This window comes from Onychomys torridus, chromosome 22 (genome assembly GCF_903995425.1).
Source record: "Onychomys torridus chromosome 22, mOncTor1.1, whole genome shotgun sequence".
Taxonomy (NCBI): Eukaryota; Metazoa; Chordata; class Mammalia; order Rodentia; family Cricetidae; genus Onychomys; species Onychomys torridus.
The window spans coordinates 4,480,637-4,623,924 of NC_050464.1; the positions used below are offsets into that span (position 1 = coordinate 4,480,637).

The 143,288-nt window shown below is 46.3% G+C and overlaps 3 protein-coding genes across 3 annotated transcripts; 1 reads left to right on the forward strand and 2 right to left on the reverse strand.

The window, feature by feature from the left end:
• Positions 1–631: 631 nt before the first annotated feature.
• On the reverse strand, positions 632–33,892 carry LOC118572678 (protein POLR1D-like). Its single transcript, XM_036172457.1, has 3 exons — positions 33,842–33,892; positions 10,741–10,815; positions 632–1,305 (listed from the first exon to the last, which is right to left on the reverse strand). Exons 1-3 carry the CDS (start codon positions 33,865–33,867, stop codon positions 1,035–1,037), a joined length of 372 nt encoding a protein of 123 aa, XP_036028350.1. The 5' UTR covers positions 33,868–33,892; the 3' UTR covers positions 632–1,034.
• Positions 32,495–34,177, reverse strand: LOC118572677 (DNA-directed RNA polymerases I and III subunit RPAC2). Its single transcript, XM_036172456.1, has 2 exons — positions 33,842–34,177; positions 32,495–33,048 (listed from the first exon to the last, which is right to left on the reverse strand). Exons 1-2 carry the CDS (start codon positions 33,865–33,867, stop codon positions 32,673–32,675), a joined length of 402 nt encoding a protein of 133 aa, XP_036028349.1. The 5' UTR covers positions 33,868–34,177; the 3' UTR covers positions 32,495–32,672.
• An 822-nt stretch (positions 34,178–34,999) lies between these two features.
• Lnx2 (ligand of numb-protein X 2) lies at positions 35,000–105,827 on the forward strand. The gene is made up of 10 exons (XM_036172633.1): positions 35,000–35,128; positions 72,878–73,344; positions 82,909–83,138; positions 83,989–84,188; positions 88,164–88,532; positions 89,975–90,115; positions 90,847–91,024; positions 98,782–99,013; positions 103,140–103,298; positions 104,255–105,827. The coding sequence occupies exons 2-10, from the start codon at positions 72,935–72,937 to the stop codon at positions 104,388–104,390; spliced, it is 2,055 nt and encodes a 684-aa protein (XP_036028526.1). The 5' UTR covers positions 35,000–35,128; positions 72,878–72,934; the 3' UTR covers positions 104,391–105,827.
• Positions 105,828–143,288: the final 37,461 nt, after the last annotated feature.

Below are 143,288 nucleotides of genomic sequence, written 5' to 3' on the forward strand. Positions count from 1 at the left end.
CATTGGGAGGGGGACCCCAAATGTTCAGAAGGAAGCAAATATTGTTCTGAACAAGTAGCACATACTTTAAATATGGCAGACACACGGCCTAGACCTCTGGGCAGTGGTGAGATAGTTCTTGCAGCACTAGCAGGTGCTTGCTCTTTCATGCCTGGTTCTCTGAGTGAGCCCTGACGGACTGACTAGATGAAGACAGATGGACTGTCCTTTACATGCTGGAGGCATGCACGAGTCTTGCCGCCTTTCCCTTATAAATTGGTCCTGCATAGTTCTATTGTCCAGGCTCAGCGGCCGCCATCTTCAGGAGTTCAGCTATGCCTTAGTCAGCACAGTTAGGCTTGCTATCTGCTGGTAAAATAAGTGTATTTTTTGAGGATTCTTTGAAAAGAACCATCCAAACCATAAATATTTAAATGTAAGTACAGAAAACTCGCCTGATCTAAGGTACGAGTTTGAGAATGGAACAGCATTCTCTGACCCTTGGCAAAGCTGACCTGGAGCATCAAGTCCAAAGCTGTGTGAGCACTCCCCACCCCGTCGGTCACTAAAAAACACCCAGTGTGGCTGCGCTTCATCAGTATGCCACTAGTCAGACTGCCAGCTTAGCCTCTGACATCTAAACAAGGAAGCAGAGCGTTTCTAAGTATTTTATTTTGTTTTGAGAAATTCTGGGAAATGGCCACAAAAGTGCAGCACATCAAAGAACTGGGACTGGTTTTCAACAATCTGAAAACTTTGATTTCTAGAACTGCTTGTTCTGAAGCTAACTTGCAAACGAGACAGGATAAAAACAACAGGGATGTGCATGGCAATGCTACGTCCGCTGACTCTTGCCACGACACCTTCGGGACAAGGTAGGTAAGGTTTGTCTGTAAAGGTTTCTTTGTTTTTTCCTGGTAACAACAACAACAACAACGGCACAACAACGGCCACCTTAAAGCAAAGGACCCACTGAGTCATTCTCGGGTCAGAGCCCTGCCGCCTCGTCCTCACTGGCCCAGTGGCGGGCAAGCACTGGGCTGCCCGGGGCTCCCTCATCGCCTGCTGCCTCGGGCGTCGCGCTTGTCCCGGGAGGAGCGCTTTCTCGGGGGCGAGTGGCCCACGGAGCCTCGGGGCGAGTGCAGGCTGCGCTTGGAGGAGTGGCTTCTGTGCGTCTTTGAGCTGGTCTCTTTCTGGTCTTGGCTTTGGCCGGGTTCCTTGTTGCCCTCTTTCTGTTCATGGTCTTGCTCTTTATGGGAGGGCAATGTGTTCTTAATTGTGTTAATTAGGAATCTTTTATTTGTACCAGCAAGAGGACACTTCATCCTGTGGAAGGAAAGGGGGAAAACAACATCATAAACAAGAGTTAAATCCCCTCCCCCGCCGCGTCCCCAAGCTATCCCACTACAAGATTAGTACAAAAGAACTCGGCTCCCACAGAACCACGCTCCTGAGTTGGTTCAGCTTTTCTTGGCACGCAGTGCTGGGCCAGTCTGAGGCCAGCCTGTGGCACGTCACAGTTCAAGGCCCAGGTTGGTCAGGATGGTACAGCAGGACCCCGGAAAGATGGTGCAATGGCCATGGGTCTGAACCGTTACAGTGTTACCTCGGGAGACTCCAGACACCACCACAGCAGAGTCGGCCCTCACACCACAGCCTGGCTCCGGCAGAATCCGGGAAAGCTCGCCGCGGTCTAGGTGGCCAGTGACCAGCAGCCAGGGAAGCAAGTGCAGGTGGAAAGAAGTGCTTCATGGAGCTTGAAGCTGAGGTTCCTCCGTCCAGCAGCAGGTGAACAGAGCACACGTAGCTAAGGACGGCTGTCTGAGGTGGGTACAGTACGGCAGACACTGGGGAGTGGTGACTCACAACTAGCTTGATGGCAGACAGATACCTTGGTTTGAAAACAAGGTTGCACTAGTGTGGCTCACTGGCCCCTAGTCTACAGACACCAGTGATTGGCTGTCCATCTGCTCCCCCCACACACACCCTTTCCACTCTGGAGGCTCCAGGACTAGAATGACGCCTATGGGAAGATGGAGGCAGAGGGGATATTTTATCTTGATGCTATAGTTGATCACAACGCATGCTGTTCTTTAATGTCACCACAGCTACCATAATCACCCATGGTAGTGCAGTTCATAGCCTGGCAATCAAATGCCTCAGCATGTGGCCATCTGAGAAGTGATACTCCTTAGTTAGCTTTCATACAACACCCCAAAGCTTACTGTGTCCCCAACACTGTACCTAAAAGTAATGTGAAACAGTGGGTGTATGTGTGCATGTGTGCATGTGTGCGAATGGCTATATAAAAATCTCTTCCATCTGCGGGACATTCCACTAGGCCTGTGTGGCAAGGGCAAACCAGGCTATCAGCGGGCGTATCTCTGCTATGTGGGGAATACTGAGGGGAAGAGAAGCAGGTGGCTGAGACCGACCGAAGGTCTCCAGTGCTGCAGCACATGCCTCTGGACAGTCTATGATTCCACAGGAGCGCATGCAGAGCCAGTGAGCACCGCACAGCAGAGCTTTATCAGGCAGCGAGAACAGAGTGCTGGCGTGGCACAGGAGCAGGTGGTGCAAGGTTTCAACCACTAGGTCTCAGGAAACTTTTCTGGGCTCCATGATCCTCACTGAACTGAACTGGGATCACCTCCTGTAGTCTATCCACTGGCATGCTGGCCGCCTGGACTACCTACAAGCGGCAAGTCCAAAAGGATCTGGAAAACTGCATGTCTGCATGGAGACTGGGCAAGTGATTTGCTTTCCAGTAATCAACCATTCCCAGTAGTGCTGGGGGTGTAGCTGAGCAGTGTGTGAGAGGCCCCGGGTTCAACTCCCAGCACAGAAAGTAAAAAGCTGATGGCATAAAGGGCAGCATCATAACATAGGTGCTTTCCTCTGTCTCCAGATGACCCCAACCCCTGAGGAAAGCGCCCAGCATTTACCGCAGAACAACCATGTTGAGAGACAACAGGCTGCTGCTCCATGGACCCTCCAACTGTTGGTTCTTCCCTCAAGCATCAGACTAGAGGACACTGGGCTGCAGAGAAGCTGAAGGGAATGTGGCCAGAACAAAAATGTCTTTGCAGACAAGGAAGCTGGGCAAGCACAAATGTGTGTTTGCTGAAATGCATCCAAGGCCGTGCCCAGCACCAAATACTCCCTTTCTGTAGAAAATAAAATGGCGTCCTGCTCACACTTCTCTAGCTCAGCAGCCTGTCTGTCCCCTGCTCAAGTTCCTATGATTGTTCTTATGGAATGTCAAAATTAAACAATCCCACCCAAGTTCTATTTGAAAATTTTAAAACCATTCTGAGTAAATAAAGCCTTTCTATGAACTTCAAAAAACAAACCATGGTTTACAAGTGAGTAGCTGGTTCTCTGTTCCTTCAAGATCTGTGCACAGAGGTCCATTCTCCAGGCAAAGCCTGGTGTCTGCACACCTAGCCAGGATACTTCAGTGCAGGAGTGCTGTTTGCCCCTGGCCTAGGTCAAGGCCCTTTTGGAATCTGCCCAGCAAGTAGTTACAATTCTTTTAAATGAACTAGAATTAGTGTCTTTTTGTCCCAATTTTAGTATATGAGCTGCTGAGGCGAGGATGAGTTAGTGCCTCTTCAAACGTGTGCCCTTTTAGAATCACCTGGGTGTGTGTTTTGAGTACCAAAGCCAGATCCCACTCCAAAATCCTAACAGTGGGACATAAATAAACATCAGTAGTTTTAAAGCTTGACAGATGATTCCAAATATGCAGAAAAATTTGGAAACACAGCAAATTTATTTGGCTCAGCAGGTAAAATGCCCACTACACAAGGTTGACAACCTCGATCCCCAGAACCAGGTGGAGGAGAAGCAGAGAAAAGACTCCCCTGACCCCCACGTGTGGGCCCATACTCACACACCATATACTCACACATTAACAAAAACCATTTAAAACAGCAAAACCATTATCAAGACTAAAAATCCACCATGAATTTCCTTAGTATCTTCAAATATACCCAATTCTTTCATATATTTAAAAAGCATTTGTTCCCTTTAAATCGTGTGTATGCATGTCTGTGTATGCAAAAGAGTACAGTGCTCATAGAAGCCAGAATAGGTGTCAGATTCCTTGACGCTAGAGTTACTGGTGGTTATGAGCTACTCAATGTGGGAGCTGGGTATCAAATTGGGGTCCTCTGCAAGAGCAGTCATATTTTTAACGGCTGAGCTATCTCCCCACTCCCTCATATATCTTTTAAAAAAGTGTGTGTGTTGGCGGGAGTGTCGATGGGGAGGGGCAAGTTCACGCATATGTACATGTATCCAGAGGCCAGAGACCAACCTTAGTTGACATTTTTCTGAATGCTGTTCACCTCCTTTCAGACAAGTCTCTCGCTGCCTGCACCTCACCAAGTAGGCTAAGCTGGCCAGTAAAGCTCGTCTCTACCTCTCCTGCGGTCACAAGTTCCCACTGCCAAACTCAGCATGTTTTCGTGGGCTCTGGGGCTCGAACTCAGATCCTCATGCTTGTAAGTCCAGGAGCTTATCCATCTGAGTTTGTCCATTCCCTAGCCCCAAAGCGTCTTTCAATAGTTACTTTATTTTTAAAAGTTTGAAAGATTTATTTTCACGTGTATACTCTGTTGTACATCTGTGCACTGTGTGTTTGTGCCTGAGAGGCCAGAGGTGGGCATCAGATCCCCTGAACTGGAGTTAGAGTTGTGAATTAGCTGCTGCGTAGGTGCTGGGAACTGAACCCAGGTCCTCTGGAAGAGTAGCCATGCTCTTAACCACTGAGCCATCTCCAACCCTCCATTAGACAAGGACCCTTGTTGTGTGACATTTTGATTGTATTCTGACGCTCCTGAGATTGCCAATAAAGTTTGCTTTGGATCAGAGGGTGGAGCGCTAGAGCTATTAGCTGACCACAATTAGTCATAGAGGTTTTGGGGACTGAGGACAGAAACACAGGAAGTAGTAGTAGGGCGGGGCCTAGAGAGGATTGGTCTTTTGGAATTGAGAAATGAGAGAAAGAGGAGATTACTGGTCATTTCTCTGTTGCTACTCTAATCATTTAGGTTCTTACCCCAGTATCTGACTCCCGAGTTTTTATTGATAAAGAATAATTAGATGAACGCTTCAAATCCTCACAAAGCATCTTGTTTGATGTTCCTCAGATCTACTAGTTCACAGGACCCTTCTTTCTCCTGTAATCCATTTGTTAAAGGCACCACTTCCTTGACCTGTAAAATACTACATCTTGGATGCTATGATTACAACCTTTAGAAATGGACCAGACACTGGCTCAGTGTCTTGACCAGGGTGTCGTGTGTGTGTGTGTGTGTGTGTGTGTGTGTGTGTGTGTGTGTGTTCTTTTTACTGTAGTTTTTTTGTGAACAATAACCCATGTGAGGGCTATGGCTGTGACTCTGTAGAAGAGAGCTTGCCTAGCCGTGTGTAAGGCCAAACACAGGCTCTATCCCCAGAACCCTAAAAAAAAATCATGTCTGGAGACATGGCTCAGAGGTTAAGAACTGCTCTTCCAGAGGTCCTGAGTTCAATTCCCAATAACCACATGGTGGCTCACAACCATCTATAATGAGATCTGGTGCCCTCTTCTGGTCTACAGTCATACATGTAGACAGAACACTGTATACATAATAAATACATCTTTTTTTTCAAAATCACTAATACAGTTGGATATGTCGCAACCCAACATTTAGCAGAAAGTGACCCTTCCCCCACCCCCCATCAACTTGACACAAACTAGAGTTATCCAAGAAGGAACTGCAGTTGAGCAAACGCCTCCACAGGCAAGACTGGCCTGTAAGACATTTTCTTTCTTCTTCTTCTTCTTTTTTTCTTTTTAGATTTACTTATTTATTATGCATACAGAAGAGGGCACCAGATCTCATTACAGATGGTTGTGAGCCACCATGTGGGTGCTGGAAACTGAACTCAGGACCTCTGGAAGAGCAGCCGGTGCTCCTAACCTCTGAGCCACCTCTGCAGCCCTGGCCATTTTCTTGACTGATGACTAATGGGGGAGGGCCCAGTGCACTGTGTCACCCCTGGGCTGGAGGTCCTGGGTTCTATAAGAAAGCAGGCGAGCCAGGTGGTGGTGACACACACCTTTAATCCCAGCACTTGGAGGCAGAGGCAGGCGGATCTCTGTGAGTTTGAAGCCAGCCTGGTCTACACAGTGAGTTCCAGGACAGGCTCCAAAACTACACAGAGAAACCCTGTCTCGAAAAACCAAAAACAAACAAGCAAACAAACAAACAAACAAAAGCAGGCTGAGCAAGCCATGAAGAACAAGCCAGTAAGCAGCGCCCCTCCATGACTTCTGCACCTGCTCCTGCCCTGATTTCCCACAGTGATAGGACTGTGACCTGAGTGTTGTAAGATGAAATAAACCTTTTCCTCCCCAAGTTGCTTTGGATCATGGCGTTTCATCACAGCAGTAGAACCCTAAGCTACTGCTCCATCACTTTTCACCTGACAGATTCAGCGGCCACTGATGGTCTCTGCATGGACACAATCAAATACTGGAATTTGTACATGTTTTTGCTGTTCTGGGAAATCAAACAAAGAACTTTGTGCATGCTAGGCAAGTGCTTAGGCACTAAGCCAAGTCCCCAGCCTCCTGTTGCCTGCAAGATGTAGGATATTCGGCTATTTCTCCATAACCATGTCTGCCTGCATGCCACCATGCTCCCTGCCATGATGATAATGGACTGAACCTGTGATATTTCCTACAACCTGTCTTAGGGTTATTATTGGTGTGATAAAACACCATAAGCAAAAATAAGTTGGAGAGGGAAGGGCTATTTTGGCTTATACTTCCACATGACAGTTCATCAAAGGATGTCAGGACAGGAACCTGGAGGCAGTAGTTGATACTGAGGTCATGGAGGGGTGCTGCTTACTGGCTTGTTCTTCATGGCTTGCTCAGCCTGCTTTCTTATAGAACCCAGGACCTCCAGCCCAGGGATGGCACCACCCCCAATGGGCTGGGCCCTCCTGTTGATCATTAATTAAGAAAATGCCTTACAGGCTTGCCTACAACCTATTCCTCTTAGAGGCATTTTCCCAACTGAGGCTCCCTCCCTCCCTCTGCTCTGATGATTCTAGCTGTGTCAAGGTGACAGAAAACCAGAGAGCACACAGCCTTAAGGGTTTCAATATGTCTTAGGTGATTCAGTCATTAGTATTTCATATTTTTGGATCAAATTATTCCATCTTTGACTTCAAAGTGGTTCCAGAGATTTCCAACCCGATATTAGTCTTTGACAGTTTCTTTGCTTCCTGGCATGACCAGATTTTCCAGACCTTACAGCGTTTGTTCCCATGGAGTAGGAGTCTGGCTTGACCTAAAGGGAGGGCAGCCTTTGCCTTCAGCTTCTGGAAACTAATCTACATCATACTGATAGAGATGTCTTTGTTGAGGGTGGAGCTGGCTGCACCTCCCAGGCTTAGAGGAGGGCTGGTCACACAAGAAAGATCAACTATGTTGATATAAGGTGATGCTTTAGGTCATGTGATATGGGTCAACCTGGAAACTAAAAATCAACCTTGTACTCAACCAGTCAACCATGTAAACACTCAGTCAACCATGTAATCAATCAATCAATCAATCACACCTACACAAGGGGCCACAATGAAAACTTTGAACACCAAGATTCATTCATGGCTCTTCCTTGACTGGCATCATTCCAGCCCTGGGGTAGGAAGCATGTTCTGACTCCAGAGGGGAGGGGCAGAGAGGGGCTTCTGTTTTGAACCCTCCCAGATCCCCTGCTTTGGGCCTCTTATCCTGCCTTAATTTAATCTGTACCCTTTCCTGTAACAACATGAAGCCACAAGTGTACCAGATTGTAGCAACTTTGTAAGTTCTAGTGAACCACCAAAGCCTGAGGGCATTTTGGAATCCTGGATGAGAAATGAAGGCTATCTTGCCAGACTGTGGCCTCCGACCCTACAGGCTGGCTTATCCTGAGCAAAGCTTCAGATGTGCAAGCAATGGTTCCTCTAGGAACCCCTGTCTCCTTTTAGTGAGAAACAGTACTTTGATAACAGGCTGGCACCAGACCTCACTGCTAAAGGCTGGGCAGTCAATATTTCTAGGTGTCTAGTCAGAACTAAAAAAGGGTTATCTGAAAAATAATGCAATACAACTTCCTATGAATATTTCCAATTCTAATTTAGGATGAGAGAGAGTTGTTACTTCTCTGGCTTTGACCTTGAATTTTACCCTGCTCTGTCATGTCTTCGGGGAGTATGGCTGTACCCAACCACTCTCAACTGACAGATGGAAGCCACTGATGCCCAGAGTGCTGAGGGGTCAGCACTATCAACACCACAGTGAAGGAAAACAAGTTCTTGTACCCTCTTTTGTCTTCTAGAAATACAGCAAACTTTAGATCACTTGAAATACTTCCTTTCTTTGTGCCCCTGGGCTAAGACATCCACTCAATGGTTTATTCAGGGCCATTTGCTTTATTTTGTTTGGTTTTTAGGAGTTAGTAATTTTTTCTTTATTTTGATTTAATTTAGCCTATATTTTATGAAAACTATGTGCATGTTTCTAAAACAAAGGGCTGGAATGTAGCTCAGTTGGCAGAGTACTTGCCTAGCTGGCTTATCTAAAGCCCTGGGTTAGAGCCCCAGAAACACATGCCTGTAATGTTAACACTTGGAAGGTAGAGGCAGTAGGATCCGAATTTTATAATCAAGGTGGTGGAGACAGTTCAGGGGTTAAGAGCACACACTGTGTTTGTAGAGAAGACCACAATTTGATTCCCAACACCCACACAAGGCCGTTACAACAGCCTATAACTGTAGCCCCAAGGTTTGGCCACAGTGTAAGGATTATGCGTCACCAGCCTGTGATGGCATCCCAGCCTAAAAAGCAGGCAAGATCTCTCTTTCCACACTCTCTCCTTCCGTATTCTCCCCTCTATTCGGTCTCTCTCTCTCCCCCTCTTTTTCTTAATAAAGCTCTAGAAAGGTAACTATCGCTCGGTGATTCTTCCGCCAACCCAGTGTCCAGTGCTCTTTTCCACTTAACCAACACAGAGGGCACCTGCACACATGAGCATGCATACAGACAACTGAAAAGAAATAAGTCTTAAAAAATTTCAAAGTCAGGGCTGGAGAGATGATGGCTCAGAGGTTAAGAGCACTGACTGCTTTTCCAAAGGTCCTGAGTTCAATTCCCAGCAACCACATGGTGGCTCACAACCATTTGTAATGAGATCTGGCACCCTCTTCTGTATATATAATAAATAAATAAATCTTTAAAAAAAAATTCAAAGTCACTCTTGGCTCCTTGGGGAGCTTACGGGTAGCCTGAGATACAAGAGACCCTGTTTTAAAAACAAAACAACGGGTGGGGAGATGGCTCAGTGGTTAGGAGCACTGGCTGCTCTTGCAAAAGAACTAGAGTTCTATTCCCAGCACCCACACAACTGCCCATAACCTCAGTTCAGGGGATCTGACACCCTCTTCTGGCCTCCCTGGGCATCAGGCATTTACATGTGGTGCACAGATATACATGAAGGCAAAACACCCACACCTATAAAATAAGAAAAACAAGCATAAAGGTAACAATTGAAAAACGGAGAGGAGCCCTGTGAAAGCTGTCTTCTGCCGTGACATGGCATCACACTCATGCCCTCAGAGCAGCCGTGCTCACCTGCACAAAAGCAGGCCAGCGCGGTGCTAGCGCAGGTGGGGTAGGCAACCTCTAGGCACCAGGCCTCACTGAGGAGCTCCTGAAAGCTGACAGGCTGGCTGGGGAGAGAAGGATGTCAGGCTGCCCATGTTCCAGTGGATGGCCGCAGACCCATACACACATGGGCAGCACTAACCAGACTTAGTGGGCTGTTTAAAAGAAGGTATGAAGTTGGAGGGAACATGGGCTGGGGTATGGGGGAGCTGGAAGGGGAAAACTGGAGACAGATATGACTATATTTCATTGTGCACGTGTATAAACATCTCAAAACGAAGAAATTATATAAAGGGGAGTGGGAAACAAAACACTAAACAAGATGCAGAGGGAACTCAAGCTTTTATTGTACCCTGTGTTCCACTGTGGCCAACTGTTAATTGTGGAGAAGAGCAGCATCAGCACACTCCCAGAGAGTAGCTACTGACTGCTGTTACTAAAGGCATGCCTACAGACTAGAATTAGGTCTTACGGTTAAATTCGTCCTCTGCGCATATGATTTGACATTCTATTTATTTACTTTGTGAGCATGCAGAGGGCAGAAGACAACATGAGGAAGTTAGTTCTCTCCTTCCACTGTGTGGGTCGCTGCGATCAAACTCAGGCTGTCAGGCAAGAAGGGCCTTTACCCACTGAGCCCTCTCACCTCCCGCTTCTTACTAAGTCTGTACAAACTCCAAGGGGAAATGCTAGTCCTACTAGCTAAAGCAATGATGGTCACAGGTTCAATACTGCTGTTTGGGCCCAGAGGTATCTGCGAGTCTCGGGCTGCCTTGTGAGCTAACTCAATGATACCCATCGCATGTTCTCTGAACACGCCGGCAGCCCACTGTGCCTTGCTAGAGCTCAGCTCTCCACGCTGTTACCACCCTACACTAGCCTCTGGGTGATTTCCACAGCACCCAAGGCTTGGCAGCCTCTATTCACTTTCTGCTATCTCCAGCTAAGACTTACAGGCTGGCCTCACCCTCGTGACAATCCTCCTGCCTCAGCCTCCTGCTTTTGTTGTTGTTTGTTTCTTTAGTTTTAAGGAGGCTCACTTAAGAACTTACCAGCCCATCGGTCCCATTGTTTCTGCTCTGGTTTTCCCACGCTTTGCCTCCTTCAGCAATTCTTCTATGGCTTTCCTGTTGGGAAAAGGGAAGACATCTGAAAAGCAGCCACAAACGATTTCCGGAAATCATGATTGCATGACTAGAACCCTGGACAACTGTCTAAAATGGCTAATGGTTTTCAATACAAAACTGCAACAGAAGCCCTCCCCCTTCTCCCTCCCCCCTTCTCCCTCCCCCCTTCTCTCTGTGTGTTGCTGTAGATCAAACCTAGGGCCTCACATGCTAGGCAAGCACTCCACTGCAGAGCTGCATGCCCAGCCCTGAAAAAGAAGTGGTTTAGGGGGAGGGAGGAGACAAACTGGAAACTGAAATATAAATTATTAAACCATACATCCTTAATGTAGGACATCTGTCTCATCTTAATTTGAAAAACAACCAAAAGACATGAGTTGCCAGATGAATGTGTGTGCGCGCATTTAAAATTTTCATAATAGTGAAGAAATGACAGTCTGAGGCTATAGCTCAGGGCCAGAGCATCTGCCTAATATGCATGAGGTGCCAAGTGCTAGGTTTGATCCCTAGCTCTGTTCTTAACACATGTATCCTCCCCACCCCCATCCACACACACACACCACTCTCTCTCTCTCTCTGTGTCTCTGTGTCTCTGTCTCTGTCTCTGTCTCTCTCTCTCTCTCTCTCACACACACACACACACACACACACACAACTGTCAAGCCAGATGTGGTGGAAGGTTTGCTGTGGTTTGGGGGCAGCCCAGCTACTATGAGACTCTGTCTCAGAAAACCAAAACGCCAGAGAGACCAAGAAACTAGACAAGCCTGAAATGTCAGTTAAGCCAACAGTGGTGACTACTTCTGTGCATCACTAGTGTGGACATGGGGCCACACACCTTGGATCTGAGCACCAGCCTGGTCTCCATAGGGAGTTCTATATTAACCATTTTAAACCAGTTCTGGACACCGGCCTGCACTCATTTTAACCACAGGAATGAGACTGTACTGTCTGCTATGACAGCAGCTTAGCCTTCCTTACTAAAGAGAGGACTGCTGCGTGCCCGGTAGCATCACCTAACCCCGACGTCTAATAAATTCATTTGAGATATCTGGGTCTGCGTTTCCTTTTAGGAAATGTGACACTGATTTGTGTGTGTGCACCAGCAGAGCAGTGAAGACTGGAGGACAGCTGGTGTGAGCTGGTCTCTCCTCCCATATGTGGGTTCTGGGGATCCAACTCAGAGCAGGGTTGGGAGGCCTTCCTCACTGAGTCACCTCACCTGCCTCACCCCATTTCTGGAGTTAGAATGATGTCAGTCTATGTGGCAGTAAGTACTGAAGGCAACTAAATGAAGAAGGAGAAATGAAGAGTAATACAGAACAAAGGAGAGAGAATGGGCAAGGACGAAGTGCCAGCAGCTGTGTCCCAGGCAGTGGCTCAGCACTGAGTCAGGGGACCTGCAGACGGCCAGAGCTGAGGACAGCAGGAACACGGGCCGCACATACAGCACATGCCCTGCTTGTGTCTTCCCAAGTCTAACGTTACCTTTGAGCAACTAACTCTAGAGTGCAGGCTAGGCCACAGGGCGGACGGAAAACAGGTTCAGCTAAAGGCTGTGCCAAACACGCATGCACGCACGGCGTGTGACAAAGCACAGGCTTCTCAGGGCAGTGGTGGAGCCTGTACCGTCCACACAAACTACAGAATGCGAGGGAGTTTCGCTGTGGCTCTGACTTTCTCCCCACAGGGCAGTGGTAAGACCTGGAGAGGAAAGTGGACGACCCACTAGATCTTCTGTAAGCTGTGTGAGGCTGGAGAAGGTGATGGCTAGAGCCTGGAATCCCAGCACTAGAGTCTGAGACAAGAGAATCCCCATAATTTTAAGGTGAGTACTAGGACAGCCTGCGCTATAGAGAGAGAGGTCCTGTCTTGAACAAACAAAAAACCACAAGCAGATGATTGGATTTCCAGAGGACAGCTGCGAACAGCTGCCCATAGCTCCTGCTGAGCCAGCAGTGACAAGTAGCTTACTAGTGTGGATCTGTAGAAACAAGACAGTGTATAGGGTCTTCATGATGTACTGTCTAAAAACATAGATGCCGAAATTTGGGACATCTGAACTTAATTTCAGAAAACCATTCGATTATCTGGGGTCACCTGTTAGCAGCCAAGGAGGAAAGTTTACATTGCAGAGGTTTGGGAGACAAGGAAAAACTCAGCTGGAACATTGAGGTAATTGCAAAGTGAAAAGAATTATTCATAGATACAAGATGGACGGTCTGGGTGTGGTGATGTGTGCCTGAGGCCCCAGCCAGCATTCAGGAGTTGAGAAAGGAAGTTCCATTCCAGTGAGTGTGAAGCCAGCCTGGGATACACAATAAAACTACACCTTAAAAAACACCTTTAATCCCAGTATCAGGGAGGCAGAGGCAGGCTCTCAGGGGAGTTTGAGAAATCTGGGATCCAGACTCCAGTCCTCACTCAGGCTTGCCTGGCAAGCACTCCACCAACTCAACTGTCCTCCCAGCTCTCAGGTTTCCTTAGGGAAGTGTCTCTTTGGGTCCGTTATACTGAGGTGTTTTAGTTCTTGTGAAGTTTGCATTTTACCATGTACCAATTCAAATTGCCCATATCAAACTGAGAATCCAGTGTGGTCTACAGAGTTCCAGGACAGCCAAGCTACACAGAGAAACCCTATCTCAAAAAAAAAAAAAAACAAAAAAAAAAACAAAAACAAAAAAAACCAACCAAACAAATAAACCCCCCCCACATGAACAAACGAACAAAGTGCACACCTGTAATCTCAGAATTTGAGAGGCAGAGGGAGGAGGATCAGCAGTTCAAAGCCATCCTCAGCTATGAGGACATATATGAGACCCTACTCATAACTCCCTAAAATGACAAAAAATAGAGGCACAAAATAACTTCTGAAGTTGTATTAAATCTAGTCACTAGTTGGTAAATGTACAGATCCCAAGGTGAGCCAGGACTTTCCATGCAAAGGCTATTAGTGGACATTGCCAAGGGATACCAACACATGAATTCTAAAGCTGAATGTAGTGGTGCACTGATTGAAAGGAGGCAAGAGGAGCAGGAGCACACTCTGTAGGCTCTCTGTGTAGCTCTGACTGCCCTGAACTCCTTATGTAGACCAGGCTGGCCTCGAACTCACCAAGATCTGCCTGCCTCTGATGCCCCAGCTGGGATAATAGGTGTGTATGATACTGTCAGGCTTAGTTTTTGAAAATACTGTGTCATGAACTTGAGTGAAGTACTATTGAAACCCTTCCATTTCCTGTCCATACAGACCAAAGAGAAAGAAGAAAAGTACCATTTAGTCAACGACAGAAAAAGCAAACTGAGACACAGAGGGCTGCTTTTTGTGGCGATGGTGATGGTCTCAGCGGCCTCACAGAGTTGTGAAGAGGTGGGTATTTCATTTGGATCCAACTGCTCTGGATTTCACAATAAATATGAAGTCCAGTTTTTACCTTCTTCAGGTCAGGGGACTCATCTCTTACAGCTGAGCTCTCCCTGAGTCTGGTACACACACACTGGATTCTCAGTTTGATATGGGCAATTTGAATTGGGCTATGGTAAAATACAAAATTCACAAGAACTAAAACACCCCAGTATAACGGACCCAAAGAGACACTTCCCTAAGGAAACCTGAGAGCTGGGAGGACAGTTGAGTTGGTGGAGTGCTTGCCAGGCAAGCCTGAGTGAGGACTGGAGTCTGGATCCCAGCACCTGAGTGAACAGCCAGGCTGGTGGTGCTGTATGGGGAGGATTCACAGCCTTATGGGCTGCAGCCTTGCCGGGGAGCAGGTCATGGAGGGAGAGCTGTGGGCTGTCAGCCTCTCTCCCCACTTTCTCGCTCTCTCTGCTTTCTGTGTGTGACTGAGATGGGATCTGTCATCTTCTCTTTCTTTCTCTCTCTCTCTCTCTCTCTCTCTCTCTCTCTCTCTCTCTCACACACACACACACACACACACACACAGGAATTCTTCTCAGCCTTAAAAAAGAAGGAAGTACTGCTACTTATGGTGACACAGACAAGACACTGACCAGGGATGGGCAGGACATCAAGGAGCAAATGTCCTGTCACCTACTTACACTGGACGCTAAAAATGTTGAAGTTCAGAAGCAGACTGGTGCTAACTGGGGCTGAGGGGAGGGGAGTCTGGGAGATGAAGGGTTCAAGTGAGCCACTGTTCAGTGTGGCGACTCTAACAGCAAGCACCGAAGCCTTGAAGATCTCAAGAGTTCTTTCTCATCACAGGAAGGAAAGATCACGTGAGGTGATGGGAAGCTAATTAGCTTGACTGCACCATTCCATGGTGTTTGGCGGACTGGAGAGCAGTGGTCCTCACCTTCCTGGTGCTGTGACCCTCTACAACAGCTCCTCTCGCTGTGCTGACCCCAACTCTATGATTATTTCCTTGCTACTTCATCACTAATGTTGCCACTGTTAGGAACTGTAATGTAAATACCTGTGCTTTCCGTGGTCTGAAGTGGCCTCTGTGTAAGGGTTATTTGGCCCCCAAAGAGTCACGGCCCACAGGTTGAGAAGCACTGCTTTAAAGCATGGCATACAAAATGAATGTACACCCTTTATTATTTTATATTTTTATTTGCTATCTTAAGTAAATATTCTATCTGTAGTGGAAGACTAGACAACGGGGGACAGGGAGGTGGAGGCAATGCAGACACGGTGAGAACAAGGCCAGAGAACAAGGCAAGCACGGCCCTGGTGAGCAACTGACTAGTGACCGTGCAGGGCACACACACACAGCTGCACCACTGCGCCTGGTCACTAGGAGACTGCAGTCCTCACTACAGATGCAGAAGGAGGCCAAGCTAGAGTTCTTCCTTCACTGTTAAGGATTTTGATCTCGGGCTGTGCGAAAGTCTCAGCAAGCACACATATCTAGAAACACCCTTTCCTAGTGAGTGAGAGACCCCTCAGAGGGAACGGGCCTCTGCTTTGGTTTAGCTTCATTGTACAGAAGTAGAAGCCTCATTTACAACTTCCAAATTCCATTTCCTAGAGAAGTTGCTAATGACATGGAAGCATAACTCGTCAGCTAACTTTTGACAGTCCTGACGCCTGGCATAGCTCCGCTGCATGGCTGACTGACTGCAGCACTATATCTATCTGCTGTCACAGCAGGTCCGCTGCTTTAGATTCATGCAACGTGGACAGCATGGAGTAAAGCTTGGCTGCTCAGTGACCAGGAAGCAGAAACAGGAAAGAAAGGGAGCAGGTGCCAGCACACTCCCATGGGGATACCACACCACAACTTCCACCAAGCTCCATTTCTTCAAAGCGTCTCCACCTCCCAAAGCACCAGGGAACCGACCCTTCAACAGGTGGACTTTGGGGGGCGTCTAAGATGCAAACCATGGTGTGTGTGAAGTCATGTACACTCTAGGACCACGAAGCACAATGACGAGAGAAGGAAGGCTGGCACCATTGGGAATTCTTTCCTCTCCTCTCCCCACTGATACAAGGTGCCATTATGGAGCTCCAGCTGTCCTGGAACTCACTATGTAGACCAGACTGATCTTGAACTTACAGGGATCTGCCTACCACCCCTCCCCTCAAGTGCTAGGATTAAAGCATGCGCCACTGTGCCTGGCCAGTAATGTTTTCTTAATATAAAGCTCTTTTCATTCAAGGATACAAGTCCAAACACAATGATGGTGTTTCTATGTTATGAAGTGCACTGAGCACAGGACCGGTGACAGTACCCTTATGTGTGACATATGAGGGATCCACTTTATCTCAGGGAATTTTTCTGTGTATACTGACATAATACACACTACTGGGGATGTGATACAAACTAATGGCAACAGTACCTACATACCTACCAAGTACCTATGCCTAACTCTCAGCTCCTCTGTGCCAACCCATAGAAAAGGAAGTAAGAAACCGAGGAGACTGCAAACCTCACCTAATGCCACAATGCCCAGTAAGCAATGGTGCTGTGATGTAAATCCAGGCGGGACAACTCTCGGACCCAGGGACTTCACGCTTTTATCACAGCTCTTCCGAAGGTGTGGCAACCTCTAGAACTTAGTCTAGTGAGCCCCATTCAGGGAGGCTTGTGTGTGTGTGCACGAGTATGTAACAAACGCCTAAAGTGACACACAGTGACACGGGAGGGGTTTGTTTATGACAGGAGCTGCTCAGTGGAGAACGGGCCCCAAACCCTTCACCTGGACTTTTGTTCTCAACCCGCTGCAGTTACCCATCTGCAGGTGCCTGCTCAGAGTAGGCTATTACCACAGAGATGACTCCTGCAGTTCATGGTTCTTACGACTCAGCTCTTAGAAGGAAACATCTCCCAGTTTATAGGCCACCTGCTTCACCACAGATACACTGACCTCATTTTCAAAGCACAAGTATTCTTATAAATATTTATTCCTAAATCTTGATATAGAAAAAGTCATTAATTTTTACCTCATATTACAAGACTGAGCAAACATGCCATAGTGTACATACATACATGAAGAAAAACATCTCTTACTAACTATGAGGCCGTAGTGTGGGGCTGCTTAGGAAACAATAAACTCAAAGTAGAAAAGCCCATGGATTACAAAATCCCAAGGACAGCACATCTGTTTGACAGGCCAACTGTAAGGTTCAACAGTATGTGTATATGCCCTATTGAAACATTAGTTGGGAGAATTAAAAACAAAGAAAAATAAGGTCAAAATAATCATTAAGCTTTCTTTACTCAATAAACACATTTGTTTACTCTTCGAGAAGACAGATGAAAAAATAGTACAGGTGGGAAAAATGACTTTTGTCTTGAAAAATGAGTGTGGAAGGGAGCCAATATCCTAGTCCCTTCCCCAAAAGCTACTAGCTAATATGGCAGCTGCTTGAACTGAGCAAAAGACAGGAAATGTGACTAACGACTGAAAAGCAGAGACACAAAATAAAATCCCAACTCTTACCAAACAGCAGCACAAAATACAAACAGGAGAAAGGTGCAGAAACTGTGCCAAAGAAAACACTAGTGAATAGTCTCTTGGGTTTGCTACCACAGCTTCCTGAGCTTGGGCACAAGTTTGGCATATTCCTTTGATAAACGTCCCGACACAAGAAAACCACCTCACTGCAAGCTGGGTCTGCAGAGCACTCTCCTGACCCCGGAGGAGCTTTGCTCTCTGCAGAGGCCCTGCAGTCTGTCCTGACCCTCCGCAGAGCTCTTGTTCTTGGCCTTGAGGATAGCAATGGTGCAGGTCTGGTCAGCCCACAGAGGTGTCCTCCTCAGTGTCCAGGTGGGACTGGCACACACTAGGAAACAAGCTGTCCCCCTACAGACCTCAGCCACTGACTCACCAGGTGAGTATAAATTATTCCCAGAGCTAAAAGTCCAGGAATGAAAAACAATGAAGAGAAATATCCAGAACTACAGGCTCTACACATGTAGAAACTAGTCCCTTGAGTCTACTGTTTTTAAGGTAAATAGTATAGCTATCATTAACTGAACTGAGAGGTTGGTTTTTTTTGTTTTTGTTTTTGTTTTTTTTTAAACTAAAATATAAAACACTTGGACATCTAAAGTTTGGGCTGGGGGCTAAGAAGACTCAGTGGTTAAGAGCACTGGCTGCTCTTTCAGAGGACCCAGGTTCAGTTCCCAGCACTCATATGGCAGCTCACAATGGTCTGTTAACTCCAGTTCCAGGGGACCCGACACCCTCATAAGGACACACATGCAGGCGAAACCACGAATGCACATGAAATAAAAATAAACAATTAAAGTTTGGGCTGGAGAGATGGCTCAGTGGTTAGAGCACTGGTTGTTCTTACAGAGTACCCGGGTTTGGTTCCCAGCACCCACATGGCAGCTCACACCCATCTGTGACTGCAGTTACTGGGGATACAACACCATATATATATATGCTGGCCAACACTCATACACATGATAAACAACAAATTGATCTTTAAAAACAAGCCTAGCAAAACACCATGAGAAGGGAAGAAAAGCCCATCTTCTACACCCTTACCCAGGACTAGGTACTGGCTGGGCTTAAGAGCACTGAGCAGAGTGTGGCTCTGGAGGAAAGAGATGACAAAGAGCTATAGAAACCGGGCACGCAGCCCACACCAGGACAAGGGTGCCTGGTTCCGCAACATGGATTGCCAAGACCGCCTCTTCCTGATTACCAGACACTTCTAACTTCCAGATTTTAGGCGTCAAACACTGCGTTGAGAGGTAAGTTACTCTCTTCTGAAAAAGCAGTGGAGAGTAATAACACACGCACACATTTACAACCATCTTTACACCAAGAATTAAGTACAAACATCTACTCTACAGATAATTTACTAAAACAAGGCAGCAAATTCTTGATTCTTTAAGTTCTGCCCTGTCAAGCTTCAAGTTGTTGTTCAGGTACTAACTCATACAGAATAAACTCAAGTAGGGAATGCAATTCCAAATCCCTGTTCACATTTAAGAGGACATCCTACTTAATACACATACCAGGTCTTGGAGAAAAACCTATAATATAGTAGCTTAACAGAATCCAGAAAGTGAATACACACACAGAGGGAGGGGGTGTCTAACTTGGTCCTCTGAAGGAGATGTTTTTTTTAAAAAGCTCAAAGTACTGAATTTAGGTGGTTCACTGAGCAAGTAGGCCAGGACTAGAAAGTAAAGTGACGTAAACATTTACCTTCAAAGCTGAGGGATACTGTGGGGCTCTGATGCAATGCAAACACGTTCTTATGCAAACTTACTTCAATGGCAGGGCTAGTATGGTGGTTCACATATACAATCCCAGCACCTGGGAAGCTGAGGATGAAGGATAGCTTCAAGTCTGAAGCTAACCTGGTTGACATAATGAGTTTTAGGCTGGTCAGGGCTCCACAGTGAGACCCTTTCTTTAAATAAAAGCATAACCACTAGGAAGGACACAGAGATAAAGAACAGGAAGGAGCCAGCTAAAGTGAGCAAGCCAAGGCAGAAGATTCCATTAGAGACTGTCAACTTTGTTGCCTCTGTCCCATCACATATGACCTGTTAATGGAAGAGACTGTCAGGGCACTGCACTCAGTGTTTGGGGTGTCAGAAACCAGCAGTGTAACAGCAAAGACCCAGCATATACTATGGCAGGACTGGGTTATTCAGAGACACCATGTTACAGGGCATCAAAATGCTTCAACACAATCTTCTAGCCTTCATGAATGCCCAGATTGAAATAGCTGTACATCCTAGAACCACCTTCTCTGCTACTGAAACACAAACTGCCCTTAGGACAGAACAGCAGCTGTAGTTAACTGGATGGAGCCATGCTAGCAAAGAGTCTAGGATGGAATTAAAAATAGAGCAGGTGCACAACCAAGACCACAGGGGAACTTTTAAGTGGAAGATCACACTGTGTACTCCAATGGTGCACTGTGTCTTCCACCCCGTCACACACTTTCAGGTTGGCTGACATTTTCACTGCAGATGCTGGGCCATGTATTAAACTTCTGTTTGTCCCTACCCACACTGGGTTTCAAGGCCCCAAATCTAAGTATTTATAGTTCTCTGTTTAATATAATTTACAAAGAAAAAGCCCCAAATGAATGAAAATGCTTTGGTAAAGCCCATTAAACAAAATATTATGCATTTTTTAAATTCAAGGTGAAAATTACACATGTGTCAGCACTAGAAGTCAGCCGGCTTAACTTTGTCATACGAAGGCAAGGACTTACGGTTTAGAGATGGTAACTTTCCCAAGACTAATTATTTGACTTGGGGTGGTATTTAATCCAAATTATCAATAGTATCCCTCCCACCACTAAGCAAGGATGGCCTGCCAGTCACTCTAGGAGAAGACACAAAGGCTAACTTGTGACATTTCAGCACGGGGTCCCCGAGGACAGCACAAGGCACTCACAGCTGCAGTGCTGTGTGCTGTGTCCATCAGAGGAAACTCACAACCTGCCCAGCCCAACTCCTTGTCTGAAAGATCCTTTACTGAACAGATGAACACACTTCCCAGGGACGCTCTGAGACGAGGGACCACAGTTTCTATTAGTCTTGCACTGAGAACATACTGGAATCGCCTGAGAAGAGGAGACAGCAGCCACAACACCGGTGAGCTGATGCGTCGTCAGTTTGGAAATTTGATAGCTTTTATGGCAGTTCAGAGCGCACAGCTATGAGACATTCCTACAAGCCTTTTAGAGCTTCTATGGGGACTAAATATAATCATTAACAGAGTTAAGCAACAATAAGGCACTGAATAAATATAAAGTGCTATTTTAAATTTTCAAAATTGATGGCTGTACATTTGTTAAGAAAAGCACACAAATATCACCTAGTACCCATCACATACACAGTGGTTATAGCATGTCACTTCACAGACTCCCAGAAGAACCCTTGACCTTGTTGTCCCCCCACCCCATCCCCCTTTTTTTCTTTTTTCAAGACAGGGTTTCTCTGTGAAGTTTTGGTGCCTGTCCTGGATCTCACTCTGTAGACCAGGCTGGCCTCGAACTCACAGAGATCTGCCTGCCTCTGCCTCCCGAGTGCTGGGATTAAACATGTGGGCCACCACCACCTGGCTATGTTGTCCCCCTTTTTAGTGAGGAGTCAACTAAGGCTTGAGGTTGGGGGGGGGGGTAGTGGTGCTGATGTGCCCTGAGAATGCAGTAAGGGGCAAAGACGACTCTAAGCCCAAGTCTCTGATCTTGTCTGCACACTTTCTTAGCTCTGAGCAGACTCGAAGCCACTGCCCTTTGCACGGTAAAGACTTGCCGGCTGTAACTGAAGTCAGCCTCCTTATCGTTTACACGCCCGTTTCCTTTCCTGTGGGTGGGAGCTACCAACTCTGAAAGGAGGGTTAAGCTGGTTTCCCACTGGAGTCTGTCGGTCTCACTTTACAGTCAGAGCTGCGTGGTGGTAGGCCATCTGCTTTTGGCTACAAAGAAGCCTTGTTGGCATTCTCAAGTCTTGGCTTGCTGGGGAGCACACAGCTCAGATAAGGTGGACCCATTAGAACCACCCAACAAGAAGGAAACCTTCTGCTTTTGCCTGCCTCAAGTCTGGGCAGCAGACAGTGACACACCTATAGGCTGACAGTTCTCCAGACAAGACTTTTTAATCAAGGTTTCTAATCCTAAGTCTCGAAAGCCCCCATTTCACCATCCATTTAAGGACAAAGTCTAACCTTCACATGCAGACAGGAGTAAAATTGTAACATCAAGCCTGAAAGCTGACATCACAGAACCTGATACAGAACATAAAGCTAACTCATTCACTCTGACAAAGAAAATGATGGCCGCACTCCACACCTCATCTTTGGAATGCAGTGCTAACTGAAACTTATGTCTCCAATTTGATAAATTATTTTTGAAGAAAAAAATCTGCTAAGTATTCTTAGCATCAAGATTTATGCTTAAGTATGCAGAACAGACTAAGCAAGCCAGCCAAGATCTGAAACCACTTTAAATGAGGAATCTCAATGATGCGTGATCCTTGAACTCTGAGTTCCAATTACAACTTATTCTGGAATCTCAGTTGGTTAGAAACTAATACTTATGCAATGCTGCTCTCAGAAGACACGAGTTATTAAATGAAAATTGCAGTGCAAGGCATGGAATACCTCCCTATGAGTTATTGGTGAGGCAGGCTCCAGAGGTCTCCAAAACAACACAGGCTATTACCATTATGGCTACCCTCCATAATAACTACATAGTAAGACCTCATTTGACTGCAGGGCTAGAAAAATCAACCTCAAACCAACCAAGAAACCTTCCTGCTAGATGGAAGTGTCGGAAGGTGCTATGCAGGCTGCTGGGAGAGAAAAGATGTCAGTGACCTTACCCAGCACTGGACCCTGCATGCCACAATCCCAACCTCCCTAGGCAAGATGTGCCTACTGGTGCAATGGCTGCAGTACTGTGAGAGGGTCACTATCATTTCCTGATTGAATTTGAGGCCTGTTCCACAGGAGGAAATTTTGTGCCTGGTACTATAATCCCATAGCTGGGGAGGTCATAGGCCCAAGGGCAGAACTTGCTATTATTACTTCATCACTAAATGGTAATGTTGTCAAATTGCTTTCTTAACATTTATGTTTCCAGCTACAGACCAGGGCTGCTCTCAGTCTTAGTCAAGAAGCTTCTTATGTGCAGTGGGCAGCAGGCAATGCAGAGACATTAGTTGATCAAAGCACTGAGAAGAGGCTGAGTGCTCAGCCCTAAATGGGAAATCTTCATCATTGCCACCCGCAGCTCCCAGCCCAGGCTCAGGGACAATCTTGAAAAAGGAGGCAGAAAGAATGGAAGAGCCAGAGCATGGGGAGCAGTGTAGTGAAATGCTGCTTCTGGACATGCCACAGCTACAGACATGTGGCCACAAACTGATCCAATAGTTATTCCAACATTTGAAATTCAATTTCAGCTCTTGAGGTATTTAATAAGGAAAAAAAAAAAGTCCATCTTATCAAGCATCCACTATGGACCAAGCACTGTTGCAGGGGCTGTGGATACATCAGTGTACATTCAAACAACGTGCACCAGGCTTTGTGTGTGTGTGTGTGTGTGTGTGTGTGTGTTGGTAGAGGAAGCAGACAATGTAAAATATGTAAATTATGTATATATGACATCTGTCTGTATAGATGGACACACACATACATTTCGGTATGAAGGCATAAGAACTACAGAAGGAAACAGCAGGGGAGGGTTTGAGGAAAGAGATGCATCAAGAGTTAGAAGAAATGGTAGTTACCGTCACTGTCCTGCACACACAGGTTCGATCCAGTGACAAACTCATGCTTTTGTCTCCCTGAGTTCACAGTGTCAGCTGATGAGGATGCAAAATCACATCAGTATGAGCTATCAGTCCTCTGGACTTTGTTCTTTTCCTCCCTGTGTAGAATTGACAATCATCATGCATCCTTCAGTCATTCACCGAAAACAAGGACACTCTCTACCTTCATGTTGCGTTTACAGTTAAAAAGAGTTAGTCAATAAACAAGTCCATCCACTCAGTGAATGACAAGTGCTCTGAAGGAACAGAGGAAGGAGAGGTGATAAAGTAAGGCGTGGTTTCTGAGGGTATAAGATGCTGTTTTACAGGGGACTATTGTAGGCAGCCTCCAAGGTGGTCCTGAGGCTTCAACTCCCCGATGTTCCAGGTAATCCTGGAACAACCACTTCTGGACTATGGCCTGGACCTACTGATTCACGTTTAACAGCAGGATTGGTGAGATGTCATTTCTGAGATTAGGGTATACAGAGGTTTCTACCGCTGTGATGAAACATTGTGGCCAAAAGTAACTTGGGGAGAAAAGAATTATTTTATTTTACTCACACTTTCATATCACAGTTCATCATGAAAAATGGGGCAGGAACCTGCAGGCAGGAGCTGATGCAGAGACCGTAGAGAAATGCTGCTTACTGGCTGCTTGCTCTTCATGACTTGCTCAGCCTTTCTCTGTCTCTCTTTCCTTTCCTTTCCTTTCCTTTCCTCTCCTCTCCTCTCCTCTCCTCTCCTCTCCTCTCTCTCTCTCTCTTTTCTTTTTGGTTTTTTTGAAACAGAGTTTCACTATGTAGACCAGGTTGGCCTTGAACTCAGAGATCCACTTGCTTCCACCTCCTGAGTGCTGGGATTAAAGGTATGTATCACCACCATTCAGCTAGCCAGCTTTCTTATAGTACCCAGAACCACTAGGCCAGGAGTGGCACCACTCACTACTGGCTGGGCCCTCCCACACCAATACCTGAGAAAATACTTCACAGCTTGTTCTTATGAAGGCTATTTCTCAATTGAGGTTCCCTCCTCTCAGATGACTATAGGTGTGTCAAGTTGACGTAAAACTAGCCAGGCAGTGGTAGCGCACGCCTTTAATCCCAGCACTCAGAAGGCAGAGGCAGGCAGATCTCTGTGAGTTCCAGGCCAGCCTGGTCTACAGAGTGAGTTCCAGGACAGGCTCCAAAGCTACACAGAGAAACCCTGTCTTGGAAAACAAAACAAAACAAAACAAAAAACTAGCTAGGACAATGACCAATGGTAGACAGTTACATTGATATTATGGAAGTACAGGATGATATGCCCATAGATAACAAGACACAGCCTGTGGACACCATTAGTGTAACCACCATTAACTGGCTTGACCAACCATCAATACAACAGATGATATCTGAGAGTGGGTACCCACTAGGAACTGTGCTAAGTGTTTTAATTCATTTATTCTTTATAATAATCCTACCAAATGAGTGTTATTACTTACCAGTCTACAGGTAAAGAAGCCAGAGATTCAGAAAGCCTAGTCACTAAGCCACCAGGCCTTCTCTCCTTGGAGTTCTCTCTGCTCTGAACACTGCTCTGAAAACGAGGGCTCCAGAGAGGGCTCTTCTGCCTGGAAAGGGAAGAAGCCCAAGCCCACACAAACCAACAAACTGGTTCTGTCTCTTCCTCTTAGATATTCTAGGCACTTTGATTTTCTCATGAGCCCTTTATGTAGAGCCTTTCTTTCTTGTGGAATATTAGCTGAAGACATGTTTCATTTGTTTATGCCGTGGAACATTTGTTGAATGATGCAAAGATGTGTTGCATTCTTTTATGTTGCATTTCTTTAGCTCTGTGAAGCTGTTACTGTGCCTGTCTAAAACACCTGATGGTCTAATAAAGAACTGAATGGCCAAAAACCAAGCAGGAGAGAGGACAGGTGGGGCTGGCAGGCAGAGAATAAAGAGAAGAGTAGAAAGGAGGAGCGAGGAAAAAGAGAGGACATGGGTCCAGCTACTCAGCAAGCCATAGAGTAAGAGTAAAGAACGGTATGTAAAACAGAGAAAGATAAAAGCCCAGAGTCAAAAGGTAAACAAGATCATTTAACTTAAGAAAAGCTAGCTAGAAACAAGCCAAGCTAAGGCCAAACATTCAGAAGTAAGCATAAGTTTCCATGTGTGTGATTATTTGGTAGCTGGGTGGCAGGCCCCCAAAGAGTAAAAAAAGAAAACAAACAAACAAACAAACAACAAACTACATTTCCCCCCTCTTATTTCTCTCTCTCTTTTTTCTTCCTTTCCTCTTTTTGAGACAGGGTCTTTCTATGTAGCCCCAGCTGGTCGAGAACTTGCTCTGTAGATCAGGCTGGGCTCCAACTCACAGATCCCTGCCCGCCTCTGCCTCCTGAGAGAGCTGGGGTTAAAGGTGTGTGCCAGCATGCCCAGCTGGGGCTTTCCTTCACTCAGGTAGAGGTTATTTACTAGCAATAGGAGTTATTGACGAAGGCATACATATGGTCTAGTTTATGCAATTTATGCTCACTGGTCTAGATTGAGGCCTGGTTTCCAACCAACGTCCCAGATACCCGGCACTGTACCAGGTACCCATCTGCCACAGATTTTTCATTCCTTTCTCATTTTTAAGTGTGGAGAAGATTTTGAATGTTCCAGCAGAGTCTTAATTTCTTTTCGAAGAGAGGAGAAATCCAACCCACCTATTTTTGATTGCTATTAATAGAGATGCTATTTCAGAATGGTTTTTTAAAAAAAGTTTTTAACAAATTGGGAACTTACCAAACTTCTTTACAGTACTCTCTGGGGCTAAAGGAGTCACAGGAACTATTGAGTTTCTGTTTGTTCCAAAACGTTCACTCATGAAGACACATAAACCAACCAGTTCATTCAACATACCGAACAAGATTATAATAATCACAATAATCACACTAATATTGATTAACAGGATGCATTTATTGCTATTAGAAACTAAACTGCACGCAGGCCAGCTTGTTTCTTGCTATACCCCTCTGTTCAATAGTTATTTAACAAATGAATAAAATGTTCTTTTATATTTTGAAGGCAAGGTCTTGCTGTCTGAGGCAGGCTGGTCTCAAACTCTCCATCTTTCTGCCTCAGCTTTGCAAGGGCTGGGATTAGCTTTGTCTGCCACCATGCCCAGCTGAACTGTTTCTTTTGAAGAAAGCAATGTGGTGCCAAGAGGCAACAGCAGTCAGCTCAGTGTCCTGAGCCTCTCTCTTCCTACCCCCAATTTTTACACTTGGAAGCCCTGGATTTGCATCCTCTTTAAAAAGATGCTAATTAAGGCCAGGCGGCAGTGGCAGCGGTGGTGGTGGTGGTGGTGGTGGTGGTGGTGGTGGTGCACGCCTTTAATCCCAGCAATCGGGAGGCAGAGGCAGGAGGGTCTCTGTGAGTTCGAGGCCAGCCTGGTCTACAGAGTGAGTTCCAGGAAAGGCGCAAAGCTACACAGAGAAACTCTGTCTCAAAAAAAAAAAAAAAAAAGACGCCAGTTATTCTGACATGGTCGTCAGGGAGATGGGTTGAGAGCAGTTGACTCAACTCCTATTAAGATAGACCATGGTAGAGGTAAATCTAGACTTACTGGTTTTTGTTTGTGACGGAGTGGCTGGAAAGCCTCAGAGTAAGTGAACATGGCTACAGTTTCTTTTCTAGTTTCTTGTATCAAGTCTCCAGTCCTACATCTATGTTGCACTATTAAATGGTCTGAACTCATAGCTTGACTGTTCTCCGTCACTCACCCATTCTGCACACATCACAGATATGTGATGCAAGACCACCACTGATGGCATATACTGACTCAAGACTCATTATTGTCCCCTTGCTTTTGGTGGGGGGTGTGTTGTGTGATATTTTGTCTATGTTCTGACCAATAAAGCTTGCCTGGAGAACAGAGGGTGGAGCTAGCCACTAGTTAACCACAGAGGTCTGGACAGATGGGAGACAGGAAGTGATAAAGCCAGGCAGAGACAGGATTCGGACAGGTAAGAAGTCTCTGGTGCCTGATGCTCTGCTTCTCTGATCTTTCAGCTTTTACCCCAATATCTGACTCCTGGTTTTTATTGATGAGATTAATTTAATTAGGATCAGGCTTCAGGAGTGATCAAACCTTGGGCCTATACACATAGGACAAGAACTCTACCACAGAGCTACAAGTGAAGCATCTCCTTTTTGTGTTGAACATGGACTCAACAAGTTGTTCAGGATGAGCTCTGAACTTACTCTGTAGTCCAGGCTGTCAGTGAACTTGAGGCCCTCCTACTTCAATGCTACTCCCAAGCAGCTGGGATTGCAGGTATGAGTGTGGGCCCAGCTAATGGCTCCTCTGTACTTTGAACACTAATACTTCTTTCACAGTCCACTAGTTTCAGTATTCAGAGTTCCTGGAAAGCAGACTACGCCTGTCTTGTCTGTTGTCCTCAGCACCTAGGATAGATAGCAGCTGCCAGAGGAGGTGGGTGCACTGGAAACAGCAATTGCCTCAAGCCTTATCTGTTCCGTTCTATGTTCCGAACTTACCTAGCAACATTAGCACAGTCTTCTTTTTCATATGTACACCTCATTTGCCCTGTCCCAAACCACAGAAGGCTCGTTAGAATGACTCATTAGACTCATTTCCATCATTTTTCAGGATGGTGCTATTAGGTGAAAACTTGCTGTGTAGACAGCGAGGTTCAGTGTGGGCTGGGTGTGATAAGCATTCCATCCTTGAAATAAATGGACCCACACAGCAGCTGTATCACAATCTTATAAAATCCAAAGCAGCAGCAGAAAATACAGTAGTAAGAATTTGACCTGAAAAGGGATAGATCTGGAGTTATTACAGGTCTTTGAAAGCAAGCTGACAAATCTGGTGGTCTCTTGGGGACTCCATTTGAAGGGTGTTCCAAAGATCATCTGAATTTATAAATTAAGCCAACAACAACAACAACAACAACAACAGACCTTTGTCTAAGACATGGAAGACTATAATCTTTTTTAGAAAAATATAGTATTTCTATTAGCTGAGTATGGTGGCACACAACCTTTAATCCCAGCACTCAGGCAGAGGCAGGTGGATTTCTGATTCTGAGGACATCCTGGTCTACATGAGTTCCAGGACAACCAGGGCTACATAGAGACCTTGTCTCAATGCCCGCCACCAAATAATTCTTTAACTAATTTTTTTCAATATATTCTGATCATACTATTTTCCTTCCCCCTGGAAACTATCATCTTAATAAATGAGCTGAAAAGGGAGGTCAATCATGGGCCTAAGAATCCGATGTACTTTCTTATCACAACTAAATGGATCACTTTTTATGTAGACACTTTTTTCTTCTCTACAGAGATACTGCACAAACCTGTATTACATCAATTAGGGCACTTAGATGTTAATGCTATATGTAATTTAGAACTAGTTTGTAAAGTGCTTTGAAAATGACAAGTGCTAAGCCAAATACTCAGAATTATTAGATATTAAAAGCCTTTGGTATGTAAGTCTATTATTTAATGATTGGCTCTTTAGAGGGCACAGGATTTTATGGCTGAACAGAACTTCTGATCTTGAATCATTAACACTGCAGTGGTTTGAGTGCAATGTTATTAGAGAGCAAGTCCCATAGTGAAGTTTTTTCCCCCCAGTTTATATAAAAAAAAATGATTTGGGCTGGGGATTTAGCTCAGTGGTAGAGCGCTTGCTTAGCAAGCGCAAGGCCCTGGGTTCGGTCCTCAGCTCCAGAAAAAGAAAAAACCAAAACCAAACAAATAAAAACAAAAATGATTCATGTCCAAGTGTGTCTCCCAAATTCTTCTTCTTGTCCTTTCTTTCATGGCCTTGGCCTGGAGCTCACTATGTAGACCAGGCTGCCTTCAAACTCAGTTCTACCTGCCTCTGCCTACAGGTATTAAAGGTGTGCACTAGCACACCCAGCTCCCTCTCAACTCTCCTTCAGTTCCTACAGACTCCATGCAACAATTCTTTCCACACATATAGGACTCCCGATTATCCTGGTTTCTCCCTTCACCCACCTACCTTCTAAAGACGTTTTATGTGAACCTGTTTATGGCCACCCTAAACAGATTCAGACTGCACGCCACAGAATTGGAGACACTTAATCCTTCACTGCAATGAAACTGTGAGATGTAGCAGTCACTAGTGGACACTCTGTGTTCTTACATTGTCCAAGATTCCTTACTTTGAGATTGGTTTCTAGAGCCCTGACCACCCTAGAATTCTCTTTATTTTTGTATCATGACTGAACTCAACCCTGCTGCCACCTAATAAACATACTCTTCGAATGGCTACGTGTATTTTATCTCTGGGAGGCTCAAACCAAGCCATTCCTCGGCAAAGTCTCTCCTTTGACCCCAAATGAGTGCTACCCACGGCCTAGTGGCCTCTGTGCTAACTCCCACATACCTTTCCCCACAACTGCTCGGCTGACTTAATATCACTTTTCCTGGCTTCCACAGCTCCACCTTCCGAAGAATTTACTGTCTCATCAGCTATTCTTTCAGCCACACTTTACCACTGAGGTTGCCCGAGGCTTGGGTCCTTTGTTGAGGTTGCCCGAGGCTAAGGTCCAGTCTTTGTTGACTTACAGCTTTATGATTAGGAGTCAGACAGCTTATTTTCAGCTTAGACTTTTTTCCAAGGCCCTCAACTCATGACTACAATATTCAAAACAGATCGTGTGACTTCTTTTAAGCTCCTGTTAATAACTGGCCCCAGCCCTAGATGTAAGTTGGAGTCATCTGTTTCTTTGACTTCTACATGCCACTCCTGAGGACTTCACCCTTCTCCCCATTGTTAGATTAATGCTGTTCTGGGCCACCTTGACTCGTACAGATTATCTCTGCTTCTAGTCTGACTTTGCTACATCTACTCCATCATCCCACACTGTAATCAAAGTAATATATCACTCCTGACCCCGTCTTCTTCCTGAATACAGAGTGGGCCCTTCTTCTTGCCTGTGCTACTAAAACATGCAAATCTTTCAGTTCTCCAGCCTTTAGCTTCTACTTCAGGACCAGTTCATGCTTCCCAAGCATACAATTTGCTCTCCACGCTACACAGCTTCTTTCTTCTTTCCCTTTATTTCTGGAAGATCTTCCCTGATTTGTGCTCAAAGCAGGTACTCTTAAGTTCCTTACTTGACCCTGTATTTGTTTCTTTCACAGAATTAAGTCTTAAGTTCCTACTGTCATACCAGGTGTGGTAGGGCAACGCCTTTAATCCCAGCACTTAGGAGGCAGAGGCAGGTGGATCTCTGAGTTGGAGGCTAGAGTGAGTTCCAGGACAGCAGGACTACACAGAGGAAAACAGAAAAGTTCCTACTGTTGTTAGCTGTTCTCAAGGCCTGGTACAATGCAGGTGCTCAATAAGTACAAAACTATCTTTCAAAAAAGCGGGTCAAGTGTGGGAAATATAGGCTCTTGGCAGGGTAGAAGAGGTCAAATTTAGCTAAATTTAGTTTCCATATCTTAAGTACGTCGGTGATAGTTTTGAGGCAACTTCTTGCTATGTATATTTAGTCTGGTCTTCAACTTGTAATTCTCTTGCTTCTGTCTCTTCAATGCTGAGATTATAGGCATGCACCATCATCCCCAGCAGACAAGGAAGTTTTGACTGAAGAGATGAGCATCAATGAAGACTCCAAAGCACAGCACTAGAGAATGAGGTGACTGGGCTCAAGGGCTACAGCTATTTAGGGCAAAGGAAGTCACACTCGGGTAGGATACTTACAAGACAGGACTGGAGAGATAAACAGGATAACTCTTAGATGTGATATGCTTTGCTAACATTTTAAGTTTCCAAAATGTCATTTCTTCCACTACAGAATTCTCCTCCTCCAAATTCTGACTATCAAATAGTGTCTCTTCTGGGCTCTATTTACACACCCAAGGACTGAAAGTGTTACCTGGTAATTCCAGTTCTTCCAATTAAAACTGGGGCTGGGGGGCTGTCCCAGCTGGTAAAATACTCGCTGTGAAAGCACGAGAAGGACCCACCTAAAGAAGTTGGGTGCGGTGGGATGTAGGCCTGTAATCCCGGGGCTTTCTAGGCAGGAAGCCTAGCCTAACTGACAAATACAGGCCAGTGACAGATTCTGTCTCAAACCTAAGATGGGGCTGGGAGTAATGGCAAATGTCCTTAATCCCAACATGTGGGAAATTAAGGCAGAGGCAAGTGGATCTCTGAGTGTACAAAGTCAAGTCAGCCAGAGCTACTTAGTGAAACTGTTTCAAAACAAAACAAGAATAGGTAGGTAGTTCTGAAGAACCATCCTTAAGGCTGACTGTTGGCCTCGTATGCACACATGTATCCACAAGAACATGCCAACACAAAACAATAAAGTGTGTGGTTTACTTGTCATAACGCTGTATTTTATCAGTGCTCTGGAACTCAAACAGTCAACTGGTATCTATCCTACAAATGTTACAAAGATGGTGCTTGATACCAATTCAAAATCTTGTGAAAAATTAAAATTCTCAAGTCCTTCAAATTATCCTCACCCTTACGCAGTCTACCAGTCACATGAAAGGATGCATTCACATTAATAAAAATCCAGGGCTGATGAGATGGCTCAGTGGGTAAAGATGCTTGCTGTCAAACCTGACAATCTAAGTGGATCCCATATGGTAGAAAGAGAGAATCGACTCCCACAAGTTGTACTGTGACTTCCATCTGTGTGTCATGGCATGCTTGTGCACACACACACTAAATAAAATGTGAAAACATAAAATCCCTCTGGCAACCTTCTTTCTGGCCTTTTAACTACAGTTTGCCAGATTATGTTCTATTTCATCTCCCCTTTCCTCAGCACTTGAACCATACAGAAATGAACAGCCCCTTTAATATCCATCATCAAAACCCTCAACTTGGCCCAATTATCTGTTTGTTCACTTTCAGCGTTGGTTCAGTTAAGGGGTGGAACCATCCTTGGGGGTCACCTAGGTGCAAGGAAGAGAAACCACTCAAACTAGTTTAAACAAAAGAGAGAATTTATTAGGCAAATATACTTGCAGAAATTCCAACAGCTGGAATGGGTCAACAGCTGGAACCACACCTTCTACAGGTCAGAACATGCTGCAGTCAAGACTCTAGTTCTGGGTTCTGCACCATCATGAGGGTGATCCTCCTTGTACCCTGCATGAGGGACTAGAATGTGGGTTCATTTCTGCTTGCCTTTTCATCTTTATAATCCTTTATGCTGGCCTCAAACTTGTCAAGCACATGCTGGCAGACATTCATGAGCTCATTCAGGCCTTTCTGAAATGGATCAACAGCTGGAAGTGTACCTCGGGTCTGAATTCGCAAATTAATTTTGCTCTCTGAAGGATGGGTCGTAGTGTAACCACAAAACTCCACTTCTGGGTTCTTCATGATCATGTACCGCAGAGCATTTCCTAGGGTATGGTCCTCATCGTGCAGTACAAATGTCACACACTGTCTATCTGCTCCAGCTGCCTGGACCATCTCCAAGGCTGTCTTCCTCCCGCCTTCAGCCACTGAGGTCTTCAATCCTGATATTTTTCTACACACATATTGTTTTGTAAGAATGAGATCATATGGAATACTGTTCTGTGATTATCTTTTTTAGATTCACTACCTCATTTTCCTGTCTCTACAAAGTCTATCCTTATTTAGCTCCAGTTTCTCTCTACTCCACTTGACTGCCCACAAGGGGAGTCATCTCAGAAAAAAAAGCACAGAGTTAAATGTTTGTAAAATCTTTCTTTGAATAGAGCAAAAGAAAGGGGCAGAGTTACAAAAGGGTAGGCCCTGCTGGAAGATGAAAAGGGAGTTGACAGGCATAAAAAACACGATTACTTTAGCATAAAAATGGCAACCACGAGTTATCAAGGTGGCAGGCAGGCAGGCTTCCACTTGAAAGAGGTAAGTAAACCAGTAAGTGAGAGGAAGTGAGAAGTTTAATAGGAGGGGGAATTTGACGGAGAGAATTTACGAGCAGTCTGCACAGAGCGGAGTTGCGGTAACTCTAGCCGACTTAACACGCCAGCACCGCCCGGTGCGCGACCTTACACGAGGCAGTTCTAATGGGGGTGGCAGTTTGGCACTTAGAGCTGGATTCCCAACTTCTCTCCCCTCCCGGATGGCTAGTGTCCCTCTGAGCTCTTCTGTATAAATAAACCCACAGCTTCTCCCTCTTCCCAACCCGGCCCGGCTCAACTCTCGATCCTCCCTTCCCCAGCGCCTCGGGTCAGGCCTAGCCGCCCCACCGGGCCGCAGTCGGCCGCGTGCCCTTTCGCTACCCGCTTCGCTGGCCCAGCCCGCCGCCCCGCTCCACTCTTCCCCTCCCACCTTACCTCTCCAGCTCCTGATCCTCTTCCATCGCGGGGGGACGGCTCCAGGGGATCCTCAGGTGGTGCTGGCGAAAAAGAAGCTCTTCCCCATATCGCGAAAGACGCCGGCGAAGCAGGAAGGAAGAAACCACCGACGGAAGGAGCAGATGACGGAAGGAGGGGGGCGGAGCCGCAGCGGCGCGGCAGGACCCGGCCGAGGGGCGGAGCGAAACAGGCCACGCCCCCAGGCCACGCCCCTGTGCGGGCCGGACTGCTCACCTGGAACTGCGGAAGCTGGGCGGCCGCGGAGCACAAGCTGTCCCGGTGTGCTGGCTGGGAGCGCTGTTCCTCGCCTGTCGCCCCAAGACACCTGCTACTTAGGGTCGGAGTTGGGCCTCTGATCTGCTAGACCCTCCAGGGACGGGACTGCCCCAGGGCTGGCTGTTTCCCGGACTGGAGTCCTCAGGAGCCTTTCCTAGGGCACCTTGCAACCTTGAAAAAGCAAAGAGACTTGTGTGCGGACATGGCTTTCCTGACCATACTGTGGTTTACGGGGGCGGGGACGGACATTTTTTTCTCACTGGTGTGCAAATGTACATTTCTATTAGGTGCAAGGGCGGCGTTTGTCTTTCTTTTGGGAGAGAAATATGAGTTTGGAGCACCGCCCTCCTTCCTTAGGAGCTCACGCCTACCCTTGGTGGACCTGCCGTTCCTTTCCCCTTTGATCCCAAGGAACCGCCCTTCTCTTCCCTTCAGGTGCATCCTCCCAGCTCCCACCTGACCCCGGCCGGGCTGGGTCCCCGCCCCACCCCAAGCTGTCCTCTCGCGCACACCTATACGTCAGGCGCTCCGCGCCACCTGTTCTCCCCCAGCCCGGTCCCTCGGCCCTCCCCTCCTTCAGCTGTCCCACGCCCGGCGTGGCGCTCCGGGGTGCACGCAGACACTTCCCGAGCGTCTTCTCTGTGTCTGTCTAGAGGGAGAATCCGGCCAGGAGCGATGGCGGAGGGCGGAGCGCGCTCACTCTAACTCGGGAGTGATGAGCAGGGCCGACCCGGCCCCTCGAGCTTCTTGATTGGTTGAGCTGCTCAGAGCCCGCCCTTAGTCCCGCCCCTCTCCCCCGTTGATTGGCTCAGGTGCGTGTCGGGTTGGGCCCGTGCGCTCGCCCCCGAGGGGAAAGGCAGCAGGGGCGGTTGAGAAGTCTTGGCCGGACTTTGCTTCTCGCCAGGAAACCGGCGGCGGTGAGTCCCGGCGGAGCGGAGCCGGGCGGCGTCCCCGTCAGCGCTCCCGCGGGGAGCCCGCCGCTTTCCCTGAGTGAGTTACTTGGCCTCAGGTGCGGCCGGTGACGGGGTGTGGCGTCCGGATAGGGGGAGCCCCCCTGGGGAACCGCTGGGGGCCGCGTGGAGTCCGGCCCGGCCCGGTGCGGGTGCGGGTTCCAGGCGCCGCGGTGCGGTTCTGCGCGGCGCTCGCTTTTTAAGGCAGGGAGCTTCGGGGACGAGTTCTCGCACTTCGCGTCTGCACGTTGTCGGGAGCCAAAGCGGCGCTAGCTAGCTGCCCTCTGGTTTTGTTCCCTGGAAGGGATGAGCCTCCTCCCCGCCCCAGCCTGTTGCGGGAGAATTCTCACCTTTCCCTTCAGGCTAGAGACAGATTTGACGTGTTTGGGGGAAGGGGAGGATCATTTCCAAAATATGCATCTCGGGTTGGAAGCATTTGCTGGCTTTTCAAAGCTTACTGCCACGTTCCACACAAGGACTTTTAAACGGAGTGTTACAGTATTCCTGTTTACATTTAAGATTGTGTCTTTGCCAGAAGCCTAGGGACGCTTCCGCATGGCTTTATCGAATCAATTTTTCTTTTCTTACTCTGTAGCCCTGGCTGACCTGGAACTCACGGAGAGATCCGCCTCTCTCTGCCTCCTGAGTGCTGTGGGCTTAGAAAGACGTGCACCCCCACTCCCCGCCAATTTTTCTTAAAAACAAAAACAAAAAAACCCACAGAAACCAATGGCAAGGACTGTTGGAGGAATCAGTGAGCTCCAGTTTATCCAAACTGCCTTCACTTTAAGAATGTCACATTCCTGTAGTCACAGTACTTAGCAATTGGCCTCCTTCCCAGGACGCATTTTGCTTTTTCTCCAGCCGGTACGGTGACACAGCACAGATGCAGTTGGGTCTCAGTAGGTCAGTTCTGTTTGCTTTGATAGATTTGAACACCCTCCCCCACACCTTTGGATGAAAGGACTTTGGCAGGTAAGGAGGGAAGGTGGGGGAATCTAGTGTCCTATTTGGCAGTCGGACCGTTGTTGAGCCAGAACTAACAAGGTTTTGCCATTTTAGCCTGCCCAAATTCCACGTGAGTTTTCCCATGGGGTCAAATGTAGGCCAAGTCGGAACAGCACTAAAAATCACATTGATTTTAATTCAGTCCACTGTTCAGTTCTAATTCTGTATTTTGTGCCTCTACTCTTCAAGTCTGAACCTTTTCATTGTGTCTACATTTAGCCACTCAGTGTCTACAGCATGCCAGGCATTGGTTGAAGGGATCGTTTCTTGCCCAAAGTTGGTAAGTGGCCATATATTTCTTGGTCCACTAATTTTACCTCAGAGTATTTTTAAGAAAGTGATATGGGAACTTAAAAGTACTTCTGCCTGCAATGCCTCTGAGAAATCCTAGGCAGTCTTCAAATTGGTATGGGCTTTCTCCAGGAACATCCTAAATGCGGCATATGTCTAGAGAATGTGACATTTCTGCTGTGCACATGGCTAATCTGAAGGGCATAAAGTTTGGAGTCAGGGCTGGTTGTCCATTTTGGGGTTCATGGCACTTTCTCCAGTGGGCACATAGATATTTGCTGAAATGATAAAAAGAGAGGATTTTGTGTAACACATTAAGACATTTGGACTTCATCCAGTCAGTGATAGTGAGGCATTAATTTCAAGCAGGATAATGCTATGGTAAGATTTGTATTCCATAAAGCAGCAGGATGGAGGATGGTGGGGTCCAGAGGAGAGGTGAGAGAGAGGATGGGGGGCCCTACTGCATGGTCCCCGTGCGTGGAATCTGGAAAGGTTTTTGTTACCCCTGGGCAGCCTCTTGGTTCTTTAGCATCTGGATTTGGAAACTTGAAAAAAAATTAAAACAAACATGGTTACAGCTTGGACAAGCGCATAGTAAGAATTTAGCCGGTGCTGGTTGTCAGTCTGTGAAGAGAGCTGGCGGGGCATTCAGGAGTGTGGGCTAGTACCCATAGGTGAGTGACCAGACAGCATTAATTAATGAAGGTGATTTCTGGTGTGGCATTCAGGAGTGTGGGCTAGTACCCATAGGTGAGTGAACAGACAGCATTAATTAATGAAGGTGATTTCTGGTGTGGCATTCAGGAGTATGGGCTAGTACCCATAGGTGAGTGACCAGATAGCATTAATTAATGAAAGGTGATTTCTGGTGTGGCATTCAGGAGTGTGGGCTAGTACCCATAGGTGAGTGACCAGACAGCATTAATTAATGAAGGTGATTTCTGGTGTGGCATTCAGGAGTATGGGCTAGTACCCATAGGTGAGTGACCAGATAGCATTAATTAATGAAAGGTGATTTCTGGTGTGGCATTCAGGAGTATGGGCTAGTACCCATAGGTGAGTGACCAGACAGCATTAATTAATGAAAGGTGATTTCTGGTGTGGCATTCAGGAGTATGGGCTAGTACCCATAAGTGAGTGACCAGATAGCATTAATTAATGAAAGGTGATTTCTGGTGTGGCATTCAGGAGTATGGGCTAGTACCCATAGGTGAGTGACCAGATAGCATTAATTAAAGAAAGGTGATTTCTGGTGTGGCATTCAGGAGTGTGGGCTAGTACCCATAGGTGAGTGACCAGATAGCATTAATTAATGAAAGGTGATTTCTGGTGGGTTTTTTTTTTTGTTGTTGTTGTTGTTTGTTTGTTTGTTGTTTGTGAGACAGGGTTTCAATGTGTAGCTCTAACTGTCCTGGAACTCACTCTGTAGACCAGACTGATCTCAAACCCACAGAGATTCTCCTGCCTCTGCCTCCCAAGTGCTGGGATTAAAGGTGTGTGCCACTAAGCCCTGATTCCTGCTTTTTTTTTTTAATTTGAAGCGTGGGTGTGGACTAGACAAGCTGGCCACAGAGCCAGAAGAGGGGTCAGCTTCTTTCAGTTGACTTTAGAATTACTGTCCCATCCAAGTTTTGATTCGCTAACATGAAGGGAATAGTCACAGTACCTGTTTAGTAAGGCTTGATGATCAAATGAAATTACGCATGTAATGCCCTTGACACAGTGTGGTGCGGTCCAAGTGCTGAATAAATATTAGTTGTTCCTCTAATGACAACAGTATTAGTGAGATAGTGGGACGTTCGAGGCTTGAGAGGGAACAGTTTAAAACTCCTGATGGTGGAGTGAAAGGAAAGTCAGCTTGGGATCAAGCTTGTGAGGTGCTTGCTACGCAGATGATTGACAGGTCAGCTGTGCGTGGTGGCTAGACATTGCCAAGAGAAGCCTGGAAAGAAGGGAGAACAGAAGAGAGCTTGTAGAAAGCCCCTTGGGGTGTGTGGGAAGCTCTGTGTGAGATCTGGGGACAGGGGAGGCAAGTTTTGGGAGAAAGGGAGGTGGGGTAGAACAGTGAGGTGTTAACATGAAACAGCAGGGGTCGGAAGTGCATATTGGAGCTGGGCATGGAGACACATCTGTAATCTCATCGTTCCAGAGACTCTGATTCAAGAAGATTGCCATGAGTTTGAAGCCACTGTTGGGTGCAAAGTGAAATCCTGTCTTTAAAAATCACAAAAACAAAATAACAACCCCTAGCACTTGGGAGGCAGGGCCAGGCTGATCTCTAAGAGTTTGAAGGCCAGCCAGGTTTACATGGCTAGACCCAGTCCTGCTGCTCCTACCCCGCCAAACTAATTTTGGTCATCATCAGAGGCGAACTCCAGGTTCCTACAGCCTGCTAGCTCTGATTCCTTCTCTTTCTCTGCTCCTCACTGTCCCGTTTTCCATCTGACAACCCAGATCCTTTTTACTCTGCAGAACTGTGTGTGAGCTACAGTTCCTTTCAGATCCGCCTTCCTGTAGAGAAGGATGGAAGAAGAGTCTGAGGTTTTATTGCATACTTTCACTTAAAAGGTGGCAAAGGCTGAAAAAATTTCACACACACACACACACACACACACACACACACACACACACACACACACACACACACCTCATACACGGGATTTTAATTGTAGAATTCTCCAGGTCTAAACTGAACCGTTAAGGGGTGTAGAAGTTTCACAAAACAAATCTCCTCTGTATAGCTTTCCTGTCAGGTTTCTTTTCCTTAGGAAACAAAAACAGCACAAAGATCTGAGGTCGCGTAAACTTCTGGGTGGCTTGGATCCAGATGAGAGCTGTGGGCCGAATGAGGCGTTATTCAGCGGACTTTCTCTAATGCTCTACTGCAGAGTAACACCCCAGCCCGGTTTGTGTGACTCGAGAAAAGCTAAGTATTATAGTTTCCATCTGTTAGTGTGTGCTTTCTAAAGCCAGGATCTCATTGTTTGGTTTACTGTAAATCCCCAGGGATGTAAAAAACAAAACATAACAAAATCAAAATGTTAAGGTCTGTGAATGTGAGTGGAGGGGTCTGCCAGCTTTGGTCTGTCTTTCTCCATATGTTTGATCAGGGGAAAAACAAGAGAGAATGTGGTGTCACAAGGAAGCCACAGGAGTGAGACTTGATGGCTGTTCTGAGTCAGCTGTGTCCATGTGGGATGCTGTAATTATTCACTTTTCACAGTTCACTGCCGGAGCTGTGGGGCGTGGTAAATTCTCCAGCGGTAGAGATGACCTGTGTGTCATAGTTCAGTACTGACTGCATGACACACAGGACTATAACTTTGTTCTGAGGTTACTGACCACAGCTTCCTGGTTATGAGGAGAGCTGCAGGGCAGAGCCTCTGACATCTTGGTGGGGATAATTGGGGGTCTAGACAGAAATGTGTCCAGATAAGTATTATGTGCTTCTGTTCCCCCACTCTGGTCATTTTAAATGTTACCTCAGCAGGCCATTGCCTTCAGTGGAGGAAATTTGTTAGTGGACATTTTGGAGTTTTTTAGTATTAGTCTGGGTAGGAGAAATGAACCGTAGACACAATGCTGAGTTCCAGGACAGCCAGGGCTACATAGAGAGATGATATCTGAGGGGGGGATGGGAGAAATTCTTTGAAATAACAAGGTTCCCTAAAATGGACTGTGGTGAAAAGTTTAAAACCAGATTTTGAGAGCCATAATCTTATGTTAAAAAAAGCTGTACTTCACTATAATGAAGATATTGTGCTGACTGTTAGTAAATTTGAGAAATATTTACCCTCCCATCAGGATTTTGGCTTTAATTTAATTTCAATTAAATTTAAATTTAATTCTTCATCGGAATCTTTATCAGTTAAACCATATAGATAATCATGGATCAAATCACGTGACACATTTCACTGAAGTCATCTGTAAGTGTTCTGAGCACTGCCATTTCCCCTGTGTGATTTCAGTATTTAAACTTCAGTTTTCAACTTAATTCTGTCTGCCAGATCTCTAAGTGTATGCTGCGTGGTTGGTGCTGAGCCGTGAGTCACAAAATGTGCTTTCTACCTTTGGAGAAATTAAGATCCTAGAAGACCTTGAGTGGAGGAGATGGTAATCATTGAAAGTGGGCTGACAAGATACCCTCGGCTCTAGTTCCAAGGCTCCAGTGGCCTTCAGCTCCACTGCGGTTTACCACTCATTTGGTACCTTGGCGTTTTCCACGTTAGAAACTCCTATCCCATTTAACCCGTGTCCTCCTGTGCCCATAATCACCCACCTGCCCTTTCTCTGACTGCCTGCAGCTCCCTCCCTCCTCAGAGAGGGCTGCCTGTCCAGGGGCTGCACTCCCTAGGCCCCTCCCTGTGGCCGTCATATCCGCTAGGCTTGCTGTCTTCATGGACTTGTCCGAGCCCTGGCTTAAGTGTCTGGCGAGGCTGGCACTGGCACCTTTGCCCCTCTACAGCTTGTCTTGGGCCCTGCGCTGCCTCTTCTCAGTTCTGGGAGTTCTCCCCGCTGCCCTTGGCCCTTTGTTCCCCTTAGTCCATTCTGTGTGTGCAGAGTGTTCTGACATGGACCTGGGACAGAATTCACCACGACTAGAGTCTGTCAGCACAGTTCCGAGCTAGTAAGTGCTCTGAAGAAGGAGTGCAGGGCTGTGCTCTCAGTACTATGCTAACTAGCCATATTTGGCTGTGGAGTTTTGAAATGTGGCTGCTCTGTACTGAGAAATACAACAGTGTAAAATACAAACCCCATAAAATTCTCAATAACTACATCTTGAAATGGCAGCATTTTGGATATATTGGATGAGATAAAGTACAAGATGCAGTTGCCTGTTTTTGTAAATGTGAGTATTTGAGCACTTGAACTGATCGAATCAGCTCACATATTTCTGTGGACAGTGCTGTACAAGGTGTTACCTCTCTGGCGATGTGATGAGGGAAACTAGCCGTGTTCTATGCAGAATAGGATGTCACTGAAGCCTTCCCTTTGTAAGTTTACTTGAAGGGATATGTGGATGGGTCGACCTTAGAAAAATAAGTTAGACGTGGGTGTTAGTTTGAGGGAAAAAGAGAAGAGGCAGGGGATGGGGCCAGAGAGGTGGACAGGGCCTATTCTTATGTGCCTGGTTAATCTTAGTGAGGCTTTATTCTTTGTCACTCATGCATTATTCCAAACCCTCCTTCACACTCTTTAGCCTGCTCCCTAGGTCTGCCACAGGCAGGCTGGTAGGAATTTGAGGTGACCTGCTGTTTTTTCTCTCAGGTTTGTTTTCCCCTTCCTAACTGAAATCCCCTTCCTGCTGAAATCTCAGGTCTACTGAAGGCTGGCTCTGAGCTGCTCCTCAGTCCCATCCTTTTAAATCTCTCTGGGAGTGCTTCATGGTTTAATTCTGCTCCTTTTCCTCGTTTCTTTTCCACACCAGTCTGTAAAAGTACTCCAATACTAAGCACAAAGCAGGCAGCTCCACTGACCCCGCGTCCCCCATTACTGCTCTCGATAGCACAAGCCCTTGATGTCTTAGTATGTTGAAGTTTGCATAAATGTGTCACAAAATGCAGTAATGTGCCATCACAAACTACCGCGAGTTCACATTTGTTGTCCTTTGTTATTTGAATAGTTTAGTAATTGTAAGTGCTAAATTGGAGTATTTAGCACTTACAACATATATCAATCCAGGTGCTAATTTTTCAGTGGTAAGTGCGGTGGTGGCACACACCTTTAATCCCAGCACTCAGGAGGCAGAGGCAGGTGGATCTCTGTGAGTTCGAGGCCAGGCTGGACTGCAAAGCAAGATCCAGGTCAGCCAGGCTTCACAGAGAAACTTGTCTCAGAAAAACAAAAAGCAAATACATTTTCAGTGATTTACTGAGAGGAATTCTGCCAAAATAGTGCAAATTTGGCAAAAATCCTTTGAATTGCTTCTGTTTTTTCCCTACGCATTTGCAAGTATATTTATTGTGCTTAATGTGTTATGAACCAGATCTCTGAAAGTTTTTTTGTGTTGCAGATAGAAACTATTTCCATGTATAATTTTCCACCCCCTCCACCCAGGCCCTAGACACAGTATCTACTTTCTCTTTCAGTGCATTTGACAACTTTAGGTATCTCATTTGGGAGATGGGGAATGTTTCCACACTGATTGTTTTGCCTCACAGAATGACCTCAGGGATTACTTGTGTTATAGCATGTGACAGAATTTCCTTCCTTTTTTAATGACAGAAAATCTTCCAGTATGGAATATACCACATTTGGTGCAGCTATTGCCATGCCGTGGAGTCTGGGTTCCTGTCACCTCTGAGGCATGTGACACTCCTGTGACCATGAACCACAGATCTCATGTACCCCGAAGTGGAAGCGATAGATGAAGTGCCGGTTCTGTTTGTAATATTTGAAAACCCTCCTGTTTTCTGGAGTGGTTGCACCACTTTCCAATCCCACCAATTCCTCTGCAGCTGCAGCTGCATTTGCTACTTTATGTCTGTTGGGTGACAGCCATTGGAACGGGTATCCGGTAGCATCTTCTGTCTTGATCTCATTTCTGTGACAATAAGTGCCCTCGTACTTCTGCCTCTATTTGGTGTCCACCTGTAGATCATTGTAGAAAAGTGCTTCCCTGCCCCCCCATCCACTTTCGAGTCATTGGAGGTTCTTACTCATTCTGGATGCTGACTCTTGACCAGGTCTGATTTACAAATACTGTCCCCTCCAGGTGGTGGTGGCGCACGCCTTTAATCCCAGTACTTGAGAGGCAGAGCCAGGCGGATCTCTGTGAGTTCGAGGCCAGCCTGGGCCACCAAGTGAGTTCCAGGAAAGGCACAAAGCTACACAGAGAAACCCTGTCTCGAACCCCCCTCCCCAAAAAAAAGAAAAGAAAAACAAATACTGTCCCCCATCCCATAGACTGCCTTTTCACACTGCTGGCTGTCCTTGGGGGTGCAGGATTTTAAGCTTGATGTTTATCCCATTGGTCGGTCTTTATTTGTACTGTTGAGGTCATAGTTCTCATGAAGCTTCTATGCTTTTTTTCCTTCTGAGAGTTGTATAGTGTCAGGTCCTTACACTGAAGTCCTTGATGGATTTGGAGTCAGTTTTTGTATGTGATGTATGATTAAGGTACAAACAAACTATTTTACTGGTGTCTCTTAGACCTTTGCCTGTAGAAATAAGGGAAATTCTGAAATAACGTAGATTAGAACATAGATTTATCTTGGAATGGGGTGGCTGATGGCAGGGGTTGGGCTAGGACCTAGCTTCAAAACCATGCATTGCAGTATACTATGTTAGAGATTTCTCTGTCCCTTTTGTTTTTTATAAGGAAACAGATGTCTAAGTCTACCAGAAGCTAAAGAAAGTCAGTGAGGACAGCTAGTTATGGTAGAGTGAGTGCTGTGTCCTGTGTCCCTGTTGCTGGTATTTACTGTATTTGGTCCGTATCTGCATCCATGAGCACTGGTTAGTAGATTTCAAGGTATCCTGAGCAGGTCTCATGTGAAGTATGTATTGACTCCATTCATTTCTCTAATTTTAGACTTGGTGCTTTCATTATAGATGGGGTATTTAATATGCTTAAATAGACTGATTTCAGATTTTATTAAAAATAGGTATAATTTTTCTGAAACCCTGCTTAGTCTTCTTCCAGGTATCGTATCATGTTTGAATGACTTTTTGATCTTTGAGGATATATAATAGCATGAGAAACCTTCCAGGGTTTATTTTGCAAATGTAATTTAAAAAAAAAAAAAAAAGATAGGCATTAGGGATTTAGCTCAGTGGTAGAGTGCTTGCCTAGCAAGTGCAAGGCCCTGGGTTCCATCCTCAGCTAAAAAAGAAAAAAAAAAGAAAAAGAAAAAAAAAGGTGTCTTAATGATAAAATACGCTGACAAAAGCAATGGAATGGAGAATAGGCGTATGTGTTTTGGCTCATAAATCTAGGATATATTCTGTCATGGCAGCAGGAGCTTGAGGTGGGTGGTTATACTGCATCCATAGTCAGGAAGCAGAGATGTCTGTCAGACATGTTTAGAGGAAGAACCTAAACTAGATGTGGTTTGACTGAGTATGGTCCCTATAGGCTCATGTGTTCAAATGCATGGTCACTCACTAGTTAGTGGAATTGTTTGGGACAGATTGGGAGGTGTGTCTTGTTGGAGTAGGTGTGACCTTGATGGAGGAGGGATGTCACTAGGATGGGCTTTGAAGTTCTAGAAGTCCAAGCCAGGCCCAGTAGCTCTCAGTCTCCCTCCCTCTCTCCCTGCAACGTTTGCATCAGATGTGAGCTCTCAGCTGCTGCTCTGCCTGCCTGCCTGCCTACCTGCCACTGTGTTTCCTGCCATAATGATCATGGACTGACCCTCTGAAACCATAAACAAACTCCCAATTAAATGCTTTGTTTTCTAAGTTCCGTAGTCATGATGTTTCCTCACAGCAATAGAAAAGTAAGTCAGACATTGGATAGCTATTGGTGAAATTATTAAGGCCACTCCAGGTAGTTAAAAGGGAGGTTTCTTTTGTAGGGTAACTTATAAGTGAAGGGATAGGTAACAGGGTCTGGGTAAGGTGTGGCACAGTCCGGCAGTGTTCTCTGGAGAACTCTGCTCGGTCTACCTCCAGCGTCCAGGAACCAAGAGAGCGGTGCATCTGGATCTTGGGTCTTCACCGTCCTCTCTCGGCCCCGCCTTGTAGGCGTGACAAATACCGAAGCCTCAATGGGGGTTGGAACTTCCAGATCAAAGCTGGGGTGGCTACCCACTGCAGATAGCCCCTCATCTGTGATTATGCTGGAAGCTCATTTCCTAGCTTGTTCTAGACCTGTCGAGTACTGATAGTATTAACACCACACAGTATGGAGACTATTTATAGAAAAGATTTTTTTTTTTTAAAAAAACTTGTGTGTCATCAAAAGGTTCATGAGTTGAGAGCTTGGTACCTAATTAGGTGGTACTCAGAGGTGATGAAGCTTTTAAGAGATGGGCCTAATGGGTCCTCTTGAGGTCAGTTGGAAACAAGCTTTTCAAAGGGATTACTGGTCTTCTGGAGTAAGTTTCTCTCTCTCTATATGTGTGTGTGTGTGTGTGTGTGTGTGTGTGTGTATGAATACTTACACATCCCTGAGTACTTACGTGTGTGGGAACCTACACATGGAGGCTAGAGAACAACCTTGGTTGTCGTTCTCAGGAACACCATCTACCTCCTTTGAGTCAAGGTGTTTCATTGGCCTGTAGCTCACCAGGTTAGACTAGCTGGCCAGGTAGCCCCAGGAATCCTGTCTGTGTTTCCAAAGTGCTGGGATTACAAGTACATGCCATCATACCCAGCATGATAGTGTAGGTTCTGGGGATCAAACTCAGGTCCTTGGCAGGGCAAGCACCTTATACACTGAGCTGTCTCCTCAGCTTTGGAGCGGGTGTTCTACGACATCAAGTTGTCATAAAAGCTCGAGTCTCATCCTCCAGTAGCATCTCTGCCTCCTGTGTGAGCTGCTCTTGCCCTCTCTGTCGCTCTCGCCATTTTTCTTGTGTGACCCTCACTAGAGTCATGGCCTTGACTCTCCAGAACTGTGACTGAGCTAGGCAAACCTCTTCTCTTCATAAAAAAGGAGCCTAATTTAAGCGGTTTGTTACAGCTGTAAAAAGGATGGTAAATACAGATAGTTGGAGCACTCTGGTTTTAAACGTGTGAGTGTGTGATGCCTGTGGAAGCTACAGGCCAACCTGTAGGGCCTGATGTTTTCCTTCTGCCTTGTGGGCTCTAGGGACTGAGCTCAGGGGAAGAATTGTTTTTGAGAATTTTGTTAGATAAACTGTGCCCTTCCCATAATTCCTCCTGTACCCCTCTTCTCTACATCTCTTCTCAAACTCATGTTCTTTTCGATGATGACGGTGGTGACGGTGATGATGACATAGCCTGTGTGAGTCCCATTAGTGTTGCCCACATGCACTCGTGTACAGGGTTGACCACTGAAGCATGCACAGCCTCCCAAGGGGCTCATCCCTGAAGAAAACTGACTCCTCTCCCTCTCTCAGTAGCTGTGACTATCTGTGGCTGTTCAAGTCGGGTGGAGCCTTGTGACTCCCTCCCCATCCTGCTGCAGGTTGACCGCTGAGATCTTTGCAGATCTTGTGCAGGTAGCCGTGGCTGTTGAGAGTCCAGGGTGCAGTATTCCTGTCATGTCCAGAAGACATGATTCCCAGGAGTCCTCCTGGCCCTCTGCCTCTCAGACTCCTTCTGCCCCCTCTCCTGCCATGTCCCTGAGCCTCGGACGAAAGGTTGTGTTACATATGTTCCATTTGGGGACGGGCACACCACAGCCATGTGTTCTCTGCGTTTTGACCAGTTGTTCTTTGTGGTAACTTCCATTTGCAGCACACAGATGTCTCTTTGTTGAGGGGTGGGAGCTGCACAGTCAAGAAAGCCCTTCAGTTCCAAAACCAGAAGACTCTAACCATCGTGGCCAACTGTCAAATGATGTTTATTAGGCTATCTGCTCCCGTTATAAAATGTGTGCCTGTGATGAGTTCCTCCATATGACTTTAGCCTTCAAAACTTGACAGCGTGCTTCAAGTTGCTTTTCTGTGGTTTGATCCTGAGTGAAACTTGCGTAGGAGGAAGCAAAGCAGCCCATCGTCAGTAGTTCAGTTCTTACTGGGGATGTAGCATGATGGCCCTAAATGCAGGCAGCCTTGTAGGCTTATACCACTTGCAAACTGTGAGTAAAGAGCAATCTTAAGTGGAAATAAATTTCACGCTTATGCAAGTCCTAAGGCAGTTGGTTATATTTTCCCGCTGCTGTGTTCTGTTACTGGATATTTATTTGAATATGTAGTATGTTCCAGGCTGTGGTGAGAATGTGGCAGAGTGAGATTAAGGGTCCTTTTATATAGCTTACACACTGGGAGTGAGGTGGGGGCAGCCACGTGCTGTTTATTAGACACATAAGTAGGTAGATACGTTTATGGAGGTTCATGACAAATGTCACATGGATGAGAAGGCAAGGTGTTAGACTGGGCCATCTGCTCCTAGTGGCTGAAGTCTAGTGGTCTCCATACTTCCTGTTGGCTGCTTTGTCTTTTTCAACCAGGGAACTTTGTAAGCAGTTCTGCACAGAGTGCGTGGCATAGGCCCTTGTGCATTCTAGGCAAGTGCTCTATAGCTGAGTTGTCCCCAGCCCTGGCCATCCCATCTTCCCTTTACACACCTTCTCCTGGAGGTTCCCACCCAAGAGAAGTGGTTGAAGAAATGAAAAGAAGCCAGGCATTTGGGGAAGTCAGTCTTGGATAATTTAGCTTTCTCTTAAAGGTGGGAGTTGTTTGTGTCTGTCCTCTGTCTTCTCTTACAGATGAAGAAAAACAAAACCCCACCAGTTAGTAGGGGGACAAGGCAAATGATGTTGTCAGTCCTTGAATTTGCAGTTTGTTTTGAAGTTTCTCACCTCTTAAAGCTCATCTGTGTCACTGCATAGAAACTGCAATATGTAACTTAGACTGTCTTAAAATTGATGTGTAAAACTTTTGTGCTCTGCTGTCTTTGGTAAGGAGGATTTAGAGTGTGACCCATGACTCATCAGCTGACGTCCTGTACAGTTTTAGAAACAAAGGAGGTGATATAGTAGATTTGCCCAAGCAGCCGGGCAGAAGTAAATCCAAGAAAAAGATGACTTTGTTTGTACCTGTGCTGCTGGGGTCAGAGCTGTGCATTGAATGGTCCTTAGACAGACATTGGTTCTAGATACCTCCATCATTCTGAACAGACCCAGTAAAAAATTTAGCTCTTGTAAAAAATACATGTCTCCCAGTTTTAAGTATGAAATAACTTTGCCAGTGGATGTGACACTTGCTATTTAGGTTTGTTTTACATATTCATTGTTGAACCAAAGGGATGAAGCAATGATAAAGTAGCCTGGTCTAGAGCTCACCACATTACCATCGTTCTGGGGAATCTTTTGATGTGGCTACCTCCGACTGCTTTGTCTTTCATTTTAAGCATGTAAGGGCCGACTTCAGCCGGTTTGTGTTTTATTTCTTTCTGTGCACACCCTTTGCCCCTGTTGTAGTATATTACCTGAGAAGCCGGTGTGCACACATAGGTATTTAAGAGTCTCGTTCTCCCTCGTGGGCCCTAGCCCCTTACTTCCCACAGAGTGACCACTGTTAGGCAATCCTTTATACCCAGCAGGCTTGTTGGCTGTATGACATCTTGCGTCTACATCTCTATGTGTTTTAAAATGTGTTATCTCGTATCTTGATTTAAATTAGCTCAACGTTTTTAAAATTGCATGTCCTATTGAAATTTCACTTGGAAACCTTTTAGTTTCCTGGTCACAACTAAACTACACTGCTTTTAAAAATAGAGTTTATCTCTTTCTATGCAGGTGCTACCATGTAGAGATTCTCTTTGAGGGATACAGACAAGGATGACTACTTGAACTTTTTGGGGGTGTGTGGGGGTTAGTACTGGAAATGAAACTCAGTGGTCTTGGGCATGCTATCTCTTTTTGGTCTTTTGAGACTAAATATATACCATACTGCTTTGACTCAGTATAGCTCAGGCTAGCCTCACACTTGTGGTCTTTCTGCCTTTTCCTCCTGGGTGCTGGGACTGTATAGGTACACGCCACTGCACATAGATGCTTGCTTCTTTGTCAAGGGAAGCTGAAGGCAAGGGTAATTGCAACGCCTGTAGTCTCATCACTGTCTGTAATACTGAGCACTCAGGGAGGGCAGCGCTTTGTACAGGGGACTGGAGTTGAGAAAGCCAGAAACAGTCGTAGTTCACACCAGTGCAGCAGCTGCCTGTGCTTAGAACCCAGAACTGCTTTACCATAGCCATCTTCCCCCGCACTGTCCTGGCCGTGTGAGAAGGGAAGGTTTTCACACACCCTTAACTCTGTCTTTCCTCCTTGCTGGACATTGCTAGCCAGTGAAGAGGTAGGGTCTAAGTGTGAAATCTGTATCTCAGAACAAGATGATTTCCCAGAAGAAATTCAGAGTGATTGTTTAGTTTAAATCCAGTAGCCTGACTGGACATGTTGGCACATGCCTGTAGTCCCAGCATTGGAGAGGTGGAGGCAGGAGGATCAGGAGTTCAAGGCCAGTTTTGGCTACATAGTGAGTTTAAGGCCAACCAGGGCTACATGAGACCCTACCTCAATTATTTTTTTACCCCTGAGACAGGGTTTCTCTGTATCCCTGGTTGTCCTGGAACTCACTCTGTAGACCAGGCTGGCCTCAAACTCAGAGATCCGACTGCCTCTGCCTGTTGAGTGCTGGGATCAAAGGTGTGCGCCACCACTGCCCAGCTAATCAATCAATCTAGCTATCTTCCCTCCCTTCCTCCTCTCTCTCTCTCCCTCCCTCCCTCCCTCCCTCCTTCCCTCCTTCCCTCCTTCCTTCCTTTCCTTCTTTCTTTCTTCTTTTTGGTTTTTCTAGATAGGATTTTTCAGTGTAGCCCTGGCTATCCTGGAACTCACTTTGTAGACCAGGCTGACCTCACAGGCCTGCTGGGATCTCTGGGGTTAAAGGTGTGTGCACCTGGCTCAAATGTCTGGAAACTCACCCTGTAGACCAAGTTGGCCTCAAACGCACAGAGATCCTCCTGCCTCTCCCTCCAGAGTGCTGGGATTAAAGGCGTGCACCACCACCGCCCAGCTTCAAAACAATATTTTTTAAAAGAGAGAGGAGGAAAGAGTCCAAGTCTTATGAAAATGGCAAGGGAATGTGGGTTCTCTCCTCCTGTGTCTGGACTAGCAGCCTTCTTTACGCTCTGCTTAAGCTCCTTGCCTGCTTCTGCAGTGGTGCTTGGGGGGTGAATGGAGAGGGAGAGCAGTTGGTTCTTCTGGCCGAGGCTATCAGTGGGGGTTGGGGGGGTTGGGAAGGTTGGGGGCGTTAAGCCCTGCTCGCAACACTTCCATGAGCTATATGCCTGCGGGTGCTGTGTTTATATGACGACTCCATCACCAATTCCATAGCAAATGACAGCATAGGAGCACGTACAAGGAGAGGCGCAACTGGCCACCAGCATCTTAGATGAGCTTCTGTCAAGGCCCACCTGCCCACCCCCTTGCTCCCTCCCTCCCTTTTTCTCAGTTGGTTTGTGGAGCAACAGCAATTTTCCCTTTTTTTGTCATGAAGTAATCCGACAAGAGAACACTGGGTAATGGATCTTCAGATCTTCATGGGTGATTTTTCAAAAGAAACTCAGCAGGCTTGTTATGTTGCAGACACATTATAGACAGGCAGTGTAGAGGAAGAACCTATCTGCTCATACCGTGTTCTGGACCCCACTCTTAGTTCTTGAACATTCTTACTGTGTGCAGTGATGTTATGACTGAGATTTGTGTGCTGGTTATAGGGCAGGACTTCACTCAGCCCTGGCCAGCCAGCTTCCTTAGTGTGTCCCACTTCCAGAAAGAAGCTGCCTAAGCTTATGCTCTGGAGCTTGTCTACATTGCCTTCGTCTGTGGCATGTGGGTCAGACTGACCCAGCTGTTACATGAAAAGAGGGAGTCCCAACATGAGGAAACAGTTGGTCTTGCTGATCGTGAAGTCGTGTAGTGTGTAGGATTGGCCTGTGTGTGCTCCTAAGCTAGGGCATTTGCGCCATGCAGCGAGATGTTTGAAATAGTTCAGAAAATAGGTGATAATTGTGTCTCTGGTTTTGTTTGTTTGTTTTTAGAAAAATAAAACATTTCAGAAAATGTAGGAAAGACAATGTATTAAAGTTGCGAATATAGTAATTGCAATAGGTTTTTTTTAAAAACTGAATTAGAGTTTATTGTTCTATGGTATAATGCCATTAGGTTAGTCAACAGGCATTTCTTAGAACTGTGTGTTCAGTTGTTGACGCTTGTGTATGTAGAAGAAAAACTAAATTTACCTATTGAGGGTGCGTTGCCCCTCGGCAGGTAATGTTGGTCGCTGTGTGAAAAGAGAGGTCTGGGTTTGTATAACCTCCGTTGTCACTGTCTCTTTGTTGCTGGGCAGATGGTACTTTATTAATTTGGACAGTCACCTACTGGGTTCTGTAATGACATCGGTTATGTAAGGCCCGATTGAGAATGGCCGTAATGTAGTCAGCAGGGGTTCCCTCTTAGTTTTAGGGCACTCTGCTGCTTTGTTCAGATATGTGGGTGTACCAAGGTGCTTTTTAATTTTAAGGTTGGCATCAGGTGTTAGCCTCATTTCCCCAGAACTTGGTTAAAATTCTTACCTTCAGTTCTAAGAGAGTTGTATTGGAGAAGGTGTCAGTTCATCCAGTGTAGAAAAGAGAGACGCACAGTGTCCTGCTCAGAGTCGTCCCAGCTTGCAGTTCTGCATGAAGCAAGCCATAAATTCTTGGTGGATTAAGTAGTGAGAGAGAAAGAAAAGTTTTTCAGATGTCAGTTTCCCAAGTAACAGTGATATTTGAAGACATGATTTTTAATGAGGTACTAACTGGAAGTAGAGTTTCAGTCACATGACTTAAAAAGTTATTAAAAGTTATAACAGAGCTGGAGAGATGCCTCATAGTTAAAAGCCCCCGCTGTTCTCCCAGAGGACCCAGGTTTGTTCTGCAGCAACCACGTGCAATAGACACACATGTGGGCAAACATCCATATACATAAAATAAATAAATACAATTTTTAAAGTTCTTAAAGAATTTTTTAGAAGTTATAATTTCTCTTTGCTTTATATTTTATATAATTATGCTTATGTCATATGGTCTTAACAAAAATATTCAACTCAGAAGTAATGGAACTATCTATTACACAGCGGCTAAAATTGAAAAGACTGACAACATCAGAGGCTGGCCAAGAATAGGAAGCAACCAAAGCTTAGTCCTTCATGGAAATATAACAACAGTACAGAGACTGGAGACAGCTCTCGTAGCTGCTTAGGAAACAGTGTGTATCCTGTGATCCACTCTTCCACCTTTAGCTGCCACCCCGGAGAAGGAAAAGATGGCTCATGGAAGCTCTTGTTCATAATCACCAAAATGGAAACCGTCCAGTTATGTGTCTATGAGGAGCATGTTGTCACGGGCACTCCTGAGCAACCTGGGGGAACAAAGATGACGAATGTCAGAAAAGCAGGTCTCAAACATTAGCTGAGCAGGGGAATTGTGGGTGTGCTGTTCATTCCCACGCTCTGTGAGTTCAAGCTCTACCTGGTCTACATAATCAGTTCCAGGTCAGCCAGGACTACATCCTGACTCAAAGAAAACCTCAAAAACGAACAACAAAAGCCCTTGCTGAGTAAAGGAAACCTTACTCGAGAGAGTGTATAGTCTGTGCTCATGAATAGATTAGGTTAGATTAGATTAGATTAGATTAGATTAGAATGGCCATACCTCAACCATGAAGACAGATGTCAGGGACTTTCGGGTTGCTGGAGAAGGTGGTAAAGCCAGACATTGACACCAGTGCTGAGTACTTAGTAATCCATGGGTACCACTGACTCCCTGGACTGACGGACAAACAGGAAACCGGGGGCAGCCTGTCTCAGGTCTCCAGTCAAGACACTAGACACTGACTCCCTAACCCACACGTGGGTAACCTGTGGCTCCAATCAAGATACCTTGTGTGTTGGCATTCCTCATAAGCTGTTTGGAAAATAGTAATGGGCGCATTTGCTCATGAAGGGTTTGTTATTTTATAAGTTTTGTTTCTCTTTGCCTTGGTGATGTTTGTCCTGAGTATGTAAACTTAGTCCTGTCTGAGAATTTTGGAGAGCTTATCTCTACTGCTAATTATATAAAATGATAAGCTGCCTGAAGGTACACCACAGAGCAGTGTCCCCCCAGCTTATCAGTGCATGTCTTTCTTTGAACTGTCATAGTGTTCTCCCAAGGTCTCTAGCTGTGTCCTACATCCATGTGGCTTCTCTGCAGCTGCATCACGTTGCTGTGGCATGGTTTTTCTTTAGTGACAGGGACAAGGAAGAGAACAATGGGAAGTTTCCCGTGAACATGGACTAGGAATCAGATGAGCCAGGGCTTGAGTCTCATCTACTCACTTCAGCCTGGCCTCTAACCTCTCAGCCTCACCTTCATGTGTCAAATGATGGTGCTACTTCATAGGGCTTGTTCACAGGCGTGAGTACACAACGTGATGCTAGTGAAGTAGTTGGTATGGTGTCAGCGTGTGCTAATAGTGAGGGAATGCTTAAGTCATTGGAAGTGAACTTTAGACTTTGGGGTTGTTGGAGAGGAAGTAAGACGATGTTTAAATGGAAGTCAGTCATGTGTCACTGTCTGTGTGTCTGTGTCCTGGAACAGTACCTGGAAACTCTGTTCTTCTCTGAGGATTTTCACTAGTAGGCTGCTACAGAAAAGCCCCCTTCTGGCACAGTGTGGTGTGCCTGGTATATAGAGTGCATTTGGGCATGAGAAGAGATTGAAGTAGAACCTCCAGCCACGGTCCTTGATTTCTGTCTTTGTAGTCTGCCCTTCTCTTTGTGCTTCTAGGAAAAGCAACATGGTAGCCTGCTTTGGAAGTAACCTGGCTCTGGCCCATTAAAGCTTCTCATGCACCCAGCTTCAGAGGTTGGTTTAAGTTGCCTCCATGACTCAAGCCAAACTGTAGAGTTGGGAGCTATGCTTCTGGGTGTTGGCGATATCGTGGAAGCTGAGCAAGGGCATGGTCTGCGTTTCCAAGACTACCAGAACAGCAAGACTACACTATGCTTACCATGCACGTACCCAACCCAGAGGAATCAAAGTTGGCTGAGTCAGCCACACTTAGTCTTACTCAGGTCTTCTGGCATAAGAGACTGAACAAGAATCCTGTACACACCATCACCAGGCAGTCTGCCATCATCTGTAGCATTGCTCAAAGCTTCTTTACTTACTAATTTGACAGTATGCTTCTATGTTTCTATGCCCACAGGTTTCACTTGTCTTAAGTGGTTAATCTGGTGGTCAATTTTGAATTTATTGAAGAAAGAAGGGACTTTTCCCTGCTGTGCACGGTGTCTCTCACTCTGTGTTCTGTCCAGGACAGTAGCAGAGCCACAGAGGATTTTCCAGTGTTTGAACTGTAGCTAGTCCAAGATGGACTGTGACATAAGCATAAAATAAACAACGTGGTGCTGGAGAGGTGGTTCAGCGGTTAAGAGCATGTGTTGCTCTTGCAGAGGACCAGGTTCAATTCCAATCACCCATATGGTGGCTCCCAACCATCCATAACCCCAGTTTCAGGGGATCCAACAGGCACTCACATGATGTACATATATGCAGGCAGGCAAAACACAAAATAAATACATAAAACATAAAATAAAAAAAATCTGTAAAAAAATTTAAATAAAAATTGGATTCCTGAATCCTAGCATGAAGAGAGATTAAGATAGTTCAATATTCTTTTCACATGTTGATTACATGGTAACTGATACTTTTGGATATATTGGATTAAAGCATTGTTACATATTATAATGGATACCATCTGTTTCTTAACATGGCTACTGAAAAATTTAAATTGTATGTGCCTCACATTGTCTTCCTGTGTATCACTGACTAATTAAAGTCTCTGTACCAGACTAGTCTCTGTGAGGGCAGGGACTATTTGGTTAGCCAGGGTAACCCTATCTCCAAGCTTAGTGCCTGGCCTGCAGCATATAATCAACAAATATTTGTTGAATGAGCTGTGAATGTTTTCTGTTCCTACCATGTACCGTGCGAGTTAACTGATGGGATAAAACAAGATAAAGTGGTCTTAAGACCACATTCCATGTTATTTTTTCTTTATCCTGGTGTTTCCATGGAAACAGTAACCAAAAGCTTGCCAGGGTTTCTGTAGTAGTCTTCAGATGTTATTTTCTCCCATTGTTAGCCAAAGTGTGGAAGTTTAAATATTTGGATAGATGTTTCTTGAGTTTGAAGTCCAAAGTATAAAATTTTAGTTTGCAAAAAGTTGTTAAATACTAACTTTCCTCCTATATTTGTGAAGTTCTATTAAATTAATTTTCATTGTTTTAATTTTTATTAGCTTATGTTAATTGTACATGATAATTGGTTTTGTTATGATATTTTTATGCATGTATTTAATATATTTTGGTAGTCTTCATGCCCTTCCCTTGTCCCCCGCCCACCCACACTGGTTCACTTCCCTTCCTGGTCAGCTTTCCACCTGCTTGCATGTATGTCTTCTGCTTATGTGGTGACCAGTGAGCTCAGGAAGGCAGCTTATGTCAGCCTGGGTGCAGGATTACTTACAGGAGCGTGAGTGCCTCACCAATATCCAAGGCCCTGAAGAAAGGCTTACCTTCTCCCATCAACCATTAACTGCCCATAGGTCCTTGAGGAGGAGGGCAGAGACTGGGAGCCACCTTTCCCTCCATCCTGGAGGACTGAGGGACCCAACTGTGTGGGCTTGTACAAGTAACCCCAGCTGCCCTGAGCTCAGGAGGACAGCACTCGCAGTGTGCCAGGAAGATGGTTCCACATCACTCACCCCTCCCCAAGCTCTCACTACTTTGTGTAGTATCCCCTGAGCCGTGGGGTGTAGATGAACAGTCTTATTAAATAAGAAACAGAGAGCCAATTGCAGAGTTAAAAGCCCAAGAGGTCAGAACAATAGTTACGAGCCAAAAAACCCTTTCTTACCCTTCACTGCCACTGCTGTCCTTCCTCTCAGCAAGAGACCTACTTCCTGTCTGTCTGTCCTTTTATTGACTTTCTGTTCTGCCTTCTCATTGGTTGTAAACCCAACCACATGACCCTCTTGTCACTGCCTGTTTGTACAGACCTCCAGATTAAAGGCGTGTGTCTCCATGCTGGCTGTGTCCTTGAACACACAGAGATCTGCCTAGCTCTGCCTCCCAAGTGCTGGGATTAAAGGTGTGCGCCACCACTGCCCAGCTTCTGCTATGGCTTGCTATTAGCTCTGACCCCCAGGCAACTTTATTTATTAACATACAAATAAAATATCCCCATAGTGGGATATTGGGGATGTCCTGTTTGGACCCAAGCTTTCTCCAGTCACTGGATTCACCCTGGTCAGTTATCCGCCTCTGCAGTAACAGTTGCCCACTGTATAAAAGGCTTCTCTGACCCACACTGCAAGCAGCGCTGATCAGGTTGATTCCAGGCACTTGGCTCTGCGGTGTCGCATCCTTGGGGTCCACGAGGCAGGTAGATGGTCTCAGTCATTCCCAGCCTCCCAGCCCTGCTGCAGCCAGTTGAGGCTTCAGATAGAAAGGATTTAAGAGAGGAACCGTTCGGTTTATGACTTCAGAACCTTGAGTCCTCATGGTCGGGGTGGAGCAGTTCAGATCATGGTAGCCCCAGAGTGTGGCTGAGGCTGTTCATGTCACAAGCGCCCAGGAAGCAGAGCATCCACGAAGTAGCCTGCTGGAAAAGCAAAGGACTCGCCAACGACACACGGGCTACTGCTACTAGGTGCCTTTATGCCTTCCATGTGTTCCTCTCTTCACTCTTTCCTCATGAATACTTAATAAATACATGTTGCCAGTTGGTTTTTATGTAGATGAGACACAATTGAACTTTTGTTAGAAACACAAATTAAGATAACATTGAGATTGCTAGGAGAGGTTGAGTTAGTGATAACCATTTCTGTGTATAACCTGGAGCCACTAACCAGAAAAAAACAGACGAGACTCTAGTTGTTGATTGATTAAAGCTAGGTGGCCATAGATGATGGTTTTGTTCTGAACGAGGAAACACAAAGATCTCTTTTGATTGATGCCTGTGTGTGTAAAACCTAGGAAGAAACCTTAAGCCTGCTTAAAACCTTTCTTTGTAGACCCTTTTGTATATGGAGGTTGCTTTCCAGTCCTTAAAAAATTGTGTGCCTTGAGACAAATACAAATGAATGGTTTTTGTTGGTTTGTTTGTTGGTTGGCTTGTTTTGGTTTTTTGAGACAGGGTTTCTCCGTGTAGTTTTGGAGCCTATCCTGGAACTCACTCTGTAGCCCAGGGTGACCTCGAACTCACAGAGATCCTCCTGCCTCTGCTTCAGGAGTGCTGGGATTAAAGATGTGCGCCGCCACCACCCGGCACAAGCGAATGTTTTTAAGAAGATTTTGGAGAGATTGATCAAATGTTCAAAATTTGAACTGTCACCCAGTTTTATATTTATTCCAATTTATTTTGCTATCTGAATGCAGAAACAGCTATTTGAATTTGTGATTGTAAAAGAAATGTCAATTTCAGGGGCTGGAGAGGTGGCTCAGCAACTAAGAGCACTGTCTTCTCTTCCAGAGGACTCAATTTAATTCTCAGCACCCACATGGTAGCTTGTAACCATCTGTAGTTACTCCAGTCTATGAGGTTCTCTTCTGGTTTTCATCTTCTGGTCTTCATGGGCTCCAGGCATGGACGTGGTACACAGAGATACATGCAGGCAAAACATACACATTTTTAAAATGCAATGTCAGTTTTTTATGGTTTTTTTTTTTTTTTGAGACAAGATTTCTCTGTGTAGCCCTGGGTGTTCTGGGACTCACTGTGTAGACCAGGCTGGCCTCAAACTCATAAATATTTACCTGCCTCTGCCTCCAGAGTGCTGGGATTAAAGGCGTGTACCACCACTGCCCAGCTTAGTAATGTCCATTTCTATCACAGTGAAAATAAAAAATAGAATGACAAAATTATGAGAAATTCCTGTGAGACTGAAAATGAGGTTCTTCTAGCATTGTGGCCTTTGTATAAATAGGAATATGTGGTTTCTTCTGAAAATTTGTTTCCCAAATGCTTACTATAGAAAAGAAAGAATTTACCTGTGGTTCTGCATCCATTTATTTATATAAAATACATACTTAAATGTGTATATGCAGGGGTATGTATGTGTGTATAAAACATACCATGTGCAACCTCTGTGTATTTATCATTGTTTGTATAGTGTGTGTGTGTGTGTGTGTGTGTGTGTGTGTGTAAAATCTCTGAAATCAGACTCCCTGATTTGAGTCCCATTTTCATGGTTCAGCTTTGGGATCTCAGCAGGCTACCTACCTACTGTTTCTTACAGTTTCTTCATGTGAACAATAAGGAAAAAGGTGACAGTGACCCCAGCTTGGGGTTGTCATGAGGGTTAAGTCTGTAACCTTGTCTCTTCGGGCCTGTCACACAGGGAGCACTCAGCAAATGTCATCTCCCCAACTCCACCCCTTGGAGAGCTTCCCCAGTCTGTGGGGACCTAGTCCCCTGGTGCCACTCTGTCAAGCTGGGAGCTGCATTCTCCCCATCAAGCTTCTTCATGGATCACACTTCTCATTTCACCTCTGCCTTGTGACGTGACCTTTATGGTAAGGCAAAGGTCACTATGATGCCTTTATGTAAGTCTCCCCCACGAGCATCCACATGCTGCCCTCAAGGGACTGCCCCAGAGTTACTGGAGAGTAAACGAAGCTAGTGTCTGGAAGGCTAAGTGATGCTGAAGCTGTTGGCAGAGTGATCATTTTTGTAACTTGGTTTCCCAATTTCCTTTGCCCCTGTTAGTCTTAAGGGCATGCAGGTTCTTTTATGCTGGTTGCTGATTCTCTTAGTTGGAAAACATATATTTGTCATTTGCAATGAAACAGGAACTAGAAAGACCTCAAGGTGTGTTGTTGGTGTCTTTTCTTTTTAAGGGGGCCACCACCCAGCTCTCAAAATAAATCACCCACAGAGGCTTATTCTTAATTATAAATGTTTGGCTTTAGCTTGGCTTGTTGCTAGCTAGCTTTTCTTAACTTTAACCTGTCTTACCTCTGGGCTTTTACCTTCTCTTACTTCTGTTTATCTTACTTTCACTCTGAGGCTGGCTGTGTGGCTGGCCCCTGATGTCCTCCTCCTCCTTTGACTACTTCTTTTTCCTCCCAGATTTCTCCTTCGGTTTATACTGTCTGCCTATCCTTTCTCCTGCCTTGCTATTGGCCATTTAGCTCTTTATTAGACCATCAAGTGTTTTAGACAGGCAAAGTAACACAGCTTCACAGAGTTAAACAAATGCCACATTAAACAAAAGTAACACACCTGAAAATAATTTTCTATAGCAAAGGTGACCTTGCAGGGATTGACAGCACTTGGCTTTTACTCTTCACAGATCTCCCTGTGACGAGAATAAAATGAAGGGTAAAGGTAAAAGCAACTAGAAGCCTCCTGAAGTATTCCAAGCACGAGATGAAGCAGACTGAGCCATAATGGACAGAGCTTAAATAGTGAGAAATGACTCCATTTCAAACATATTTTGAAGGCAAATTCAACCTGATTTTTTTTTCCTGCTGACAATGATAGGATCTACTGATGGCAGGAGAAGGGTCAAGGGTGACTCCAAGATTTTTGGCCTACTCAACTGGGAAAGTAGAAATTGAGAGACAGACAGAAACTTGAAAGAGAGCATATTTAAGGGGGAGGCTGGGATGCAGATATGGGAATTGAAGTTCCCATACAACCTCAGAGACACTGGCTAGACAGATAAGTCTACCAGTCCAGGTCAGAGGAGAGGCGGGAAAGAACGGCTGGAGTCTAGGAGGGGTGCGCAAACTGCCCGAGGATATTACACTAGGAGAGCTCCTGGGAAGGGGTAAGTAAGTTTCGGTCCAGTGTCCCATGTTGGAGATGAAGAGGAAGCCAAAGAAAAACAGCCACTGAGGCTGGAGAAAAAAGGAGCCTGGGACTTGGAGCGATCAGACACAGGCATTTCTTGCAGGAGGACATAATCAGTTGGGTCAAATCTTGCAGACAAGGCCAGTTAAATAAGATTAGGACCGAGAATTAAGCAATGGATTTAGCAACATGGAAGTCACTGACCTTGACACAGAGTTTAGATGCTGTGGTGTAAGCAGCAGCTCCTGGAGTCAGCTCAAGAGTCTCAGCAGAGAGGAGCTGGGGCAGAGCAGTTCTCTGAGGAGACACATGTGTAGTAGAAGTCACGTCCTGTGGGAGGAGATGAGACACGATGGTCTCCAGCCCACCACAGCAATCCGCTCTTCTCCCTCAAATAAAGCTTTGTTCTTATGTCTCTGTATAGTCCCAGGACCTCCCCGTACAGCCCTTGTTTAATATCCCATCTCCCTAGCTAGCTGTCTTTTATCTCCGCTTTCTTTGGCGGCTTCTTTCTGATCACCTACAGAAAGTCCATGTACTACCACTTCAAAATGACCGTGTTCTTCCTCAAGTTTACCCTTCTCCCTTCTTCATTTTGTCCCAATATTTCTGGAAAGTTAGGCCTGCATATAAGCGTCTCCATTCTACCCAAGGGTTCTCTACCAGCCACCACATGATTGGGGTCATAAATGTCATAGTGTGGACAGAAGTTGAGTGACCATTTGTGCACCCCCACCTTCTCTCCTCAATTCTGCTGACTTTATTAGACCACACTTGGTTCTTCAGTTACCTACTTACTCTTTTGTGAGTGCTATCCAATTACTTTCTGTGGACAAACTAAAAACAAAGCATGCAAAAATAAAACAAAACAAAACTCAAATAACAAGGCCAGAGTAAAAAGAATTTACATTACACAAAATACCCTCTAAATCAGTGGTTCTCAGCTTGGGTTGCGACCCTTTGGAGAGTGGGATGACCTTTGCATAGGGGTCACATATCAGATATCCTGCATATCAGATGTTTACATTATGACTCATAACTAACAAAATTGCAGTTATGAAGTAGCAACAAAAATCATTTTATGATTGGGGGTCACCATACCATGAGGGAACGTTTAAAGGGTCACAGCGTTAGGAAGGTTGAGAACCACTGCCCTAGATAGTAAACACAATTTTGATTCCTGTGAGCAATGTGTGCTGTTTCCAAAATGTTTCAATCCTGGTTGCTTTTGTGTTGATACTTGTAAATTTATCCTTGAAAAGTATTTTTCTGGGGCTAGAGGGACGGCTTCAGAGCACTGGCTGCCCTTGCAGAGGACCCAGATTTGATTCCAGCACTCACATGGCAGCTCACAAGAGTTTGTAACTCCAGTTCCAGGAAACCCAGTTCCCTCTTCTGGCCTCTACCAACACACCAAACACATGCATTGCACAGACACACTGCAGGTAAAACACCCATACAAGTTAGTGGTGGCAGATCCCATGTGAATGTCTTGCAGCTTGCTTTGTTTTGTTTATTGTTTTTCAGTTCAAAAGAATTTTAACTGAGTGCCTTCCTGACTTCCCTGTTCTAAACTCACTGCCCTTCTAGGATTCCATTTTCCTTGCTTTTGTGTGTTCTGAAATGCTTGAGTTTGCAGCTAGGCTGTAGTTCAATGGTAAGAACATGTGTGTACAAGGCCCTGCTCACTCTATATCTAGCCATGAAAAAGTGACAAAATGTGTATTTTATTTATCTCTACCCAGATGTAAACTTCACAAAGACAAGAGTTTTTCGGTTGTTGAAATCTTTATGAGGACTGAACTGGAAGCCCCAGGAGAGTCTGGGTTGGTCTTTTAGGGAGGGGCATTTGAGGCAGGTCTTGCTTCCCAGCTTCAACCAGCCTTGAACTTATAGTCCTTCCTGTGAGCCTTCCAATCCTGGCACTCTTGGTGTTCACCACCACAACAGACCAGGGGTTCTTCATAAATCCTGAGTAAGTGGAAGGGGAAGAGGGAGGGAGAGACAAATATTTTGCTTTTGAATATGTTTTGGTTGTGAAAGTTACCCAGTGGAACTGTCAGAAAATAAATGGGGAATTTATTTGGGGAATAATAACATAAAACTTAGAATTTTGATTGGGTTCTGGAAATTGAGAAATCAACATAATTAGGGGTGCATCCATCCTCTTGGTATTGCTGGTCTGACAGCAGATGTCCTATTCCGATCATGGAGCATCAGCCATGTGTGTTTTGAGAGGCTGTTGTGTCTGTGGTGTGTCTGCATGGGTGCTGAACTGTGAGGACTTTCTGCCCCAGCGTTAGAGCTGCGGCTCCAGCTGCTCAGTCACTCATCCGGAGGCCTTCTGGTGGCACATGGGAATCATTTAGAGTAAGTACCAGGCTTGCAGGGGCCCTGACCTGAGCCCCTTGGCTGTTTACTATGGAGAATCACAGTGATGCCTTTGAAGTTTGTCCCAAAGCCATTTTGATCCAATAATTTTCATCTGTAGTAAGCTTTAACTGGAACAAACTGAATAGCAAAAGTCTGTTTTTTTAAATTTTCAGTGCCTTTGATTCGCCTTGAAAACTGGCATTTCAGTTGAGATCTTGTCCATAGGGTAATGAAGTCTTAATGTAACTTTAATTGTTACTGACATTGCCACCATGAGCCGGTCCTGACCGGTTTAGTTCCACCTCACGTGTTTCCTTGTGAGGCTCTGATTGCAGAGAAGTGCCGTCCTGCTGATTTCTGTATGTGTTGGGGCAGGTTTGCTCTTCTGTGGCTTTGGTACTTTTTATGGAAAATGTGAGGGTGACTGGTAAAATCCACCATGGAAACCCATCTCTTTATTCTGCTACAATCACCTGTGTTGAGATTGTGTTTTGAGACCATTGCAGCTGTATCTCCTACAAAGCACCTTAACTGAAGCAGGAGAGAAAATTATTTATTATTATTATTATTATTATTATTATTATTATTATTATTACTATTACTACTACTACTACTATTACTATTACTATTAAGTTGTTTTTTTGGTTTTTGGTTTTTTTTTTTTTTTGGTTTGTTTGTTTGTTTTTAAGACAGGGTCTCACTATGTATGTAGCTTTCGGCTGGAAATCACTCTGTAGCCCAGATTGGCCTTGAACTCACGGAGATCCACCTGTCTCCACCTCCCGAGTGCTTGGATTAAAGGCTGCGCTGCTACAGCCAGCTGAGAAAATTGTCTCTGTTTGCAGTCGTAGTGGAAACACTGACATGTCAGTGGTGTGCCCCACCTCTCCTGTAGTGTGTGGCTCTTGTGAAAACAGGAATTGTGTTGTGGGACAATAGAAGAAGCACATGAAAGAAAGAAGCCTCATGCCAACTGGACTTGGCTCAGCCCTCTGGGGAACACGACAGTGGGTAGCGGTCAAGAAAGCTGTGCTCCCTCTGGGGCCAAAAGAGAAGAAGGAGCGTGTGCTGAAAGCACATTCTAGAGTCATGAGCTCCTTCTGTGAGTGACTCAGTCCCTTTACATTGGTGTGAAGGACCTGGGGAGCCCCACGTGAGCCTCCTGGTCACCAGTCTGGTGGGATAGCATGGTTGCCCAGTGCTCCATCATCTTCTCCCGTCAGGAACTTGGTGTGAACTTAGTCTTGAGATGCCTTGTGACGGTGACAAGGTGCTCCATAGTGATCTCCTAGGATGCCGTCTCTGCTGCACTGGGAGAGGCCGAGTTTGCAGGCATCCGTGGCTAGTGAGTGACAGCTGAAGTTTGAACTAGGACCCTAACTCAAATCAGTGCTTTCTTGATGACCTTTCTTGCCTTGGGTAATTTTGACCCAAAATTATAGGAAGTAGAAATTGCGAAAATCTTTGAAAGTAACTTATCAGTCACTTGAAGGTAATTTTTAAAGGATTTCTTGTACGAGTAAAGCATTTGAAAGCTTTCATCTGTTAAAAGAAAATAGGCAACCATTTGATTAAAATTTGAGCCCTTACCTTTGAGTGTATTTGAAGCAGCATTTAAATACCTGTGTCTCACCACTGCTGATAATAGCAATAAAACCAAGGTACCGATGCCATAATTCCCTCACATCCCCATCGCTTGTATATCATATGATGCTAGTGAGTCTGTGGCATTCTCTGAGATGTTAGGAATGCCACGATTCAGCAGACTGGCAAGGCGTGCCCTGGGGGGAGCCATGTGCTATAGGCTTTTCTGCAGCAGAGTTCTTTCCACAGAGACATTCTTTGCATTTTATTTTTGTTTTTTAAAGATAAGATCTAATGTGTAGAAGACTAACCTCAAACTCAGTATATAGCTGAGTTTGAACTTCAGCTCCAAATAAATCTTTGTAAAAAGATACACAAATGAGGCTGGAGAGATCATTCAGTGGTTAAGAGCACTTGCTACTTTTTTTGGAGGACACAGACAGAGCTACTTCCCAGCACCAACATGGTAGCTAACAGCCATCTGTAACTCCAGTTCAAGGGGATCCAAAGCCCTCTTCTGGCTTCTGGGCACCAGGCACAAAACTCAGGCACATAAAATAATAAATACAGTCCTTAAAAAATGAATAAAACGATAAGCATTTCTAAATTAAATTGCTATGGAGCAGGCTGGCAGATGGCTCAGGAGCTCTTGAGTGAAAGCCGTGAGTACAATACCCAGATCCAAAGGTGGAAGGAAAGATTGATTCTCAAACTTCCTCTGACCTCCACACGGTTGTTGCGGCACAAGTGCATCTGCATGCTTACATGTGCACGTGTGCACACACACTAATGGTGGTGATAAAATAACATAAAAACTGCTTAAATTGCTGTGGAGCGTGTTTGTGAGTATAATCCAGAACTGTCTGGGCACAGCTGATGTTTAAAGACAGGAAGCAGGGCTCCAGGGTACCTGTACTCTAGAGCATCACTCAGTGGACGCTTGATAAATGTGATGAATGTCAAAACTCGCTGTGCAGGGACCTAGTTCCCCAGCTGGCAGAGAGAGAGCGAGCTGCCTTCAGTTTCAGAGTGTCTAGCATCTTTGTTCAGTTTAGTAATTTTGTGGATTATTAAATAGGGAAACATCTAATGACAAGTGGCAACTTGGGAATAAGTCTAAAATGAGTTTTCAGATACTTGAAATGATTTCTCAAATGTCACTGAAAGGGACAGGAGATAAGTCTTGTGTACAGAAGTGAGAAAACTCTAAGTGTGGCACTGTTGGAACTTAGAGTTGATGGCTTCCAGTCCTTAGTGCTACGTACGTGTCAGGATAAAGGGTGGCACGGGGTAGACGGTGTCGGAAGCTCCCACATAACATGCTAACTAATTTTCTGCAGCCGACGATCCAGAGGCTTCTTCAGATAGAGAAGGCCTCCTCCACCAGAGCGGCGGCGGCGGCGTCATCGTCGTTGTTCCTTCACTCCTACCGTGTAGATGCCTGAGGAAGTTCCTGCGGTCTTTTCACAGTTTCCCAGCTAGCCTTCTGGCTGCGTGTCACTCTGGGCAGGGCAGAGCGATTGCCCTGTGGTGAGGAAGCAGGGGACGAAGGCCAGGGCACCCCTGGACCGCCTTGTAAAGGACCTGCCGGGGACATTCTAAGGCCTGACAGCAGGGCTCATCTAACATTTTGCTCTTTTCAGTTTTTATGATTTGAAAAGAGACAGGCCCTTCTGAAAGAAGAGCTGCCAGTGCTCACAAGTGTCCAGTAGAATTTTCCAGCATGTGTGATCTCACAACAGACTGGAAATTGGGAAAACAGAAACAGAGGAGAGACTCCCCCAGAATTGCAAAAATGTAAAGCTGCAAACGAAGTGGAACCCCAAGAGAGGGGAGTGTGGTGCAGTCAGCAGGGCTGGCAGTGGGCAGGGCAGCTAAGCCCGTCCATGTCAGACACAGAGAGCAGAATTTGGAGTGTGCCCTGCTGGGTTTCAGTCCTGCTCTGTTCCAGTATTTCCTCTCTCTGCTCCCTCTCCTTCCTTTTGGAATGTATATTCTGTGCTATTATATGTTGAAAGTATGTAATTTGCTTTTTTTAATTTTATAGGGGATTGCAGTTAAGAGATTGCTTTGAGGGACTTAAAGTTCTTGTCATATAGGTCCTTCACATGCTTAGTTAGAGTAACCCCGAGGTATTTTGTATCATTTGTGGCTATTGTAAAGGGTGATGTATCTCTGAACTCTCATCCAATAACTGATGGAAGTGGATGCAGAGATCCTCGGCCAGGCCCCAGGTGGAGCTCCAGGAGTCCAATTGTCGACAAAGAGGAGGGATTGTAAGAGTGTGAATTGTTGAGACCAAGATTGGAAAAGCGCAGGGACAAATAGCCAAACTAATGGAAACACATGAATTATGAACCAAAGGCTGTGGAGCCCCCAGCTGGATCAGGCCCTCTGGATAAGTGAGACAATTGAATAGCTTGAACTGTTTGGGCAGTGGGACCCGGACCTGTCCTTAGTGCATGAGCTGGCTGTTTGGAACCTTGGGCTTACACAGGGACACTTTGCTCAGCCTGGAAGGAGGGGACTGGACCTGCCTGTACTGAATTCACCAGGTTGAATTGAATCCCCAGGAGAGTCTTGGCCCTGGAGGAGATGGGAATGGAGGGGAGGGGATGGGGAGAAGGTAGGGGTGGGGGCGGGAGGGGGGAGGACAGGGGAACCCATGGCTGATGTGTAAAATTAAAACAAATATAATAAATTTTAAAAAAAGGAGGAAAAAAAAGAGATTGCCTTGAGACTCAGAAGAGACTTTGAACTTTGGAATTTTCAACAGTCTTGAGACTGAAAGACTGTGGGGATTTTTGAAGTTGGATTAAGTGCATTTTGCACTATGATATGGCTACAAACCTAGTATGGGGGCCAGGGAGGGGAATTTGATGGTGGGAATGAGACTGGCCTGCATAGGCTCATACATTTGAATGCTTGGTCCCCAGTTAGTGGGACTGTCTTGGTAAGGATTAGGAGGCGTGGCCTTGTTAGAGGAGGTGTGTCACTGGGGGTGGGCTTTGAGGTTTCAAAAGCCTGTACTATTCCCAGTTAGTATTCTCATTCATTTTCTCTCTCCCTCTCCCTCTCCCCTCCCTCTCCTCCCCCCCCTCCTTGTTGATAAGAATGTAAGCTCTCAGCTACTGCTCCAGCACCATGCCTGCCTGTCAACGGGTATGGTCCTTGCTATAATGGTCATATGAGGACTTACCCTCTGAAAGTATAGCCCCCAGTAAACTCTTTCTTCTGTAAGTTTCCTTGGTCATGGAGCCTCATCGCAACAATAAAAAAGTAACTCAGACACTGTGTGTGTGTGTGTGTGTGTGTGTGTGTGTGTGTGTGTGTGTGTGATGGATTTACTGTTTGATAAACAAATGGATGTTTTAGCATAAGCTCCTAGTACAGTAGATGGGGATGCTTGGGCTCTTCAGTGATATGTTAAACCAACTTTCTCCTTCAGTGTAATTGTAGATTCACATGTTGTTGTAAGAAGAGGTGATACAGAGGTTACTTCCCCTGTGATGGCCACGTACAGACCAACAGTTCAGTCGTACAGCCAAGATGGTTGTTAACATGGTCAAGATAGCGAACATGTCCACCCCACAAGGCCCTTCATACTGCCCTCCCTTCTCCCGCCTTCACACCCAGTCTCTGTTTGCGTTTTGTCATTTCAATAATGCTGTACAAGCAGACTAATACAGAGCGAAACTTTTTGTCTTGTTATTTAAATACAACTGAGAAAAAGTATGTGTTTACAATGAACTTGTGTAAGTTTATGTACAGGAGCCCAGGGAGGTAAGGAGAGGGTATTGAATCCCCTGGAACTGGAGTTGGAGACAGTTGTGAGCTGCCATGTGAGTGCTGGGACCTGAACTCAGGTCTTCTGCAAGAGCAACAAGTGTTCTTAGCAGTCACTGCTCTGAATGCAACTTGTTGGGTTTTTGTTTGTTTGTTTAGATGAGGGTTTCTCTGTAGCCCTGGCTGTCCTGGAACTCTCTCTGTAGACCAGGCTGGCCTCGAACTCACGGAGATCCACCTGCCTCTGCCTCCCAAGCCCTGGGATTAAAGGCGTGCGCCACCACTGCCTGGCCGAATGTAACTTTAATATCAACCCACTGACACTCTTTGTCTAGAGGTCAGTGGGTTGTGTCTGTTCCTCTTCATTGCCGAGTAGTAGTGCATGGTACAAATGTCAGATGTCACCGTTGGCTCAGCTGGCCAGCTGTTGAAGGGTCTGGGGGTGTTCCTGAATGCTCTTGCTACAACACGACTCATTTCACCACTCCTGTGCAGGTTTCTCTGCGGCGATGCACAGGGTTGGGTGCCGCGTCCTGTGGTAGTTGTGATGTTTGGTTTGTTTTCTTACACTGCTGAACTTGTGGAGTGGCTACAGGGATTTTGAGGACAGTTTCACAGTGACTGCTTCCTGAAAGGCAGCTGTCAAAGCTGCCCTGCAATGTGAGCTGTAAGGAGAGCTCAGTGTTGGCGTCATGGGGACATTTTTCTTAGCCTTTGTGACACAGGAGCAGCATTATTATTGTCCTTTGTTTGTGAACTGCAGGGTCAGCTCGAGCATGTTCATTGCTCTGTGGAACCACAGTTTCCTCCCGTATAGTCACACACTTGAGGCTCACATAAGTTTTCTTTTAGTGCACAGTATGTGCCAAGAAGTGGAAATGGGGGAACTTAATGGCTGTTGTTTAGCAAAACTGATATGGCACCAGGCTGCCTTGTAAATGTTTATGTTTATAGCCACAGACAAGTGCCACTCCCACCTTGAATCAGAGAGGCTTTGCTGGGCAGTGAAAGCCAGTGAATGCAGACTCAAGTCTGCTCAAGGTGCCCAGAGTGGGTAACAGTTGAGTGTCACCCCGAAACAGGGCCTTTATACCGCCCCTTCCTTCTTAAAGGCTCCGGGGACATAGCGGGAGAGGAAGGGGAAAGCCTATAAGAGCGCGGAGACAGGGAGAGGGCTGGGAAATGCCCTCCTCTGCATCACACCTCAGTACAGTCAGGATTTCCCGGCACCACGGCTTCCTGCAAGGGGCCTGCACAGGATGGGGCCTGCCAGCAGCCAGCCATGGATTGGGGGGGTGCTCACAGGGCCAACCCCTCCCCACAGCTGCTGGCTACTGAGGGATTCTGGGGGAGGTGCAGCTGATGCCTTTGTGTGTCACTGATGAGCCATCCTGGCGCCAATGGACAGTTCCTAACACAGATGACCCTGGTTAAACTCAGTAGGTCACAAAATGAAGCGAAAACAGGACTGTGGGAAGGGGACTGGTAGGGAGGAGTGGAGATTACAGAGTGGGAGGGAGATAAAAGGAGTGGGGGAGAGTAATCAGAACGTCTGAAATTTTCAACCAGTTTAGTAAAAATTACCAAAAAAATTTAAAAAAAAAAAAAAAGGGCACTGCCTTTCCCCTCCAGAAAGAGATGAGGTAAGTAAGTGAGCACACCATATAGAAGTTGTTCACATGAAGAAGGTGTGTGAAAGAGGCTGCAAGAGCTGGCGGGGAGAGAGTCACACCAAGAGCTGGCGGGATTCCCGAGGAGACTCCACAGAGGAGGGCGTGGTGAGGAAGAATTTGCCAGGAGGGTGAGAGGAGAGGGTTTTCTTAGGTGCTGGGCCTTGGTGAGTCACAGGGCCTACAGATGTTTCCCATGTGACATAATTGGTAGCAACTGATGTTTGCCAGCGCGAATGTGTGTGCAGTTTCTGCAGAGGCCAGAAGGGGGCCCCAGAGCCACCGGGTGGGTGGTGGGGACAGAGCCAGGTACTGAGCTGTTTCCTCTGTGGTAGACCTAGCAGATAAGACAAAGAAACTCCCTTAAGTCTGCTTTCTGTGATTGTAACAAAATCCTTGAAACTGACTACTTTCTAAAGGCAGAAAAGGTTCAAGAGAAACAGCCCTATCTGTTTGGCCCCAGTTATAAAGCAGTAGAGAAAGGACAGGAAGTTGGTGACATGATGAGGTGGGGAACCAGAGAAATTCCAATTGTTCTTGAACCCACTCACTTCTGTGGGAACTAGCCAGGGTCTTGCCACTCACTTCTGTGGGAACTAGCCAGGGTCTTGCGAGGATTGTGTTCAACTCTTTGACTGCATTCACCAGGCGCTCCCAACACCATCACGCTGGGGCCAAGCTCCCACCCAGCACAGGGGCGAAGGGCAAGGACCTGGCAGGCTGGCAGACTGGGAGCAATAGGAATTGGGAAGAGGGGCCAGGCCGCCTTCCTTTGCTCAAAACTCACCTCATAAAGTTCTTCTCTTGCTGAAATCATGTAGTTCACCATCCACCCGTTGGAAGTGAGGAAGAACTTGGGATTTCATTTCCTAGTAATTGTAAACTGCTAGTACAAGTTGTTAGAACAAATGACAGGACGGTTCTTCGGCGTTGTTGTTATTCATAGTGATGCTTAAGGAGACCTACAGTGCTCACTATTCTTCAGACGGGCATTGTGAGCACCGGACAGGCAGAGAAGTTAGTGAGGTCCTGAGTCTGGTCAGTGGCCAGCAAGGACCCGACCCCTCCTCCCAGGCTGCCCTGTGCTTCTGACTGCTTGTTCTAAGTTGAGTCTTGAGTGAGAGTGTATTCCCCAGCAAAGACATGTTTGGTGGGTGGAGACAATGCAGTTGTTACTATGTTAATTCTCCTCATGAAAAAAGTGTTGTGAGAAAATAAGGAACTGAAGATATTTAGAGGCTTAGGGAACAGCTAAAACACAGTGGTCTTAAGTGTTTTCTCAGTCATTATGTGGGAGGCTAGCAGTACCATATATTTTTGTGAGGAGAAGAAAATTAGAATAAGTACTATCACATCAAAGAGCAAAAGCTATGTGAATTTTCTTGCAAACTAGCTGGAAAACAAGAGGCTGTGGGGATTCTGAGTCAGGATTGCTTTCCTTCCTCTCATGCTTCCTACGCTGAGAGAAGAGCTGCCCTGTCAGAGGATGAAGAACAAGACTCAGGAGCTACCACAGGAAGTCTTTGCTGTCGGATGTCAGTAAGGAAGGAGGGAGGGTCGAGACTACTATTATTTTGCTAGTTTTCAGAGGAGTGATTTATCTGAGGTCAGGTCAAGCTGTCCTGCCTGAATCCTGCTCCCAACCCATGGCCATTCTCTTAGAATGCTGATGTTTGTTTTTATGTGTTAATGTAGGTGTATTTGATATATGGTCTTCCTGTGTAGTCCAGGCTGGCTTTGAACTTGCCTCAATCTCCCAAGTGGTGGGATTATGAGTGTGTGCTACTCTGCTCAACTCTATGTTGCTTTTAAAATGAATACTATACATAAAATACCAGTTATGGGGCTGGCAAGATGGCTCAGCAGGTGAAGGCATCTGCCTCAAGCTTGAAAACCTGAATTTAGTCCCCAGGGTTCACATGGTTAAAGAAAACTGACTCCCGCTGGGTGGTGGTGGTACATGCCTTTAATCCCAGCACTCGGGAGGCGGAGCCAGGGGATCTCTGTGAGTTCGAGGCCAGCCTGGGCTACAGAGCAAGATCCAGGACAGGCACCAAAACTACACAGAGAAACCCTGTCTCGAAAAGGAAAAAGGAAAATTGACTCCCACAAGTTGTTTTTTGATCTCTACATGTACCCTTTTGTGTGATTTGTATACATGTACACACACACACACACACACACACACACACTAATTTCTGTGCATAATAAATACATGTTTTTTCAGGTAGCAAACACTAGCGCAGGCAGACACTGTCGAGTCCATGTGGTGCCATTCTTTCTGTTCTTGGGGAAGGCTCTCCGGTTTAGATTGCCCGAGAGTGTTCTTGGCTGAGATGTCTTACCTGCTTCCTGTTGCCTGGCTATGCTGTGTGCCCTCTGGCCACCCTGCCTTGTGTGGTGTGCTTCTCTCCTGAGATCCCTTATCCCACACCTGCATCCCTGTTCTGACTGATGCTTCCTGTCACGACTCAAGTGTTGGGTTGTTTGTTTGTTTGTTTTGTTTTGTTTTACCCTTTTGAAATATTCCCAACCACCAAGGCAAACAGAATTCAATGCCGATTTCTCATTCTCTCCTGCATTCTTATCATATCTGGTGCTTGACTTGAGGTCTTAGAGTGTTCATCAGGTGCAGTGTTAATGACTGTCCTCTCTGGCCCTCCCGCTCATTCACTGTTCAGCACACTTTGGAGGCTCTGCTAGTATCTCAGAAGGGAGGCAGAGAGCTGCTGCCTTTGCAGGGGCATTTTAACCCTTGGTGCCTTAGCAGGAAGGACGGAAGACCTTCAGCAGAACAGCATCGTCACCTACAGTTGAGCCTCACCTAGAGATGGGGGTGTGGAAAGAGTCTGGTGTTAGCGAAGGCGTGCACACCCAGCTAGCTGCTCTGTTATACATGACCAAGTGTGTAACTAAGTGTAGACTAACAAGACAGGTCTAATTTATAACCTTTCATCTGTTTAATTGAATTGTAGCATTATTTCATTTGATATAAGAAGTGTTTAGAGAGTTTGCACAGATGTTATTTTTATATGCTATGGGATGTGACTTTTCCTTTGTTTTAATTGACAAACAGAATTTTCCTTGACTGCATTTAAGAAACACTGTCTTTATTAGAGGCTGTAGAGAGAGGCTCAGTTCAAGCAGATCAAGGTGGCGTAAGTGAGATGAAAAGCCACACTGTTGGTGCACTGGGGGATCGATTAGCCTTGAGATTCCCAGTGGAGGGTGGGGGGGGACGACACACGACTCCACTCAGTGGAGCAAGGCAGCGTAATTGATTAATTAGCCTTGAGATTCCCAGTGGACAGTGGGATGTGGGGAAGGAAGTCGGCTGTTCTTATGTTGCTCTGGTGACACTCGATGCCTTTGCTTTGGCTCACAAGGTCTCTCCTTGTTCACTTTGGCAGAGTGAATCATTGTCCCTCAACTGTCCAGTTAATTTACTTTATTATTTATTACTATTTTGTTTCCAATAAACTTGTCTGATATTTTATTGATCCTTTTCTCTTTCTTAATCAGTACTATTTCTGTTTGTTTGTGCTTGGCTTTAGTTACACACATACTCCCGACTGTGGGACCCATGAGCCTACTGGCACTGCCGACTCACAATGGGAACAGCCAGTGATGAGATGGCGCCCGTGGAGCAGGCCTCCTCTTCCTCCTCCCTGGACCCCCTGTGTTTTGAGTGCGGCCAGCAGCACTGGGCAAGAGAAAACCACCTGTACAACTACCAGGGAGAAGTGGACGATGACCTGGTCTGCCACATCTGCCTTCAGCCCCTGCTGCAGCCGCTCGACACGCCCTGCGGACACACGTTCTGCCACAAGTGCCTCAGAAACTTCCTACAAGACAAAGATTTCTGTCCCCTGGACCGCAAGAGACTTCATTTCAAGCTGTGTAAGAAATCCAGCATCCTGGTCCATAAACTCCTAGACAAATTACTGGTTCTGTGTCCGTTTTCTTCCGTGTGCCAAGATGTGATGCAACGCTGTGACCTAGAGGCACACCTTAAAAACAGGTAAGCACAGAGGAGAGACACAGGAGCTGAGCAAGTATTGGGAAGGGTGACTACAACAGAGTCAAACATTCGGGTCAGGAAGGGTGCCTCGTGCCTATAATCCCAACATGAGACGCTGAGGCCAGGGGACTGAGAGTTTGAGTTCTCCCTGGGCTACATGGTGAGTCTTTGTCTCCAAAAATTAAAAACAGAAAAAAAAAAAAGCATCAGTAAATGCATGAACCAATCAAGTAAAAGATGCAATAAGTAAGTTGCATTGATCCATATTTAATAATACATCTCAAGCATGAGTGTGAAAGCCACAGTGTACAAGTACCACTTAGTAATATTTTCTTCATCATACCATGCAATTTAAACTCAAATGGGTGACAGGTAATAATACGAGATTCCTTCTGCAAGGGAGTTTGGCATTAAAAAAAGAAATTAAATGCAAACATTCTTCTGTCTAGTTTATTTTCCTAAGGAAAAAATCCAGTACCAGGAAAAATTGTACATGAAGGTTCGCCCTGCAACCTTATGCATGGTTGGTACATTGGAATCAGTCTAATAGGAGTGCTGACATCATTTGAGGTTGCACATGCTTTTGGCGGGCAGATCTGTGAGTTCCAGGCCAGCCTGGCCTAGACAGCGAACATCTGTTTGGAACAGAACAGGACAGAGTGGTGACGGCTCACTATCCCAAAGAACAACAACTCACAGTGAAAAACGGCATTCTATTGGGGGAAAAGTGTGGAAATGAGTTGGCTATTTCAGTTTGCTGAACTCTTAAAGATCTGTGTTGAATGGCTTGGCTGAATAAGAAGTATGAATTAGAAAAATAAATACTTTGGGATGATTTTTGTTCTAATAAACATTTGTTTAAAATGTTAAGTAATTTATTTGTATGACTAGTTGGTGAGTTTTACAATTGGATTTTAGTAAGATTTGACCTCTGAAACAAAATATATAAACCTGAGCTGGTGCCATGCTTGTTGATTAGAGGCACTTACCACTCAGCCTGATGACCTGAGTCTGATCCCTGGAACCCACAGGGTGGAAGGAGAGAACTGACCCCTGCAGGTTGTCCTCTGACCTCCTCACGTGCACCCACACATAATACACACACTCACACACATGAGTAAGTAAATAACGCATGTCTGCAGACTCACAGAAGGCAGCAGAAGTACATGTGTTTGTTCCAAACACCAGTTGAAACAACTTGTGGTCGTATTGACTCTGGCCAACGTTGGCCATGTGCGTTGCAGTTCATGCTGAGTTCAGGTGCATCACGGGTCTCATGTAAAGTGACACATAAAGTCATGGAGCTAAAGGAGGTTAACATAGTCCTTCCATAGTGCATGAAGATTTGGAGCTAGTTAGTAGTGTGTGCTTAGGCTTCAACTTTGCTGTCTTGTGTGTGCCCCGCGTTACTCTACCACGGAGTCTGGTCACTGCTCTGCTGTCGGGAGCAGTCAGCATTTCATAGGCCCGTGACTGGACATGTGTATTCTGTTCCAAGAGAACAGCATTATACAGGGATCTGATTTTATTCATTAGAAGTAATTGAAAAGTGAGAAACTGAGGTATGGAGATTGAGAACGTCACATTTTGTTGACACAGAGCTGAGGGTGAGGCCCAGTAGTAGCCGGCTTGCTCAGCATATACAAGGTTGTGGGTTTAATTTCCCACACTGAAGAGGAGAAGTTTGCAAACCTTGAGAAGTGTGGAGATTTACTGAGAAACTGCTTGAACCCAAGCTGTCTGTCTAACACAGGGGCCAAGAAAGTAGGATAGCCAGAGCCTTGGAAAAGCATGTAACATGGCTGTACATCTGTGTCTCCGTCGGCAGCAGGCGTCCGAGCCACCCACCGGAGACGTTCAGTGTGCTAATCTTGGTCAGGCCTAACTAGGAATGGTAGTTTGGGCCTCTTCTTCCCTTCTCTCTCTCCCACTCCCCTTCCCTCCCTCTCTCTCCCCCTCCTTCCTTCTCCTTCTTTTTCAGTAGTACATGTTTTATTTCCTTCTTAAGTTACATACAAGCACTATGATGGGGCACCTTCATAGCAGGCTTCTCCTTTGTCTCAGAACTATGTTGGATTCTTGTGTTGCACTAACTGTGTGTGATCCAGCACTTGTATTGTGAGGTGTTGCCAGGCAACACCATCTGCAGAGCACATCTCCTTTCTAGTCCCTCCTATCACCTCCCACACCTCACATCCAAACGAAGAGTCCTGCAGATGCTTAGTTTGGGCCAAATAAGTTGTGTGCTGGTTTACGCCAAATCTCAGAACCGGTTTTCATCGATTCAGTCTCTTAGGAAGAAATGAAAAATCCGCCGATAAGCTAAGAAGCTCTCAGCCGGGATGATCTCAAGCAGCCTGTCTCTGGCGTGTGCCAGCCGCTGTCTGCTGTGCTGTCGGGTTCCCTGAGCTTACCGTTTCGTTCATTGTCCTCTTCAGCTCGGGGCTTGCCTCACCGAAGGTCGCTAGCGAGATGTAGTCTCTGTTTGCCTTCAGTCGCTTAGACGTGGTCTCCTTTCATCCTTGGAATTTCAGTCATTGCCTTTTTGTTGTTGTTGTTTGGTTTGGTTTTCGAGACAGGGTCTCTCTGTAGCTTTACGCCCATCCTGGAACTCGCTTTGGAGACCAGGCTGCCCTCGAACTCACAGAGATGCACCTGACTCATTGCCTTTTTGTCCAGTGCTGAGGCTTCCTTCCGTCAGTTTCCCTGGGGTGCGTCTTTTCCTGTGCAGGGGGGGGGGGGGGGGGGGGGGGCCTCACTTGTTTCTCTGACTCTTCATTTTGTTTCGAGCACTGGACAGTTTATGTATTGTCATGTGTCAGCTCAGTGAGCTTCAGGTGTTTTGAAGCAGTCTCCAAGTGCTGGAATTATAGGCATGGGCCACCACACCTAGCTTTATTTCGTATGTTTATAAGTACTGGGAATCTAGGTGAGCACTCTACCAGTTAGCTATAGATCTCTGGCTTGTTTTGTTTTTAATTTTGAGAACAAGAGCCCATACTGGCTTTGAACTTACTCTGTTGCCCTGACCAGGCTGGAACTTGTGATCTCAGCCTCCTAAGCATTACAAGTCTATGTTACCAAGTTCTCCCCGCCCCATTGCAATCTAGACAGAAGTTTTGGGGTTGGGGGGCGGGGTGTTGTTGGTTTGTTTTGTTTTTCAAGACAGGGTTTCTCTGTGTAGCCCTGGCTGTCTTGGAACTCACTCTGTAGACCAGGCTGGCCTTGAACTCAGATTTGCCTGCCTCTATCTTCTAGTGCTGAGATTAAAGATGTGAGCTGCCGCCGCTGCCACCAGCTCAGCTTTTAACAGAAGCTGCTGTGGTGACTGGGCTGTTTTTACTGGGTCAGTGCTGAGCTGATCAGCTGGGCGGCCGAACAAGTGGAGTGTTCTAGAAGACCCCAGACAGTCCATGAATGACACTTCTGTCATGGGCTGTTGAAGGTGCTGTGCCCTGCTGGTCTTTGCTCTCGGTTGCTGCTGAAGGTCTACAGCTTTCCAGTCTGGCATGCCGCTGAGGAGCTCGGCTAGTAACCTCAGGTGTTGGGCCTTACCTCTGACCTTGATTCAGACAGGATCTGTCTCTTTGTCCACTACAGTGAAGACCAGGCTAGCTGGCCTTGCATGTTTCTGTTGACACACACACCCTTCCTGTGCTTGGCTTTTACGTAGGTTCTAGGGATCCAAACTCAGATCTTCAGGTTTGCACAGCTCAATCACTTTACTGGCCAAGCCATCTCACCAGCCCACCAACCACCTATGTTAAATAAATGCTTTTGAGACCGCTACCACCTTTTTTGCCTGGTTTCCAGAATTCAGAAGTAGTTGGTTCTGACGATTTCTCCAGTCTTCTCATTGCTTTTATGGAGGGGAGGCTTCAGATACCCTTGATGTGCATTTTTTTGCTGTCTGTCACATTGATTTTTGTTTGTGTTGTCTGTCTTTATTATTTTCCTTGATTCTAAGCCACTCACACTGTTTCAGACTCATTAAGGGCCTGGCATAGCATGGGCCTTAGCAAGCATCCCTTTACCATCTCACCACCACCACTAATACTGCTGATAATTCATAGTGTCTTCTGCCACACTGTGTCTCCTAATGCGCCTGTGCACGTAGTAGCAGGGAATGATGTCCCTGTAACGGAGAACAAGTTACTTTACATGTGATTTCTTCAGAGAGCCAGAATAATGGAGCAGATGAATAGTCAGTAGAAAAGGAAAACCCTTGTTTTGGCTCTTTGCTGCTACATGAGCCCTTTGGTTTCATTTTAATCGGGTTGGGGAGGACCTGCACCTAGAGATGCCCAAGGGAGGTTCATCCTGCAGCCTGGGGCTGACTGACTGCCTACCACCTACTGGCTCAGAGCTCTGCTTGGAAAAGTGTGTCCCAGCCTGTAGTCCGAAGTTTTCCTGTGTCCCGCCCATCCCACAGCTGCTCAGACAAGTAAACACACAGAGGCTTATATTACTTACAAACTGTATGGCCTATCGCAGGCTTCTTGCTAGCTAGCTCCTATAACTTAACCCATTTCTATTCATCTGTAAGTTGCCATATGGCCGTGGCTTACCGGTACTTTTACACCTTGCTTCTCCTGGTGGTGGCTGGCGTCTCTCCTCCTCCTCCTTTCTCCTCCCACTATGTTGGATTTTCCCGCCTGACTCCATCCTGCCCTGCTATAGGGCAGTGCAGCTTTATTTATCAACCAGTCAGAGCAACACATATCCATAGCACACAGACCATGCATCTTCTGATCTAATTCAATGCTGCACGCATTTCTAGCCGATTGGTTTTACTTACTGCCTTATACTAGTTTCCTGCGTGCACTAGGTTGCCCCTTCGAATGCCAGCTGGAGTCTGCATTATTGTTGAGTGCTCCATCTCCAACAATACAAAGAGGTTTTGTTGTTTGTTTTCCCAAGCCAGCTTCAGACTCCTGGACTCAAATGATGCTCTTGCCTCGACTTCTGTATAGCTGGGATGACCCTCTCCCACACCTGACTCCACCAGGATGACCCTCTCCCACACCTGACTCCACCAGGATGACCCTCTCCCACACCTGACTCTGCTAGGGTGACCTCTCCCACACCTGACTCCACTGAGATGACCCTCTCCCACACCTGACTCTGCCGGGATGATCCTCTCCCACACCTCGCTCTTGGAGGTTCAGGGGTCTCTTTGTTTAGGTGTGTGTGCATATGTTCATGTAGAGCCAGAGGACAGCCTTACATGGTATTCTTAGGCACTGTTCATCTGAATTTTGTTTTATTTTGTTTGCTCATTTTTTGAGGCAGGGTCTCTCACTGGCCAGTGAGCTCCAGGGAGCTGCCTGGCTGACTGTTTTGGTAATCCCAGCACTGGGATTATGAACATGCGCTACCACACCCACTTTGTTTTAATATGGGTTCTGGGATCTAATGCAGATCTTCTGCTTTTAAGGCAAACACTTTACTGAAGCTACCTTACCCCAGCACTGGCTTGGCTTTTCTGTTTGTTTCTTTGGAGACCCTCCAAAGAGGGAGGCCCTGGTCTTGAACTCAGATCTGCCTGCCTCTTCCTCAGTGCTGGGATTGAAGGCATTGCCATACCCAGCTTCCTTTTTGTTTTTGTTGTTGTTGTATGATCTAGGGTGTGTGTGTGTGTGTGTGTGTGTGTGTGTGTGTGTGTGTGTGTGTGTGTGTTGAGAGAAGGTCTTGGACTCCTGATACCCCTGCCTGCACCTCTTACATGCTGGGATTACAAGCACATGCCACCACCCCCATCTTGGTTTTTTGATTTTTAATGATCCTGTAGGTCTGTTTAACCCTAGTATTCCATAATGGTGTTTTGAAGCACTTGTTGATAGAACAAATTCAATTTGTTTTTATAGGACTTCAAAAGAATTCCACACAATAACTTAGAATGCTGTTGAGGAAAAAGCTGAAAGCCTTTGAAATCTGATCTGACTGTGTCTCTGCAGTTCAGTTGCCTTGTGATGTTGGCTTAGCTGAGTTTCAGGTGTCCCGTGTATTAATAGAACAGTTGTAAGGATGCAGGAGCCGTGTGTTCATCGGGGTTGTTTCCAGGGACTGACGGAATACAGCCTCCACATGCTTCAGTGCTGTGAAGAGTGAGTTTCTCTGTTTGAGCCTGCTCTGAGCTGCTCGCCCCTTGGGCCTTTAACAGCTTTGTTGTGCATTTCATGTGTGGAATTCACCTCTTTAAAGTGTATGCTTCAGTGCCTGTCCTTTGTGTATTCCCAGTACTGTGTGTCATCTAGATTCTGGAACATTCCAACAACTAGAAAGGAGCCTAAAACCCATTAGCAGCCTCTCATTCTCACACACCCAGGTTTTGATCAAGCTGCCCTAAATTTGTTTTTCACTTATAACTGTAATCTCTAGTGTTTCTCTTTCATAGGATGTATTTGTTAGGCTGGTTAGTGTTTTACCAGCCTCATTCAAGTGGGAAGAGGGAGCCTCCAGCACAATGCCCTGTGGGCAAGTCTGTGTAGCATTTTCTTGATTAAGGATTAATGTGGGCAGTGCCACCCCTGGGCAGGTTCTGCTTCAGTTCCTGCCTTCCCTCAGTGATGGACTGTAGACTAAGATGAAGTAAACCCTCTTCTCCCAGCAGTAGAGAGCCAACTAGGACAGAAAGTCTTGTGTCAGCAAAGCACTTCGGAGCCGCTGCCCCCGCTTCTGTGGACCTCGACACCTTGCCACATCGTCAGACTGACACTTTTTGGTCCTTATGTCTTGCAAGATTGTGCCCCTGGGATTGGCCCTCAGCCATGCTAGACCAAAGCTCTGCTCTAGGCCGCACCCCAGGCCACTGGGTCTTATCCTTTGTCTTTCCGTAGCACTTGGCTCTTGCTGACTTCCCTGTGGGCCCTCTTTTCTGCCTTGATGACTTGGCTGTCTTTGCTCTGCCTCCTGTATGTGACTCTGTGGTGTCTCCTGAGCTGTGGCCCATCCTGTTGAAGTGTGGGTGTTCCCAAAGGTTCTATCTATAGACTTCCTCCCCGATGCTGGCGGAACGAAGTCATTTTCCCGTTTTTTATGTGATGATACATTTTAGGCTTTTCCTGTTCTGTGGGTGGCTTCCTGTTGTTAAGGGTTTGCTGCCCCATCAGGAATGTGAGCATGCTTACTTCTTCCGTCTAGCAAGCTAGCTTTTCCATTTTAATTTTAATTTCTACTGTATTTATTAACTATAAGATAGGTGTTGTGTACCCTGTAGGGTTCTTAGGTCAGCTAACTCTGTTCATGTAGACCAGGCTGCCCTCCTGAGTACTGGGATTAAAGGCATGCACTGCCATTGAAAACTGGCTATTATTAAATCTGGCCTTGAATTCAGAGATCTTCCTGCCTCTGTCTCCTATGTACAGGGATTAAAGGCATGTACCATCATCATACCTGGCTTTAAAAAAATGTTTTAAGTGATCATACAGAGTAATGGTTTTCTCAGGACATTTCCATACATGTGCAGACGTAATAAGACAAAATATAATGGTCTGATATGTTTTGTTCCTGTTCCTGTTCCTCCAGGACTGTCCTACCCGGCTCCCTACCTGTCTCTTGTTGCACCCCACCTGCCAAACAGTCACGCTGTTGTGCCTCATAGATTGGATTCCATGTCCTCCCTCCCCTCCCGTAAGAGCTCTGGCTACCCTCTCATGGCCTCTTTTTACTCTCATGGCCTGTATATACACAGGATTCTACATAGGAGAGAAAATGAACAGTATTTGTCTTTCTGCATCTGGCTTATTTCAAATTATGATCTTAGTTCCATCTATTTTTCTGCAGATGTCATGATCTCAATTTTTTATGGCCGAGTAAGGTTTCATTATGTGTACATACCATTTCCTTAATTTATTGTTGATGGATTTCATAGCTGTGACTAATGCAGCAATAATCATGGATGTGCAGGCGCCCTGCAGTGTGCTGATGTCGGTGTTTTGGGTGTGTGAGAAGAGTGGTGTCCCTGGGTTTGGTTTTTCACTTGTTCTGTTGTTTGTTAGTTTGTTTGTTAGTTTGAGGCACCTCACCCCTGACCCCCACTGTGACTGCAGAAATCAAAAGCCCCTGTCTCTCCTCACCCTTCCCGGTGTCGACACTTGTTTTTGGTGGGAGCCATTCTTAGTCGGGTGAGAAGCAGCCTGAGTCATTTCTGTCCGTGGCCCATGAGGATGCTCCACACTTTTTTGAGTAATAATGAATGGCCGTTTGTATTTGTTTTGTGGGAACTACTTATTCTTTTCATCGGCCCATTTGTTCATTGATGATTTAAGAGTTTGGTGTTTAATTTTTGCAGTTACTCTTGTATTCTCATTATGAAATACCTAGCTGATGTGTTCTTGATAAAGATTTTCCCCTCATTTGTGGGCACCTCCTCACACTGTCTCCTCTCTGGGGAGAAGCTTCTGAATCCACTGTGATCCCATTCATTAGTTCTTGGGTTTATGGAACTCAAACTTGAACCCATCTTTTCAGTCACAGCACTGTATTGATACCACTTCAAGGTAGCTGTCAACTGTGTCTCTAATTAATCTGCATCTTTGGCAAAGGCCGTGTGTTCCTTGATCGCATTTTCCAAAATATTTGCAGGGTGTTTTTGATAACAGTCCCTGGAGTATTGCACAGCAGTAGAGAATGGAGCCTCTGCGGTGTCCCTCCATCATAGGGTTTAAAGTGAGGAAACAACATCATTTCTGGGGCAGATGTACTGAACCTGCCCTGTTCTTTGTGACGGTGCAAATTTGGAATTTTTAAATACTGTCATTGAATGTAAGCCTGTGGCCTTCACTGTGGTCTGGGTGGCTTGGCTCCTCACTGTCTTCCACCCTTCACACTGCATGCCACCTGTCGCTTTGTCCAGCCAGAGCCTCCTCCACACTGAGAGGAGTGTGCTTGTGTTCTGGCCCCTTCCCAGAAGGCCAGCAGGAGAGACTTTGTTTAAGAAGAGTTCATTGGTTTTGAGTTTAAATGAGCCTCAACCCGCAGTTTGCTTCGATAAAGCAGGTAGCGGTTCTTACTCGGCTCGCAGAGCATGTCTTGAGGTTCTAATCTTACAGACTAGGGAAATACATTTTGTCTCCTGTGTTTAACAAAAGGCGGATTGGCTGGGCCTTACTGCATGTTGTAAAGCTTCCTGTGTCTGCTTGGCCACCGAGTGTAGAGAGGCACAGTGGCACATTTGCATGTAGAAGCCTGCAGATTGCTACCCCTGGCTAAGACATCTGGCCTGTAAAAAGCGCCGTTTGATGCAGATTTCACATTCGTCCTCGATACAGACAGCCGTGACTCTTGGGATGTTTCCAGGTGACTGATGTCTAGCTAAGCATTCGGTTTTCCCTGAAGTTGTCTTCATGTCTTTCCTGAATTGGCCTGTCAGATGGAGTGGTCAGAACTTAGTTTATTCAATGATTGGGAGCTGAACTGTGGGTACTCTGGGCTCTTTTGGCGAGTGAACAGTTGCCATGCTTTTGTTAAGGTGTACACTGTTAATTAAACCCGCCCACACCCTCGTCCCCACCCAACTTTCCTTTTTCAAACCATCTGAAAACCACTTGCTGCTGTTTCTAGGTGTCCTGGAGCCTCGTACCGGAGAGTTGATCTAGAGAGAAGGAAAAGTACTCCAACACAGATTGAAGGTGAAACCAGATCCACCGGACTGGGTCCTCCTGGCACCTCCTCCCCAGACTGCTTGGGCACTGTGCCTGCTGAGCGGAACTTGACACCTGCACCTCTCCCTGTGTGGCCCGAGGAGCCTGGCCTGGACAACCCTGCCTTCGAGGAGAGCGCTGCAGCCGACCGTATGTGCAGCTCTCTGCTCTCCCTTGCCTTTCCTCCGCGGCCCGTCTGACATCTGGTGAAACAGCTGCTTTGCACACCACACCATCCACTCTGCCCCGAGCAGCCCTAGCTGGCTGCAGTCTAGAAGGAGAGGAGATCTTAACCTGGGGAAAGACGCTCCTCCCCCCTCCCCTCTGGGATCTGATATTCTCGTGTGTGATGAGAAACGTGCTTGCGCAGTAGCATCCACAGCAAAACCACAAAAGCAATAGGAGCAGCTAAACACAGTGTTAATTAGGGAAATGTTTGTCACATGAGGACATTTGAAAAAACAGGTTTAAAAGCTAAGCCTTGAAAGATGGCAGCCCAGACAGCTCGGCTGGGGCAGCAGGAATGTGTCCTCTGAGTCCGCTCCACAGCCCTGCTCTCGGCACACACACAGCCTGGGCGGTGGGCCTTTACTCCTAGACCTCATTACTCTTAGAAACCGTAAGTCACCCTCCCTGTTCATATAGTTCTTGACACAGCAGTGATGCTTTTCGTCCCTCAAGGCTCAGTACAGCAGTGGCCTTCCTCGGCTCCTCTGGGATTCCCCACCAGTCCAGAGTTTTCTGTCTGCGGCCTTGCACGATCTGTTCTTGTTTCGTGGCCCAGGCATCATCACTGAGAGCACAGTGGCTTTCTGTTAATGTATGCTCCATGGTGACCTTGTGCATAGGAATTATTTATCGATGGTTACTGATGGTTTGTGGAAGAAGAGAGTTTGACTAGTTGTAACCGTGTTTTATTGGTTAGTCATTGTTTACCTACAGGATCCCATGTTGAGCCGGAGAGAATCTGAACATACGCTGTTCTTGTTTTACTTGGCAGCTGTACAACAGCCACTCAGTTTACCAGAAGGGGAGATCACCACCATCGAGATCCTCCGCTCTAACCCATACATCCAGTTAGGAATCAGCATTGTGGGCGGCAATGAGACACCACTGATCAACATCGTCATCCAGGAAGTCTACCGGGATGGGGTCATCGCCAGAGACGGAAGGCTCCTTGCTGGAGACCAGATTCTCCAGGTAACAGCTCTGTTAGCTTGTGCCTTTTTGCTTTACAACTTAGACAGTTGTGATGTTGTAGAACCCAGGTTACACAAAAGTTAGCTTTGCTGGGGTCTGTTTGTTTTATGGAGATGATGTAGCTCTGACTGGCCTAGAACCTGATAAGTAGACCAGGCTGGCCTCGAACTCATAGAGATTTACCCGTCTCTGCCTCCTGAGTGCTGGGGTTAAAGGTGTGCGCCACCATACTCAGCTATCTTTAGTTTAATTTTGTTATGCTTTGTTTTTTGAGTCAGGCTGTTTTATGTAGCCCAGGCTAGCCTCAAACTCTGTTACCCAGGCTTGCCTGAGCCTCTTAAGTGCTGAGATTGCAGCTTTGCTCTTTGTGTGTGCAGAACAGGTCAGGGATTGTGTGTTATTTGAATTTTTAGTCCTGTGTGTGGCTGGGCACTTGGGGCAGAGCTCTCTGGGTTTGTTTGACATTGACACTTCCGGCTTAGACTCTTGATGGATGGCCGTTCCAGCGACACCATTGACCAGGCTAGATGTCTCTTTCCCATTGGTTTTATTTCATACCAGTTTTCTATCCATCTCCTCCCTGCATGTCTGACTGATCCTTGCATTTATTGATGGATGGAATGTGAAAGACAGACCCACACAGCACTAGGTGCTGATGATATTTTTTTCTCATTATCCTGGGGATTCCGTGTAATGCTAGGCAAGCACTCTGCCACTGAGCTATACCTCAACCTGAGGTAAACAAGTTTGTAGCACAGAATGTTAGGTGAAATTCCTATCTCTTACTCCACGATGCCCGTCCAGCGTCCAGCGTCCAGCATCCAGCCGCGGGTTTTCGGTCACTCCTCTGTGTTGTCCTTCCTGAGTGCTGCCTCCAGGAAGAAACAGTCCCCCGGAAGTACCAGCTCAGGACCAGATACTCTCTTTGATTAGAGAGCATTACTGAAAGGGTCGGGACAGGAAGTGTCCTGTGTCACAGAACCAGGGTCTGTAGGAAGACTGCTCTGGGCCTTTGAGTCACTGTGAGTTGAAAAGAAAAAAAAGAAAGGATAGTTTCCAGGAGAAAAATACAAACAAGGGGAAAGTCGCCTTCCTGGAGCTCAAGCACAAGGGTCTTTCTCGACCCTCTTCGGTCCAGAGGCCTCCCTCCTCCCTGTTCCCTGTTCCCTCCTCCCTACTACCTCTCTAGCCTAGGCCCTTTTCATTCCCAATTCAGTGCCATGCTCTCCATCCAGCAGCCTGTCTCCCGAGATCCTCCTGGAGTCCAGCTTATTCACTTGAGGGTAATGCCGCTGTAGCCTGCACTTGCCTGGGAAGGTCACTGTCGAACCAGGTGCTTCATTGCAGCCTGTCCCTTTCCTGCGGTGCTCCAGGTACCCTACTAGCTGCTGGGGACGGATTTCAAAGTAAAAGTCCGTCCTGCCCTCAGAGAGCATCCTTCCTTCCCAGGGAAGCTGGCCCTCCTCAGCCTGCCCTCACCTGTAAACCTTTCAGGCATTCTCCCCACTCTGCTCCCTTGCTTTATCATCACACTTGGTGCACAGAACCACCACAAATAGTGTGGGGTTGATGAAGTTTAACCCTAGTGGACTGACAGAGGAGTGAACTTGGCTGGGACATCCCGTTGATGTCTCCTGTATCAGAACAAAGCATGTAGGGCCATGCTGCAGGGCAGCAAGGGTTGGTGTGTCCAGCCGCTTGACCATGTGTGCCTTTCTTTTTAAGCCCACACCCTAAACCCTCCCAGGGCCACTGTATAGCTGAGACAGACTGAGCTTTCAAATTGTTTCTGAAAGTCAGTTTCTGGCCCGTCATTTCTGTGCACTGGATCTCTGCTGCCGGTCTATGTTGGTGCGCTGGCTGCTCAAGGCTGGCACCACTGTGAGGACACATTGCCTGTACACCTCCGTCCCTAGCTCATGCCCTGTGCTTAGAGGGGCTCTTCCCCAGGTCCACCTCTCCCAGGCATCTGACTCCTTAGTCTCTACGGCAGCAGCCCTGGTACTTTCTCTCTCTCTCCCCATCTGGCCTTCCTAGCAGTAATTTACGTGTATACTTTTTTCTTTTCTTTCTTTCTTTCTTTTTTTTTTTAATGTGGTGTGGCATGTTTGAAAATCCCCAAGCAGTAAGGTGGTTCATTTGCAGACTAGTGAACCACACTGTGCTTTTTCTCTTAGTAAACACGCACTCAACAGGAAGGGCTAAATTTTTTCCACATTAAACAAAAGTCCATATAGGAAGACACACACAGCACATATTCTTTACAAAGGGAACCTATGCTCTCACAGCTTTATGCACCTCTTCAGAGATTCACATGCAGCCTTCTGAGCAGTTTTAAAGAAAAAATGCCACTCTTTATAAATTATGTCTATAGTATTAAAAGTGATATAGAGGGCTGGGGATTTAGCTCAGTGGTAGAGCGCTTGCCTAGCAAGTGCAAGGCCCTGGGTCCTCAGCTTAAAAAAAAAATGATATAGCTTTTAGAACATTAAAAATAAAATATTTTTAGTTTGATCAGAAACATCAGTGATTTACATTGTATTGGTTAACAACAAAAAACCATAGTCAAAATGCATGATAGCTTATTATTTGTGCTCCTCTTAGAAAATCAAGAAATCTTTTCTCTGACTTTCACTGGTAACCATGCATTCATGGGGAATGAGTCTCTTCATAGTTGAGTCTTCCCCGTCCTGCTTTACAGAGAAAGTAGGCTGCGTGATTGCATACTGCTGAAATGCAGAGCTGTATTTCAGCCAGGCATTGTGTCCTTTGTGACTGTCTGAAGATGGAAAATGTGAACATGGCAATAATCCATTCTCAGCTGGAACAATGATGGACCCATGAGTCCTGTCAGCCCATTTTTTCTGGAAGATTCCTTGGCATTCCGGTCTCGGGCCAGTGTTAGTTATCTGTCAAAGCCTGTATAAATGTTAAAACATGAGAGAATATAAACTTGTAGTATGGCTGCAGGTTTGATAACTGAATTTTAAAAGGTATCCATAGAAGCAAACCAAAAAAATTCAAGGTAGTATTGTTCAAAACTATCAAACCCAGAAAATAAGCCAAAGAAAGAAAGCAGCCCAAATTCAAAAGGATAGAACTGTCAACCTGAGTCAGATATGTAAGAAGGGGAAGGCCTTGCTTAATGTTTGGGAGCCTTGAGGAGTCCAGGTGACCACACATTCCTAACCCAGAGCTGTCTCATTAGAGATGCTCATCGAACATTGGTTTTAGCTCGGATAGATTCTAAGAGCTCTAATTGTGATAAGTAGGAAAATTATGCTCACCTCCTAGGTAGATAATTGAAGCTGGACTATTTTCCTAAGTGATGTTACATATTCAAAGATCAGTCATTGTAATTGTATCAAGGCTGTACACTGTAATGAGTACATGAATGTTGAATTATACTCAGCATATTAAATATGTATTATATGTATATACTGATAATTAGGATGGAATTGTAATTACATACTTTAAAAGTCACTTGGAATATGCAACTTTTTAAGAAATAAAACGATTTATTTTGTCTCTCATAAATGTGTTTCATTAGGAAACACAGCTTTGAAATCCAGCAGAATTGAGCCTGCAATCCTCTAGAGCTGTGCTAAGTTCAGGCTTGCCCTGGCATGGTGCAGCCTGCTCCCTCCCACCCTGGTCCTGTGAAGTAGAGTCAGAGCCAGAGAGCAGGCGCCAGATGAGTTCCCTGTTCCCCTGAGGTTGTCAGTAACCAGAACCAAAGCCTCTAATGTCAACTCTGGTGTTTCTAACCACTCCTCAACACTGTGCTGTTAGTCATTTTTAAGTTCTATGCTGTAAGTCTTTAGAGTGGTTTTCTTTGTAGGTAAGGGATCCTTTGGCATTTTCTCCATGTTAATTTCCTTTGGAGATGTCATCTAGACATTTCTGCAAGTTAGGAAAATAAAATTTTGTCGTGCGTTGGTCATAGGGGTTTTGTTTGTTCGTTTGTTGTTGTAGGTCAACAACTATGATATCAGCAATGTGTCCCATAACTATGCCCGGGCTGTGCTTTCCCAGCCCTGCAACACGCTGCACCTCACCGTGCTGCGGGAGAGGCGCTTCGGCAGCCGAGCCAACAGCCATGCAGACGGCAGTGCCCCTCGGGACGAGGTCTTCCAAGTGATGCTTCACAAACGCGACTCAGCAGAGCAGCTGGGGATTAAATTAGTCCGCAGGACAGATGAGCCAGGCGTTTTTATTCTAGACCTTCTGGAAGGGGGGCTGGCAGCGCAGGATGGCAGGCTCAACAGCAATGACCGGGTACTGGCCATCAATGGACACGACCTGAAGCACGGGACCCCGGAGCTCGCTGCCCAGATCATTCAGGTAAACGCCTGACACCGAGCCTGTACCATCAGTCACACGGCTGTCTGTTGCATTGGCTTGTAGGAATTCTGGGCCATCCATGTTTCTTGGAAAATCATACATGGTTCTATAAAGTCTTCAAACTCCACACTACTGTGTAGAACTCCCCCAAATAGAGCTGTGTTAGTTTGGGTTTGTTGTTGTTGTTGTTTCCCTAAAACCTGTGTCCCCGTGTGCTTTGGGACTTCTGTTTGTACAGTGGAGGCTCTGCAGCTTTGATCTTTCCAGAGAGCAAGAATTTACTTCAACCAGTAAGCTTGTCTTAGTCCTTTTCAAGGGAAGTTGCAGTTCTGATTGGGGCTCTCAAGTGTTAACAGCAATGGCCGTGAGTGTGTATTGTAAGAAAATCCCAAGCAGCCATTGACACTCCCACACCATGGTGTAGTCATCAGAGCCCTCGGTCAGGCCGTAGATGTCAGGACTCTGATGGTCACCTCATCATTTACCTGTTGGCCCCTGGTGATGCTGCTGAAGTGGCGAATGATTAATGCATTGTATTCGAGTGGTCTCTCACTTCCTCTCCAATCAAAGAGCCAAAAGTGAAGAAGCCATCTCTTTATTTCACTAAGTTGCGTGTATGTTTGGGTGTGCCACCATGGCGTGTGGAGATGAGAGGGCAGTTTGCTGCAGCTAGCTCTCTTTTTCCACTGTGGAGGCCTTTACCCTCTGAGCCACTTTCCAGCCCCTAAAGGAATTTGTTTCCATCAGTAATTGAATCACAGTGAAGGTTTCTACTTCCTGTCACAGTTCCTTAAAGCAGGCTGTGATTTCTGTAAGAGAAACAGTGAAGTTGGAGGTTTGTGGTGATGACTGAGAAGAATCATCGGGTAAGTCAGATGTGCTTTAAAGAGCGAGGACAGCATGACCTCAAGTGTAATAATGTATGAGCCTTGATGTTTGAAACACAGCGGACCACAATCCTCCGCGCGTACGTGTGTGTGTGTGTGTGTGTGTGTGTGTGTGTGTGTGTGTGTGCGTGTGTGCGCGCGCGCATGTGTGTGTGTGTGCGTGCGTGTGTGTGCGCGTGTGAGTGTGTGTGCGCGCGTGTGTGTGCGCGTGTGAGTGTGTGTGTGTGTGTGTGTGTGTTTCAGTGTCAGAGTTTGGAAAATACTAGCCTGTGACCTTCTTCTGCCACCAGGTAGTGACTGCCCAGATGAGGCTCTGGTGCTGTGACAGAGGTACCTAGGGAGTTACAGTGTCCTCGGGCTTTGTATACCTGCAGCATTTATGGGGCCGAGGCAGGAGCCTCTAGCCTGTGTTTCTTAATGAGAACCTGTCTCAGTGAGGAGAAGAGAGGAGAGAGGGGAGGGGAGGGGAGGGCAGAGGAGAAGAGAAGGAGTTCCACTAAGATCTCTAAGGCACAAACATCATGTATGATGGGCAGTGATGAATGTCTTCTCCAGGCCAGTGGAGAGAGAGTGAATTTGACAATTGCCAGACCGGGGAAGTCCCAGCCTAGCAATGGTACCCGTGAAGCAGGAGCACACAGCGTCAGCCAGCAGCATGCAGAGCCACCCGCTCATAGCCGGCCAAGCTCACACAAGGTGAGGACACTCTGCTTTTTTAATTCCTGTCACCCTCTGAGGATCGTTGTTACAGCCTGAGAAGATGTAAGGACAGGCTTTTTGTATGCCGGCCATAACGCTCTGTAAAGTTTTGTTTGTTTGTTTTTCAAGCCTGAAATGTAGGCTGTCATTCTGTTGGAAACTCCCAGGTGTTTGGGGTGTGAAGCCTGAGAGTGGCCTCCCAGTCAGCCTCTGTAGTTTCTTGTCAGGGAGGCTTCCTCTGTCAAGTTATTAACAAAAAGGGATACTCCACGCTTAGTGCTACGTCTCAGTCCGTTCTCCTCGACTTGCTTGTTTAAATGTGATCACTGGTCTACAGCTAAAAATGCACCACGAAAACATGGTTAAGTCCATGGTTAGCAGGTAGGCATGTTGCCTACGGTGACAGGATTGGCTGTATGAACACTGACTGACTCTAAGCTTTGACAGGCACATGGACAGCATGTGTGGTTATGGAATTAAAATCCCTATCTATTGGCCAGGTGTGGTGATGCACTCTTTTAATCCCAGCACTCAGGAGGCAGAAGCAGCCAGATCTCTGTGAGTTCCAGGATAATCAGGACTGCATAGTCAGACAGCTATCTCAGAAACAGAGCTTTGCAGTCCTCATAAGGAGTAAAGTACACAGTCCCTTTATAACCACCACTGAAACTTGCTTTAGCCTGTTTTTACCTCGGCTGCATGTCACGGCTTTCCTTCTTTACCTGTAGGACCTCACTCAGTGTGTCACATGCCAGGAGAAGCATATCACTGTACAGAAGGAGCCACATGAGTCCCTTGGGATGACGGTTGCTGGTGGCAGAGGGAGTAAGAGTGGTGAGCTGCCCATCTTCGTGACCAGTGTGCCACCCCATGGCTGCCTCGCCCGAGACGGCAGAATCAAGAGAGGTAAGGCAGGGTCTTGGAAGATCTGCCGTGTTCATCTCAGAACTAAGGTCATACTTTAAGGAGTAATTACTGTGTTTCAGATTAAACGTGACTTTTAAAAACCTTTCAATGTGTCCTTGTATAGAAAACAAAATATTTTTCTGTAAGGTTAGGAAAATTAACCCTGATGATGGTTGGAGACCCTGCAGTTTCTCAGGCTATTGGCTTATTTTTATCCTGGAAAAGATCCAGCTTATAGCAGATGATGCTGAAGGGCCTTCTCACTGAAATACAACATTGATTATGATAGAGTGTCCGGGGACCCGTGTGATGCTGAGAGGTAGGAGCAGCCACTGCCCAAGCCTGAAGCCCTGAGCTCTATCCCTGGACCTTGAGGTCGAAGGTGACAGGGCTTCAGGAAGTCGTCTTCTGATCTTGTGCAGATGCCATGCGAGCGTGCAGAAGACAAGAGGAGTAGCAGAGGACAGACTTGATTTTAGAGGTCAACTCCTTGTCCCCCACAACTCTGTTAGTGTGCACAGAGGAGAACACGCACCTGGACACTGTAGCTGTGGAAGACCAGCAGTCACTGCTGATGCACTTCATGGGGGGAGAAAATTGAAGCTGAAATGTTATTTTCCCAGGAACAAAGCCCACCTTCTCCCTTCCCAAAAGCTAGCACTTGGGAAAGCTCCCATGAAAAAACAGTCCTGTGACCTGTAATTAGGCAGCAGTTTGTTAGGTAACCCTCAGAGTAGGAGAAAACGTTTACAAGTCACACATTTATGTATGGGTGGGTACATGGCTTATCAAGAAATTGTAAAGAACTTTTCCAACTCAGTAAAAAACCGTAAGTTACCTAATTTAAAGACAAAAACAGACATTTCTCTCAAGAAGACAGTCACATGCAAAACTGCTCAACATAACTGGTTATCAGAGAGACGGCCCTCAACCTGTCCTAAAATGTTCTAAAATCATTGTGGTGGTGTTCTTCAGTCAACATAATAAGACCACAGAGCTGGGTGGCATGGTGTGTGTTTGTTTGTTTGTTTTGGTTTTTGGTTTTTCGAGATGGTTTCTCAGTGTAACAGCCCTAGCTGTCCTGGAACTCCCTTTGTAGACCAGGCTGGCCTCAAACCCACAGAGATTCACCTGCCTCTGCCTCCCGAGTGCTGGGACTACAGGCATCCACCATCATTGCCCTGCTAGCTGGGTGTTTTAAAAAGAGGGTTCAAGTACAGCGTAGAGTATATTTCAATAAGGATACTATTTTTAAAAGTTCCTTGTCCAATTGTAGAACTGGGTGACATTTCAGTTCCTTCTTGGTTTTGTTTTATTTTTTGCTTTGTGTGTGTGTGCACTTCTCAGTTTTCCTTTTTATTTATTTTTTAATCCATAGCCATTTGTTTATTTTTGTAATGCTCTCAAATTGAATTACACAAAATAACAATCTAAACCCCATCTTTCCTCAAGGAGTATACGGAAAGATTGTTTATGACAACCACATCCTTCACAAACAGTGGCTCAAGAGTCAAGCTAATGTGACTGATACATTCTCACTGTGCTCTGCACGCAGATCTGTGCTTTGCCTCCCTGAATGCCCTTCCTGGTCCGAGGCATCTGCCACCACCCAGTGATTGTAGCAACATTGAAGCATTACAGGGATGTCAACACCCTAGCCTGCAGTGGGCTCTGAGCAAGACATTCCACAATACAGTAAAAATAAGCACACAAATACATAATACATCATTCATATAGGAAGTGCAACAAAGAGGAAGAACAGAGAGTTTATGTACCTTCTACTCATGAAAGTAAAACCAAGAAGTCCAACTCTCAGAGTACCATCAAAAACGTAAAGCAGTTCATCTCAGAGCTTTTTGCTGAGCCTGTGAGAAAAGACTTAATAATAACTCTTTTCCCTTGACTATATGTAACTTATAATGATGTATAAGGTATTGGTGAAATTACTAAGGCCACTCCACATAGTTAAAAGGGAGGTTTATTTTGTGGGGTAACTTACAAATGAAGGGATAGGTTGCAGGGTCTGGGAAAGGTATGGCGCAGTCCGGCGGTGTTCTCTGGAGAACTCTGCTCGGTCTACCTCTAGCGTCCAGGGTCCTGGAACCAAGAGAAGCCTCTCCTCTCGATCCTGGGTCTTCAGCATCCTCCCTCAGGCCCGCCTTGTAGGCGTGACCATTACCGAACCTCAATGGGTGTTGGAACTTCCAGGCCAAGGCTGGAATGGCTACCCACTACATCTCCCCCTTTTGTCTAAATAAGAAGGTTCTAACCTAATACAAGACTATATACAAAGAAATGTTTATTAAATATTGTCCAGGAGTAATGAGAGATAATGACCCAGATAAGTTGGAATTACAATCAATGCAAACAATATCAAGCAAAAAACACATACTAAAATCCAGGGAAGTCTAGAGTGTGGGTAGGTGGCATGTTACAAAGATCATTCCAAAAGGTATCCTACCCTAAAGAACCTGAGTCTAATATTTAATATATTCTATCTAAGATATTATGTATGTATATATACTAAGTTGTAGCTATAACTGCTAATCTTCAACCTCATCAAAGACCTGAGAAGGAATATAATAATACCTGAGGAATGGGAGAAGGACGCAAGCAACTTTCGGGAGTCTTGCAAGAGTAGACAGAGACAACTGGCAGCCTGGACAGTCACCTAATGTTTCTCAGCATTGTTGGTGCATTTAAATTGGCTACAGGCCTAGAGTATCTGACAGACCATTTTCAGAAGCAGGAATTCTGAAAGACCATCTTACCCTGTCTTGGCAAAGTATAGTGGTCGCTTTCCTTGTGTCCCGCTTGTCCAGAAAGGACAGCATTTGTACTGTCAGCAGTTGAGGCAAGGGCAGTTCTTTGCCCAGTAGGCCATTTTATGCCAAGAAGACAAACTTCCAAATGGAAATGTCTTAGAAGCCTCTCCTCTCAATCCTGGGTCTTCAGCTTCCTCCCTCAGGCCTGCCTTGTAGGCGTGACCATTACCGAAGCCTCAATGGGTGTTGGAACTTCCAGGCCAAGGCTGGAATGGCTACCCACTACAATGAGGTCTTTCTTTTTTATTTTTATTTATTCATTCTTCTCTCATGTAATACCCCTGAACCACAGTTACCCTTCCCTCTACTCATCCTAGTTCACGCCCCCCCCCCTTCTTTTCGCTCCCAGGGATATCAGCTGAACATGGTTAGCAAGATACCATAAGACTAGGTACAAACCCTGATATCAAGGCTGGGTAAAGCAACCCAGTAGGAGGGGAAAAGTCCCAAAAACAGGCAAAGAGTTAGAAACAACCCTGCTCCCACTGTTAAAGAGACCCACAAAAAACATGAAGCTAACAACCATAACATATATGCTGCATGATAACCCTGTCAGTCTCTGTGAGCCCTGTTTAGTTGATTCTGTATGCCATGTTCTCATGGTGTCCTCAACCCCTCTGACTTCTCCCCATCTTCCATGGGGTTCCCCAAGCTCTGAGAGAAGGGACCCAATGAAGATCTCCAATTTGGGGTCTCTCCACCTACTGTCTAGCTGTGTGTCTCTGCATCTGCTTCCATCAACTGCTGGAGGAAGCCTCTCTGGTGATGATTGGGCTAGGCACCAATCTGGAGTTCTGGTGGGCGGAGTGGCCTCTCCCAAATTTTCAATAATGAGAATCCTTTGCTTTAATAATCTGAAAATAGATGATAAATAAAGGGGAGATTTTCTGAAGCCACTGCAGCACAAATGTCTATTTTCAGAAATTTTCTAACCCCTTCTATTTTTTAATAATCTCTGTAGCTCTTTTTCATTCCAAACATGTTGTTGTTCCCCCTCAAGCAAGGGGCTGTTTCTATGTATAAAACTGTAATATTAAATAGAATCTATTAAAGTTATTTCTAAGAGCAAAGGATCAAATAGTTTGGGGATCAGAAAGAACTGCAGAGTTCTCTGAAGCTCAGTGGAAAGAAGCGATGCTCATCGCTGTGCACAACTATGAGGGCTAATGATTCAGACACAGACCTTACAAGGTGCTTCAAGACAGTTTTTCCCTCTGTAGTCTGGCATTCTTTTAGAGTTTTGAACTGTTGTGGAGTGTTCTCTGTGAATTGGAAAAATTGCCCTTGGTACAGAAAATCACAAGTAAAAACCCATCTTCATCTGTAAGGCGGAGTTTTCCCATTCCAAGAGCCACTTCCAAATTACCACACAGAGACTTATATTAATTATAAATGCTCAGCCAATAGCTCAGACTTATTATTAACTAGCTCCTACATCTTAAGTTAACCCATATTTCTTATTTACCCTCTGCCACATGGTGATACCTTTATTAGCATTGAACATTCATCTCCTGCTCCCTCTGCATCTGCTGGCGACCCAGACTCCATCCTTCTCTTTCTCAGCATTCTCAATTTGGCTTTCAAAACAGCAAACCTTATTCTGTTCAACTATCAGCCAGTCAGCTTGTTTATTAAACCAATCACAGTGACAAATCTTCAAGTGTTACAAAGGGATTATTCTGCAGCATTTCCCCCTTTTTGTCTAATTAAAAAGAAAGGTTTTAACTTTAACATAGTAAAATTATATACAACAAAACAGTTATCAAGTAAGAATTACAGTTACAATATCTAGTCTATTTGTATATGGCAAAATTAGAGAAATATTTTATTATCTATTTTATCTAAATCTAAAGTTTTGTATTTAATTTGCCTTCTGTCACAACTAAGGAAAATTATAACTATAACTATCTAGTCTTCAACTTCATCAAAGACTTCAGAAGGATGAAATGTTACCTAATGACAGAGAATTCAGGCTGCCTGACAGTCACCCAAAGTTCCTCTGTAACACTGGGTTATCCAACTCTGTCCTACAGGCCTAGAATGTCTGACAGACTTTCCTGTGAAGCAGGGAATTCTGAAGGACTGTCCTACCTTGTCTTGGCAAAGTTTGGCAGTTGTCTTTCTTGTGTCCTGCTGGCCCAGTTTAGACAGTAACTGTCAGCAAGTGAGGCAAGGGCAGTTTCTTTGCCCACATGGGTAGCTTTTGCCATAAAGAAAACAAACTCCATGTGGAGTTTCTTCAATGCCCATCATCCTCTTTGAAGTAATTGGTGCTGCCAGGAGCAGACATGTCACTGTTGAGAAAAGTTCTTAAAACATTTTAAATGCCATATTCTGTAAGTCTTTGAAGTGTTTGAAGATTGCTTGTCTATCTGAAATATATCTCTGTATGACCTTGAAAACCTAATATGACTATAGGTTTGCTATTATAGATGAAATATGTTTTTTATCTGTATTTCTTAATTATGTATTATATTTTTAAATGAGCTGAATAAACATAATACCCTAAACAAGATTAGAAATATACATACAGTATAACAAAATTAACTTTAAATTTGTATCAATATACCAAAATCTATACCAGTGTAAAATATTTAAGGTTAATAGTTGGGGGTTTTTTTTGGATTAAAGTATATTCAATAATCTACTCTTTTATCCAATCATTTCTATATTCTATCCCCCTATTTTCCTTTAGAAAGAGATCTTTGAATCTCAGTACTTTGATGAGTAGGGGGTTTTGTTTTTTTGTTTGTTTGGGGTTTTTTTTGTTTTGCTTTTGTTTTTGTTTTTGTTTTTTTTGGTATGTGGAGCTGAAGATCGAACCCAGGGCCTTGCACTTGCTAGGCAAGCACTCTACCACTGAGCTAAATCCCCAACCTTGTTTTGTTTTTATATAACCAATAATAATTTGTAACCAACACCTCTAAACAAAGATAAGCATCTATAATTCATTTTTTTTTTTTGAAATGTAGATGTAGCTATCTAAACTACTTCCTGCTGATTGGGGGCACTGGTAATCTATGGGGAACACTAAGAAAATTCAGGATAATGGTCAAGTCCTGACTGGAGTAGTCTGTGAGGCTGGATCATCTCAGTCAGCAGCCTTCTTCTGGATTTGGATCACCTGGGTTATCCGGGTTTCCTTGCTCTGAAAATACACAAACGTAAAGATACCATACATATCTGTATTAATACAAGTATAGGTTGTGCATTATACACATACATATCTGTATTAATACAAGTATAGACTGTGCATTATACACAAGTCAGCCAAAGATTATTTTTTGTTATGTGTTTGAGCAGACAAAATATGTTACCTGTTTATAGTTTCCATAGATTTTTTTTAAATGTCTGTAGCCAGGATTTCAGGGGATCTTCCTCAATCAAACCTGATTTTCCTTAACCCAGAATGAATCTATAGCCTCTCATTTCCCCTGGAAACAAAAGCATAACATCTCCTAAAGCAACATCTCTTTTGACTTAAATTTTGAAATCAAGATAATTTTAAAACATACAGGTTGACTGGGCAGTGGTGGTACATGCCTTTAATTCCAGCACTCAGGAGGCAGAGGCAGGTGGATCTTAGTGAGTTCCAGGCCAGCCTGGTCTACAAAGTGAGTTCCAGGACACACACACACACACACACACACACACACTATATGTGTGTATGATTAAAACTATATATATAGTTTTAATCTAGCAGTTTCATAAGCAGCCAAAAAATTCAATGACAACACAATAGCATACAGGATCCAGACTCTCTGTGTATTTTCCATCTTTATGTGGCTTTTTTAAAATTTTATATTACTTTACTCCCTTAAGGACTTTGTTTTATTATTTTTAAACTATGCTTTTCTTTTTTATGATTTTTAAACTATGCTTTTCTTTTTTATGACTGTCAGTTCCCTTTTTCTTTTCTCTCCCAAGCCTTTGTACATTTTTAAACACACTGTAACCCATTTAGAGGTTTCTTCCACTGAATCTGTCTTTACTGCATGTCTATAATCCTTTTCTGTCTGCATGAGCAAAATTTAACTGCTGTGTAACTTAGATCATGGCATGCTGGTGGCTGGCTCCCCGCCCCTCTTGGTTCCCTGAAAGGCTAGTTTCATGGCTGAGGTACTTTTAACACCAGCTCTGAGAGACATGTTTTCTGGCCCAACTCTGGGAAGTTTTTGGGTCCATGCCACCACCAAGTAACGTGCCACCCGCTGCTCATAAACAATGTTTCAGTGTTTGGCAGCAGGAACTGCTGCCACTCTGTTTTTGCTGCTAGTACTGACCCAGGAAGCCATCTCTTAAAGGAGCCATGACTCTACCCACCACCAGCAAACAGAACCTACCAGATAAAAGACAATTACCACGAAGCAGTGCTTGACTCTGATTTTGTGTGTTTAGAATCCTTTTTTAAGCTCTTTTAGGTCTTATGTGGACATTCCTTCCCCATGTTGGGCTGTCATATATAATCCGAAGTCTTCCTGTCCTGACCGTCCAGTTCCCTTCCTGGCAGCGATTTCCAAATTACCACACAGAGACTTAATATTATTTACAAATGCTCAGCCAATAGCTCAGACTTGTTACTAGCTTACTCTTACATTTAAATTGACCCATATTTCTCTTTATGCTTTGCCACATGACTTACTGCTTATTACCTCATTTTTTACATACCCTGCTTGCTTGGTGGGTGCCTGGCGGCTCTCTGACTCCACCCTCCTTCCCATCAGTCTCCTAGCTTGGTTGTCCCACTTATAATTCCTGCCTGGCTACCAGCCGATCAGTGTTTATGAAACCGGTTCCAGTGACTAATCTCTACAGTGTACAAAGGGATTATCCCAGAGCATTCATCCCGTCTAAGTTCTTGAAGACGACCTGCTGTTGATCGGTTGGCAACCAAGAGCTCAAGTCATTCTTCTGGCTTCCCCAACGGCACAGGTGATGTGTTGCTGAATATTAACGGCATCGACCTGACCAGTCTAAGTCACAGCGAGGCTGTGGCCATGCTGAAAGCCAGTGCTGCATCTCCGGCCGTCATCCTCAAAGCCCTGGAAGTCCAGATTGTGGAGGAGACAGCCCAGACCTCAGAGGAGCAGCCAGGTGCTTTCAGTGAGAATGAGTACGACGCCAGCTGGTCCCCGTCCTGGATCATGTGGCTCGGGCTGCCAAGGTACCAAGAGCGTCTTTTGTTATCTTACAGAGTGATCATATTTTTTAACCTTTATCAGAATGTTACGCAGTTAACTCACCCAGTGGGGAGGTAGGGTTTTAATTAGGTAAAAGTGCATCAAATTATAAAAACAAGTTTTAGGTAAATTTAACAACATCTAAGCTAAAAAGGTTTGTATCTACTTGTAATAAAGAAGACAATTTTGGCAATTCCCATTAAGGAAGGGTTTGTTTTGTTTTTGAAGGGGACAGAATATGCACTTGTACACATGCTGGGATGACAAGCACACACCACCACACCTGGTTGTTTTTTTCTGTGGGTTCTGGGGATCCAGACTCAGGTCCTCACACTTGCACAGCGGGCATTTACCCACTGAACCACCTTACCTTGAAAAAGCAGAATTGTGAGTTTCTGAGGTAGCATCTCACTCTGTAGCCCAAGCTAGCCAAGAGCTTATGATCATTTTGTAAAAAGGCCGAACTCAGTCTGCGTTGGACACAGGAGGTATGACCAGTGAGATGCTCTGTGGCTGGCTGACGGAGTCCTGGAGACATTGGACCCTCCGGTGACACCCCAGGGTGCTGGCCTTCTCCAGATGGCTGATGTTTAGTGTTGAGATAGAAAGAGTGTATGTAACTGTGGTTATTTGTATCTGAAATAATTTAGATTCTCATTATCTATAAAAAGCAAAACATGTTTGACTATTAGCCAAGAATGAAACTGCTGGTTCTTAAATAAAAATAAACCAGAAAAATGCACCACTTTCTGAGTCATCCGACTCGTGTGGAGTAACATACAGTGAGGAGCATTTACACACACTGTATACTTCGTCAAGTCTGTCACATAAAGAACAATGAGAAGGTCATGGGTACTGTATTTTATTTGTTGATAGCCCAGTTTGCTGGCTTGTTCGTATATGTTTTGTTTTGTTTTTATTTGTAATTATAAGGCCTAAAACTCCTGTCTCAGACATAGCAGGAGCTTGTGGAGTGATGGCAGCAAAGATGATGTCGTACGTGTTTATCGGTGCTCACAACTGGGAATCAGGGCTGCAGAGATGCCACTGGCCACTCTGGCCGAGGACCCTGGTCAAGTTCCCAGCACCCATATGGCAGCTCACAACCATCTGTATGTAACTCTAGTTTCAGAGGATCCAACACCCTCTTCTGGTCTCCACTGGTACTGTACATATGTGGTACACATACATACATGTAGGCAAACACCCATACACATAGAATAAAAGTAAATCCTTTTTGAAAAACAGATGTAAATGGTTAGTATCAAACTGCTGCAGAGCTACAGTCTAAATTGGATCATCAGAGTCATTCTAGAGCAGTGAATCTTTTTTGGGGGCCGGGGGAGCAGGTTTTGAGACAGGGTCTCTCTGTGTAGCCCTGGCTATCCTGGAATTCTCTCTGTAGACCAGGCTGGCCTTGAACTCACAGAGATTAAAGGTGTATATTACCATGGCAGGCTGAGCGGGCGGTTCTCAACCTCCCTAAGGCTGTGACCCTTTATTAGTAACTCACAGTGTGGTGACCCTCAACAGTAAAATTATTTCATTGCTACTTCATCACTAATGTTTCTGCTGTTATGAATCATAATGTAAATATCTATATTTTCCAATGGTCTTAGGTAATCCCTGTGGAAGGGACATTTGACACAACAGGGTCAAGAGTGGTTGAGAACCACTCTTCTAGAGTGCTTGACCAAAGAGGATGGGAGCTGGGCGTGGTGGCGCACGCCTTTAATCCCATCACTTGGGAGGCAGAGGCAGGTAGGTCTCTGTCAATTTGAAACCAGCCAAGGCAACATAGTGGGACCCTGTCTCAAAAAAAAAAAAAAAAGAAAGGAGAGGCTGGAAGCTGGTTGCCCAAATTATGCAGGCTCAGGGGGCCTGCCTCAGGTAATGGAGCAGTCAGAGTGGCAACCTCCTGAAAAATCCCGTGGTCCTGATGCTTCCTTTAATTGTCTTTGTGCCAATCTGAGTTTGGAGGGGCTGCCTCATCTAACTTGGTTTTGTTTTGGTTTTGGTTTTTCGAGACAGGGTTTCTCTATGTAGCTTTGGAAGCTGTCCTGGAACTCACTCTGTAGACCAGGCTGGCCTCAAACTCACAGAGATCCTCCTGCCTCTGCCTCCGGAGTGCTGGGATAAAAGGCGTGTGCCACCACCGCCCGGCCTCGTCTAACTTTTGTAGCATTTTATGGTACACTAGGCATAGCAAGAAAGGATTTGTGTCAGTGTACTGGTGGTGGTGGTGGTGGTGGTGGTGGTGGTGGTGGTGGTGGTGGTGGTGGTGGTCGTGTGTGTGTTTAAGCCAAAGATCAACATCATCGCCTTCCTTGATCACTCTCCCCTTTGGTTTTGAGACAGCATCTCACTGAATCATCTGGCTAGGCTGTAGCCAGTGATCTTTGGGGATCTGCCTATCTCTGCTGCCCCTCCCACCATGTCCCAGCACTGTGATTACAGATGTGGGCTGCCCTGTGTCCAACATTTTTAAGTGGGTTCTGGGAACCAAACTCAGGTCCTCTAGCATACTCAGCAAACACTTTATCAGTTGAGCCTACCTGTGTAGATAGGTTCCTGTAAATAAGGCTGTTGTGTGGGTTGCCACTGGGAGCCTAGTGTCCTCTGGCATACAGGAGCCCTGTAGATGGCCTCCTGGGACATGGCAGCAGCTGGCCCAGGAATCTTCTTTCCCTGCACTGCCCTGGTGCACCAGACACTGGCCTGCTTACTCTAAACAACACAGAACTGTGAAGGTGAACTGTGCTGTTCCTGAGCATCTGGACCAGTGGGCAAGGTGCTGGTCCATGCCGGAAGTCTGTCTAGGAGCTCTTTCCTACCTGTGAGCTAAGAGTTCTGACACCATGGTGCTTTACAAAAACTAGCTCCACTGAGAAATGATTATCAGTGAGTTAGAAAACAGAAAGCCTTTGATGTGTGGGTTTGTTGTTTGTCTTGTTGTGCAAACGCAAGGTGAGGAAGAGGGTTTGTTCTGGCTCAGCCATCCTGACAGAGGAGGGTGTGGCTCTGGCTCACCATGTGAGGCTGTAGCCCCTCCTGACAGAGAGGTGATGCAGGGCTCTGAGGAAGGAGCCTGAGGCTGCTGGTCACACGGTGTCCTGAGGAAGCAGAGAGATAACCCAGCCCATGGGATGTGGCATCCACATTCGGGGTGGGTCTTCCCTCCTTGGTCACACCTCTCCACAGATACCTTCCCAGGCATATACCCAGGTGTGTCTCCCAGGTAATGGCCAGCACTGTCCTGTTCTCGATGATGACATCACTGTGCCTTTGATTCTACTTTATAACAAGGACTTTTATTATAACAGGGTTTTCACTGTTATGTTTTTAAAGATCCCACTCACGACTTATTCCCAGGTTCATAGAGCTCTGCACACAGGAGTAGATTTGGTTCCCTCCCTCCCTGGTTGGCATCCTCTAAACCACGAATACATAGCACTTTACCTGTAGAATCTCTGTGTTCGTGAAAAACTCAAATGTGTTGGTTAGTGTTTTCCAGAATGAGTTTCCTGTTGGCCATTAGAGTCTCCCACAAAGGTGTGAGACCTCCTGAGTGCAGGGGGGTGGGGGGGGGGGGGGAGGAAACAGCAGCCCCTCTGTGACAGAGCACCACCCTGTGGCATGCTCCCAGAAGGAGCCACTGTCAAAGCATCTCCTCTGTCCCTCCCTTCCCCCTCCTTTGTGCTCAGTGCAGTAGTGTGGTTAGTGCTGGAATCGGGCGCTGTTGACGGTGCTGTGAGCGGCGTCAGTACATGGTCTCTGTGCAGACTGCTGAAGTGCCATTGGCAGCCAGGCTGACTTCAGCTTCCTCCCTGTGTGTTCACGTCTTCACTTGGCAAGGGAAGCCCGAGAAAAGCTGGAGAAAGGAAGCCTGTCTAGTGTGCATCATGTAGAGAATGGCGTCAGATAATAATGCAAGCAGGGTGGGGACCACATGTGGGGCTCTGGGTTTGATCCCTAGTGCACACATACACAAACACAAAACACTAACCATGTAGTCACAGAGACGTAAACTAGTCCCTTTCCACACGTGCTGTGACAAAGATGAGCAGAGGAAGAAGCCTCCGTGTCAGTTTTCTCTGTGTGTTTTGACAGTGCCCTTCACAGCTGCCATGATATAGTCCTACGAAGAAGCTGCTTGGGAAGCTGGGGCTTCAGTATTGTGGGCGGCTATGAAGAGAACCACACCAATCAGCCGTTCTTCATTAAAACCATCGTCTTAGGAACCCCTGCTTACTACGATGGGAGACTGAAGTGAGTCTTGTATTCAGTAATGATGCAGATTGTGTTTCTCATCCTAGACATGGTGCAGCTCAGGGTTCAGCACCCATACCTGCTGTCTGTTTTGTAAATAGAGTCCAGTGCTGTGAGTGTTAGTAACAAGTACTTCAACACAGCCATACTCATTTGTGTTCTCACCGTCCATGGGTGCTTCCACCCCAAGGCTACGTTGTTCTGTGTGGGAACCACAGAGGGGCCATAGAGCGTTTATCTACAGCAGATCTGAACCAAGTCATCACCTGCCTGTGCTGTAGAAGGGCAGTGGCCTCTGAGCATTCCTGTACAGCTTGCACAGGTCTCATCCTGCCGTCAGGTGAATCCTCCTTATTTCTCCCGAGGCTCCTGTCTGCCTGACTTGGTGTTCATGTGAGATCCATGAACGGACAGCCATAGAAGTGCCCACATGCAGTGAGGTCTTGACAGATGGTGGACGGTACCCTACCTAACTTAGGGTTATCAGATGCAACACTGAGAGCCGTGTGTTTATTTTAATGTTGGGGGGGGGGGCTGTGTGCACATGAGTGCAGGTGCCCATGGAGTCATTAGATCCCCTGGAATTGGAGTTTTACATGTTATCAATCGCTTGATCTGGGTGCTGGAAACCAAGCCCAGGTCCTCTGAAAGAGAAGCAAGTGCCCATACTGTGAGCCCTCTCCCTGGCCTTGATTTGGCACTTTATAGAGAGATGGCCTCCCCAGATGAAGTTATTCTTCATGTCCTGTAGTCCCCAGCAGTTATGGGAGGGTTGGCTCAGGGTTAGTTTTGATTGGTAAAGAAGAGTTCAGGCTTGGAAGTTACTCCAGAGTTGGTAATACTCGTGGCTGGTGGTGGCTAACTGGGGCAGAATTGTGATTTTGATGCCAACCAATGGGACTGTGTCTGTGGTGCCATGAGATAATGACAGCCACTTCTGTTTGTGTTTTGTTCAGATGTGGAGACATGATTGTAGCCGTAAACGGCCTGTCGACTGTGGGCATGAGCCACTCTGCTCTGGTGCCCATGTTGAAGGAACAAAGGAGCAAGGTCACTCTGACAGTCATCTGCTGGCCTGGCAGCCTCGTATAGAGCGGGACGCTGCTTCCCAGTCTTGCTTCCTCCTGCAGCCTCCTGAGAAGCCCCTCTGCTGTGGTGTTTCTCACACAGGGCCCAAGCACTAAAGTCACCTGTTTCTTCTGTGTGCAGAAATCAGCTCCCGAGCGCCGGGAGCTTGTATTTCAGATGCATTCGGTGGCCGCTGTCTGTGGCAGGGCCAGGAGCCAGTCAAGACTGTCACCCAGCAGGATGGAAGCGGATTCCCCGCCTGCAGAAGCTTGGTCATTGGCAACAGAAGGCAGCATTTGCAGCATCCCTGCCCGTCAGCAGTGCTAGGAGTGGCCCCTTTTCAGGTTTCACTCATTCCCATTGGTGCCAACATTTCAGAACTCTTTGTACCATTTATAAAGTGACTTTGGGGTTGTTTCTCCTTCGGTGTTCAGTACTTAAGTGAAGACATGAATCCGATACCACTGGCGAGATTTCTTTTTAAATAATGTACTGTGGTTAGAACAGTGGAGAATCAAAAATAATGCTATTCAGGGACATTGCGGCCTGGGAGGTGACTGTCCCAGGGCTGGCAAAGCTGTGTGGGCTGGAATGGCCCAGCAGCACGAAGATTCTTTCCCAAAGGAATGCTTTGTTACGTACGTAGGAAAAGTTTGAAGATGTTCTTCTAAAAAGTCGTATCTAGAGTTTATATTTATCAGCAATCTTGTCTGGAGATGTTTTGTGATTTATGCAATTGAACCAGGTGATTAAAAACCATTACTGTGTTAGATACACACATACACACACAACACACATCACAGCTAAGTTGAAGGGGAGCCTTTGATTTGGTTCCTGTGTGTTTTAGAAGTCCTTAGTTTTCCCCAAGAGACCAAAAAACTCTGTTTTTGTTTTTTATCTGAAATAGTAGATTTTAGGTGTTAATATCTTTAGCTGTTGGTCACTAAACTTACCTTTTCTTTTCTTTTTTTATGTTTTCCTTTATTCAACACAGTCATCCCTTAGAAGGCATAATGAGAAAGTAAATAAGAGGAAAATATCTTTATAAATGGCATTGATAATCAGAATATGGACTGCTGCATGGTGCTGGGGTGAGCGCGCATTCTTCACAGTACATCGCTGGCCTTTATATCCATATCACTGATTATTCCACTTAAATTTATATTTTAAAGAAATCTCTTTGTGATAAGGCACCAGTAGTTACTACTGGCTGGTTCACCTCTTAGCTCCCCTCGGTCACCATGCAGCCAGCCCACCCGGGAGGGATGCCCCGGGTAGCAGGGACAACCGCCTGTGGAGCAATTGGATACTGAAGTGCAATTGAAACAATTTCCTGCTCCCCAAACACAGTTTTGTAATCAACCTTGCTACTTTTTAAAGACTTTGTAAAATCTGTCATTTCTCTGGGGAGTGGCATCCCAACAATGTCATAACTGCCACTTTGTTATATATAAAAGTATGTCCAACCTAGTGGTCTGGTGAATATTTTTTCAAAAAAAAAAAAAGTGTTTTTCAATATAATTTTTCTGATGCAGATCTTGGAAAACCGTGGCTTTCCGTGAGAGTCTCTGTAATGGAAATGTGCCCTGGTCTGTTAGTGCTGAAGGATCTGTGCGTCTTCATGTAAGCGCTCTCTGTTGGATATTTAGATTTGTTCTGTGCCTTCAGTTACATTATTGCAGAATTTTTCAGAGTTGTTTAATAGTGTGGTGGTCGTGCTGGAGGGAATGCACGCCACCCTTTTCAGAGCAGCACAGACGTTCATCTGAGAGCGTTGTTCTCAGACGAACAACTGCCAACCTCACACCTGCTGCACCCGAGCCCGCGCTGGCATGCACATTGCACAGCACGGTCCCTCTGGCCCCGTCTGTCCAGTGTGTGGCTGTTGAATCCCTGCAGCATGGCCATGCAGTCTGCTGAAATGACAGCATCTTGGATGCACTGCGTTGTATTGGGTTTTATAGAATGCATTAAGATTAACTTGCATTATTAAGATTGACCTCACCAGTTTCTTTTTTACTTTTTCAAATGTGATTTACTAGGAACATTTTAGTTAGTTTAATTTTACATGGGAGTCCACCTCATGTTTCCTTGGCACAGCGTTCACCGAGTCAGGCAGCCTGCCGTGTGCCTTCTGTTTCATGTGGTGGTTAGACCCCCTGCTCTGGGGAGATGGCCGCCAGGCAGGGTTGTCCGGGCCCTGAGGATGTGTGCTATCTGACGTTCGGTGCTGTCACACGCAACGGTGAAGTTACACTTTCATTGTACACTTGCCCTGTTTCTGGTGAAGCCATGCATGTTCTCAGGGTTTCAGCCACCCTGGGAACCTCTGGGAAACAGCCTGTGGACAGGTTTCCTCATGAGCCATGTGTGGTTCTGCTTTAGAGAAATCGCCAACGCTATGGAATGGATTGTTTTGGGTGTGACTTCTCTTTAAAATTTTGTTGGTTTTTGTTTATTTTTTGAGACAGGGTTTCTCTGTGTAGCTGTGGCTGTCCTGGAATTTGCTTTGTAGACCAGGCTGGCCTCGAACTCACAGAGATCCGCCTGGCTCTGCCTCCCGAGTGCTGGGATTACAGGCCTGCACCACTGCCCGTCTACTCTCATTTTGAAATTCGATGATCATCAAGCTCCCCCTCATAACCCTGACATAACAAGCTGTGGCCGGATCATTTCTAACCACGTCTGCAGGCGTTGTCCTCACGGGGTCCTTTGACTGTGGGGTTTTTCCTACCGTCTTAGGGGTGCTTCTACTTGACTCCAAGCACACCAGTCTAGCTTACTGTTCTGATCGGCTTCAACAGTCAGCTTGGCACAAACTAGAGAGTTACCTAGGAAGAGGAAGCCTCAACTGAGGAACTGCCTCTCTTTAGAGTGGCCTCCGGCCAAGTCTGTGGAGCGTTTTCTTGATTGACTGACATAGGATCCAGCACAGTGGATCAGTCCGTTGATTAGTGGAGGAGGACGCCACACAGTAGCGCGGGCCTCTGGTGCCATCTCTGGCATCTCTGGATGGATAGGCCTGGGCTATGTAAGAAGGCTAGCTCAGCTGTCCAGCACGCAGCCTGGTTCCTGGCTTGGGCCCTGCTTTCACTTGCCTCCACAGTGGACCATGGCCTGGAAGGTGAAGTAAGCCCTTGCCCTCCAGGCCTCCCCAGCACCGCTGTGGCAGTTCCTGCTTGCCCCTCTCTGGGTTAGCTGCTGGCGTTCTGCTGCTCAGTCCCAGTTGGATGAGATTGTTTCCAAACCTTGTCAGTCCTGGAAAAGTGGCACAAACAGCCTTCGTGAGTGAGCATCCCAAAGAGTGCAGTAGAGTGGACTGTGGTCCAGCCTGAAGGATACAGCCACGGCTCTGCGTGGAGAGGGCCACTGAAGCCATTCTCCTCCAGCAGGAACAGGCAGTGTGACGGACAGAACCTGCACCAGCTTTTAGATGTCGCTGGACACCCAGAGAATTAGAGGCAGTCAGCCTGCATTAGTCAGCTTCCTTTACTATTCTAACACAAGATTCCAGAGCCGACACCTCAGAAGAGGAATGGCCGATTTCGGCCCATACTCTCAGCCTGTGTTCAGGCGGCATATATTGGCAGGGAGTATGTGTTCACGATGCTGTTCACCTGACATCAGGATAGTAACAGGAAAAGGGCAGGGACCCAAGTCCCACCATCCAGGGCTTGCTCCCTGCTGACAAAACATCCCGCCCATACCCCACTCCTCAAAGGTCCTGCTCCCCCACCCCCTGGTAGTGCCAGATGCCGGGCACCAAGCGTCTGAGGACACATGGGCCTCCTCTGGGGACAATTACCCAAGCCACAGCAGTTGATTTAGAAGGTTTAATTTTCTTCTTCGAGCACTGTGCAATGTGACTCGGTTTTCAAACGGCCAAATCCTCCCTCTGCCCCAGCTGTTAATCTTTTTTTTTCTAATTCTGGGACTTGAGAATTTGATTTCTAGTTATTTATACTTTACAGCAGGCTACAGTACAATTCCTCAGATGTTTGAAGCTTTAGCTGGATAAATGGGTGGTTAAAATCCAGTCTGAACTTTACACACCTGGGTTTCAGCTTCCAACTGCCCCCAAACCCTGTGCCCACATCCCAGTTCAATAATGTCCCATTCAGATCTGGCCAGGATGTGGTTTGAAAAGCTGAGTTGAAGCAATGAGTATGGTTTTGTTTTTAAGGGATTTTTTTCTGTTTTTATTTATGTGTATATTTGTGTCTGTGTGTGTATATGTACATTGTGCTGGTGCCCAAAGAGGCCAGAAGAGGGCATCTGACCGCCTGATGCTGGAGGTCCAAGCGGTTGGGAGCTGCCCAATGTGGGTGTTGGGAATCCACTCCAGTCCTTTGCAAGAGCAACAAATGCTCTTAACCACAGAGCCATGTCTCCAGCCAATAAGTATCTTAAATAGACATATTAGAAAATGAAAGGTGGTCAGATGTGGTGGCACATCTTTAACCCCAACCCTCAAGAAGCAGAGGCAGGTGGATCTCTGAGTTCGATGCTCACCTCGTCTACATAACAAGTTCCAGGACAGCCAGGGCTACATAGTGAAACCCTGTCTCACACAAACGAAAGGTGGAGTGTTTACGGTGCATGATGACACTTCTTAAGTGCACAGTGAAGTGGTCAACCCCTTATGTCATTTAAGCAACTTATCTAGCTGTGTGTGTGGCGTAGAGGTCATGACTTCTTCACAAGGAGTGATTTTATAATTCAGATTTTCTTCCATTTGTTCAGATTTGGTGATCGAGCCATACAGAGTGCACCAGGGTGGTCAACTTAGGAATTCAGTAACTGAACTCGGGTCTTGGGTCTCTCTTCTCTGCCTGCAGAAAGAATGGTTTCAGCACTTGGGAATTCCTATCTAAAAGCCCTTTTGACACTTTATAGTGTAAATCTGTTTCGTTTAACTACACTACTAATTAATTTCCATGGCAACACAGAAGCTCTTTAGAAGTAAAGTTACAGGTTTAAGCCGGAGAGCTATGAAGTGCCTAAGAGAAGCTGAACTGTCTGTCACATACAAGAAAGCCCTAGGCCAGGAGACCTGACACCGTGTGGCGTTGGCAGAGTGGGGCTCCCTCCAGCTGGAAGCGCCTCAAGGTTTCCCGCGGGCTCTTTTGAGTCAGCACTGTTTCCTCAAGAGCTTTCTATTTAAGTCAGTGAATCCGACCACAGCCCACTTTCTTGGGCTGCCCAAAGACCGACCAAGAGTGCTTACGTTGGAAGTATCCATTGCTTCAGCTCCAGATGAGAGACCTGACAGTTTCCAACCTCAAGATTGGGAGGATGGAGATGGTGGCTGTTAAGAGAGTTTTTCTTTTCTTTCCTTTTTTTCCTCTCTCCTTGCACTATTGGAGATTGAACTGAGGGCCTCACACATGCTAGGCAAGTGCCCTACCACTGAGCTATACTGCCAACCCCATGTTTAGACTTTATTGATTAATAAACTTTTTAGTTACTTCTTTAACAGTTGCATATGCACATGCATACACACACACACACACACACACACTATATATATATATATACACACACACACATACATACATACATACACACACCCCTAATGTACTTTGATTCTAATTATGTTAACCCCCATTATTCCTTCTTGTCTCTCTCCCACCTCCCACTAGACTTCCCCAGAAATCCCACTGTGGTGTTTTTAGGGAGGGTGTGCCCTATTGCATTTAATCAGGATTGCTGTCGTGAAAGTCTTTTATTTGAGCAGGGCCACTGACCCAGGGCTGCACCACTGAGCAGTCTGGCTGCCCACTCCACCCCAGCAACCATTAACTGTCACTCCTCAGCGAGGCGTGGCCTTCCCCTGTTCATGAGGGAATATTAGTGGGCCCCATCTTGTGCAGACAGCTCCCACTACTGTGAGTTCATGGGTGTAGCTGGCGCACTGTATCCAGAAGAACACATTTCACAGCAGTTCACCCCATCTGCCAGCTCTTCCATGTTCACTGACCCCTCATAACCCCTGACCCTTGGAGGAGGGTCACTCTTCATTTCAGGACAGGATCTCAAGAAGTTGCCCAGGCTGGCCTTAAACTTGTCATCCTCCTGCCTCAGACTCATGACTACCTGAGCTTACAAGCTTATGCTTCTATGCCTGGCTAAAATTAAAAATTTTTATTTTTATCAAAATTGTATTATGGGCTGGGCAGTGGTGGCACACGCCTTTAATCCCAGCACTCAGGAAGCAGAGGTAGGCGGATCTGGCCTGCCTGGTTTTCAGAGTTCGTTCCAGGACAACCAGGGCTACAAAGAGAAACCCTGTCTCAAAAAACAACAAAATAAAAAATTATGGTCCGAGGCCATGAAAATGTGTTTCTGCTGTGAGCTGCTGCCCCAGGGAAATGACACTGGAGTTCCTATATTAGGGACATGCCCCTCTATGTACAGTCAGGCCTGAGTGACTTCAGGACCTTGGGTCTAAGAGTTTGGGATCCTGGACTGATGTGTGGTGTCTGTATTGAGGTAAGTAGACACCTGTGGCAGGTGGGCATGCTTACTGCAGCCCTACTGACCCTGTGGACATAATTAAGGAAAATCTCTTAAGTCCTTCTGAAGGGTGTGGCATCCAATCCTCTCTAGAGTCACAGAGCTTTAAGAATCAATATAATTTCCAAGTGTTCCATGACAGCGACCTGGCCCTTCATTCTAGGCTTTTCCTCTGGTGGACAACAAACAACATACCTAGTTGTAAGTAATTGCTTTATAGTAATAATCTGCCCCTGTCTCTCTTTCTGGTTAGCGTGTAGAAGCTGTGGGGAGACCAGTATCTGGTTTAGATAAGAACAAGACACAAAGCATTTATCTTTCTTAACTCATTATTTTCTTTTGTGTAAAAAAAAAAAATTTTTTTTAATTAGGTGTATATGTCTGTGTGTGGATATGTGTATTTGAGTACAGGTGCCCTCGGAGGCCAGAGGCATTGGATCCCCTGGAGCTGGAGCTACAGGTGGTCGTGAGTTGCCTGGCATGGGTGCTGGAACTGAACCTGGATCCTCTGCAAACAGGAATGTGTGAGGCATCACCTCTCCAGCCCCTCAGTAATTTCTTAGCATCTACCATGTACCAGGCACTGCCCTAGGACCTTTAAATTCATCAGTTTCCAGGGAGAGTCATTGAGCTATCTGATCTGGAGGGAAGGAAGGAAAGAAAGAAGGAAAAAATAGGAGTTTTATTTCTCCAGACAGTCCTGGCAGACCCAGAATTCACTTTGTTGACCAGGCTGGTCTTGAACTCACAGAGATCTGCCTGCCTCTGCCTCTAGAGTGCTGGGGCTAAAGGTGTGCCCACCACACCTGGCCTGTTTTTATCTTTTTTTATATCAAGTCCCACTGTAACCCAGACTGGCCTTAAACTCAGGACAGTCCTCCCACTTTAGGGATTATGAACCTCTAAACTGGGATTATAGGTCTGAGCCACCACACCCGGCTTAAAGCGGCTTTCAGAACCCCTCTGGCTGTTTTGTTCACTCCCAATATTGTGTATGTGTTCCTAAACGGGACTCATCAGGATCATCAGGATTCCCCATGTGCCTTAATCAAACATAAGGGATTCATATTCCCCACACCCTGCCCTGGACTTTCCCCTGGCCAGACTCCTACCTACACTGTCTCAGTCTTGCAGGGGTACCTTGTTCAGATTCCTTGATCTGACTCCAGCCTGTCCAACCCTGCTAAGCCTAAATGCAGTCAAGTGTCAGCTACACCAAGACAGACTTAAACTTGAAGCCCTCCTGCTTCAGATCTAGGACACAGGAGCACACTGCATCCTGACCTCACCAGTCTCTGTAGTCTGCACCTCCAGCATTAAGAGCTGTCTAAGGTCTGGGTGTTGGAACACACACACACACACACACACACACACACACACACACACACACAGAGAGAGAGGTGGGGGGAGGGAGAGAGAGAGAGAGAGTCTCCTGATGCCCACTTGAGCAGTGCCGGGAACTCAAAAGTTGGGGTGAGGACCAAGGAACACAACTCTGGTTTCCATCTGCAGCAGGGCCACTCAGGGAGACAAAACATTAAAGAGAGAATGTTTAGGTCACGCTTTTAGAATTGGGTAAAGCATTTGTGGGAAAAGCCATGTGATGTGTGGAACCAGCGTTCAAACTCTCAGGCAAAGAATGAAAACTGAGAGGGACCAGACAGGTCTGGGCAGGTCTGCAGTTTCCCTGTGACAAACTGCAGTGGCAGCGTGGTAAGAAGTGTTGGGGGTGAGAAAAGGGCTGTCACCTGCACAGAGCCCTGGAGTCAGACAGGCAGGATGAGTTGCTAGAAAAACACAGGACTGCCCTTAGATCCGGTTTGCTTGCACAGCATAATTCCCAAACAAATTTGCAGTTTCTACTGCATTCTAGAAGTACAGTCCTGGTGTGTGACTAATTCCAGCACTTGGGAGGGAGGCAAAGGCAGAAAGACCGAGTTCAAGACCAGCCAGATCTAATTAGCAAGTTTCAGGTCATCCTGAAACATGGTGGGACTCTGCCTCAAAATAAGAATGAGCAGTTGGTCAGAAGCTAACACAAAAGCCATGCTTTTGGCTCGCCATATCCAGTACTCTGAAGATGCCCACACGTGGCACTTTGTATAGATGCTTCACCTGATCTCAGAGCAGCCTAGCAAGGTATGTCTGGAGGTGGTTTTCATCTGATGCACAAGGAACATGGAAAATTTGGTCATGTGACTCACCTGCACAAAACTAGCAAGTAAAGAGACTGGCAGCAAGAACTCCCTTCCTTTATTCACATCCTGCCCACACTGCATACCCTGGAAACGGGCAGTAATCAGCCCCACTTCTTACACATCCCTCCCCATGGGGAGTACTTTGCTCCCTTCAACATCATTCAAGAGAAATGGTATGAGGCTAGCCCTGCTAGTTCACACTACCCTAAGTGAAGTAAGAGCAAAGTACATATTGTCACTTGGTATCTTCAGGGGTCTGTCCCCAATACCTGCTCCCTGATAAAGAAATCTGTGGATGCACAAATCCCTTATAGCAGGTGGCAGAGCATGTGCATAAAATCTATGTGCTTCCTCCCAAGATTTGGAATGTCTACATGATACTTAGAATCACCTAATTTAACATATATGCTGTGGGGACAGGTGCTATGCTGTATTGTCTAGGAAATCATGATCAAAAATGAGTCTGTATGTGTTCCAAAAAGACATTTTCTTTGTAGTGTTTTCTATCTGTGGTTGGTTAAATCCTGGGTGTGGTACTCACAGACACAGGAAGTCATGTTATTGTACTCTGTGGAGTTAAAATCATGTCCAGTAAGAACTTCCCTGGTTTGTAAGCTGTGCTGAATCTAGTCTGTGTTCTGATTTGTGGTTTGGTTTTGTTGTTGTTATTGTTATTGTTGAGATAGGGTCTCACTGTGTAGCCCAAGCTGGACTTGAACATCTCAATTTTCCTACATCAAGCCCCTCTGTGCTTTGAGTACAAGAGAGTGTCACCATACATGGATCTTTCTAATTTATTCCATCTCTGGCTTTGAAAAAATTGGGTGTTCTTGATTCATAGTGTCAAGCCAGCTTTTTTAGCTTTTTTTAAAAAAAAAATTTTTTTCAGTGTCTCACTATGTGCCGACTGGCCTGGGCCTGTGATTTATACATAAACCAGGTTAATCTTAAACTTCTAGAGATTCACCTGCTTCTCAAGTGCTGTGATTAAAAATGTGTATATCTGCCGGGCGGCGGTGGCACATGTCTGTAATCCCAGCACTTGGGAAGCAGAGGCAGGTGGATCTCTGTGAGTTTGAGGCCAGCCTGGGCTACAGAGTGAGTTTCAGGACAGGCTCCAAAGCTACAGAGACCCTGTTTGGGGGGGGTGGGGGGTGGGGGAATGTGTGTATCACCACTCCTGGTCTTCACCCATTCTTTTTGTCCAAGCTATTTACTTTCAAATTTTCCATTGTATTATCTAATTTTTAAGGATTTATTTTGCCTCTCCAAGAGAGCCAGTGACCTTAACTACTGAGCTGTCCCTCCAGCCCCCATTTTCATATCTAAATGGGAACTTCCTTGGAGGTGCCTTCTGGCTCCCCTGGGCAATTCTCAAGTATACATCAGGGTTCTTCAACTGCTTAAATTCAACTTGGCCAAGGTTTCTTTGGCGTGGATGATCCAACAGTGAGAGCTGAGCATGTGCCAAACCCCGTTCACATGCAGCGAAGTCGATGCCCCTCACTGCAGTCTCCCAAAATCAGAGTGGGCGGTTGGCCCAGGCAGCGTGGCCTCCCGCAACGTCCAGCACTTGGGACCCCCTGCCTGCTTGCTAGATTCAATCCCAGGTTCACAGCAACACACACTCCAGGGTGCCCCTTGCTTGACTCTGTGTCAGCACCCCACAGTCTGCAGTCAGCTGGTGGGTCATAGTCCACCGTTGCCCCAACCTTCCCATTGCACCTCCTTATCTGCCAAGATCTTCCTGTAACCATTAGCCCTGTCTAGGGAGCCAAGGAAAGGTTGAAATGGTGTCCGCAGCTCAAGCAGCTCCTCCCTGGAAAGTTCCCGACTCAGAAAGAACTTGTGGTGTGCCAGGCTGGAATCTGTTCCTGCTGCTTCTCACTAACGGCTCAGGGCACCATTCCCTCCACCTGACCTGTAGGCAGAGCTCCTATTTCCAAGACTAGATGTCATCAGGGCTTCTTAGAAATGCTGTGTTCTTGACAGAAGTGTTCATTCTCCAATCTGCAGGCAGCCGTCCATAGCCGGACTCCCCCGGGACAGTGTAAAACAAGCTGGCTGTCTATGGAAGTCTCATCTATGCAACGTGTGCACACACACGACACCTCAGTGAAGACTGGGTGTGTGTGTGCAGGAAGCAGTGACTAGACCACAAAAGGGTTTGCCCAGGCTGCCTCGCTGCCCTGCACTCCAGCACAGGCTCCTCTCTGGTTCTGTCTCCCTCTTGTCTTTCCTTCATCTTCACTTGGCCCTTGCCTTCCACCCTTTCTGTGGTTTACTTTCAGTCTGGAAAACGTTGCTTTTAGCATCACCTTCTAGAGTTGTTAGTCTCTGCCACAGCTTTTCTGGAATTAGCAGGGTTTTCAAGTTGCTTTGGCATGGATTTCCAGTGCTGCTGCGTGGCCTCTCCCCAGGGAAACATACACCAGGATACTTGACCAGGCCCAGTCTGCCCCGCCCCCCAAGCTCCCATCATCCAAGCTGGATGACCCTGAGCTGTGATACCAGCCCCTACTGTGCAGCTCAGAGTACAGGAGAAGCCCAGGACACAGGCTGCTCTTCCCATCATTGCTGTGTCCTTTCCCATGTGGCAAGAGAATACACAGGCAGGCACAGGCTTTGCTGTTTAAACGAGTTTTGCCCTCCCTGCTGCCTGCCACACAGAAGGTCCCAGATCCTTGGCAACAGCAGCTTCCACAATGGCTCCAGATCCAGGTTTCATAACGCAGCCATATCCCATGGACCTTGTGGTCCACCAGGCCTGGTGGGTGCCCAGCAGAGCCTTCTCTGATGTTAGATACACAGCCAGGGCAGCAGGTGCACCCAGGGACAGCCATAAGCCCAGCTGTGTGGCCCACCAAAGCAGGGCTCCTCCCTCCTCACCAACCACAGCCTCTTCAGAAGGAATTGGGAGTGCTTCCCCTCTGGAAAGGTTAGCATACTGGTTTGTTGTGTGTGTCTATGTACACTTGGGTCTCCCCTCACTTGGAAGAATCGAGCATGATTCAGCCCTGTCTGAGCCACACAGTGAGTCTGGCGCCAGCCTGCACTACAGGTTAAGATCAGGCAAATGGCCTGTCCTCCTGAAGAAGTGCCGCGCTAGCCAGATTTAGCCTCCCTACCCACATCTCTACTGGCTGCTGATTTTATCAAGTTCTGTTTAAACTTTGCAGCACCATCCATTCAGCCCTGGAATGTTAGCCATAAGGTCTGGACATCATTGTAGTCTTTTCCTTTTAAAGGTAGAACCTTACTATGTAATCCTGGCTGGCCTGGAACTCACTGTGTAAACCAGGCTGGTCTTGAACTCAAAGAGTTCTCCTGCCTCTGCCTTCTGAGTACTGTGGTTAAAGGCATGCACAAAACACTAGAAAGAGAGTTGATGGACTTTCACATAATCAGAAAAATTCTGTTAACATTGTGAGTCTGTGGAAGTGTTACCGGTTGTGACTACAAAATCATTGTTTTTACCAACAAAACTACCATAACAAATTTCCAAATATCCTGTTTTCAGATTGTCTTGTACTGTATATTTTCTCTGAACAGGAAACTTTTATTCGTATTCACTGTTAAATATATATTTTCCAGGTATGGTGGTTCAAATCTTTAATCCCAGCACTCAGGAGGCAGAGGTAGGCAGAGCTCTGTGAGTTCGAGGCCAGCCTGGTCTGCATGAAGTGTTCCACACCATCCAAGGCTCAGTGGTGAGCCCCTGTCTCAAAACAACAGCAGCAAAGTGTTTTCATGAAAGGGCAGATTTGTGGCTTTTCTGAAACATACCTTGGATGAGTTAACATGGAGCTAGACCCTAACACGTTTAAGGAAGAGCACTTCCTGGGAACCGGAAACTTCCTGCGGCCCCTCCCACTTCCCAGGCGTTCCTAAGATTCTCTATCCACAGTTTCTTTGCTGCTGTCCTTTTGAGTTACCTGTCCATTTCTTCCTAAGCTTACCTTAGTTAATCATAAACAACAACAAAATCCCTAAGTCCACATACCTAGGAGCACACAAGCTACAGCAAATACGGCATGCTGAAATCAAACTGAGATGTGAGAGTTCCCTGCCACCCCTGATTGAGGGTCACCTTTGCAGAGAGCCCTTTATCTCCTCTACCTCAGATGTGAGCCTTTGTCATTCAGGGTGCCAGCTTCAAGCTGGGTTGTGGCTAATTTGCTTGGTAGTTATTCAGGAAAAATCGAATAGCTTTTAACTATTTTTCTCAGTCTCCAAAGATACTGCTGGGGATGCTGCCCCCTCCCCAGGTGCTACCACCAACCAGGCATACCCACTGGGGAGATTCTTCTCCTTTCTCTTCTACTCTCCCAGCTATAGAGACAGCAAGAGCCCAGGATAGACCCGATTTTATTTGTTTGTTTTTAGGTGAGGGAGGGTTATGCTCTCCATCTACCTCTAACTAGCTTCCAGTGGTAGATTCAGGTTGTCAGGTTTTTTGTGTTTGGTTTTTGGGGTTTTTGTTGTTGTTGTTGTTGTTGTTGTTTTGTCAGAGCTGAGGACCGAACCCAGGGCCTTGCAAGCGCTCTACCACTGAGCTAAATCCCCAACCCCGGTTGTCAGGCTTTTAAGACAAAAGTGTCTTTGCCCACTTAGCCATCTCTCTGGCCCCATTTGTTGTTGCTGCTGTCAACAGGGTCCCTAAAATAGCTCAGGCTAGCCTGGAACTCACTATGGAGCTCAGGCTAGCTTTAGCACTCACCATGATCCTCCAGCTCAGTCTCCTCAGGGCTGGGTTTATAGGTATGGACTACGATGGGTGGACTGGCAGGTCACACATGTGACTGTCACCTTCCAGTGCTAACATCACTGCTGGTTCCTCATGGCCAGCTGGATGATGGCGAGGGCCAGCTCCCACCGTCTAGAAATAGCCATCAAGGATGTTTTGTGGCCATGCATGTCCTGGGGCCCCAATCTGCCTGTGGACTTTACCCCCCCTCTTCTCTTCCCGGGCCTGCCCCCGGCCCTCTCACACTTGCTGCTGCTGTCCCATCCACTCATCACCAGCCATGTCCCTCTGTCCCAGTTCAAGTACCTGCTTCACCCTGTAACTTTTCCGACTTCCCTGGAAAGTTTTCCTCTGCTCTGTATCCATAGCAGTTACTCACTCTCACCAGGGTTCCACCCCTGAATGAGGACAGGGTCGACATGGCTGCTCCACGGCCTGTCTCCTTTGCCCAGGCGTTCCTTCTGCCAAGCAGCTTGCCCCATGCTGGTTTTTGCTCTCCCTTCAGCCTGGGGTGGAAGTGGACATCTTTCTCCCATTCAGCGTTTCTCTTGGTTTCCCAGCTACCTGCCAATCATGGCGCTGATGACCTTAACTGTTCCTGGTATGCAGTGTCCCACTGTCAATGCCCTCTCTCCCCTGGACTCCTCGGCCACTCTCGTTCCTCCTTCGGGGGAGGAGGAAGCGTGGAGCTCTGTCTCTCATGGAATGATGACAGTGACCGAGTGGCCCTGGCCTTACTGTTGGTGCCTGTGAGCAGAGTCTGGAAGAGGACAGGGGGATGTCCGCTTGGATTCTGCTCCCGGCACCGCTCTCCTGCAGTGGGTAGGTAGGCATCAACAAAAGCCAAGAGTTTGGGGGTGGTCACCAGTGGCCAGGATCTAGCCTGGGGACATCTTCATTAACCACTACCTTCTAGCCCCCTCCGGCGGTAAATGGAGTGGCTGCCCCTATCTGCACCACTAATCTGTAGCCCTGGGATCCAGGTGAAGAGTCAGGGGTGAGATCTCTGTGGCTGCTAAGGCCTCATGGGGTGTTGGTGGGGGGCGGCAGCTGTCCTTTGTCTTTGTCTTACCAACTTGATACCAGTTGGAGTTGTCTGGGAAGAGGGAATTGCAACTAAAAACTCCTCCATCAGATTGGCCTGTAGGCAGGTCTGTAGGACATTGTCTTGATTCATGATTGATGTGGGAGGGTCCAGTCCACTGTAGGTGGTACCACCCCTAGGCAGGTGTCCTGGAGTGTATAAGAAAGCAGGCTGAGCAGGCAAGTCAGTAATCAGTGTTCATCCATGGCTTCTGCATCAGTTCCTGCCTCAAGGTTCCTGCCTGCGATGGACTGTGATTGAGACAACTAAGCCAAATAAACCCTTTCCTCTCCAAGTTGCTTTTGGCCATGTTGTTCTTCACAACATACAAACCCCAAGAGATGGGCATAGCCCTGTCCTGTGTGGCACAAGGAGCCTCAGATCTATAACCAAACTGGAAAGCAAGGTGTGTAAACACTGCTGCCCTCTTCTCCATGGCCATTTCTCCACCCGTGAGTAGCTACGGCTGCAATTTGCCTGATTCCTGTATGTGAGCTTAGCATCTATGGTATAGGGCTCTCTGAATGCCACTGTCATTGAGGTTTTGATAATTATGCACCTTCAAAAGATGCCCAATGTAATTCTGATCATTCTCCTCTAAAAAAGCCCCAGATTAAAAGCTTTCACCGGCTCTTTAGACCGCGGGCCTGCAATTACAGAGAAAGAACTGCATTATAGCTTTCCGTTGAAATTAATAACAACGTCCTCCCAGTTGACTCTGTGAATAGTTAATGGAACAAATAGGATACTCCAGTACAATGTGGGTTGGAAAGCCACCTGAGTGAAAGTCTGGGTTCCAAATGGGAAAATAATTCATGCAATGCAAACCCATACCACATGTCAGCGTGTGGTGCGTGGTCCTCTGGAGCAGAAATTGAGCTAGTTGGTGAAGGATTGACCATACTTTGGTGAATAAGCACCCTAATGCAGACAGCTATTTAATAATAAAGGAGACAAAAGATGTATCACTGAAAACTGCAAAGAGTACTGAAGGCGGACGAGAAGAGCCTGCCTGTGTTCACAGACGGGAAACTTAACACTATCATGAGGCCAGTGATGCCACAGTGATCTGTAGTGTCAACGCAACCCACACCAAAATCCCAGTGACTCTTTTTCTTGCAAAAATAGAAAGATTGGAGGGGGTGATTCCTAGGGAGATGGCTCAGGGGTTAAGAGCACCTGCTCTTTCAAAGACCCACATTGGGTTCCCAGCACCCACATGGCAGCAGCTCACAGTCTCTGTAACTCTAGTCCCAGGTTGTGTTCTTCCGGCTTCTGTGTGTCCTGTCATCCTAAACTACAAGTAAGACACCATCACCAAAAGGAGCGGAGAAAGAAAAAGTAAAAGGAAGTAAAGAAGGCGAGAGAGGGGAGGGTTACACCACACAGGAGACAGTGATGGCTGAAGGAACCTGTGACAAGTGGTGACGGACCCAGGCTGGCATTTGGTGCAGTGCAGACATGTCAACGCAGATGACACCCTGGCGTGTCTGAGCTGGGCATGAAATTATCTGAAGGCCCATCTTTCTGGGGTTAAAAAAAAAAAAAAAAGATTAATTTTGGGCTGGAGAGATGACTCAGTGGTTAAGAGCATTGGCCGTTCTTGCAGAGGACCTGGATTCAGTTCCCAGCACCAACATGGAGGCTCACAACCATCTGTAACTACAATTCCAGGGGGATCTGACGCCCTCTTCTGGCCTCTTTGGTTACTGCACACACATGGTACTCACACATACATACAGACAAACACTCATACACGTAAAATGGAAAAAAAAAAAAAGCTGGGTGTAGTGCTGCACATCTTTAATCCCAGCACTCAGGAGGCAGAGCCAGGCAGATCTCTATGAGTTCAAGGCCAACCTGGCCTACATATTAAGTTCCAGGAGGGGGAGACACAGTGAAACCCTGTCTCAAAAAAATTAATTTGTAAAGTGTGGAATGGACATTATTACATTCACAGATGTCAGAATGTGGTTGAGAACCAGCAGTCAACGGATTAGAGACCAGCTGATGGCCTGGGAAAGAGCCATGTTCTTGGCTTGCCCTGAGGGACTTTTTGTTTCAAGCTGGTACAAAGCTGAAAGTCCAGCTGGTGTACTTTATGAGACACTAGCTCTTTCCCAGGGTGGCAGGTGTGTATCCACATAGCACTGCTGAGTGCTCACCTGAGATGGCCATCATTCCTCCTTACCCCCTTCCCACATGCGCCCTGCCTCGGACTGGAGGCAGTAATGCTGTATCAGTGCTGCTTGGCACGCACGGGGAGTTGGGAGGCAAGTGGGAGGAAGAGGTCCAAGGGGACATACCCACCTCTGCACTCCAGGCCTCAGTTTCCCTGGCTGCAAATGGGACTTTTTTTTTTAAGATTTATTTATTTAATGTGTGTACAGTGTTCTGCCTGTATGTATGCCTGCAGGCCAGAAGAGGGCACCAGATGTCATTACAGAAGGTTGTGAGCCACCATATGGTTGCTGGGAATTGAACTCAGGACCTCTGGAAGAACACCCAGTGCTCTTAACTGCTGAGCCATCTCTGCAGCCCAAATGGGACCTTTTGAGAAGTCTCCATGAGCCAAGGACTGGAGAGAACATGGCGTGTCAGTTTTCTGTCCTGTGTATAAAGAGATACCACAAGCTGTAACAGAGAGAGCCAAACACCAGCCAACAGTTCTGCAAGCTGGGGAGTCCGTGGTCCAGGAACCAACAGGCCAAGCATTCTCAGCTCAAGGTGACTCACTGGATGCTGTGTCTCCCAAAGGGCTGGGACATTCAGTCCTCTTCAGGATGGAGGAACAATGGACAAAGAACAAAAGGGCTCGAACTCACCTTTCAATAATGCATCAATCCCACCCAGGAGGGCAGAGGTCTCATTGCCTCGTCATGTCTTAAATGTCCTACCTTGCAAACTGTTAAAACGGTGAGTAAATGCTGTGTGAATTCCGTAAGGGACAGACACCAAGCCATTGCAAGATGTAGCAAGAGTTCCTGTGGGTGTGTTGGTGGGTGGGGTCAGCTGCTTGGCTGTGGGTTAAGCACAACTCCAGGCATACCAGAGCTGCCAGGTCACCTCGGAGAGTTGGATGTGTCCACTCTGGCTGTCTCTCCAGAAATGTCGTCTTCCTCTTTGGCCTCTGGCTCTGAGTGAGCAGTCTGTGCCAGCCCCACTGGTAAAACAGTTCTTGTGACTGTGTGTCTTCTGTCTTCCCGTTGAAGCAGACACTGAGGAATGGGATGTGGCCACACCCTGTTAAACAATAAAGCCAGGTGTGGCTTTCTGCCCGCAGTGGATGGGTCACCACCACGTCATTCTACTTGTCTGTTGTGGACTCCTTGGATGGAACTTGCTTGCCAGTGGCATGTGCTGAACTGCCTCTGGTGAGGATCTGGGGGGCGGGGGTAGAAGTCCTTGGATGGTATCTGCTGCTTCGCCGTAGCATTCTTATGCCTGGTGGCCCATTCAAACTACTGGTGTTTCGTCGCTGAGCAGAACTAGTAAGTTGCTCTTGGTTATGGATTGGACTGAGCTCTAGCTTGTAAGAAGTGTTCATGAAATGCACCAGTATTTGCCTGCAAGTGTGTATGTGCACCACATGCATGCAGTACCCAAAGAGACTAGAAGGGGGCATCAGATTCCCCTGGAACAGGAGTTACACGTGGTTGTAAACCATCATCATGTGGGTGCTGGAACTCAAACCTGAGTCCTCTGGAAAAGCAGCCAATGCTCTTAACCCCTGAACCATCTCTCCACCCACCAAGGTTGACAGTTTCCCTACACAGCTTCCACTTTATTGCACTGATAACTTCTGCCAGCTAAGGACCTGCTTGCCGAATGCCAACTCTAGCTTATGTGGGTTTGTTTTTTTTTTTATTGCTGTTCTGTTTAATTCTGTTAAAAATATATAACATTAAATTGCCTCCTTGACCATTTATTTAAGAGGTGCAGTTCAGTTCAGCTGGCCACAGTCCCAAACTGTGCAAGCATCATTACTGTACTTCTGGAAGGTTCTCTATACTTTTAAAAAGTGCATCTTCATCTCCCCTTCCTCTGTGAGCAACACGCTGCTTCCTCTCCCTCTCTGAACTGGCTGGTCCCACATGTCCCATTGCTCCAGTTTGGATCTGGATGACTCTTAAATGCCCTGTAGCTTGCTTCCCAACATGGCGCTATTGGGAGACAATGGAACTTTTGTGAACACTTAGTAAGGGGTCTCCAGATCATCCTGAATATAGCTTCAAATAGGACTCTAAGACCCCAGCATTGTCTACTCTCTCTGATGGGAGGGGAGGCTTTGGTACCAGAACCTGGACTTCACAGCTGTGAGCCAGAGGAAACCTGGCTCTCTCTCTTTTTGAGATTTTATTTTTAAGTTTGCATATATGCATATGGGTGCACATGAGCACACATGACACAGCATGTGTGGAAGTCAGAGCACAGCATGCATCAGTTCTTCCTTTTCACCACGTGGGACCCAGGGATCAAATGCAGGTCGCTGGGCTTGAGGCAAGTACCTTTGTCCACTGAGGCATCTCACCAGCCCACAATAGAAAATTATTGGAGACAATCAGTGGGTGTCCAGATTCCACACTATAGCATATACACCTGAATGCCATCACTTCCTAAAATACAAGGGATATGAAGGAAACACAGCAAATGAAAAAGTTTTGTTCATAGGGCTCAAAGGAAGATGTTTAGAAATTAATGTGGTGCATTAATTTCAAGATCCACTAACAGAACATTATCAAGGGTTTATTTATTTATTTATTTATTATTTATTTATTATGTATACAGAAGAGGGCACCAGATCTCATTACAGATGGTTGTGAGCCACCATGTGGTTGCTGGGAATTGAACTCAGGACCTCTGGAAGAGCAGTCAGTGCTCTTAACCTCTGAGCTATCTCTCCAGCCCTATTGAGGGTTTTTGTATCTTTTTTTTTTTTTACTGATTATTTGGGAATCTCACATTATGCACCCCAGTCTGCTCCCTACCTGTAACCCTCCCCCAAAAAGAATGGAAAGATAAAAAAATTTAAAAGCCCATTTGTGTTGTCTATGCATTGGAGCAGGTCAAACTCCTAGTGACCAGCCCTCCCAAGGAAAGATATGTCTTTCTCCACCAGCCAGAAGCCATCCACTATGGATAGCCATGTGGCAGCTGGGGATGGGCAGGGCTAGCAATGACCAGTTACTAGCCAGGGGTGGAGTCAGCTCTCCCAAAGGGTAGGGTCAGCTCAGGATGGCCCACAGATATCAGCATGGCTTTAGTCGGCAGCCCAGACCACGTATATCTGCAAGGCCTTCAGTGGTAGTGCTGGCCACAGACATCAACACAGTCCCTGGCTGTATCAGGACCACCGATCCACTCATGGCCTTCAGTGACTGCATGGGTCTCAACATGGCCTACAGGGTCTACATATTCCACTAGCATCCAGAAGGCCCTCTGAGGCAGCAAAGCCCGAGGACATCACCAAGGCATCAGTCAGCAGCACAGACCACATATGTCCACAAGGATCTCAGGCTTCCTCAGGGCCTGGGGCAACAGCAGGGACCACAGACACCAACATGGTCTCCAGTGGCATCATGGACCAGGTCTACTACAGAAAGTGAAACTTTCCTCATCATGGGTTTTAATGGCCCAGAGCCAGGGCGATCCTTCAGCTGGGCATTGTGTACAGGAGCTAAGTCTGCATCTGCATCTACATGAGCTCCAGGCTGCTGCACACACAGCCTGCACTACACTTTGATTTTCTGTTTTTCCCAGAGAAGGCAGAGTGGCCTGGTTGGCCTCTGCTGCCTGTGCTGAGAAGGCCTGTGGCCTGAAAATTATAATGTTTTTATAAGAGAAATGAGGTATTTCAAAGTTAGGCCGGGGCTTCCTTTTGGTGAGTAGGAAGATTTGAAATGGTGAAGGTCACTATTGAGAGACATCAAAAAATCCAAATCTCTACGGGAAGTACATTTAAAATTTATTTTTTAAGTGCGATCAGATCATTGTGTTAAGAAGAGAAAAAACAGGACCAAAGGATTCAACTTTTCAAATAATTAGTGTTCGATGGGCTGGAAAGAGCTCGGCTCTTGCAGAGGACCCAGGTTTGATTCCCAGCACCCACATGTGGGCTCACAACCGTCTGTAACTTCACTTCCAGGGGATCTGATGCTCTGTCGTGGCCTCTGCAGATGCTGTATGCACATGCTGTACAGACACACATGCAGGCAAAACACCCCTACAAATAAAAATGTTTAAGTTGTATGATAGCAGCTTAAAATAGAAAACCTTAACCAGTGGAATAAAGCACAGCTCCCTAACATATGCCTAAATTGTATGATGGCTGTTGGTACCGGTAATGTGAGAAATGGGGGAAGAAATGACTTTCAGGGAGTGTCTTCCAGGAGACTGGATGACAGCACTGGCTGGGGGTTAATGAACATTGACTCCGCACATGCAGTGACCTAATCCTAACAACAGCTCTGCAAGGCAAGTTCTGTTGTCATCCAGTTTTGTATCTGAGAAAAAGGGAGGCACCAAAAGCTTGTTCAAACTTGCCAAAAGCCACTGGGCCAGGTAGCATCCCCAAGCCACACCCCACCTTCATGCTATGGATACACTTACTCTCTAGGAAGGAATTCCTGGGCTGGAGAGATGGCTAAGAGCACGTATTGCTCACGCAAAGGATCTGGGTTTGGTTCCCAGCATCCACGTGGTGGGTGGCTCACAGCCATCTGTAACTCCAGCTCCTGGGATCCAGCACCCACTCTTGGTCTCTACAGGCACTGTACATACATGGTGCACATACATCCATGCAGGCAAAACATCATACACATCAAATAATCTTTTTTTTTTTAATTAAAAAAAGAGAATTTGACCCAATTGTTTAAATGCAAATGTTTTTGGTTTTGTTTGGTTTTTCAAGACAGGGTTTCTCTGTGTAGTTTTGGTGCCTGTCCTGGATCTCGCTCTGTAGACTAGGCTGGCCTTGAACTCGCAGAGATCCTCCTGGCTCTGCCTCCCCAATGCTGGGATTAAAGGCATGCACCGCCACTGCCACCCAGCAAATGCAAATGTTCTTAAAGATCTAGCAAAAAAATCAAGAAAATGGTGTTAAAATGTCTATTTCTAAAAAGTTGGAAATTATCAGTGACATGATTTTCCTGCTTCTGCCTCCTGGGACTATGGGTGTGTATAGCCACATCCAGCCTGATAAGTGGTATGTGAAAAGCCATTAAAAAATTAAACATTTGGGGTTGGGGATTTAGCTCAGTGGTAGAGTGCTTGCCTAGCAAGGGCAAAGCCTTGGGTTTAATCCTCAGCTCAAGAAAAAAAAATTAAAAATTTTGCTACAAAGAATAAATTGATATGAAGTAAGAGATAATAAAAGCATTGAACTCCTCAGCTGCCACTGTAATAGATGGTCAGACCCTATTGCTAAAGACGCACACACTACAGCTGCAGGACTTAGAGAAATCAAGTTGGAACTGATCTGGAAGTTTTCTTCCTTCTGACTAGTTCCCACAGTGCTGGAAGGGGCTGTGTAGACTGCTGGGCGGGGGGAAGAGACACCAGTGGGTTTACCCAGTGGTGAGCTTTGCATGCTGCAGTACTGACTTACCAGGCAAAACCTGCCTACTTCTTGGGGGCAATAGTGGTATGACTGCTAATGGGGTAACCAATTGCTTTCTGTTTGAAGTGGAGGCCTGACCCCAGGAAGGAGTCCGTGCCTGCTAAACCTGGTCAAAAAAAGCCCATGGTTGGGAAGGTAAAAGGTCCTAGGGGGGAAACCTACCACTGCTTTTTCTTGTTTGTTTTGTTTTTCCAGACAGGGTTTCTCTATGTAGCTTTGTGCCTTTCCTGGATCTTGCTCTGTAGCCCAGGCTGGCCTCGAACTCACAGAGATCCGCCTGCCTCTGCCTCCCCAGTGCTGAGATTAAAGGCATACACCACCACCGCCCAGTTCCCACTGCTTTTTTTTTTTTTTTTGGTAGTTTTTTTGGGGGGGGCATTGTTTTGTTTTGTCTGCTAAATGAGCAAGTTGTCAAACTGCCTTCTAAATATTTATGTTTATACTCACAGATTAGTGCTGTTCTTGGCCTTGGTCGGAGAAGTGGTTAATGCAGAGACTTATAATGGATCAAAGTGCTAAGAATAAGTGACAATTTAGCATGGAACCCTAAATGATGCATGTATATAACCCCCTCGAGGCTCGAGGAACACTGAGGAGTAATAGGCAGAGAGACTGCAAGAGTTGGAAGACAGGAAAGAGTGAAGGCCACTAGCTGTGACAGGGCTGAGGCACTCTTGAGCTCACTGCACCTAAGGGGACTTCCACAAGACCTGCAGCAGATCGGGCCAACCAACACTGCAGCATGGGTGGAGGGGAGCCCTCAACAGCCAGGGAGTCATCCACCTGGTGGATGCTGAGGCAGGGGCATCGTTTTTTCTGCAGGAGGGTGGCTGATGTACATTTCTCATACTCCAGTGAATGACTCGTGCGCATGTTGGCAGCGCTAACCGTACTCAATGGGTTATTAAAAAAGAGGTCATGAAAGCTGGAGGTGGGGCTTGAGGGTTCTGGGGGAAGTAGCAGGCAAGACTTGGGGTTGATATGATGATCGAGATATACTGTATACATGTATGAAAATTATCAAAAATAAATTTAAAATATTATTTAAAAAATAAAAGGCTAGTCCAAGCACCACAGTGATAGACATCCAAGGACCATGGTACCAAGCACTAAGAACAAGGTGTAACATGGTGGGTAGTGTAACATGGTGGGTAGCTAAGCTATAGCTGCTGTCTGGCCCAGGAACCCTACCCAGGCATATACAATGTGCACATATACTTCTCAACAGATGTATGTATGTCATCCTTGTTTACACTAGCCAAAAGAACTAGCAATTAGCTAGGTGTCCACGGGATGGGCGATGGTGTCTGATGAGACTCGACAGGTCTTCTGAGGCTTGCTGGGATACTCTGGGCCTCCCAACACTGACAGCTTGGACATCACTGTGTAGGCTGTGATTGCAGTGGGCGAAGCTGTTCATGAAGCCAGAGTACCTGGGGTGGGGGCATATTCTAAGGGCAGGGAAAGAGGAAAAATAGGTAAAAGTAAGGTGGACAGGGATGCCGTGGGGACACTGAGGGAAAGGAGGGGGAGGAAGGGCGGTTTAGAATCCAGCGGAGACAGGTTGGGGGCAGGGTAACCGGTCATGTCAACAAAGTGCATTCCTGCCCTAGGGGGTGTGTGCAGAACATCTGGCCACTCACAGAAAAACAAGTTCTCTTAAGAGATAGCAAAGTCAAGGCGGGGTATCAGGATGGTTGAAAGATCATTTTTAAGCCATTAGAATTGAGCATATTATTAATTCTGGGGACTGAACTATTCCGGCTTGGTTGGTGGCAAGTGTCTTTAAAACACTGAATCATATCACAGTCCAACTAAGCATATCTATTTTTTTTCAAGATTTATTTATTTCTGCTTTATGTGTATGAGTGTTTTGCTGGCATGTATGTATGTATATATGTAGGTAGGTAGGTAGGTAGGTAGGTAGGTAGGTAGGTAGGTAGGTTGGTTGGTTGGATGGATGGATGGATTGATGGATGATGGGTGTGCACTACATGCTTGTAGTACCCATAGAGGCCAGAAGAGGGCGTTGGAGCTGATGCCGTTGCGAGCCTCATTGTGGGTCCTCTGCAGGAGCAACCAGTGCTCTTCACCACTGATCCCTCTCTCTAGCCTTCCCACCACCCCCAACCCCAAGCTTATCTTGAAGCTAACACAAAGGCATAAGAAAAATCCATGGTATTCTAGTCAAGGCCTGGTCTCAGGAACTGTGGAGCCATTTACCAGACACTCCGCAAAACTGTTACAGAGAGATTTTTTTTTTTTAGTCAGATTGAGTTGAGGGATGCTAAAGAACGGACAGAGCATTGGTTGTGGGCTTGTCTGTGAAGACGTTTTTAGAGAGGACTGGCATGTGGGCACTGAGGATGTGACGCTTGAATGGGGGCCCAGCATTGTTTCATAAATGGCACTGCGGGCCCCCAGGACACGCCGTTCACAGCGTAGCGTCTCCTAAGACATGTCTGAGTGCCCCAAGCCTGAGGACCAAACTGCAGTCAGATGTCACTCCTACCCCAGGAGGTGCTGGATTGATGCGCGCAGGACTTGGGTGGGCTCAAGTCCCTCTGGATCATGACCCACCTTGCTTCCTAAGGCACCTCCTGGAGATTCCCCCCTTAGCGCCGACTGGCACTAACTTCGAGCCCTAGCCGCTGAAGTGGAGGTTTCTAATGGAAACCCTGAGCCCTTTACTTAGAGCCTCTCTGGTGGGCACTGCTCTAATTATTCCACGGCCTGATTCCATTTATCTTTCGTGGTCCATTATGTGCCCCCGACAGGCTGTGTCTTCCTCAGCAGGTACACAGTCTACTCTAATGCACTCTGGGTGACAGTCACCACATGGACACAGGGACTTGGCTGGCACCTAATTCTCCTCAACTATAATTTTATAAATGAACAAGGCAGACACATTTTCTGCTTTAAGATAAATATTTTATGAATTGCCCCTCTGATACATTACATTATCAGTACATTATCCTTCATTCCTCTCAAGCCGAGAAGAGCAACATACACACTCAGGAGTACATTTGGGTGATATTATTGAATACTCTGCTTTTAAAATCTGTTTGTATCTGTGGGGAAAAAAATAATTTTGTCTCATGAAAAAGAAAAGTTCTTTAAATGCTGTTTGGCCATTTCACTGTGAAAGTTGTTAACAGAGACTTTTTGTCTGGCCAGAGTGGAGGGTCCTACTTTTTGAAAAAGACAGTGGATGACTGGATACCTCTTTCTGGAGTCAAAGATCCACACAACAGAGCCCACGGGAAAGTCTGGCAAAGTCGGGAAGGAGACTTTCTCACTGTCAGAACTGGGCATTATTTTCCTAAAAGACTCTCTCTTCCCTCACATGGTCTTGATTTCTTAGCCCAGGTGGTCCTAAGCTTGAAACCCTGCTGCCTCAGTGTCCCTAGTGCTGAAATTCTAGGCACATACCACACTCAGTTCCACCTTTCTTTCTGAGTTCATATTTTTAAAGGATGTGGACTGAACTATGCAAGCCTTATTTTCAAAAACTAAATATGCTGTGTCTCAACCCCCCCCTCACCCTATGGGTATTTTAACTTGTGGTAGTGGGAGTGGGTGGTGGTGGCAGTGGTGGTGGTGGCAGTGGGTGGTGGTGGCAGTGGGTGGTGATGGCAGTGGGTGGTGGTGGCAGTGGGGTGGTGGCAGTGGGTGGTGGCAGTGGGTGGTGGTGGCAGTGGGTGGTGGTGGCAGTGGCAGTGGGTGGTGGTGGCAGTGGGTGGTGGTGGCAGTGGGTGGTGGTGGTGGCAGTGAGTGGTGATGGCAGTGGGTGGTGGTGGCAGTGGGTGGTGGTGGTGGCAGTGGGTGGTGATGGCAGTGGGTGGTGGTGGCAGTGGGTGGTGGCAGCGCTGGGACAGATAGAGACACCAAGTGCGTTTGAGCACTGAACTTCCCATGTCTCCCTGCTCTAATGGCCAAGAAAAAGTTGCTGTGAAATGCAGTGGCTGTTCCACGCGTACCGTAGACTGTGCTTTCCCATGGCTGTAGTCATGTGTATTATCCGAACAAACACCTCTTCCCATGCCTTTTACTGTTTGGTAGCTTCACTCTCTGGAGCAGATGTACCCACTAGAACATGGTGAAAGGCCCAAGCGGCCAGTTTTGTGGCTCAACAGGATCTATGATGAAATAAGATTTGGAGCCAAAAATGAATATACTAGATTCCAAGGGCTTTTGTTTTGTTTTGTTTTAAATGAGAACTGAGCCTTGCTGGTCTGAGATGCTATGCCAACATGTCCACTTACAGAAATGAAATTAACCATAATACCGTTAGTGACCAATTAGAGCCAAATCTGTAGAGAACATTAAATAACCTGACAAAATGCTGTGGACGCGGGGACAGGAGTCTGTGGGGAGCAAAGAAGCGTCTGTCAGCCCAGGCCTGCATCTTCCTAGGCTCTCCAGAGTATTTTACCTTTGCCGCAAATGAAAACATTTAAATTTCTTTAAAATTACATTTGACTTAATTACACCAGGCCCTGATACCTGGAGGCCCCCATGCCACCCGCTTTCCCGGTGGATGGACGCGGCAGGCTCCTCATCCCAGAAAGACTTGTTTTTCCCCAGGATGCTCGCTATGTGCAGAATGTTAATAGCTGGCTGAGCATGAATAGCTCTGTGGCTCCACTTGAAATATAGAAAAATGGCCCAGACATTAAAAGAGATAAAAGCGGAAAGGGCAGTAATGAATTTAGAGGAAAATGAACATTAATGGCACAAACATTACTCGTGTTCCCACACAGCAGATTATTGGAAATCTGTCAAGCACACCAAATTATCTACTCGTCGGCTGCTGCGGGCTCTACAGCCATCCAAAACCAGCAAAAGCAAGACAATTTAAGCTAATTTTACTATTTATAACAATAGAACAGGCCATTAAGATAAATTAATGTCATTATCAAGTTTCTATGAAAATGACAAATACCACTATCTGGAGCAACTTAGGGGCTGTTGACTATAATGAAACCCACCGCACAGGTACTAAAGACGGACACTCCAAGTAATTATATTCTAGTAGCCTGTTTGTTTCCTGACCATTCATTTGCTTTCCCCACAATTAGTTCTGTACACAATATGGTAGTAACTAAACAGTCAACACCACGCGGCATTAGAACTAATTGGGCCATTAGGATGCAGTTTCCAGCCTCTTCCTTCCTAAAGGGAGCTGGGAGTAAACAGAGCAGAGGGACAATGGCATGGATCATCCTCATTTAAAGAAGATACAAACAGGATCATCAATCGGACAGGTGAGGGGCCCTGCATAGATTTCCCCGAATCCGCTGATGCTCACAAACTCCATGGTGAGGTCCCTTGCTCTGCCCTCCTCCCGGGAAGCTGTCACCTCGGGATGACCCAGCAGCAGCACTGTGGGCTGGAACAGAGCCACCCAGAGGTGCCAAGAATTCCTGTTGAGAGCTGGACCTGGCAGTCCTACCAGTCAGGATGATGCTGAGTCACTTGAAGTTTTGCTATGGAAGAGCCCAGGCTTGCAGCAGGGCTGGGTCACCACAGTCTCTGATCACTCACTGCCTTAGGGCCAAATTACTGTGAGAGCACTCAGGGACTGTTCCCAGCACAGGTCGGCTTTCCCTGAACCAGAGATCAGTGGGAAGGAATTGTCCCTGGCCTCCCGGTGAGAGGCTGGCTGAGCAAAGATGGTCACAGAATCACAGTACTTAGGCACGACCGTGAGTTGCCAATGTGTGTCACCCGGGGACTGCAGGTACCGTACTGATATACAGGGTGGGGCTCAAGAGGCCACTGGAGGTGGGGGGTTTGCAGCTGCCAGCCCAGGGTATTCGAGCCCATCTCATCCCCCCTTGCTCACAGTCAGCTGAACCAACAGTGCTGGTGTTGTGTCCTGCTTCAAAAAGCCTGTGGTTCTCAGGAGATAGGAAGCCTGGCATACAGATAAGAACCCCCAAAGATCTCTGTACCAAGGAGTCAGCACAAAGGAACTACCACTAAGAGGAAGAAAACAAAGCAAACAAATGGGAGCCAGTACACCAGGGCACAGCCTGCCTAGGAGACATCTTGGGAGCCACATCACGTGAGACCTTGGAGTGGCGGCCACTTTATCACTGCCAGGGCTTGAAAAATACATCAGCAGAGGGGTCCTTAGAGATCAGCTCTGTCTGCAGATGGCTGAGGAGCCCAAAACCAAGGGCCAGATAGTAGGACTCCTTCATCTGACTCCTCCACACTCTGTGTGTGTGTGTGTATGTGTGTGTGTGTGTGTGTGTGTGTGTGTGTGCCCAGCTAAAAAACACCTGCTAACTCCCATCATGGATAGACCCATTCACAACTGGAACTGCAAAACCATGTTTCTTCTAAGAAAAGCATGCCCTCGCCGCCATTGTGAGCCAGAAGTGGGTAGACGGTGGTCAGTGTTCCCTTAAGTTTACATCACAGTATTCAGTTCTTTCCCAGCCCATCAACTCCCATTCCCTGCCTTAAAGGGGCCGCCACCGGTCCACTAGCCCCAGCGTGACTGTAGCCATACCTACTCTTTGCGGGCAAGAGGATGTTTACTTTCCTTCCTTGTTCTGGGCACCGGGGCAAGGTTACTACTTTCACAGGTCAGGGAGATGGACTTTCTTCTTCCGTCTCATCTTCTATTAGCACATACTTATGTAAATCAATGAGTTGCATTACGACAATTTTACATATAAATATCATGTTCTTTAATAATACTCCAGTTCCCAATGCTCTTGCCATTGATCCCCCAGCTGACCTCTTTATTCTTCCCAAGTCATCCCAATTCTACTTTCATGCCTGTCCTACTTGGCTTTCTGTGACCCTGGCCAAAAACAACTTGGGGAGTAAAGGATAGATTTGACTTACAAGTCACAGTCCATCATTGAGGAAAGTCAGGGACTGAAACAGAAACCACGGAGGAATGCTGCTTATTGGCTTTCTCAGCCTGCTTTCTTACATAGCTCAGGCACACTAGCCTAGGGATGGCACTGCCCACAGTGGACCGGACCCTCCCAAATTAATTAGCAATTAAAAAACTGCCAGCTGGGCATGGTGGCACATGCCTTCAACCCCAGCACTCAGGAGCCAGAGGCAGGTGGATCTCTGTGAGTTTGAGGCCAGCCTGGTCTATAGAGTGAGATCCAGGACACCAGGACTGTTGCACTAAGAACCCCTGTCTCAAAAAAACAAGCAAGCAAGCAAACAAACAAACAAACGAAAGAGAGAGAGAGAGAGAGGAAGGAAGGAAGGAAGGAAGGAAGGAAGGAAGGAAGGAAGGAAGGAAGGAAGGAAGGAAATGCCCCCACCATTGTGCCCACAGGGCAGTCTGACTGAGGAAGTCTTCCAACTGGACTTCCTCAGATAACTCTGGGCTGTGACCAGTCCAGTTGACAGCTGAAGCTATCAAGGGGAGTGTCTTTATTGTATTTGATCTACATTTAACATATAAGAGAAAACATATCTTTCTGTTTAGTCTAATTTGCTTAACACACTGATCCTCAGTTTTGTCCATTTTCCTGCAAATGACATTGTCTCAGTCTTTGTGACCAGATAAAACTCCACTGTGTATGTATGTCACATTGTCTTTTTTTTTTTTTTTTTCCCAGAGCTGAGGACCGAACCCAGGACCTTGCACTTGCTAGGCAAGCGCTCTACCACTGAGCTAAATCCCCAACCCGTCATGTTGTCTTTATACGGTGTCTATGTATCTCTCGATGGATCCTGGGCTGGTTCCATACCTTGGCTGATGTGAATAAACATGGATGAAGTCTCTGATATGCAGACTTGGATTTCTTCAGGTATGTACCCAAGAGCAGCATATCTGGGTTACATGATGGTTCTATTTTTAGTTTTCTGGGGGAGCCCCATACTGGTTTAGCACTGACTTGAAGAGTAAATGGCACATAGCCAGGGGCCACAGAGTAGACAAGGGAAGCAAGGGGGAGGGGCTCCTGAGAACGAGCTATTTGCAAAGGGGTCCTGCTGCACTCTGAGGTCTCAGCCGCTGTGCTCAGAGCTAAGGTCCCTAAGGGAGACACACTGCTTCTGCTTCCTCCATACACTGGGATGCTTGGGCACTCAGGGACTTGGAATGCAGGGTCTATCCCACATTTAAGTATCCTGGCCACATGCCCATTCAGACAGTGTCATCCAATTAGTAAATTTACTTATTACTAGTGGTCTTCAAAGACATTGTTTCTGAGCAAATTAGGCAATGCAGTAATTATATTCACCAGCTGAATGATGATGTTCATCATCACCAGACTCAAAGTTCAAAGCACTCCAAATGATGTGTTCTCAGCTTCCCCAAGGGGTGGCCACTTTATTGCATCAGTGTCCCTATGAAGAAGCCACGTGACCCAAAGGAACAGTCCAGGGAACAGTCTGGGAGATGCAGCTTGCCACATTGTGCATCCTGCAGCGTCGGAGGCTTCACCGGGTCTCCCAGCTGTCCGGCAAGCCTGTGGTCCTAGCCTTGTACCGTGCTGAGACTCTCTGCCCCTTTTCATGAGACCAGATGGCAGACGTATTTTGGTATTTTGTGTTTCACGCTAAACCAGTCAGTAACCATGCCGTGCCAGGCACGGCTAATGGATACAGAGATGTGTCAGCATTCAGGGACCTGACAGGGTCTGTGCTGTGCTCCAGGGAGGCACTTCCTTCCTGAGGCACCTCCACCAGCGAATTCAAGTTTGCAGAATCCTGGCTCCATCACCTCCTGCCCTTCACCTTGGCCATGTTTTAGAAATCCCCAAGCCTCAGCTTCCCCATCCATGAAATGGGAGTGAGTGTTAGCCCCATCTGGTCATTACGAATGTTAAGATACTTCCACTCCTAGAGCCTCTTTGACCCTCTCTGGTTGATTTCAAGGCTTCTGGTGCTGCGCGTGCCGATTACTGACTGTGACAACCTCGTTCTGCAAAAATCACACAGGCTTTTACAGATCTTTACAGGAAGGAAATAGGCTAATGTACTGTTTCCCCGCATGTGCTGGTGCCCAATCTCTCTCTAATGGGCTCAAATTGCAGTTTTAAAACCTAAACCATGAACTTAAACCCTCCCACAGACATGCACACGGGCTGTGTCCTCACTTCTTATGTTTCCAGAGAAAATGAAAGCTGAGGAAAACATCTGGCCTTCTCCTGTCTCCGAATAGCAGGGTCATGGCGACCTCCACTGAGCTTCTCCTAAAGGTGAGTGACCGGGGCACTTTAGGAGACACTTCTGATGTCAGAATGGGCTATAGCTTCAAGCACGGACTGATCTCTCTGTGACCCTATTCCCCTTCAATCTTGAGAAGGGCAAGACAGACATAGAGTCTTTCCAAGGGTCAGAAGCAAAGGGTCAAGGTCACGGGTCAGGAGTCACAACTCTGATAGTTGCAAGCCACTGACCTACATTACCTCCATACCTACGGGGACCTCACCTCTGAATGTTGCTACCCCATTTCTACCTGGCCCTCTGTGGGGCTTAGATTCTTGCGAATCAACTTTATCTTTAATAAATACCTTCTAGCCAAGAACTGGTAAGCCAGCAATTAACACCTCCCATGGCCCAGCACTGTGTGGCGATCTTTCCCCTGGAGACCCGTGGAGTCCTATAAGATAGACACTGTTCGTGCTGGAACTGAAGGTCTAGACTTGTTTATTTGCCATGCCCACATCATTGCTGATTGACAGGACAAGACAGTAGCTAAGTCACTTCAACTTCAGCTGGATCCTGATCCTTCAGCTACACTGACCTGCCCTGTGAGCACCCACGACCCACCTGACAAAGCACTAGTGTGCTGGTGGACAAGACAAGAGTGATATTGTGACTAGATGATTAAGACATTCACCGTGGACATGGAGACTTTCCTCTTTTTTTTTTTTTTTTGTTGCAGTAATGGAAAGCTGCTCCTGACGCTAGACCGTAGCCTCCATGAAGACAGGAAGAACTCCACAGGGACACGAAAAACATCGACTCTCCTCATTATTTTCTCCACAGCATGAGTTCCTGGCACAAAAGAGTGATCAGTTAAATGTGTGCACAGTAAATGAATGGATCGTTGGTCTGGAGCACTGACTGCTCTTCCAGAGGCCCTGAGTTCAATTCCCAGCAACCACATGGTGGCTCACAACCACCTATAGTGGGGTCTGGTGCCCTCTTCTGGTGTGCAGATGAACATCAGATAGAGCACACTTACATAAATATATAAAATACAAATAAATAACTATTTAAAAAGTGATGAGTTGCTGACAAGGTAAAAGGCCCTGGTGGGCTTCACCTAGACCTATCGACAGGGTTTGGGAACCTTCCCCTGGTATTCTTTTTAGTATTTATTTTATATGTAAGAATGTTTTGCCTGCGTGTGTATATGTACACCATGTGTGTGCCTAAGTCAGAAGAGGAGTCAGATCCCCTGGAACTGGAGTTACAGACGGTTGTGAGCTGCCATGTAGTTGCTGGGAATTGAACCTGGGTCCTCTGCGAGAGCGACCGACTCAGCTCCTTTAACCCTCCATCCAGCCCCTTGCCTGGGAATTTTGAGTGTTGCCTTGAGGATGGGTCCACAAATGATCTCCTGGTGCTCCTGCGGCCAGCAGAACTTTCTAGAATAGATCTTGCCACACTTGAGACCAGTTGTCTGTGGGGCTTACTGTCCCCTAAAAGTGTTCAAGGAAACACACTTGGCTCCTGTCAGAGCCTCTAAACAGGCTCCAGCTGGAAACAGAGTGAACAGCTGTGGCCCTGGCCCTTCAAAGGCTACTTCTAAATTAATAATAATTCTCTAAATCTACACTTTTGAGGTTGTCCGGCTCCTGTTTCTTTGTGACAGAAACAGTCGGGTTTCTGTTACTGTAGCAAAGACCTGAGTATTTTAAGGAGGGAATTTGAATTTTCACCCAGAAGGGAAAAACCATTTACCTCATAGCCAGGAAATAAAGAGAAGAGAGAAGGGCTAGAGAGGTGGCTCAGTGATTAAGGGCACTTGTTGCTCTTGCAGAGGACCCAGGTTTGGTTCCCAGCATCCACAAGGTGTCTCACAATCATCTGTACTTCGGTTCCAAGGGATCCAGCGCCCTCTTCTGGCCTCCTCAAGCACTGCACACAAAAGAGTGGTTATATTCACTTCATGGGCCTACAGACAACTACCTAACTTACCCAGACCTCAATCTACTCTTAAAAGTTCCATCCCCAGGCCCTGAATCACAGGGTTGGGTCCTAGCCTTTAATGCATGAAGCTTTAAGGGAGCCTTTCTCAACCTCAATGACACCCAACCAATTTCATGGAATAGGTGAAGCACGTATTTCCCTTAGTTCATTTACAGTAAATAATGTATGGCTTGGGGCTGGAGAGATGGCTCCGAGGGTAAGAGCACTGACTGCTCTTCCAGAGGTCCTGAGTTCAATTCCCAGCAACCACATGGTGGCTCCCAACCATCTGTAATGAGATCTGGTGCCCTCTTCTGTGTACATAACAAATAAATAAATCTTTAAAAAAAAAACTCGAGTGGAATGTGGGAGATGTGGGTTGTGGCAAGTGGTCCTTGCTCTTTGGGGTGTGGTTTTTACTCTGTATTGTTACAGATCAAGGCTGGACCATGTGTTCTCTGTCTTCTGTGGGCATGCATTTACCCTTCCACTTTTCAGAGACATGAAGACCATACTAACACCAGGCTGTCGGGCTTCCCCATCTCCAGCATTGTGAGCAAAGCTCTTTCCTTTATAAGTCATTCAATCTCATTTTCCTTGATAAGTCATGCAATGGCATTTTGCCATAGCAACAGAAAACCGGCCGAGTCAGCAGAATTCACCCAGGCCGGAGGCAGTGATGCCCGGGAATCACAAGTGAGTGTACCAGGGGAACACCAAGACCAAAGCCAGCAGACGAGCACTATGCTTCACACTGAAGCCAGTGCTTCCCCACGCAGGTTAGGAGCTGGGTCTGGGCAGCAGTCTGCGGTACCCACCTGACTTTGAACAAGTTCCCTAACCTCTCTAGGCCTGGCTTTTCTCATTGGAACCAAGAACACCTAATAATCCCAAATTTCATTCCAAATCTTAAAATGACTACACTGGATTTTTGTGTTGGGTCCCATTTCTCATATGCAACATCTGACTAGCATTGATTCTAATCATTATAGGTAAGATGGCAGAGGGGGTCCCCCCCCGCCCCAGAGAGGCTGCCCACAGAAGAGGGGTGTGGGTCTGTTTGTAATCACTCAGTTCCTCCGAACACCAGCACAAATTTACAATGAGCGTGCTGGTGAGCAGCCCATGTGGCAGCCACCCAGCAAAGCAGGAGTTGGTGCATATGGGCCATCTTGTCCTCATCTCTTTCTTGGAGCTGCCCCCCCCCCCCACGGTGGAAGGATGTCAAGTCATAGGCCAAGCCATTTTTGTTTACTTGGGATTTTCCTGTTGTTTGGGGTCCAGCTTATTTGATAAATTGGGATTTTTATTGTCAAGCTAATGATTGCAACAGATTGTGCCTTACTGTAATTTTTTAAAGGCTATGATCCAGAGCAGTTGAATTCTGTTACAATTACGACTTGCCATGGGAGTCTGCGACACTTCATGCATCTCAAGGGGGAATGTGGGAAGACCTGGGAACTTGCGCTCACACTGCCCACCTGCTGGCTTACCCTCTGCTCGCCTGCCTATGGACTAGAAATGAAAACCTGACACAGGAGAGACTTCCTTTGTCCCTTAGCTCCTGGTCATCACCAGTGCATTTAATAGCTGTCACCATGGTTCAGCTAATTGTATCCCACAGTAAGAATGACTGGTTCCCGTTCAGATGGTGCCCACAGTAAGGATGACTGTGGGTGTCACACGTTCCCGTTCAGATGGTGCCCTTGAGCTTGTGGGACCATGTGGCGGCCATTTCTGCTTGTCCCAGAGAGATGGAATATGCAGGCGTTGGGGTTTGGCTGGGTGAAACACTGAGAAAGGAAGCCTATGATAAAGGAGATGTCTCCCAGTCCTGAAGGAGGGTTCCTCTCATGTCAGGACGCTGGGAAGGACAGAATGCTCAGGCCGCTGTGGAAGTGGAGAGGTTAGAGGTCTCCGGCTGTGGAGAACAGCACAGTGCAGGGAAAACGGGCATTATTTCTTTTCTAATCAGTATCATGAGGTGTTTTTCAAATTAACCACTTTCCTCCAACACTTACCGTATTGAGTGGCTCTAGGCACAGCCATCAGGGCGGACTCTGCCATCTGCATTTAGAAAATTGCCTATACATTTATTAAAGTGAAATTCACCCATTAATTAATGCCGTTCTCCCTGAAGACTCTCATTAGCACATTGAGCTAATTGCTGGAACTGCAGGCCTAGGGGTTGGTGGTGGTTTTTTTGTGCCTTTCCCCCCCTTATTCCAGTAAAATCTGCCCCAGCTTTGCCCTTTGTGTGATTTGCAAAAAGCTATGATGATATGAGAATAACCTTTGGAAGCAGGAACTGAGTCAACTTCCAGAGTCCTGTCCCTCTGTGTGAGGGACAGACAGCTGTTACTACAAGAGATCCTTCCAGCATGAGAAGCATGACAGAAGCAGCTGGCCAGCTCTGCAGTCTGTCAGTCTCTCAGACGCTGGCCTTGGACGGTTCGGAGACCGATTTGGGGAAGGATTCCAAGTCCTTTAGTGAGTCCTGCCATACACTTTATCTCCTCTTCGCCTCCCATCATCCAATGTGGCTCTCACATCCTTTTCAATAAGCAGAGAAGAAACAGACTCAAACAGATCAAAGGGCTTAGCTGAATTTCTATCCGTGGAAGACATAAGCCTTCCGGGAGGAAGTCATGGGGAGGGGGTCTTCCACTGTGGTGAGAACTGTGGTACAAGCCAGCCCTGTGCCTTCCTGCTAGCTTTAGTCCTTAGCATTTCAAAGAAGATCTTAATTTACTCTATTAGGCCCAAGGCCCTGGGTTTGAGTCCTGACATCCACAAAAATCAAAACTGTAGATGCAGGTTGGTTAGGCAGGTTCAAGACAGGTTTATCTCTTACACATCACAAAGGATGTTCGAGGTTCATATTCCTAAGCATATTACTCACTTGGCATATTGCACTGTTTCCCCCACACACTGGATGGATCCTTGGGAAGATGCTAAGGTTAGTGGGATAAATAATGAAACCCCCACCCATCATCTGTACTCCAGTTCGTGGAGCTTCAAATGTTGCCTCATAGAACAAGGACTTTGCAGATGTGATAAAGCAAGGACTGGACATGGCAATGCATTCTAAATTATCCAAGAGGCCTTGACCTTCCCGTGTGTCAGAAGAGCAAGGCAGAACACTGACCGGGAAGTGGATTTAGTCACAGAAACTCTGGAGCCCACTTCAGTCCTCGGCAGGACACGGACTCCCCCGTGGAGTCTCCAGGAAAATGAGCTTCCGGCCACCAGAACTGCAGGAAAAGAAGGTACAAGGATCCCAGCTGCTCCGGTTGTACACCTTTGTTGTCAGGACGATACAAATGAACCCACTAGGTTGTCTGGATTGGGTAAAAGGAAGCCGTGTGTTGCCCTTCCACACACATGCCAAACCTGACAGATGCCAGCAGGGCTGCTGAGTTCGTGTCTCACAGACAGGCTGTAAGATTTGAATGTGTGCCTTCCGCAGCAGCGGGAACTGGAGCCTGGAGACAGGCACTGAGGCTTTGAGTCTCTAGCTTGCCTCCTTCCCCCATCTTTAAAGTGATGCACGTGCCTGCTTCTTCCTGAGTGACGCACAAGGGTGAAATGAGATCACGGGCATCATCCTGCACAAGCGAATGCTGTCTGTGTAGATGATGGTCTCACCATCACCCCCCAGATGACCATCCTTGTAGGAATGGCATCTGCTGTACCCGCCAGAGTCTGCCTAGCCCAAGCTGATAAATGCAAGAGACTTGTTGGGGATCAAACCTGAGTTTAGGTATGAAATTAGTTTATGCCCCAAGGTAATTTTATATAATGTTTTTAGTGTGTGTGCATTTTTAGTGTGCTGCCTAAAAGGACTTCTGCCTCCTGCCTTAAGAAGCAAACACTCAACAACTCATACAAAGAAAGGGTAATTTCGCTGCAATAGAAATACACACACACACACACACACTACAGGCTCATTGTAAATTATATAAATACAGTAAAATAGCCGGTCGGTGGTGGCGCATGCCTTTAATCCCAGCACTCGAGAGGCAGAGGCAGGCAGAACTCTGTGAGTTCGAGGCCAGCCTGGTCTCCAAAGTGAGTTCCAGGAAAGGTGCAAAGCTACATGAGAAACCCTGTCTTGAAAAACCAAATAAATACATACATACATACATACATACATACATACATACATACATACATACATAAATACAGTAAAATATACCTTCCCCTCTATTCCTTGGAAATTTCCTGTAATTCTGTTTCTATTCTGACAAATATTATAAGTGAATTTCGCATCAATGTCAGGAATATTAAACAATACCTATACCTTCCCTGGCTTCAAAAAGTGTTAGATTTATGGCTGTGTTATTTCTTTTCTTTCCCTTACCTGAGTGATTAAGCTTTGCTGAAATTACCTAAATGTCTGGGCCTATTTATTCCTATGTGAATGTGTGTTTTGCCTGCATGTATGTGCATCATATGTATGAAGAGCCCAACAGAGGCCAGAAAAGGGCACTGAATCTCCTGGGACTGGAGTTACAGATGGTTGTGAGCTGCCATGTGGGTGCTGGGAATTGAACCTGGGTCCTCTGCAAGAGCAGCCAGTGCTCTAACCACTGAGCCATCATCTCCCCAGGCCTGCACAGTATTCAAAGGTCCCTTTCTCTCCACTTAAAAACTAACATATTTTCTCTGATGCTCTAGTTGACTGTGTGTTTGTTGGTTGAGATCAGGGTCACTGTGCTGGCCTCAGACTCACTGCAGTCCCCCTGCCTCAGACTTCTGAATGCTACAATTACAGGAGGGTGGTACCATGTTCAGTTTACTTTGGGCTTTTATTTTATCGTTTCTCATGGTTTCCTTTTTTTATTGTTTGTGCTTGTTTGTTTGTTTGTTTGTTTATTTATTTATTTATTTATTTATTTATTTATTTATTTATTTATTTTTGTTCACTGACTTGTTTTCAACTAAATGACCCCGATGTTTTCTTATTTTGAATAGGGGAATCCATTCACGTTGGTTTTGTATCATCTTATGAAAGGCTGTCTGATTGGCATACAGTAAATCATGAAGAGCCTTTGTCCAGCTTTAGGAGCGTCCTCTACGTCCTGTGCTCTGCGCAGTGGTAGCTCGGGTGCCTTGAGGCGTCTCCATCAGTCTGGTTCCGATTACATGCTTCCATGTTTTCTGTGGTTTGCCATCTCCAGGATTCCCAGGCTGGAAGCTTTGACCGTGGTGTAGTGATGGTGAGATGGAGCTGCTGAGATGGTGGTGAGTTTGCTGAGGGCACCGTCTTCAGGAGGGATTGAGACTGTTCTTGTGGGGCCCTTGTTAGTTCTCCTTCCAAGTCTGTCACCGATAGGCAGAGCTGGCTTCGCGTCTCACCACGTGGCAGTGGGTATGGAAGGAGCGTGAGTTTGCGGGGCGGTTCTCTTTCAAGCCTCCACAGCTCCGTAAAGTAGCACAGCAAGTCCGCATAACCGTAGTTATCAGTCAGAGTGGCTCCAGTGCCTTCTCTATGAATGACCAAGGAGATAGCATTGTGTGTCAGGTTGACAAGGGGTGGTCTTGTCATGGCTGTTCTTGTCAACTCGACTGCATCTGGAATTAACTCAAACACAAATGGCTGGGCATATCTGTGAGGAATTTT

Excerpts from the sequence above, each read along its gene's own strand:
- Lnx2 (XM_036172633.1), top strand. The coding sequence starts at position 72,935 with ATGGGAACAGCCAGTGATGAGATGGCGCCCGTGGAGCAGGCCTCCTCT. Across the intron at positions 84,189-88,163 it reads CTGGAGACCAGATTCTCCAG|GTCAACAACTATGATATCAG; the intron begins GTAACAGCTCTG and ends TTGTTGTTGTAG. Across the intron at positions 90,116-90,846 it reads GCCGGCCAAGCTCACACAAG|GACCTCACTCAGTGTGTCAC; the intron begins GTGAGGACACTC and ends CTTTACCTGTAG.
- LOC118572677 (XM_036172456.1), bottom strand. The coding sequence starts at position 33,867 with ATGGAAGAGGATCAGGAGCTGGAGAG. Across the intron at positions 33,049-33,841 it reads GAGGATCAGGAGCTGGAGAG|AAAAATATCAGGATTGAAGA; the intron begins GTAAGGTGGGAG and ends ATATGTGTGTAG.
- LOC118572678 (XM_036172457.1), bottom strand. The coding sequence starts at position 33,867 with ATGGAAGAGGATCAGGAGCTGGAGAG. Across the intron at positions 10,816-33,841 it reads GAGGATCAGGAGCTGGAGAG|GAAAGCCATAGAAGAATTGC; the intron begins GTAAGGTGGGAG and ends TTTTCCCAACAG. Across the intron at positions 1,306-10,740 it reads ACAATGGGACCGATGGGCTG|GATGAAGTGTCCTCTTGCTG; the intron begins GTAAGTTCTTAA and ends TTCCTTCCACAG.